This window comes from Vipera ursinii, assembly GCF_947247035.1.
Source record: "Vipera ursinii genome assembly, chromosome: 3".
Taxonomy (NCBI): Eukaryota; Metazoa; Chordata; class Lepidosauria; order Squamata; family Viperidae; genus Vipera; species Vipera ursinii.
In genome coordinates this window covers 39880224-40024402 of record NC_139516.1, presented here as the reverse complement: position 1 = coordinate 40024402, position 144179 = coordinate 39880224, and the positions used below count along the sequence as shown (strand labels likewise).

The 144179-nt window shown below is 38.6% G+C and overlaps 1 protein-coding gene and 1 long non-coding RNA gene across 4 annotated transcripts; one reads left to right on the top strand and one right to left on the bottom strand.

The window, feature by feature from the left end:
- Positions 1-21167: 21167 nt before the first annotated feature.
- On the bottom strand, positions 21168-23431 carry LOC310639400. The gene is made up of 3 exons (XR_014492296.1): positions 23356-23431; positions 21782-21850; positions 21168-21445 (listed from the first exon to the last, which is right to left on the bottom strand). It is a non-coding gene; the product is annotated as an uncharacterized lncRNA (long non-coding RNA).
- Positions 23432-52514: 29083 nt separating this feature from the next.
- RAP1A (RAP1A, member of RAS oncogene family) lies at positions 52515-139420 on the top strand. 3 transcript variants are annotated; one of them, XM_083361100.1, is made up of 9 exons: positions 52515-52902; positions 106665-106735; positions 119777-119860; positions 125161-125229; positions 127477-127533; positions 128578-128718; positions 131386-131529; positions 136450-136565; positions 138689-139420. In XM_083361100.1, the coding sequence occupies exons 3-8, from the start codon at positions 119804-119806 to the stop codon at positions 136534-136536; spliced, it is 555 nt and encodes a 184-aa protein (XP_083217226.1). In that variant the 5' UTR covers positions 52515-52902; positions 106665-106735; positions 119777-119803; the 3' UTR covers positions 136537-136565; positions 138689-139420. The 3 variants fall into 3 exon arrangements, with proteins under 3 accessions (XP_083217226.1, XP_083217228.1, XP_083217227.1); XM_083361102.1 differs by lacking the exon at positions 52515-52902 and adding an exon at positions 103904-104597; XM_083361101.1 differs by lacking the exon at positions 52515-52902 and adding an exon at positions 105424-105441.
- The last annotated feature ends 4759 nt before the right edge of the window (positions 139421-144179 follow it).

The window sequence follows — 144179 nt, the reverse complement described above, 5'->3', positions numbered from 1 at the left end:
ACCCTGGAGATGCTGCAACATTCCAGCTGATTGGTGCTTTTTCAGGGCTCAGCAGAAGTGCCAGGATCAGTGCCGATCTCCAGCTGGAGCCTGACACTGATCCTGGTGCTTCCACTGAGCCCTGACAGTCCCGAAGAAGCGCCGATCAGCTGGAGCCTGGTGTTGATGCAGGCACTTCCACTGAGCCCTGACAACCCTGCAGCTCCAGCCGTCTCTCGCTCAGGCTTGTGCAGTGCTGCCATCAGTTCAGCTCATTCCCTTCCCCTGCTACTCCTTTTCTAGGATGGTCGCGTACCACCTGCCAGGTGCCCATGTACCACAGGTGGTACCCGTACCACTGGTTGAAAAAGCCCTGATGTAGAGTACTAAGAAGTACTGTAGGAAATGGTGACAATTGATGAAAGGGTTACTCCTCTGGCAAAAAGTTAGGATTAGGGAATGTAGTTTAGCAATGCAGCTCTGATCTTAGCATCAGTTGGTCTGTGTTTGCTCTTGAGTGTTCCCCAGTTACAACAATTTTTTCTTAATTCCACTCTAGAACAATTCATTCATTCTAACAAGCACAAAAGATGATCACGTAGGAAGAGTTGCCACATTAACCATTTGGTCATTAGTAATAATGATTCATTCAGACCTGTTGGAATGGACTACCATGATTCATAGCCACTATATTTAGAAGGCACCATCTTGGGAAAGACTGCTTCAGCAAAATGTTGGTTGTATCTGTGAGAATGGAGCTCCTTTAAATGAAATCAAAGCAACACAGATAAAAAAATGGGGTTTTAATTGTCACACATTGCCATCCTGACTTTTTTTTATTCTTGAATTTCTGGTGCTGACAGCATCAATTAAAGCCTTTATAAGATTCTGTGAAGCCTGGCAAAAAAAAAAATGCTGTTTGAGCCTCATCTTTTGTTCTAAGTCAATGCAATTTTTCCATCCTTTTTTTCTCTCTACAGAAGTCAGAGAAAAGGATTTTACTACCATGAAAGAAAAGCATTGACCAACTGATCATTTCAAAACTGAGCCATGGCCTGATGCACTCCCCTACATGTGTTGGGCTAGAACAATTGTTTCTGTCATTTCTCTCTTAAAAAGAAAAAAAATGGCTTCAACTCAAGATACAGTAAATGAAAGTCAAGACTGATTATATAGCAATAACACTTATCTATAGCTTCATAGTGCTTTATAGCCCTCTCTAAGTGATTTACAAAGTCAGCATATTTCCCCAAACAATCATATTCCTCCTTAACAACTTCTATAAATTAATTCCATAATTCCTCTGGTTCTCTATCAGTGAGGTTCATGACTTCCAATTGATTCCTGATGTTCTTGAAAATAGTGCATATATGTTAAGATCATATCATGGAAGAAAGTCAGAAAGTTTACACATATTACTCTAATGTGGTGGTTTTACTGGAACATTGGCAAGGAGGATCTGGAAACCTATTTCCTCTTCATATTACAGAATTAATTCATATTACAGAATTAAACAAGCATTTATTTTAGTCCCTGTAGGATTATATTGCAGTCAGACTTTGTTTTACCCTATCCTTGGAGGGGGGTACCTGTGTTGAATAGAATGATCTTTCTCATTGTTAATTCAAAAGACTTGAGAAACAGATGCTTCTTAATTTTGAAATCGTTTCATTGTCTACTGCTATAAACTAATACTCCTTAACCTTGATGGTCTCATCTTTGGCAGATATCCATAACCTTGAAACAATTGGTCTCATTCCTGGCAGGACAAGGCAATGCATTCCAAGATTAGATAAATTCATCCTCCTTGTCCTTAATGAGTTCCAGTGAGATGTGGCCATCAAAAAACAGATGTCAATCATACTATTTAAGAGCTATTTAAGCTGTCAGAAACACCATGAGATGGAGCTTCAGTGTAGATCTAACTAGAAGAATGCTGCATGTTTGCTGGCTTTAAAGAAGTCCATTCTGCTATAACATCTTGAGATGATTGTCAGAAAGGGAATAACATCTTTTTTTCTTTGTCTGATTGTATTCTTAAATACTTTTTTTATTGCTGCCTCATGTTCTGTTACTTTATGTTCTATCTTATTTTGGAATAAAACCTTACATACTCATAGTATGTGGCCATTGCTTCCAAAACCCAAAGAACCAATGACATCATCCTCCTGGGTTGAGGACAGAAGACCTGACTAAAACAAGTTATGGCCAGGATGTGCAGTAACTACATAAATAAACTCCAGCGATCAACAGTAAAAGGTAGGTCAGTCACACTGAGCAAACACAAAATGTTGTCATTTTTTTCTGAATCCTGAATTGGTATTTGATCAAAATACTTGAGCAGCTGGAGAGACTAAACCTCTACCTCTGAGTAAAAAAATCCTCTCTTGATAAACTAGGTCTTGATGTGTACATATATATGTGTTATGTATAAAGATAGCTTCCTCCTGGCTTAACTCCAATCCTAGCAATATGTCAAGATAAGCTACTTTGATGCAATAATAGTGAGAGCATACCCTTCCCTTTTTGGAAAGTATAACTTTGCAGACTCGGCAAATATCATCCCACCCTGGAAAGATTTGATATTGTAAACAATAGCTATACGTTTTGCAATACATTGCTTTTCAGGAATTTTGCAGGCTTGGGAAAGATGACTAGCATGAAAACTTGACAGCTTTGAAAAACATAGAAGTTACCTTTCACATTGTCAGGGGCACAAAAAGGGAATGAGAGAAACTCAAACGTTATGGGAGTTTTTGGGCAGACAGCCTGCAGGAGAACTGCTGCCAGGTCAATGTATTGCCTCCACTGTTAAATGAGTTAGCTCCTTGTATGTCCAGAGTAATTGTGTATTCATTGCTGCTTCCATTTAGGGATATGGTATTCTGTCACAGGGAAGAATTATCTCACTCCTAACCAAGGGAAGGCTGCTAGAAATCTTTCTCAGAAAGCACGAACAGATTACAGATAGCCCCTTTTTCTCACTGACAAATGCAAAAGTCAACATTAATAAAGCCTGTTGAACTGTTAGCAGCAATAACACACTGAAGCACAATGAAAAACACCACCCACAGTTGGTTGTTGGTTTGTTTTTCAATGTCGTTTTGTGGTATGCAATTTACACATTCAACCACTAGCAAATCTAACATCCTGGTGGAAAAAAATAGATTAACATCCATGCACATATAAAAATGCATGGGCCAGAATCAACTAATGTAGACCTATTTACAGAGAAGTTACTCTTCTTAGTAATGATTGCAACCGCTTTTGCCTATTCAAAGGTGGTCTGAATAACTATTAAGCTGGAATGTTGATTACACTAGCCTGATAATCACAGCCGGAGAGAAAGCAAATTAAATCCAGTGTCTTTCACAATCCCTCCTAGAAATATAGCTCCATTGGCAAATAACCATAACTCACATTTTTATAATTTACGTAATTTTCAACATAACCAAGGATAGGCATTGATTGCTAAAAGTCATATACCTCATGGGTGTTTCTGTTTCCTGAGATTAGAATGGTTGCTTTAGAAATCATCAAAATTGGTTGTACAGTTAAATGAGAAAGAAAGATTAAAAGAAGCTTATTTAAGAGACTATTTACATGTGTTATATTTTCTATTAAAGAATGTCATTACTATCTATTTTGAGAAAAGCATCAGCATGAATTTAGCCAGAAATGCAAAGCTTGGAAATGAATAAATGAATGAATGACTTGGAATTGCCCCTGTGAAATCCCTATTTAATATTCTTAATTCTCAAGTCCAGCAACATTATCCAGAAGATGCCTTTAAATATGCTAACCTAAAACATGGGTTAAAATTATGGTTCAGTCTTAAAGTGCTCTTACTCCAAGATAATTTTTTGTATAATAGAAAAGAGAACATTAAATAGAAGGGAGAAAAATCATATTCATTATATTGTAATATTAATTAACTCACATATCAATTTTGCTTTCACTTAGTCTCATTCTCAGGTATGCAGCTGTAAGCATAACACTTAAAGGTCAAGTGACATTCTTGCCTCCCCTGAACACAAATTGCATAATTGAAGTCTAAGGACAGTTTTTGTTATAGATGTTATACAGTCCTCTGAACACGGTTCTGCCTCTAATCAAAGTTTGTAGACTGCAAGCATTATATGCAAGTTTCTAATTATCAGAGATCAGTTAGAAAATCAGATCCTTTATGTTACTCTAGAAAAAGATAAACATATCACTTTATAGTATTTTGGGAGGCGGTGGCTCAGTGGGTTAGGACGCTGAGCTTGTCGATCTGAAGGTCGGCAGTTTGGCAGGTCGAATCCCGAGTGCCGCGTAGCAGAGTGAGCGCCTGTTACTCGTCCCAGCTTCTGCCAACCTAGCAGTTCGAAAGCACGTAAAAATGCAAGTAGAAAAATAGGGACAACTACGGTGGGAAGGTAACAGCGTTCCGTGCGCCTTTGGCGTCTAGTCATGCCGGCCACATGACCACGGAGACGTCCTCGGACAAGCGCTGGCTCTTCAGCTTTGAAACGGAGATGAGCACCGGCCCCTAGAGTCGGAAACGACTAGCACGCGTGTGCGGGGGAACCTTTACCTTTACCTTTATAGTATTTTATTTCCTTTTTCTTCTGAAATTTTTTTGAGAACAGTATTTTCTCTATTGGAGAAACAACTCCAAAACTAGATCAGAATCTAATGACATTGCCTGATTATCAGAGCTGAACTGGTGGATTTCTGGAGCATGTATCTTTGCTATTCCAATTTTCCTATGGCTTTACCCTGCAGCAAAAATTCAGGCTCTACATGCATCCCTTACCAAATTTTGCCTCATCATTTCTTAGCATTTTCTGGCAAATTTTAACAGGGATGTCCAGCTTTCTCTGGTCCATGAGGTAGAGGATTTGTATGCTGTATAAATAACTTTTTCTCTTGCAAATTGACTTTAGGCTGGTTTCTCTCTCTCTCTCTCTCTTTTGTTGAAGAAGCTCTTTGCCTGCTTGTTTGCATTATAGTGCAAAATCTGCTGTGTGTGCTTCACATCTTCCTTCATTTCTGTAATCATTATGATAGGCAAACAAATGCAAATTGAAGTGCATGTGTGAGTGAAAATATGCATAAAGAGAATAAATATGCTATGCAGTAAGCGTTTTAAAACACAGATGCTTCTTGGGGCAAAAAGCAAGATGTTTTAAATTATAAACTTTCAAATTAAATGGTTATTAATGTTAATAATAATTACTTGAAAATAATTAAGAAACAGAAACATGGACTTGTGTCTTTTTTATCATCTTAAATTTATAGCTTAATAAAATGACTAATTCTGCAGTTCTCTACAGCCATCACTGTGAATAAGATTCTTCATAGAATTGCCAACATGTACAGGGCTCCAGTTTGTGATTAGTGTCATCTGGGTTTCTTTAGGGAAAAGAAATCCTTCAAATTAGACACCTTGAACTTGATTCAAGCTGGGGGCTTGTGTTGGAGAGAAGAGGCTTTCCTTCCAGTTCCATAATGTTGGTGAAATATATAGGTAGTCCTCAAGTTATAATTGTAAGGGAGCTCACTGTTTTCACCCACACACTTGCTAATCAAATGCCTGGGTGAATGCAGAATTTGTTAAGTGCACATGAGGCATCTCAGGGTGGGGAAGGCCATGGGGGGGCTAGTGATGGAATAGGCCCCCAAGGCCTCGCTGACCCACTAAGATACCTCATGCTTCTTCCTCCCTTCCTGCCGTGATGGACTCACTTTCCTTGAAAAGATCTGTTTCCTCTCTGCTGCAATTTCTTTGCCTTTGAGGGAGAAGAGAGTTTATTTATTTATTATTTATTAATTTAATTTGTATACCGCCCTTCTCCTGAAGGACTCAGGGCGGTGAACAGGGCAATAATATTAAAAAACAAAATACAAAAATTAAAAGCGATTAAACAACAGTGCCCATGAATAAATTAATACATATTAAAAAGTTAAAACCGATTTATAAAACCCAACCCCATCCCATCAGGCCAGGCCAGCTTCTTCAAAAAGGTAGGTTTTGAGATCGCGCCGGAAGGAGCGGAGGTCAGGCGCCATCTGGAGCTCGGCCGGAAGGTGGTTCCATAAATCCGGCGCGCCCACAGAGAATGCCCTCCCCCTGGGGGCCACCAGTCGGCATTCTTTGACCGGTGGCACCCTGAGGAGGCCCTCTCTGTGGGAGCGTACTGGGCGGAGGGAAGTTGACGCCGGCCGCAGGTGCTCCCCAAGGTATTCCGGACCCATGCCATGTAGGGCTTTGTAGGTCATTACTAACACCTTGAATCTCACCTGGAAGACAACTGGAAGCCAATGCAGCTCGCGGAGCAGAGGTGTAACATGGGAGTGTTGGGAAACTCCCAACACAACTCTCGCGGCTGCATTCTGTATCAGTTGGAGCCTCCGAGTGGTCTTCAAAGGTAGCCCCATGTAGAGAGCGTTGCAGTAGTCCAGACGAGAGGTCACGAGCGCATGAGTGACCGTACGTAAGGCATCCCGGTCTAGATAGGGCCGCAACTGGCGCACCAGGCAGACCTGGGCGAAGCCCCCCCCAGTCACAGCTACTATATGGTCTTCTAAGGAAAGCTGTGAATCTAGGAGGACTCCCAAGTTGCGAGCCCTATCTATGGGGGGGGTAATAACTCACCCCCCATAGAGAGGGATGGGATATCCTGAATATCCCGAGACGCTGGTACGCACAACCACTCAGTCTTGTCAGGGTTGAGTCGAATGGAAGCTCCTGGGTGCCGTAATATCATGTGAGTTCAGGCACCCATCCACTTTTGCAGAGAATGGATTCTCTGTTGTTTGAATTCTCGTGTTGTTTGTGGTGCCTGTCTCCTGCTCCCCACCCCACAAACTCCTTTCCACCACCACTGGAACACTTTTCACCAGGTCCGTCTGTGAGCAAATAGGGTGATTGTAAATGCAGTGGATCTCATTTGCTCAAAGATGGAGCTTCCAGTCTCCCCAAGGTCTCTGTCTGGGTGAAAAGTGTTACGGTAGTATGGAAAGGAGTTTGGTGGGGGTGGGGGGAGTAGGAGACTTGGATTGCAAACACTTTTTGCACCGAAAATGAAAGTTTCTGGGGTCCATGATCTTGTAAGAGTTCAGGCACCCATTCTCTGAAAAAGAGGATGGCTGCCTGAACTCACTCGATAGGCATCCAAGAGCTTCCATTGACTCTCCTCTCCCTCAAAGGCAAAGAAATCATGGCAGAGAGGAGACAAATCTTGGCATGGTGAGTCCAGCGTGGCAGGATGGAACGGGAAAACACTTGTGGGTAGCTGTGGGGGGGGGGGAGAAATAGGTTGAATGTTGCAGAGCCTCTGCAGTTGTTCGTAAGGGCAAACAACTGCTGTGGTGCTGCAACATTCATAATTTTGGGATTCCCTCGTAATTTCGAACTAGCGTTTAGTGACTCGGAGATTACCTGTATTTCTATATATAAATATATAAATTAGGATTATTGCTACATCATTAAAATGGAAATAACACTTCCATTATTAACAGAGTATTTGCTTTGATATCAAAAAGGGTTCCCAGAGAAAACTAATAGGAAGAAAAGGATAGCCCAGTCTGTAATGGATATTGGGTGTCTCATCAAGTATCTTAATCAGCCAAAAAGAAGTAGAGATTTAAAAGACATACTGACTAAAGAAAATAAATGTGCAAAATTCTTTTCTCCCTTCTTACATTAACAAAACAAGCTGCTACTAATGGACTACTTGCAATTTTTGCTAGTAGATAGGTAACTTTAATCAACTTTGATTTTGCCCCGGCTAAGTTTGGGAGATCAACTGGCAGATCAGTGAATTATTTTTGTTGTTGATGATGGGTTGTGAATTAGACCCCAATTATTCAGTTTTTCTTGGGTTTCTTTTATTTGGTGTTATTAAAATAAGGTATGACCTACCTTTCTAGATCTAAAGAAATTCCTTTCTTTATATTTCTTCTTCAGCAATAAGAATTACCTTCTGTTTGTTGAACTCAAAGCTATGTCACCCCTCAGTATGATTTGGGGAATATGCAAATATAATTGAACAATTAAATATCTATTAAGGGCAATCAATAAAAATAAAAATAAAAAACTTTTTTTAAGTCTACCAACAGACCAACTAGTAATCTTGTAAGAATTCAAATCATCTCTGTATCAAATTATTTTAAAAAAAATTCAGAGCAAGTTATCTTGTAAAGCTTGAGTCAAGGCATATTTTCTCTAAAGATTCCACATCTTATTCATTTGTGCCTGAACAACATATAACATTCAACAAGCAAGAATATCACTTCACTAGCATAATCCCCTTCTCCCAGCGCATCTGCTCTGACCTGAGAAGCAGAACAGAACTGGTTCAGGAAGGCTCTCTGCACTGGTGTCCCTTCGCCTTCCTTTCCTGCAGCTGTAATAGATTAACTGAAGGGCATGTCCACGATCAAGGATGCAGGTATTAACACCAATGCAGAAACAGCGTGAGTGAATTCAGCTTATAATTTATGATGGAATTGTTTATCTTCTGTCTCATCAGCCATATTTTGGGTGTTGTTTCCTACTACCTTCATAACTGTGAGACAGGTTGAATGTTCTGGCTATCAGTTATGGGAGCAGTAATCTTAACACTCCGGGAGACAAGCAGGATAATCTGGATTTGTTGTTGTTTTAATGGCAAAGAGTTCCAATTCTAACCCTATGAGTGTTTTGCTTTGAAAATAAAGCACTTCTCTGTAACTGTGGTAATTTATGTGGTACATTACCAAGGAAGCATGCAAAAATCATCATCTGTCATTCATAAAAAATTTAATAAAACTAAAAAAAACTAAACTAATTTCTTTTCTACTGCATCAATAAAAACTCCAAGATTGCCATGCAAAATATTTCTAGGACAAATATAATAGTGTTGTGTAAATTTCAATTAAATATGTCATAGTGCCAAGGATATTAGATGTTACCAAAAAGGCTGACAACCTGGATTCTGGAGAAAATTATGTGAAGAGATTTTCCTCCTTATTGATATTTCTATCAAATCACCTATCCCGATGTGCTATTGTTTCATTTATCATTTCCTTAATCTTTCATTCCTTAAGGGTTTTTATTCTCTTCTCTACTTTGTGGGTGAAGACTTATCCCTGAACTCTCAAATGGTGGCTAGAAGCTCCTTCTACCTCATAAATTTCAAGACTATCATTACTGTGTTACAGTGATGATAAACAGTATTAGAGTCCACACTTCAAAGTAACCATCAGGACCAACAGAAGACCTTTGTGTATCTCAGCTGCTGCAATCTCTATTATGTCCACATGGAAAATCCAAAGAATTATCTCTTTTACTGTATGTGTCCTCTTTTTTTAATGTTTGTATCCCCATAGAAAAACTATGTAATTATGTGTAGGGAGTGGAGAGCAAATTGAAATTTAGAAATTTCTATCTTTTAAAAAAAATTTCTAATACTTTTGGATCAGGATACTTTGTACTGAAAGGTAACTCCCACGATTGTTGTTTGCAGATGTATAACGTATAATGTTGTACCTGTTATAACAAACCTTTTTCATTTCCCCCATATCTTTCCACTGATTTACTATAATGTATCTGACAATACTCCATGAGGGACCTCACAGCTACCATTCACAATACAAAAGCCATTAAATATATTACTGTAGAGGCAGAAAAAGGTTGCTCCTTCTGTTTATATGAAATAAAAGGCAGAGAAAAGTGTCAGTGGGAATCTCACAGGATGTTTTCCTTCATTACATTTGTCCATGAGAACAGTATTCCAGTTCTACAAGCTATCAAAGTGAAATTCTTACCACAGTACCAAGTGTTTGTACTAATAGATATGTTCTGTTCTCTCACATAAAGAATGGTAGGCCTGAAACTCTGCAAGAGAACTATTTAACCACCAAGTGCTGATATGAACATCTGGTATTTGTTGATTCTGTCAATATTTTGGAAATTGAGCCTTCATAATATTCTCCTTCTTTTAACATGCTAAGCAACCCCGGGTGTATAGGGTTAGAGCTAGGCGATCTTTCTTACAATGCTTCCAAATAAAATCTTACAGCAACATTTCTTAAACCGATGTCCTCTAGAAGATTTGGATTAAAAAAATTACATCATTCCCTCAGCTAGAATAGCCAACGATTGAAATAAACTAATGAATATTGTGTAGAAATGTGGACTTCAGCTCTCCCAATTTTCAGTGTTACAACTGAGGCCCACAATTTTGATGGTATCAGATAGCTAATCTCAGCATGGTACAAATAGTTACAAGGAATTGCAATTAGTTAGTAAACTCACCATGGCCCAGAATAGTCAGCTTATTTGGCTAACATTTCCTGAAGGGAAACCTATAATGAAAGAGCCCTTATTTGTAGATGTGTGTGCACATGGATGTAATCATACAGCCTTTAAACAAAGAGGAATCACCTTTCCAAATGTCAATATCCCTAATTTAAAGAGAAGAAAAAATGTCAGTTTAACAGAAGCACCTTTGGTGTCAGGCTTCACATTAGGTATGGCTATTAATGTTGGCTCTTCAGATGGTTGCTGATTTAGACTGAAATAATAGTAGAAGATGCTTCAGAAACAAGAAGTCCAGGAGATCACGAGGCTTCCTGCACTTATAGAAACCAAACTATTTTGTTCTTTGTTTCTAATTGACCTTTTCTACATCAAAAGCTAGGCAAGGGTGAAACCTTTGAAAACATGCTTGTACAAAACTGTTCCTTGAACGTCAGCCAGATACCATGGTGACAGATATGGGGGCTGAGATCACCTTGATACAGGTGATGCCATGACTTTGTTCCTTTCTTTTTCTAAGCAGAAAACAGATTGAGTTCTGTTTAATGCCTGTTGTGCTTCTTTAGAAATAGTTTTCTGGAGAATTAAAAAAAATACTGATTAACAAACAAATGGAAATAAGTGTGCCCTATATATAAGCACAAAAGAGAATGAATACAAACAGCAGAATATGTCAAGTTTGGAGCACACAAATTAACTTCAAGTAGAATTCTGTATCCAGAACAGCTAGTTCAAAATCACTGGACATTGAGTAACTCCAGACTGGCTATTTCAGGAATTGAATTAGTATGATGGTCCGTCTTTTATTAGATTCTTTCAGAATGATAAGTTTACAGTGGGAAAATCATTGGAAAGGAAATGTATTATCTTATTTGCTCTTGTGTATTTTGGATATTGCCTATACTACAGTGGAAGATGAAGTATTGTTTAGTACTTAATTAGTTAGTTAGTTTTTACATTCCTTTAACCAGCAAATGGTTCAGTACCCATTGTTTTTCTTTAAGCAGGAGTGTGCAATTTGTTAAGGCTGAGAATAACACTTAAAGAACTGTGAAGCATAAATACAGCTTCTATTTGCTGGTCTCTAATATCTGTTTCTAGGATCACATAGCTATAATAGAAACTTCTCCACAGCAGTTGCAGAAGCCTAGAAAAAAGATTTGACTGATTTAAGGAGTTTCAGAAAGATGATTCTCTCTCTCTCTCTCTCTCTCTCTCTCTCTCTCTCTCTCTCTCTCTCTCTCTCTCTCTCTCTCTCTCTCACACACACACACACACACACACACACACACACACACACATGAATTCTAAACCTTCTCTTTCTAACTAAATCCCATTACTGCACAACAATCATCTTTATTATTGCCATACTCTAGTCATATGTTTAATATTTTCTCATTTTATGTCATTTTTAAAGTTTGAAACAATTTTTGGAAGCCACTGGGGGACACTCCTAAAGCTTTCAGAGCATGTTGGAGCTTTGGGTTTTGCTTTTTGACTTTAAGGAAGGACTGTACTCTGGCTCAATGCAAAGCCTGAAAAAAATGAAATGATATCATTTTGGGACATTGCTTAAGTAACTCAGAGCAGAAAGGAGGTATATAACACGCCCTCTATCCAAATCAAAATCTCACATGGATTTTCATCTCTAGTATATAGTTTGGAATATAGTTTGCACTTTGCAATGTGTTAGGCAACTCTGGGTACCAAAACCACCTCTGAGGTTTGCTCAAGAAAAAAAGGTGGGATGTATGGTGGGAAAAGTAGATGCAACAAACAACATGGAGGCTGCACCTCCTTCCTCCCTGCCTTTTGAACATGATTATAGTCAAACGTATTTCCTCTCTTATCTTAGACTATCAGATCAAAACTGCCCCTCCTTACCCCTGGACAAAGCCGCCTGCAATCCCATCTGAACCAAACAATAAAAGCCTCGCTCATACACTCACTGTAGTCAGAAAAATGGAATTGCAACACACAGCAACAAGGTGAGAAACCTCAGTGTTTCACCCTTAATCAGGGACACTCCCCTGATTATCTCAATATTTCCTGTACTTGACTATGAACCTCCCCAGTTCTGCTGTTGCTGCTGACCTATTGCCTAACTGTAAGTTAAATATTATTTAAATAGTATTAAATAGTAATTTATAATCTTATGGCCACAGACAAGGATCTTCCTCAAAAGTTGCAAACAAATCAGATCCCTCAGACTGCTCACCCTGTACAGTAGCCCTCAATTTTCATAAACATCTTAAACTTTCCATTTGTTTAGAGTTTTCTTTCTTGTAAAGTTGGAACCTAATGATAATTGAATAAATAGTTGGTTACTTCTCAGTGTTCTCCTCTATTCTTCTGAAGTTTGTATGTATGTGATGGAAATGAGAGGGAAAGAGATGGATTCATCTCCTTAATGGCCCATTCCTTCTTTTCTCCCTTGATGATTGGTTGATGAGGGAGGAGATGGGAAGTGAGAGAATCTGCTAATATTATTCCGAAATTGTTCTATATTAAATTTTTCAGGGTAGCATCACTCCTCAGTCATTGTTAAGACACAGTAAAGTTCATCTGAGGGAACAGTGCAAATTATATTGACATACTTTCCTGCTAACTCAAGGATGAGAGGAATGAATGTTCACAGAATTGTAAGAAAAAGTCTTGTGTAACTTGAAACTGGTGGCACAGTGGTTAAAGTGCAATATTGCAGGCTAACTGCCCACAGCCAGAAGTTCAATCCAAATGGGATTCAAGGTTGACTCAGCCTTCCATCCTTCCAAGGTTGGTAAAATGAGAACCCAGTTTGTTGGGCACAATATACTGATATCGCAAACTACTCAGAGTGCTATAAAGCATTATACAAGTATATAGGTCTACCATAAGGCTACTGCTACAGTGATTAATGACGTTTGGCAGGATTCACTTTCAAAATGATCTAACTTCTTATAACAGATGCCATAGAATATCGAAATACAAAAAACAGGATTAAAAGTAATAATTGAAATAACAGGGACCATGGAGGTCTTCTAGTCCAACACAGTGCTTGAGGAGGAGTTCTTATACCATTCTGGACAAGTGGTTTTCCAAATGCTTCTTGAAATCCTCCAGTGATGTAGGACCCATAACTTCACTGATTAATTGTTCTCTCTCTCAGGAAATTTCTCCTTAATTCTAGGATGGATCTCTCTTTAATAATCTTTCACCCTTTACTTCTTGTCCTGGCCTCAGATGCTGTGGAGAATAAGTTGACCCCCCCACTTCTCTGTGACAGCCCTTCAAATCCTTCTTGTCAATAGTCTAGACAACTAGAACATACATAGTTCCTTTAACACATTCATCACATAGTTTTGTCTCAAGACTTATATCATCCTTGTTGCTCTTCTCTGCACACTTTCTAGGACCTGAACACATTTTTTGAATTGTGGCAACCAGAACTAAACACAGTATTTCAAGTATGGCCTTACTAGGTAAGTATATTAGAGCAGTACTATCACTTCTCATGATCTTGATGGTATCCCTCTGTTGATGCATCCTAGAACTACAGTTGTACCTTTTTTTTTAACTACTGTGAGCCAGATACCACCTATTCTATACCTGTGGATTTGATTTTTCCTGCTCAAGTGCAGGACCTTATTATTCTGGGGACTGAATTGCAGTTTGTTGGATAGTGCTCAGTGTTCAAATCTGTCAACATCCTTCTGTAACTTGAGTCTACCTTTTAAACTATTGGCAATTCCTCTCCCCCCATGGCGTTGTATGCAATTTTGATGCGTCCTCTTCTATGCCCTCATCTAGATCATTTATGAAGATATTGAAGAGTACTGGGTCTATGACAAAGCCTTGAGATACCCCACTGCATGCTTCCCTCCATGTAGAAATACAGTAGTTCCATTAAAGACTGCATGTTAAAAGCAGCTGATCAGCCAGTTATGAATCCATCTGGTGGTGATGTTGTCTTTCCCACATTTTTCTAGCTTACCAAGAAATAGGCCATGATTTACTTTGCCAAATACCTTGCTGAAATCTAAGTAAACTAAGTCCACAATATTTCTCTGATCCACTAATTTAGTCATTTTATCAAAGAAAGCAGTAAGGTTTGTCTGGCATGATCTGTTTTTAACAAACCCATGTTGGCTTTTTGTAATAGCTTTGTTCATTTCTAGGTGCTTGCAAATCTGCTGCTTGATTATCTTTTCCAGGGTTTTCCTATGTATTGATGTCAGGCTGATTGTCCTATCTTGTCTATATGCAGTAATAACAGATGAGACTCCTTTGGCTTAATATAAGCTAAGAAGGGACAATACAGCATATGCACTTGGAAGCACATCTCACCATATTTGATAGGGATTTGGTTGTTTTAGTTACCTAATGGTTATTTTAGCAGTCTATTTTATTGTATTTAGGAATGATCTGCTGATTTCAACTAATCTATAAATAATTTAATTGGGCATGAGCATCCCATAACATGTTGTTGTTGTTAGTTGTGAAGTCATATCCAACCCATCACGACCCCATGGACAACGTTCCTCCAGGCCTTCCTGTCCTCTACCATCTTCTGAGTTCACTTAGGCTCATGCCTATTGCTTCAGTGACTCCATCCAGCCACCTCATTCTGTCGTCCCCTTCTTCTCTTGCCCTCAACCTTTCCCTGCATGAGGCTCTTCTCCAGTGAGTCCTTCCTTCTCATTAGGTGGCCAAAGTATTTGAGTTTCAACTTCAGGATCTGGCCTTCTAAAGAGCAGTCAGGGTTGATCTCCTCTAGGACTGACCGGTTTGATCGCCTTGCAGTCCAAGGGACTTGCAGGAGTCTTCTCCAGCACCAATAGTTCAAAGGACTCAATTGTTTGGCACTCAGCCTTTCTTATGGTCCAACTTTCACAGCCATACATTGCAACTGGGAAGACCATAGCCTTGACTATATGCACTTTTGTTGGCAGGGTCATGTCTCTGCTTTTTAGTGTGCTGTCTAGATTTGCCATGGCTTTCCTCCCAAGGAGCAAGCATCTTTTAATTTCTTGGCTGCAGTCCCCATCTGCGGTGATCTTGGAGCCCAGGAAAACAAAATCTGTCACTACCTCCATTTCTTCCCCATCTATTTGCCAGGAATTGAGAGGGCCGGATGCCATGATCTTGGTTTTCTTAATGTTAAGTTTCGAATCCTGTAACATATCTGACTCTAAATCACCAGATGACAATCTTTGTAATGCTTGAAATAGCCCTAGAATCCTCATGAGTATACCCATTCCGTAGATATAAATTTAAAGCAGCCTTTTCCAAGCTTGTGCCCTTCAGTTTAAGTTTCCAGCTAGTAGCAGTTGGAAGAAGAAGTTTGCTCTGAAGTCTTAAGATGACAATAATCACAAAGGAAGAAGCAAGAGTGATTCTACTCAATGAATGTGTGTGCTTTTTCTGTGGTCTCTTATATGTCATGCTGGTACTATAGACTAAACTGTCTGATGTAGGCAGCCTTTAGATAAAATAGCAAAGAAAGGGGAGTAAAAATAATTCTGTAAGAAGGAGACTACAACCAATTCAGCGAAGAATAAAAATAACTGAAAAGGGTCAGGGAACTTGGCTGCCTGAGATATTTCTATCCCTAATAATAAAAAACCACAATAAATTAAATAACTATTTTCTGCTTATTTACAATATCCCAAATCTAGTATTTGAGGTGGCCACCTCACTTTCATTTGTAATACACCAGTCCTGAAAAGCTGAAAGGTAGCATCGAGGATCAACAACTGAATATAGGCCTCCATGCATATTTGATTGGAGTCAGTAGCTTGCTCTGTCAAAAAGTATCCAGTTTTTTTCTTATTGCTCTGAAACCAGAGTCATACCTTACTTTATACTTTAGGGTGTTTTTTAAAAAAATTACTTAGTTTGCACCTAGGTAGAATAAAAGGTTATAATGACATTTACCATACTTTATCTCTCTGCCTTTTACATGACTGTTTGCTGAATGCTGTCTAATGTTTGGCTTCCTTATCACATTGAAATCCAATTTATGGAATAAAGTCCCCTTCTTTTTCCTTGACTGGCATTAGTGTGACTTCATAGATTGCATGCCTGTTTTATGAAAGGATGCTGACTTGATTTTTATTATAGCACAGGAGTAACTCCCAGCATTTCAGGTTACTAAGTGACCTAATGCAAACGTTTAAAAATAGCATAGATATATCAAATGGATATTTTAAAAAAATGGAAAGTAGTCCTTAGTATTACCATCCGGTAACCGTGATGAGGTAAGTGACATGAAGTGGTAATGTCTGCAATCCTGTTTCAACAATGTGTATCAACACAGAAAGATAGCACAGTGCAGTTAAATTGTACAGTAACTTCAAATAGCAGCCAAACTGGGTCAGTCAGGTGCTTTATTGTAGTTTCACCTATACTCAGTCCTCAAGTAAGACACAATTATTACTTCTGTGGAAAACAGCTTATTGGACCAAAGGTAGGCTGATGTAACCTAGGAGAAACTTCATGTAACCTAGGAGAAACTCAGCTAACATATCCCAGTTCTTCTTGTGCAACAGTGGGAATAATGGAGAGGGGAGAGTTGCATTGTTTAACATTTCTGAAATGGAAATAAAAGAACAGCCTTCAATTGAATTTAATTCCTGCAGATTATATGGACATAACCACCCATGATTTTGGCAATAAGCAGGAGTAGTTTTACCACAGACTTTTTCCAGGATGTTTTTCAGCTTCCCGGTCTAGTCTATATTATCTGGTAAATGTATGTGTTTGTAAAGTTTTGTTTACTGTTTCAACAGTTTCAATAAAGGATGACCCTGTTTCATTTTAATTCTTCATACATGATCTATTCTACGTGTTTAAGTGGTTGATTCATGACCAGTTCCCATTTATTTATATGACACTGAAAGCAAAATCATATCTTGCTTCTACGGACTTTTTTTTTTTAAAGCCAAAGAACTGTTTTTATTCTGGGCCTTTTTAAATAAGTAATGTTATTTTATCAGGTGTTTCTTGCATTTTTCCATTTCTTTTTAATATTTGTGGTATAATTTAATGACACATCAATGGAAGAAGAAGAAATGATCAAGTCCAATCCAAAAATATTCTCTCTCAGAGACACTTCTACACCATCCCATTACCACCACTGTTTCCACTATTCTTTCTCTCACAAACACCAGGAAAGTGTCTGTGACTAATTCTACTTCTGCCAATCTTAATAAGGACAATGAGAGAAAGAAAGGACTTGGAGGCAGAACAAGCCAGAGTTTCCATTAATGAGAAAGCAAACTCTTTACCAGCTTGGTCAGATTGCAGTGATTGAAGAGAAAAAAAAGCAAACTTTGTTTTAATTTTACATACACTGTGAAACTGAATCCACTCTCAGACTGCAGATATGGAGGGATAAGGCAGGTCTGGAGCTGATTCTGAAATGCTATAATGAAATGAAATGCTATAAATCTCCCCTATGGAAGTATCCTCATCACCCTTTCTTTCCAAAGTTACTTATCTCACCCATCTTTGCCTCATGCTAAATTTCCTCTTCTCTTTCTGTAAGTATAAGTTTAGCTCCAGTGCTTTATTTTTTTTTTGTTGTAGTGGGAAATAATCCCAGTTGAGTTTTGTATTCCTTTGGCTTGAGCATACACTTTGCAAAGGGAAAATTAACTACAGATTCCTGCATGAGCGACCTGGGTTGCAGAACTGGCCAGGAGCATGCCTAGATTGCAAATATCTCCTGACTAAGATTTGGAAAGAACTGAAATGAACACGACTCCTAAACAACATAAACAACAAACAAAACCTAATGCCTCTCAGTAGAATATGGAGAAGTTTTTCCAAAATCACTTAAAATGAAAAGATTTGTAATGGAATGCTACTCTAAATGGGAGAAAGCCTGGGGAGTTTAATGGGATTTACTTCCAAGTGAACAATCAAAGGATTGAGCTTCTCTTTTCTAACAGTAGTGAGCTCCCCATATTTGTTTCAGTAATGTGCAGCATTTAAAAATGTTTGCAGAGCCACAACTATGGATATAAAATAACTACCGCTTTGGGGTTTGCTCTGCTCTGACTAAAAAATAAAATAAAATAAATCCATATTCTCCAGTCGGGAATAAAACAGTCCAAAGGGTCCTGTCTTTTTGGAACAGGCAACCCACTCAAATAGTTTGTTGCTTGGGGAAGGAAGTTGTTCTACTTTGCTCCCGAGCCATCTGTGTTATCTCTCCCAGGCATCCTAAGGGAAACAGCAGTATATTTCTGGTGAATCTTCTTGAAGTAATTTAACAACTACTACAGATCTCATGTGAGCTGTGTAGGCGAAAGGGATTCCCACTGAGAATGTCAGCATAAATTCCCCATTGTAAACTAGTAGCGCAAGCAACTCCTGATACACGTAGCATATGCAACTACTGGTGGATGCAAAGTAGCAATTGCACTAAGCTCTTCAGTTGGGAACATGCTTGTAATACTTATAAAAATGTTGGGAGTAGGGGGTAGGATAACAGTTGCTAAAGGTTAACGGGAGGAATGGTATTGGGACATTGGAGGGGAGGTGCAATAGTATGTATTGATCTAATTCACAACCCAAATCAATCACAAATTTGACCATATCTATGCTTCACAATTAATCGATCAGAATAGAGCTGGAAGGGAACTTGGAGGTCTTCTAATCCAAGCGCCTGCTCAAGCAGGAGACCCTGACAAGTGACTGTCTAATCTTTTGTTAAAAACCTCAAGTGACGAAGCACCCACACCTTCTGAAGGCAAGCTGTTCCACTGGGTTAATTGTTCTCACTGTTAGGAAGTTTTTCCTTAATTCAAGGTTGCTTATCTCTTTTCCACCCATTGTTTCTTGTCCTGCCTTCTGTGCTTTGGAAAATAATTTGACCCCCTCCTCTTTGTGGCAACCTCTCAATACTGGAATACTGCTTTCATGTCCCCCCTAGTCCTTCTTTTCTCTAGACTAGCCAAACCCAAGTCCTGCAACCATTCTTCATATGTTTTAGTCTCCAGGCCCTTAATCGTCTTAGTTGCTCTTCTTTGCACTTTTTCCAAAGTTTCAAAATCTATTTTGTAATGTGGTGACCAAAACTGGATGCAGTATTGTACACCTATACTCATGGTGCTCATACTGGATTGAATCTTAAAAAAAAATCCTGTTTGACTAAAAGGCTTTGGCAATAGCTTTCAAGTTATTCAGAGCTGGATATCATGTCCTCCCATCTGACAAATTCCCTGGTGCTCAGCCTTCCTATTTCCAAGAATGCAACAACAATCATTTTCCTTCCTAGGCAATTATGATGGTATAGGTAGTCCTCAAGATATAATCATAATTGAGCCTAAAATTTCTGTGGCTAAGTGAAACATTTGTTTTGCCCCATTTTATGACCTTTCTTGCCACAGGTGTTAAGTAAATCATTGTGGTTGTTAAGTTAGTAACATGGTTGTTAAGTGAAATTGGGTTTCCCCATTGACTTTGCTTGTCAGAATGTTGCAAAAGATGATGATATGACCTTGGGACACTGCAACGGTCATACATATGAGTCAGTTGAAGTGTTAATACCACTTTACAATGCCTTGGTAAGGCCACACTTGGAATACTGCATCCAGTTTTGGTCACCACAAGGTAAAAAGATGGGACTCTAGAAAGAGTACAGAGAAGAACAAAGATGATTAGTGTAATATATTCCATACAAGAATGACAGCTGTCAAAGGCCGCTCCACGTGGCCGCACTGACAGCTGTCAAAGGGAAGCCGCGCATGCGCGGTAACAACCACGAGCTGTCAAAGGGCCGCTCCACGTGGCCGCACTGACAGCTGTCAAAAGCCGCGCGTGCGCAGTAGCAGCCGCGAGCTGTCAAAACAGCAGCAACCGCAAGCTGTAAAAGTTGCGCAAGCGCAGACACCTCAGCCACTGACAGCTGCTAGCTGTCAAAATGCCGGCCAGGCTTACCCGAGGTCCCAGCTGAAATGGCAGCCAGCTGACAGGATTCCCCAGCCCAGAGGCGCATGCGCTATCACTGGGGAAATGTCAAAAGCTGCCAGCTGATTATTGGACATGACCCCTCGGCGGGAAAACACCCGTCCCTGATTTGTTGACTCGTTTGACAGTTGCCTATATAAAGGCTGTTTGTACCATTTTGCCCCGTCCGGGCTGAGTCAATAAAACTTTGAGCTGAAGCCGTCGTCTCACTCGTCATTGCCTGAGCTAAATCAATTAGGGGACTGAAGGCTAAAACATACATGGAACGGTTGCTGGAATTGGGTATGTCTAGTCTAATGAAGAGAAAAACTAGGTATAACATGTTAGCAGTGTTCCAATATCACAGGGGCTGCGACAAAGAAGAGGGAGTCAAGCTATTCTCCAAAGTGCCTGAAGGCAGACAAGAAGCAACGGATGGAAACTAATCAAGGAGAGAAGCAATCTAGCACTAAGGAGAAACTTCCTGACAGTTAGAACAATTAACCTGTGGAACCACCTGCCTCCAGAAACTGTGAATGCTCCATCACTGGAAGTTTTTAAGAAGAGACTGGACAGTCATTTGTCTGAAATGGTATAGGGTTTCCTGCCTGAGCAGGGGGTTGGACTAGATGACCTCCAGGATCCCCTCCAACTTTATTGTTGTTGTTGCCAAGCATCTGAATTTTGATCATGTGACCATGGGGATGCCGCAACAGTTGTGTGAAAAATGGTCATAAGTCCATTTTTTCCAGTGTCATAGCTTTGAAGAGTCACTAAATGAATTGTTCTAAGTTGAGGACTACCTCTAGTTGATAGTGAGCCAGTTAGGTAGTTTTCATGACCCATGGAGTTACCAACTTTAGGAATTACTTAAGAAATAAGGTGTGACTTGCAGCCATTAGCCATTCTCCTTTGTTTGTTTTGGCTTTAATTTAGTCAGGTTCATTTAGTTTAGTGTATCATCATCATCATCATCATCATCATCATCATCATCTTCACTTTAGACCATGTCTACCACTGCAGGATGAAGGCCTCTTCCGCATGTTTCCAACCAATAGAGTCCTGAGCTTTTTTTGTCTATTGATCCCACAATACTTGCTGATGTCGTCAATCCATCTTGTTTAGGGTCTCTTTCGTGGACACTTTTAATCAAGTAGGATTCATTCTACGACTGCCTTGGTCCACCTGCCATCAGTTCTTCTTGCTATGTGATCAGCCCATTTCCATTTCAGTTCTTTTTCTCTGTTGATGATAACAAGTTTAATGTATATTGAAAAGCAAAATAATCACTATTTTCTCATGTTTTTATTCAGGCTATGAAATTTACTATTTTTATCTTTATCTTTATTAAGTGAAACCAACTCATTAGACAGTCAGTAAGATTTGTAATAAAACTGCAAGGACTGTGAATTCACCCTCTTCCTCTCCTGCTGCCAGCAAAGTCGATGAAAATGTTAAGCAAACATGTAATATTCTCGATCCATTTTTTGCTCTGCTTTCTTCCCATAACCACCTGGTCTGTAAAGGTCACCACCAAAACATTCCCACCCACATGCTTCTCACTACTCACAAACTCACATTTGTGAGTTGTCCTGTGAAATCCTTCTTACTTGCTGGACTAATCTTAGAAGTGAATGTTTCTTTGCTCTGCAAAAAAATTAGAAACAATGAGTCTTTCCCAGGGAGTGGCTAGCTGCACCATTACCCAAGGGCCTGGAGCGTTCTTGTTGGCAAGCTGTTGAACCCTGACAACCCCCCCCCAAAAAAAAACATCCTTGCCCTGGATAGCTTTCCTCTAGCTATATAGTGGGTGGTTCCACCTTCTCTGCAGGCCCATCACTTCCTTCCCCCACAGGAATGGAAATTGTCCTCCATCTACTTCCTGCCCTTGCATTTCCTTAGCACACAATCCAGCTCATGTATGACTAATCTTGGAGCTGAGCTGAAACAGTGCATAATAGGGGCTTAAGGGATGAGTCAGTGGTCTAGGCTGGAAGCATAAGACAAAGTTTCTTTAGTTTCTGACTCAGGAAGAGAAGCTGGATCAACTGCAGGATTGAGAAAGCACTCTATGACTTCTGTCTCATGGTGGAAATAACCATGAAGTGAGTCAGAGATTACCATGATTTTTACATAGTACAAAACAGGAGCATGTGTAGTTTATTTAATGAATGCACATGTAATTATTTAATGGAGGTTTTTTTTTTAAAAAAATGGAACTATTACAAATTTGAAAAAAACAAACTGCGAATTAGCTAATATTTAGGTTCTTCAAGAAAAGGTCAGTGTATGAACCTGACTGAAAAGCAGCTCCTGCGATGAAGAAAGTATTCTTGTAATCTTAGGCATAGCTTAGAAAGAAAGAAATCCAAGATCCTGCATGTAAATCCAAGATTTACATGTTATTTGAGAGTTGCTACATAGTTATTTGAAGGAGAGGCTCAAAAGCATACAAGCAACTGAATGATTCATCTTTGGTAGATCAAAGATGGTTCTTTGGCCACAATGATCATCTATGGACATATGTCACAGGGGATGACAATGCTGGTGAGAATATAGAATTAGATGATTAGTACAACAATGTATGTATTTCAATTGTTTAGGAGAAAGATGATGAAACAGATTTATTCTTTAGTGCTGAGGCAATTATCTTATGAGTTGCAGCTATCATAGAACACAGAAACTTTGTAAATTGATTTTGCGTGCTGGAAATCACATATATCAGGCAGTAGGATTATTAGTTTGAAAAGTGCAGATGTGGAATAGCATGGAATCTTTACTCAAGATGAATAAAGGAATGATGCTGCAATGTTGAAGTATCATACTGGAAGAAAACCTCAAGTTATTCTTGAACATACCACTTATTCTGCCCCTTCAACACAAATTGCCTATTGTCTAGTTTAAATTGCAATGACTGGCAAGTATGGAATATAGAAACAGGTGCAACACAAAATTTAGCTGTGCCGAAAGAGTAGGAATTGAACTAATGTTTTTCAGCATGCAAAGTAAATGCTTTGCTATCCAGCTGTGCTTCTATTCCTTGTCCCCTTGATTGCATTCTCATGCAGAATGTACCTCAGTAGACATCACATACAAAAATATGATGATTCCCAAACCTTATGAAAATGGGAAGTGAGAAATTTCATACTCACTAGTAGAAGTGGTAGAGATCCTCCAGAAAGCAGTATGCAAGCCATAAGATTCCCTCATGTTTCAATTACAGATACAGGAACAGCTTAATTTGAAACTGCGCCTGTGTGCAAATCATGACTCATTTCAACATGCATATGCCTATGACAGTATGATGGCAAATACTGTAACAGAAAAAGAAAAGATATCTAAGAGAACTAGGTATATTTAACTTAACAAAGGTATCTTTAGCCTAACCTTGGAGTGACATGATAGCCATCTTCCAACACTTGAAGGACTGTTACAGGAAAGAGGGAGATAATTTATTCTCTAAAGCACTAAAGCGTAGGAAAAAAGCTTTTCAAGTTTGCCATATGTACAATCTTCATGAATTTGGAGAGGAAAATGGGTATCACCAATGGATTTGGAGTACATGGGTACCCTTAAGAGCGCTCTGGCTTTTCGACCATGCCTAATCTACGTTTCCTGCTAAAATACAAGGGAAAATCCCATTAGGAGACAAATCCATTTAAGATTAAAGTTAGGTGTTCATGAATTTGGGGAGGAAAATGGACATTGCCAACTTACTCAGAGCACATGGGTATACGTGGGGGGATCACTTTTTGAGCCTGCCTTATCTATCTTTCCTTGTAACCAATAAGGGTTAGGGTTGGATCTCCAATAAGGGTTAGGGTTAGGTCTCCATGAATTTGTAGAACAAAATGGATATGGCCAATGGATTGGGAGCAAATGGGTATATTTTCAACTCTGACTTTCCTAGGTTTCTTAAAAAAATACAAGGGAAAATCCCACTGGGGTTCAGATCCACTTAGGGTTAGGGATGGGTCTCCAGGAATGGGGAGAGATAATTGGACATAATCAAGGGATTCAGAGTGCATGCATATGCTTAGGAGACCAATTACTTTTGAGACTGCCTAATCTATTTTACCTGGTAAAATATATGGGAAATCCCATTGGGTGCAAACCCACTTATAGTTAGGGTTAGATCTCTTTGAATCCAGAGAGGAAAATGGACATTGCCAATCGATTCTGAGTGTATGAGTATGCTTAGGTTGTCTCTGATTTTTCAAGCTTGCCTTATCTACATTTCCTGGTAAAATACATTGGAAAATCCCATTGGGGTAGAAACCCATTCAGGGTTAGTTAGGTCTCCATGAGTTTGGATGGGGAAATGGACATCACCAATGGATTCGGAGAGCACGGGAATGCTTAGGATGGTTTTGACTTTCTGAATGTGCCTTATCTACATTTCCTGGTAAAATACATGAGAAAATCCCATTGGGGATCAAATCTACTTGGCGTTAGCATTAGGTCTCCATGAATTCAGACAGATAAATTGACATCTCCAATGGATTGGTAGTGCATGGGTATGCTTAGGAGGGCTCTGACATTTCGAGCTTGCCTTACCTATATTTCCTGGTAAAATACATTGAGGTGCAAACCCACTTAGGTCTCCATGAATTCGGAGAGGAAAATGGACATCACCAACTGTTATAGAGGAAATAGGTATGCTTAGGAGGGTGAACACTTTTCGAGTCTGCCTATGTTTCCTGGTAAAATAAATGGGAGGCATATCCTCTTAGGGTTAGGTCTTCATGAATTTGGAGAGATAAATGGACACTGCCAATGAATTTAGAGGGAATGGGTATGATTAGGAGGGCTCTGACATTTTGAGCCAGCCTTATCTAATATACAAGGGAAAATCCCATTGGGGTGCAAATGCACTTAGGGTTAGTATTAGGTCTCTATGAATTTGGAGACCAAAACGGACATTGCAATTTTCTTTAAAATCTGGCAGGATTTCTTCCTCTCTCCTCTTATACTGAATGGAATCAAAGTGGGACAACCTTGTTGTTTTCTTATCCCTTCAAGCTATTTGGGTGACACTGATGCTTATATAACAGTTGTTGAATTCCTTCCTCAATGCTATCTCCATACCTCTTCCTTATAGCTGGATGTTTGTGATATTACATTTCTTTAAATTTCTATTTTCTTTTTTTAATAAACATCTAGTATTCAATTGAACTGGCCGGTATAGAAATACATTTCTATATATTTCTGGCACAATGTTATTAATCTTGGCCTAAACTATACAACATGTATAGAAAATAAAAAAAACCCTAAAACATGTATAAAACACTTATTAAACTACCACACTTTCCCCCCCACATTTTTTGTAAAAAAAAAGAAAATGTGAAAAAATAATATAGATATTTGGATGTAACAAAATTCTTGAAAGAAAAATAAAGCACCAGATCTCCAAAACTAATGTCTTCCAGGTGGACAATACTGTCATTTCCATTATCTGCAGCCAATACAATATACTGGACAGGCGCATAGGCTGGAATTTATGAGAGTTGCACACAGCATATCTGGAGAGTGTCTTATCAAGAAGCCTGTATACATGATCCTTCCCAAAGGCCCTTTGCTTGGTCAACATGCCATCACTCTATGTGTACACATACACACCTACACACAGAGAGAAGGTTATCAGCTGAAGAGTAGGCCGAGAAGTATATTAAATAAACAATTGTACATAGTAATATAATGTGTACTGTATATCATAGTATCAGAACAATCTCATAGAGAATGTGGACAGATTCAACATCATTCAACATATTTGATTACATTAAAGACAAATGAAAAGGTTCTGTGGAAGGTTTTGAAGGGAGAAGTGTGAAAGCGTGGAAAAATATAAGAATTGTGGGTAGGAAGAACAAAATTTCAGCCCCCAGACTTAACTCTGAGACATTGTGACAAATGTTTTTCCTCTATTTTTTTAAATTTCCCCCCCCCCACAGATATTCACATTTCTATTTGAGTAAAATATTTAACTTTATTTTTATCATTAGCATCTTGGTGTGAACTGATGATAATAGGATAGTCTAAGGCAGGGATGTCAAACTGCCGGCCCATGGGCCGGAGCGTTACGGAGAAACCGCGCCCATCCCGTTTTCGGCAATGGGAAAAAGTTCCGAGATGTCGCGCGACGTCACGTGACGTCGCGAGTTTGACATGCCTGGTCTAGGGTATCCGATCTGGGCTGAAAAATGGTTATTTTAACAGTTTATATAGTTATCCATATTACAATACAATGACTGTAGGTGGTGAACAAGATGATTAAAACTGAAACAAAAGCACAGTATAAATAAAAAACAGAACTAATATTAAACATTAATGTATACAAGATTGAAAAATGCATTCCATTTCTAGTCCAAGGTTTGGAACAAAATAATCAACAAATCTTCCTTCATTTCTGCATCCAAAAGGCATTAAAGACACAGGGGAACCCAAGTCTTTACAGTAATGCTTAATGAAAGACCAAAGGAGTTAACGATATCTGATGCTGTTCCAGGGGGCAACTTTATCAAAGAGAAGATATAAATACTTTATTCCTACTTTATCCCTACTTAACAGACAAGGCCTGGAATACACCCATCTTTCCTGCAAAGACAATCAAAGATTGTCCCACAGATACCCTGGGTTTATGCAATGATTGCTAACTGGCATTAAAATAATACTAAAGAAATCTGCCATCTAAAAATCTTTGATTTTTTTGCATCCCAGATCAAGTAGTTCTATTGGAGCCCCAATCACACAGAAGGTACAAGAAAGTTCTAAGGTCAGAGTAAGAAGAATGGGCAGAGTAGTTTAAAGGAGTGAGAGGGTTGTAGAAATGTAGGCACAGTGGACACAGATAAACCTATAAATGATTGACATACAGAGATCAATAGGCTTCTATTTATGCTTTTCCCCTAACTGATGCTGGATTTCTAGGAGATGAAGGTTTGACTTTGACATTGTGATAAGTTATGATGTATTTTTTTTAAAAAAAGACCTGCTGTGCCAACACAGCCATTATAAGTTTATAAACTAGTTTATGGTTGAGAGACTCTTGCCAATTCTAGCTAAATCAGTAAACCATGGCTAAGCAAGTCAAAATTTAAGAAGTGTAAGTTCAGTCACTATTTCTTCATAAAAATCAAGGTTATTGTTTCTTGTACTACAAAATTAACACATGGACATATCTCTGAAAATATGGACAAAAAACTTGTGGTTGGTCTGTTACCTTAGAAATGCATGCCATAAGTCTTCTCTGCTCTTGTTGAATACTTAATAGTAATTTTTCCTAAGCTTCACCAGCGCATCATCAGAAGATTTGCACAATTCTCTTGCCTGGAGTAATCTATTTTTCTTCTTTATGTAGTGAGTAGATTATCATTTTTGTTATAACTCATTGTCAGCAATGGGTGGCTACCTTTGCCTCTTATCTCTCCCCACCAAAGTTTTCCATAGTGTGGACTACAGTGTCCTTTTACTGAAAAACTTGTTGCATTAATATATTAATTTACTTATCAATGTACTTAATATGCTGTTCTTTCAGCCAAAGGTTCCCAAAACCATGTACACAAAAACACACATATCAAATCAAAATCTTTATTACAGTCATAGATCAGCATAGACACCTACACACACATGCACACCCAATATATAAAAATTAATATAAATTAAACAAATCTAAACACAAAAATAATGTTCATTTTAAAATGGTAATCTAAAAAACACTCTGGTTCTGTTGCAGATGGTGTATCACAAAGCCCTGGGTGAAGAAGCATATTTCTAGTTGTTATTATAATAAACACACACACACACACACACACACACACACACACACACACACACACAAAATACATACACACATTCTACATGGGTATCAGTTATACTTCCTTTGGGAAAATTTCATAACTGAAGATTGACCTCAAGGAAGCCTTAGTCCTGACCATTATACTGCAAGCCAAATCCACCAGTAAAAGTTGTATGGGAATGAAAATGAAGGTAACTGCAGAATCATTCTGCAAGTTAACCCATTTGAGTTACATTGGTTCAAAACTTATTGCCCTATAATGCACCATTTCACCCAGTCGAAGGTTGCAAACAGACACAAGAGTTTTAACAATGTAATAGTTTGGAGAATATTAATTTAATAGTTAAATAATGCAAGAGAAAAAAATTAAATATTACCTTTCCTAGCACCAGTCTTAAAACAAATTCTTTTTTCTTTTATACCGGATGATTTCAAGCTAGAAAAAATCTGACAGATTATAACACAAACCTAATACAATGTTTGCAGCATAGCCTTAATTTTTATGCCTTTATTTACAACACCATTCTACTAGGTTTATCAGTTAGTTTTTCCAAGTGTGCAAAAAAATAAAGCACACCTTAATATTTTAAGGAGCAATTTCTGTGTATTTTTGAAAAACTCAGTATACATTTATGTTAAGGCACATAAACAAATATTGTTGTATACAAAACAATAAAATGTAAATTATATTTGTAAAGTGAAGTATTTGTTCATAAAGGTGAAGTTGCAGAATTGTAATGTACAGTTCTTTACAGTTGAGGGCCATTGTCTCATCTGGCTCACATGGAAAACATCATTTATTGTAAGAACCACATGATGGAGTGTCTTTTCTGAAGTCACCTTTTTCCACATGATGCATAAGGTGAAACTGTCAAGAGTAAGCCTTTCTATCTCTGGACCTGGTTTCTTAGGTCTCACATATCTTATCTTTAGAACATTTCTCTTTTGTTTTTACATTTGTAAGACAGAGGACTTTATATCCTTTGGGATATAAGGATATCTGCACTAGATCAAAGAGATACTGCTTCTGGCTAGTTATGTATCTCAAGTCAGAAATCGGTGATTTATTAGGGATTGTTAACATGGCAGTGGCTCACCTGTATCAATCTTGGGAAGATCAAGTTTGATATTAAAAGGTACGGAAAGAATGTAAGATGAAAATATTTTCAGTGATTTGCAGAGATTTGAGGAAGGTCTGTCATTAGTGATGTGGTGCTGTGTGCGCTATTTTCCAGAACCCAAAATGTCTGGTGCTGCATATTTAACAGAGCTTTTTTTTTAAAAAAGCCTCTAATATTTTATCATAACGGCTTTTCTCTTCCTTGGTAGTTGAATAAAGATTTGTATTCCTTTTTTAATTATAGTTTCTTCTGGAAGAATATCTGGCATTGAGAGAGTTAAAAGTCATATAATTAATATTCATTATCATCATTCGAGGCTGACTTCTCTGGTCCACTGGCACTAGTTAGCATTTGTTTTATTCTGGGCTTGAGGGTCTTAGCTACACACTTCTGATTTATATTAGGTAGTGATGGCTTAATGTTGCTATCACAAAAAGACACAACTGAGAATATTTCAAAGAATTCCAAGTCATTTTTCATTTCAAGAAGAATGAACAGGATAATTAAAGTTTTAAATGTAATTATTCTACTGTCTTCAGAGGAACTAGAAAGCCATTCTTTTGTCTCTGGGTCAATTTGAGGAAACAGAAATCAAAGTAATTAGCTGAGGAAAAAAAATAATTGTCTTACGGGAAGTCCATTTGTTGTTTCTGATAGCAAGTACTTACATAAGAGGATTCAGCCGGCACATAGGACATCATGGTCTTATCTGAGTCAGTATTTTGCATACTTTAAGGAAGTAAGTTACTCCTCTTCCCATCAGCTAAGGGTTACCTTCAGCAGACACACAGGCAGATGATTTAGAAAAGGATGTCTGTCAACTTTGTCATTAATGGAGACAAGATGTAGATGGATCAAGGATGCTACATCTTCTGAAAAAAATAAAAGCATTGACTTGAAAGCTGATATGAAAGGGAATAGGCAGCAGTGGGGATTCATATGTGACTCATCTCTACTGGGCTGTTATTATATTTTGTTGATATATAAAAAACTCAGAAAGGGAAGAAGGCTCATTGCTTTGTTTCTTACAATAGCTTTTCAATTTTAGTTTCAGTTAGATTTAAGCAAATTGATTCTTTAATGTGATTAAATTATCTTCATTTACCAAAGTGCAGTCTACCACTGGAATTAATTCACCAATCTTCACTTGTTTTGAGGCTGTCTTGGGCTTGGGAGTCTGGAATTTGTTTATCCCTTCTTTCTCTCTGCCTCTATTTGTAGCTGATAGTAGGCTTCCAAGAAAAGCAAGTAACTAAGGAAGAGCAGGTAATTAAAAATGAAATGAAAGTAAAAAAAAAATTAAACATGCTAAAGTCTACAGAGAAATGTCATGAATAAAGCAGAGGTGTATCATTGCTTTGACTACATATATAAACCAAATACATGCCATAAAGCTACATATTTTAACTACACCACTGTACTATAAAAAAGTTGGCATTACCGTATTTTCCGGCGTATAAGACGACCCGGCGTGTAAGATGACCCCCTACTTTTAAGAAGTTTTTCAAGGTTTTTTGTTTTATACGCCGGAAAATACTTACATGCCCTGCCCTCCCTGTCCGTCGCAGAGGAGGCGAAGGCCCGACTGGCCCCGCTGGCCCTCCCGCTGCTCCCGTGCTTCTGCCGGCCCCCGAGGCGCAGTGTTTCCCAGGCAGCAGGCAGTGCCGGAGGGCAGCCGCCACCCTGCCACGGCCGGCGCCCCTCCTGCTTCCCCCCCAGGCCTTGAACTTCTCCCATTCGGTGCAGGGCGGGGCAGCTCCGCGCGCAGCCTCTTTTTCATGTGCTGCTTCCCTCTCACCGTCGGCCGAGGCGTGCTCGGCCCGGGCTCCCGGTCCCTCTTCCCGGCCGGCTTCCCGCCCTGCCCCTCATGGAGCTGGACTGGGCGTGCAGCCTCTCGGTGTGGCTGCTTTTCCTGGGCAGCCTGGCGGTGCGGCTCCTGCGCTCGGACCTGTTGCTGAGCCGGCTGCTGCTGCTGCGCGTGGGGCTGCTGGCCGTCCTGCAGGCGCTGGGCCGTCCTGCCGCTGCCCCTCAGCGCCGCGCTCACGACGGCTGCCTGCTGGCTCGTCTCGGCCAGCACCGCCCGGCGGAAGCGCATCCCCACGGGGGGGAGAGCGGTGCTGGCGACAGGTGAGTCCGGCGGGCGCGAGGCCCTCCCCTCGGGCCAAGAGCCGATGGGCAGCGCCACCTTTGCGTAGGGAGAGCCGCCCAACGCTCCCGCCCAGCCGTGTCCCGGAGCCGCGCTGAAGATAGCTCGGTTGTGCGGGGCGGCCCGGCTTTGCAAGAACGGGGACGCTCGACTGATTTGTTTTTTTTTTCGGCGTATAAGACGACCCGGCGTATAAGACGACCCCCCAACTTTTGAGAAGATTTTCAGGGGTTAAAAAGTCGTCTTATACACCAGAAAATACTATACATTCTAGTACTTGCACGAACAGCCTTTCCTTCCCGCTTTCTGCTGTCCACATAAAGGCTCCAGAATGAATCCGGAATAGAAAGATCCAATCAACTTTCAATCAAGGTTCAATAGTCAATCACACAGAGGATAGAGCAGATTCTTATCTTTGCTTTCAGTGCAGAAATGGGTAAAAATGGCAGAAGCACATTCTGATGAAAGTTAGATGAACCACCTGAAATACCTTAGTGACAATAGTATTCTGGTCTTTTTAGAATACTATGCTCTGCATAGTACAGCAAGAAGTTGAAGTTGTATTTATGGCCATTTGCATGGTGTGCACAATGTACACTTTACTATTAAGCTTCCATCTTTCCTGAAAAGAAGGATATCACTGGTTCCAGCTAAAATTTCCATAGCAGAATACAATTAAAGGGAAAGAGATTGGTGGCTCAAAAATGTGAAAAATAAATAAATAAAAGGCAATGTTAATGCATCAAATACATGCTCAGCTGCTCAAAGCAGAGCTAGATTTAACCACTTAACAATATTTCAGTGAGGAATGTTTCAGGTTAGCATTCAAATTATGCAACCAGTGAAGTCCTTTTCAAGGACTCTCAAGTCCAGCTGCACCCCCACCCCTTTTTCCCCCATTCCAACTCTTCAGTTACTGCTACTTAACATTCTGTAAAGACGTAGCAATTTGATTTTCACTGAGCTCCATTTTCCCTGCAGATGTTACATATTTTCCCTACATTTTCCCTACAGAAATTACATATTCTGTAATTTCTTACTAATTCATCCCAAAGGCAGTTTTGTTTGCCTAAGGTTGCACTCAGGCTGGCATATGCTATTTTCAGACTCATTGGTTTGGATTCTGATGTTCAAAAATCTTCTGTGGTCCAAAGTGGGATCTGTTCTTTCAGGATCTTCAGTCTGTCAAGTCAGAAAAATAGTCAGGTTTATATTTAAATTAGCAGAAAGTGGAATTTGGGGATACAGAGGAAAGGATGTCTCTCAAGGTTTCTCTGCTTACTGAAATACATTTTAGTTGTTTCCAAGTTCACAGGAAGGTATCTGTGTTTTTCAATTGATGTCTTGTATAGCCTACATTCTAGCTGTACAGGAGCTTGTGTTTCTTTTTCTGTGATTTTGGTGCATTGCATCTAACTGCTGCATTGCCCTGCGACATTAGCCTTCAGAAATTAATGAAGCCTGCACTCATTTGCCACGTATAAGAAGCCATTACAGTATTAGACCTTTTTAATATGAATGAACCTGATCACACGACAAGCATATAGATTATGGAGGGAAATTTTTGCATCTATATATCAGAGATTTCTGTGGCCATTTTATACTACTGAGGGTTTTTTTTTACATATTCATAATAACTATAGGACTGCCCATGATTTAAAAAGCAAACAAATTTGTAATACTGTAATTCAAGGAAATTTGTTACCATCTGTGATTCCTGATACTATTAACCTATATATAGTAATAGCACTGAGTACATTTTCCTTGAAACAGAGGACTGATCTGTTTTGAACTTGACCTCCTCTGCTCTCCAGGGACATGATCCTATCTTACAAGAATCTGTGCTCATTGTGAACATGCTACTTGTTTCTGAATGCCATTACTTTGCCAAATGTGTATTAATGAACCATTTGTGCTACAGCAATTTCCATGCAGAGACACACATACTGTATGTGAACCCACATTTCAAGAAATTCAGTGAAAAGTATTACCATTATCACATTAAGAAAAATAGATAAATGGAACTGATCCCATGTTATATAATAACTAAGGGTTGCTTCACATATTTCTCTGGAGCACTGCACCTCAGGATTACAAGCCCACATGTGGAATTCATGACATCAGAAGTGAGTAACAAGTTCATCTCCCAACAGCTATGGCACAGGTGTCAAACTTGCCACGTCACATGAGGTTTTTTGCACTGCCAGAGCTGGGGTGGGCATGGTCTCCATATGATGCAACCGGCCCACAGGCTGACAGTTTAACACTCCTGAGCTATGGTAATCTCACTCCATGGCATGTGGCCACCATATTTCATTTTCAAGGATTTCTTAATTAAACAGGAACTGAAGAATGAGGCTGTTATATTCTATTTTATTGGTCAATTTCCTCATGCTATTATCTATTAAGCAAATAACCTATACAATATTTTTTATTAGGTAAAATGGTCACAAACAATATTTCATTACAACTTTATATTTTCATTCTTCCTTGCATAACACAATATCTAAGATCTGAATTGAGTCTTAGGAATATCCTTTTGTTGTTAGTTGCAAAGTCGTGTCCAACCCATTGTGACCCCATGGGCAATGTTCCTCCAGGCCTTCCTGTCCTCTACCATCTTCTGGAGTCCATTTAGGCTCACGCCTACTGCTTCAGTGACTCCATCCAGCCACCTCATTCTCTGTCGTCCAATTCTTCTCTTGCCCTCAACCTTTCCCTGCATGAGGCTCTTCTCCAGTGAGTCCTTCCTTCTCATTAGGTGGCCAAAGTATTTGAGTTTCAACTTCAGGATCTGGCCTTCTAAAGAGCAGTCAGGGTTGATCTCCTCTAGGACTGACTGGTTTGATCGCCTTGCAGTCCATGGGACTCGCAGGAGTCTTCTCCAGCACCATAGTTCAAAGGCCTCAATTCTTTGGCGCTCAGCCTTTCTTATGGTCCAATTTTCACAGCCATACATTGCAACTGGGAAGACCATAGCCTTGACTATACACACTTTAGTTGGCAGGGTGATGTCTCTGCTTTTTAGTGGGCTGTCTAGATTTGCCATGGCTTTCCTCCACAGGAGCAAGCGTCTTTTAATTTCTTGGCTGCTGTCCCCGTCTGCGGTGATCTTGGAGCCCAGGAAAATAAAATCTGTCACTACTTCCATTTGTTCCTCATCTATTTGCCAGGAATTGAGAGGGCTGGATGCCATGATCTTGGTTTTCTTAATGTTTAGTTTCAACCCAACTTTTGCACTCTCCTTCTTCACTCGGAACAAGAGGCACTTTAGTTTCTCTTCACTTTCTGCCATTAGAGTGGTATCATCTGCATATCTTAGGTTGTTGATATTTCTCCCGGCAACCTTAATTCCAACTTTTGATTCATCTAGCCCTGCCTTTCTCATGATGTGCTCTGCATATAAGTTAAACAGGCAGAGTGACAGTATACAGCCTTGCTGGACTCCTTTTCCAATTTTGAACCAATCAGTGGTTCCGTGTCCAGTTCTCACTGTTGCTTCTTGACCCACATATAGGTTTCTCAAGAGACAAATAAGATGGTCGCTGTTGAGTTTTCCAAATTTGCTGGCAAATTGAGTGTAGCACTTTTACTGCATCGTCTTTTAAGATTTTGAATAGCTCAGCTGGAATAGTGTCACCTCCACTAGCTTTGTTGTTGCTCAGCTTTCCTAAGGCCCATTTCACTTCACATTCTAGGATGTCTGGCTCGAGGTCAGTGACCACCGCATCATGGTTATCAGGGACGTTAAGCTTGTTCTTGTATAGTTCTTCTGTGTAATTTTGCCACCTCTTCTGCCTCTGTTAGGTCCCTGACATTTTGGTCCTTTATCATGCCCATTTTTGCATGAAACGTTCCCTTCATCTCTCCAATTTTTTGAAGAGATCTCTGGTCCTCCCTATTCTATTGTTTTCTTCTATTTCTTTGCACTGTTCATTTAAGAAGGCATTCTTATCTCTTCTAGCTATTCTCTGAAATTCTGCATTCAATTGGGTGTATCTTTCTTTTTCTCCCTTGCCTTTCGCTTCCCTCCTTTCCTCAGCTATTTGCAAAGCTTCCTCAGACAGCCATTTTGCTTTCTTGCATTTCTTTTTCTTTAAGATGGTTTTAGTTGATACTTCTTGTACAATGTTGCGAACCTCCATCCATAGTTCTTCAGCCACTCTGTCTATCAGATCTAATTCCTTAAATCTATTTGTCACCTCTACTGTATATTCATCAGGGATATGATTTAGTTCATACCTGAGTGGCCTAGTGCTTTTCCCTACTTTCTTCAGTTTAAGCCTAAATTTTGCAACGAGAAGCTCCTGGTCTGAGCCACAGTCAGCTCCTGGTCTTGTTTTTACTGACTGTATAGAGCTTCTCCATCTTTGGCTGCAGAGCACATAGTCAATCTGATTTCTGTTTTGACCGTCTGGTGATGTCCATGTGTAGAGCTGTCTCTTGGGTTGTTGGAAAAGAGTGTTTGCTATGACCATCGTATTCTCTTGACAAAATTCTATCAGCCTGTGCCCTGCTTCATTTTGTACTCCAAGGCCAAACTTGCCTGTTATTCTGGTTATCTTTTGGCTTCCTACTTTAGCATTCCAATCCCCCATGATGATAAGGACATCATTTTTTGGTGTTAGTTCTATAAGGTGCTGTAGGGCTTCATAGAACCAGTCAATTTCATCCTCTTCTGCACCGGTGGTTGGGGCATAGATTTGGACTATTGTGATATTGAATGGTTTACCTTGGATTCAAACTGAGATCATTCTGTCATTTTGGGGATTGTATCCCAGTATTGCTTTTCCTACTCTTTTATTGACTAGGAAGGCTACTCCATTTCTTCTGAGGGATTCTTGCCCGCAGTAGTATACCTGATGGTCATCTGAATTAAATTCACTCATTCCTGTCCATTTTAGTTCGCTGATTCCTAAGATGTCGATGTTCACTCTTGTCATCTCTTGTTTGACCACATCTAGCTTTCCTTGATTCATGGATCTTACATTCCAGGTTCCTATGGAGAAAAAATCTTTACAGCATCGGACTTTCCTTTCACCACCAGACACATCCACAGCTGAGCGTCCTTTCGGCTTTGGCCCAGTCGCTTCATTCTTTCTGGCGCTACTAGTACTAGCCCTCTGCTCTTCCCCAGTAGCATATTGCACGCCTTCCGACCTGAGGGGCTCATCTTCCAGCATCATATCTCTTTTCCTTTTGGTACTGTCCATGGGGTTTTCATGGCAAAGATACTGGAGTGGGTTGCCATTTCCTTCTCCAGTGGATCACGTTTTGTCAGAACTCTGCTATGACCTGTCTGTCTTGGGTGGCCCTGCACGGCATAGCTCTTTGAATTACGCAAGCCCCTTCGCCACGACAAGTCAGTAATCCATGAAGGGGAGGAATATCCTTAGTAATTACTTTTTTCTGAATCCACATTTTCAATCAATCACTAATTTTTATTTTGTCATAGACCAGCAAATAAAACAGAGATCACAATTAAGATAAAAAGAGAAAGACATAAAATTCTAAAATATTTGAGAAAAATTGGAGGAGATACTACAGTATACTGTACAAACTACAGAGCACTACCTGTAGGCAACCTTGGCTCTTTTATGACTTGTGGACTTCAACTCCCAGAATTCCTGAGGCAGCCATGCTGGCTCAGGAATTCTGGGAGTTGAAGTCCATGAGTCATAAAAAAGCCAAGGTTGCCTACCCCTGGTCTAGGATTAGACCATGATAATTAAAGGGGCCAAGGCAACTGGAAAAAAAAGAGCTTAAGCCAACTGATATAAATCCAAGCATAAATTTCTGTTTTAAGAAAAGACATGATAAAGAAAATCATCAGAAAGGTAATCTGAGTTAATGTTTTACCCAATACTAACAATTCCCATTGTTTGTCAAGGTATTCTTTATGAATGAAAGGTAACTTTCTAAAAAAAAGGTTTGGCCAGGGAATATTATCCTATCTTTGAACTTGTACATCTTTATCTTAAATCCAAATGTATATTGTTATTGTGACTATATCATCTTTGATTTGGAACGAAACATCTGCGCAAAATTTTTTTTATTTGCAGGCTGTATTAAATAATTATGACTTTGATGATGATGATGATGATGATGATGATGATTATTATTAATAATAATAATAATAATAATAATAATAATAATAATAATAATAATAATAATGTTGGAAGGGACCTTGGAAGTCATTTAGTCCAAACCCCTGCTCAGACAGGAAACCCTATACCATTTCAGACAAATGACTGTCAAGTCTTTTCTTAAAAACTTCCAGTGTTGGAGTATTCACCGCTTCTGGAGGCAGGTTGTTCCACTGGTTAATTGTTCTAACTGTCAGGAAGTTTCTCCTTAGTTTTTGGTTGCTTCTCTCCTTGATTAGTTTCCATCCGTTGCTTCTTGTCCTGCCTTCAGGCACTTTGGAGAATAGCTTGACCCCCTCTTCTTTGTGGCAGCCCCTGAGATATTGGAACACTGTTATCATGTCCCCCCTCGTCCTTCTCTTCATAAATCAGACATACCCAATTCCAGCAACCGTTCCTTATATGTTTTAGCCTTCAGTCCCCTAATCATCTTTGTTGCTCTTCTCTGTACTCTTTCTAGAGTCTCAACATCTTTTTTTACCTCGTGGTGACAAAAACTGGATGCAGTATTCCAAGTGTGGCCTTACCAAGGCGTTGTAAAGTGGTATTAATACTTTACGTGATCTTGATTCTATCCCTCTGTTAATGCAGCCTAGCACTGTTTTGTTTTTTTTGGCAGCTGCAGCACACTGCTGGCTCATATTTAAGTGATTGTCCACTAGGACTCCGAGATCCCTCTCAGTTACTACTATTGAGCAAAGTACCACCTATACTATACTTGTGCATTTGTTTTTTCTTGCCTAAGTGTAGAACCTTATGTTTTTCACCATTGAATTTCATTTTGTTAGATAGCGCCCAGTGTTCAAGTCTGTCCAGATCCTCCTGTATCTTAATCCTGTTTTCTGGAGTGTTGACTATTCCTGCCAGCTTGGTTTCATCTGCAAATTTGATGGGTTCCCCATCTATCCCCTCGTCCAAATCGTTGATGAAGATTTTGAAGAGCACTGGGCCTAGAACAAAGCCCTGGGGCACCCCATTACACACTTCCCTCCTTGTAGATGCAGTTCAATTGAGGACCACACGCTGAGTACCGCTGGTCAACCAGCTATGAATCCATCTGGTGGTGATCCATCTGACTGATGAATAACCAAAGGATGAACAAGTGAAGCCAAAACACAGTACTAATAAAACATTTCAGAGCAATTTTATCAGGTCACTAGAGACACTAGCCAGATCCCGGGGTTTTGCTCCGTATGTAGTGAAAATGATATATAAAAAGTGCTCTAAGCAATGTCAGATTCAGGGCTGCACACAAACTTCAATTCTGATCCCAGAGGTTTTCACTAGTTGTCAATGGAGCATTCTGCAAATACCACCTTTACTCTGTTTTTATCTGAACTAAGTTTTTATTTACTTACCCTCAGCTATCTGTAGCAGTCATTAATGGAGGTCATATTCTATCAGGATCTGAGGGAAGGAGAAACAGAGCTGAGTTTATTGCTGTGACAACTTCCCATATCAATTCTTCATTCAATAGATCAACCTGGGCTTTAAAAGGCAGGTTTGCTAGGTCAGGATGAGGTGAGATTAGAAGACAACTCCAGCTTACTACTGTTTTATTGGCCTTCAGTCTTTGCTATAACAGAACCTTTCTTAGCTCATCCAAATGAACTGGTTGTCAAATAACAGAGAGTTATCTCTGGATTTTCCCATTTGACTTGACTTAAGAAATATTTGGCCTAATTACTTATAGTGAAACATCTGATTCAGCAATCATTTAGGTCTGTTTTTGCATCTTTCTCATAAAAGCTTGCTTTCGAATGTAACAAGATATAATATGGGTTTCCATGCTAAATCAAACACACAGCCCCTATCTACAGATGGATAATATGATCTTCACAACTGTTAGGTATGGAAGAAATAACAGATAAGTATATCATGAGTCATTGGTCACAAAGGTCAAAGTACTAAATAGGAAACAAGAGATAAACAGATAATAGAACAAAGGTTTAGTTTCAAATGCTGGCTCACATTCAAATCTATACGGAGAGGGAACAACAACAAAAAATCTATGCCAAGCCATCTGTAGCTTATCAGAGGCTGTAAAATACAGAAATTATACTTAGTTCAGGTTCTCTGTACTATACATTAATCCCAATATGATAACCAATTTTTGAACAGCTCTCCCCCCTTGCAAATAGCTGCCTTTTTTTCTTGTTATCAATAACGCAAATATACTCACCAGTTTCTTCTGTTCTTCCTAAATCTCCTTCTCTTTGTTTTTCACTGCCCCGTCTAACCTTTTACACCAGATACATTTATTACCTCTTAGATTTATATCCTATTTTCCACCAAAAACTCAAAACTTCCTTCTATATTTTTTATCCACAATAATGTGAGCTAAATTGTGTTAAGGACCAGTGATTGCAACACTCATTCTGAGTTTTTATTCTGAAGGTGAGTCTTGGTCTAGTACTTTAATTACATCAGAAATGTCTATTTTTGTATAGGGTTACATAAGGACCCTATTTTTCCTCCTCTCTTGGGCCACTTTCATAACCAGAAGTTCTCTCCTCTGGGGGACAGCACCATTGTATGATCCCCTTCAACCTTATTGAAGATCACAAAGGCTAGAAAGCATGAATAGTTATTGCAACCCATTTGTGAAATTAGGAAGCCAAGGTCATTGTTGGGTTCCAGTTTCTCTTGCAATTCAGAATCTGGAATTTAAGAACTAGACACAGATGTTAGTTTAGTGTCACTGTTTCTGCACATAATAGATTTACCATGTAGAATGGCTCAAGTACAGAAACTGCCTAGCCATGATTATCTACGCCCATGATTGAAATTGCACACGTCTAGATCAAGACATAGGCAGTATTCCATGGGTTGGACTTCCTGAGTAGGTAGATGTCGGTGTACATGAAGTTTGATTTGCTGATGGTTCAGTGTCCAATTCTCCCTTCAGACTTCAATAAATGTAATTTATAATCTTAGGGCATTTCTCTGTAGGAACATCAGTGGCAATCTTAGTGCCAGCTACGATGATACCGGTTCTGTTCCCTTCCAGTTCAAATCAACTCTGCAGAATCAGTTATACTTTTTAAGCTGATCCAACAAATTTCATCTGAAGAGTTTCTCTTTGCGTATCGGGTCCATTGTCTATAACCATGAATGAATGAATGAATTATAAATAATTCAAGGTGCCAAACATAGCTGATACTCCTTCCTTCTCCTATTTTTCACCACAATAACCACACGGTAAGATGGGTAGAGCTGAAAGAAGAGTGACTGACCCAAAATCACTCAGGCAGCTAAGGCAGGACTAGAATTCCTATTTCCTTGGTTTCTAGCCTGGTGCCTTAACCACTAGACCAAACTGGCTCTATATGTGACCACACTTGGCTTTCTGGGCAATCAGATCTCAACCATGTGCTTCATAATTGTACTCACTTCATATGCTAGATGAGTCCTGCTCAGCACCACAGTAAGAAGCAATATTTATCCTACATTCTGGAAAGGATTGGGCCCTATAACTGCAAACATTCCTCTCATTTATATTTCTCCCCTACCTGTTCTTAGTGAGGACAAGACAAGAAACATGAATTCCACCTCAACTGGTGGATGTAAGCATACTTGCAGCTGTACCAGCATTTCCCGCCTGCATTGGTGATAGAGGAAATCATCCATCTGTATGATAGCATTTGTCAGGTCTGATGCCTTTGAAGCACCCTGACAGATGTTGCCTGATAGTTGCTTCCACTATTGTGAAGATATCCTGCTGCACTCAAGAGTGGATGCCCTGCTTCCGGATAGCATCATGGACTGTCTAGTATTGCCAAAGATGGGAAGGGCATCTGGATGCCTAAGCAGATGCCCTTCCCATCTTGAAACATCCACAAGAGCAAATTTTCCTTGCTCAACCATGTCCTGCAATAGTTGCAGATCATATAACTTGGATTTTCAAGCACAACCTTGCCGGGGTTCCATATTATATTACCTTCTGAATTACTGTGCTCATTTGGTGCCCCTGTCATCATGTGCCATTGACTCAAATTTAGAAGGAACAGTTACTTCTACTCTTGACCTTCATTTTCACTCTTGAGTTGCTAATTGAGAAGAACAGTCTCTCTGCCTGAAGTGTCATCACATCTTCAGGTTTAATTTCAATCATTTCCATTCAAAATAATTATGTTTTGACTCATATTCAAAAGTAATCCTTATTTTAATTTTACTTTTATATGTTTTGTTTCAATTGTGAACATCATATTCAATGTTCTAGACTTGAAATGGATAATTTTCAGACTGTTTTGCATATCCCTAGGGACTAACCATTGCTTTTGGGATGATTGTTATTTATCCTAGCAATATTAGGGAGAATTTAAGATGACGTCTGGAACATCACTGAATCATTATTATAATCTGCTTCTACATGTCCTGCAACAGACTTGATGTAGGAGATGACCAGACTGAACCCAAGGGAGGGGTCAAATGCATCATTAGTCTCGAGACCCTTTGCATCTACAAGAAATCTAAGTCCACCTTGAATTCCACTGATTCTTATGTACCACCAATTTGCTTTGACCACTAGCAGTTCAGATTCTTGTAGATAATAAATAAACAATAAACCTTTTATGTGAACTGCCTGGATTTCCTCATTTCCCCACACTTCATACTTAAAGCATCAAGGCCAGCTATTTCCTTTCATCCCACACTCATGTGTAGTTCTGAAGAACTTAAAGATTTCTGTTGGCTCAAAGTCTTGTACAGAGTCTCCTCCCTATTTACTTACAGAACTCTATAAAATAGATTATAGGCACAAGAACTTTTGAGTCTTTTAAAAAAATATTCCCCCTCAGATCTCAAACTATCACAATGTATTTGAAACAAGTGGGATAATCTCAAAATGAACTAAAAGAAAAATCATAAACATCGGACCTGGAAAGTGATGAGTGTTGCTTCTTGTCCAATTATGTTGATTTAGGGAAAAGACCAATTTCAGCAGTAATTACTTGCTCCTTAATTTAACACCAGTTGTCAAGATGCACTGAGCTGGCTTTTTTCCTCTACTGAGCTCTGAAAACAAAATGGTTATACTCATATATGCCGACTGAGACTAAGGCCCATATCTCCATCAACAGGTAAGCAGGCAATGCTTATAGATGACATAGTCATTTCATCTATAAAGAGTAGCAGTTTTTTTTAATAAGAAGCAGGACTAGAACTGCTGATTATCAATGGAGCTGCCCCAAAAAACCCAGCGGTGGAGAATGGAGAGATTTTTTGTGAAGATTGTGCTTTGATAATTATTTTAATTGGGGTTTTTAATAGTACAGGGTTGATTTAATATTTTTTAAATTGGTTTTTAACTTTTGTATGCTTGATTTTTAACTCCCTGTAAACCGCCCTGAGTCCTCAGGGAAAGGGCGGTATATAAATGCAATAAAATAAATAAATAAATAAATAAATAATAACATATCTAATTTGGGTTTTCTGAATGAATGTTTTGTAAAAAACACAGTCTTTCATGTTTGCTTTCTTCTGAATTTTTCACTGCAGAGCTTCAATTTTTTTAAAAAAGCATAAGTTTGAAACACACATGCAAATTTTCAAAAATAACTAGGGAAAAATGTTCTGTAAAAATAGATTATTATGCAAAGGTGTATAAGAAAATGCCATATATATTTAACAAAATATTATGAAATTTGTAGGAACAATGCAGCTTTTTTTTAAAAAAAATTACAGACAGGCAAACAGGATACAATAAATATAAGGTTAAAAAAAAACAAAGGCAAATTGAAATAGATTATTTTGCCTTTATCTAGAGAACTTCCTGATGCCAGAGTCAATTTTTGAATTGCAGTTTTGATTGCTCTATTTACTGCCTTCTCTCCTTGCCTGGATGTACTCTTTGTCAGAAGTAAGAGTTTAGAAGAAAACATGTTGATGTCACACATGACTCTAAGCCATCATATGGTTTATTGGTTTTTTTTTCTCAATATGTTGTTTAAATCCAGCTCTTGTGGTATGTATGTCATGTTTTATTGCTTAGCACCAAGTACAAATTCCCACTTCTGGTTCATTCAACAAACCATATTTAAACAATGCATAGCTTAGTGCAATGTGGGAAACCTGTCTTTAATTAATGCAAACTGATGTCTTTAGTATTTAGGTTGCATATAACAGAACTACTACTTGCCTACAACTGCAGCCCTTAATCAAGTGGTAATCAAGACAGAGACTGCACAGCATCAAATTCAAGGATGATCACTGATATAATACTGTAGCATTAAAACATCAAGCAAAGTGTCATTGTACATCTGTAAAAACAGAACATCTGTTCATTTTATTGATATGAGATATTAATAGGATGGCAAATACAAATATATTGTAAAACATTTGTGACTCTATTCCAACCCGTTATAATATCCGAAGTCTAATTTGTGTAGTATAATTTTAACTATCCCTAGAGATAAATACCATTGTGGTCTTTGCTGTATCCCTTGGTACTTGATTATGACACTTTGCTTGCAAACAAATGCCAATACTCTGGAAGTGCTGCAAAGCAGTATTCAGGGAGTATAAATCATATCAGCTAATTCACTGTGTCAAGTTATATGAGGGGACATGTATTTATTTAATAACTTTCTTAGCTGTTTCCCAACACTGACATTTTCAGTATACCTCATGACATATAAATAACATAACTCAATACCAATTTAATCTCAAGCAATTTAAAAGTTAAAATGAAATATTATTTCAAATATCTAACAGCTACAGATTACTGCAAAATTGGAATGCTGAATGGATGGGCACATGGGGACTCCCTCCCTGCTTCCCCTCGATTTCTTTTAAAAGCGGTAGCCAAATTGTAATTTCTAACAGGCTGGAAAGTGAAATTTATTATATATTTATGGAAATGGAAAACAGTCACTTTAACTAAAATAACTGAATTTCAAGTAAACAAAGCATTAAATGTTTTGGGGTTTGATCCCATATATTTTTGGGTGCAAAAAGAATGTTGGCTGGAAGGGGGTTCAGAAGATGAATAGGACTTGGGAAATGGTTAATCAAAAAATCACATCCCTAGTTGTAGGATGACTGAACTAAATAAAACAATAAGGAATTCAAGAAGGGTAGCAGAGTAAACTTAGAAGAAAACTTGAGAAATGAAGTGTCCTAAAACAGCCTTGGGAATCTCATATTGGCTGCTTCACATCTTGGGCTAAGTATATTACACTTTAATCATGTTTTCTTGTATAGGTTAAAGTGGCTGGGTTTATACAAGATGCAAACTAAATTACAGCAAAACCCATGTTTAGCATAACTCACGAAACCAGGAAAGATATTATTACGGGGAAAAAAGTCACATGAAAATTAAAACTCTTGATGAGGGAAGTGAAATCTGGATCATGGGATCAAGGAGATATAGTGGCATCAGGAATGGTCTCCATTTCACTATACGTGACTCGTATAAACATGGTTTGTTCAACAAACCAAATCTCTATATATTAAGCCCAAAAGACTAAATTACTTGTTAGTGTAATGCATGAATTCACCCATAGAAAGATGTATTCACACATATGCCATCATTTTGGCAGAAGCTATTTTGCATTCTGATTCCCCAAAAGACCTGATAAATGTCAGAAAACACGCACTGAACATTCAATTTAGCATTAAATTTATGGCACACATTGAACATGTAGCCTTCCTCCTGTATCTCAAATCATGGCAACATTCACTTTCCAATATTCTTTGCTTTAAGTTTGTCCCTGAAAGAACTGATATCTCAATAAATAAATAAATAAATAAAAAATACCAGATAGAAGTCAATGAACTTCTGTTTCTAAGTATTTTCTGTGAATGTTTATGACAGTTCAGCCCATAGTGAAAAATTAAAACCAGTTCTTGTTCTTGGAAGGTTTTTCTCAACTTCAATTGTCCTCCGAAGCATTCAGATACATAATGTATAATAATATATTGTTCCAATCCAAAATAATTGAGATACAAGAGCTAGTGGACTACAAATGGCAGATCCTATTTATTTATTCACATTCTCATAGTGACTCTGGACAGTGTACATAATAAATAAAAAATATATACAAACCATTAAAACAACCAAACTGAATTACGGTAACCAGATAAACAAAATAAAATTTTGTTTTAAGATAAAAAACAAAATTTCGGAAAAACATACAAACAATGCATTTCCTTAACTGTCATACAACCAGTTAGCAGGCTCCACTCTATCATGGTAGAGCTATAGAGTTGACCTCAAATCCCCATTCCTGCCTTTTTAAGACAGTTGGCTGTTGTAAAATAAAATAGATGCATGCTATTTTAAACACTTTAAAATGGTGGTAAGAGACCATTAAATCCTAAATCAATGATGTTACAATTCCACTTGTATTTCCATTTTTATCATTGAACATTTGTGGAAACATTTGTTGATTTCTTGCAGCATCTAAGTGAGGACATAATTTGTTTGGAGTCTCCTTTTCTTTCTACTGAGATCTTTAGAAAGCCTTTGTATTTGTTGTTTAACGACAAGTTCTTTTTTACAGACATTTATAAGGTATGATTGCCTTTCCTATGGAAGAAGCAGATAATAATTCCATGTTCTCTCACCATATTAAAATATGAAAAGAATTAGGCTAACACAACACACACTGAGCAACACCAATGACTACTGAATCCCTATTATAGACAATAGCTGGGAAGCATCTACACCTCAGTTAGTACTGCTGATGTGACAAAATGGGGCATTCCATGGGGGAAAGCAGCAGACACTTTGAAAATGGAACCTAATACTGAATACATTATTCCTCAATCTACAACATGAATTTTCTAGAGCAATATAGTGAAATTATTTTATCACTTGAATTTAATTTTTGATCCTGAGAAGTGAAATGTGGCAAGTGAAATATAGCTTGCAGCATCCTCAGGAATCTACTTATCTAGTGATGTTCCTGACTTTAAGAGTTTCCAGGTGGCACCTCAAGATTTCAGTGTGTCCACTGAACTCTTCCTTGGCACCCAAAATTTAGATTAAAATATTTTATTTTTAAGAAATAAGATGCTAGTATTGTAGGGCAACCTTCATCCACCATTATTGTCCTTAATTTACAAGTCTCAAATGAATTCCATAGGTATTCTTAGAGAATAAAGATAGTACTTGCAGCACTATGCTTTGTTTGGAAATCTGCCTGCCTTTCCAGAAAAATAACAAAGAAAGCAGGGGGAAGAAGAAATGTCCAATGGGAAGGAAAGTCATGGCAGAAGAGATGGCAAATTACATTCTTCTCAGTTTATATTTTGCAACAGATTAGTACCCCAATCACAGCCGTTTTGTGAGAGTGCCCACAGCAAGAGTTCAGAAAGGTTAAAGGCCTTTGCTCTGAGCGCTATACCAAAGACATGGTAGGCAATTAAAAAGGTGGATCACACATAAATCTTATATAACTCACAGCTATCCCCAGGAGGAAGAACTCATAAGGAGATTTTCTATTGAGATACCACTCAAATAAAGGAGTCAGTCCTTCACAATGAACTGACAGGTGCAGAATTAAAACAATGTAAATTGAATTAATTATCTAAATACTCATAGAACTCCAAATTTTGCACTGTGTAAGATCTTTATCTCAGTTATCTGAGAAACTCTGGATAGCCAAAGAAACAAAAATGAAGAGATATACTAAAATCACATTAAGGCTCAATAAAAACATAAACCATTAGACATATATTTTCAAGCCAGACATCCTAAACTAATGTCCCATGCCTAATGCCAGGCAGAAGAGTTAGGTCTTCATGGCCTTATCAAAGGCAATAAAGTAGAAGCTATGGTACAGTACTTGCTGAAAGGCAAGTACTGTACCATAACCGAGAAGGCACAATTCCAAGGACCTGTTATATGAAATTGTTTTATCTATGGTATCTGGAGTATGCCCACTGTCAGATTTTCTGGAATAGGCAGAAACCACTGGGGACAGGCAGTCCTTAATAGTACCAAGTAGTCCTTAATACAGTCTCTTACCTATGCTCAGTCATACTTGCCCAGATACTGCTTAATTTACATACTTTATCATCTGTTCTTTTCAATCAATTTTATTATCCAAATCTTTCAAATACTGTAATTGCAGCCTTGCAGACATGACTTTTTTTCATTCTTGTTACAGCATCTAAATAACTTTATGACTGCTTGTCTATTAGTACAGGATAGATTTTCCATCAAGTTACTGTACTGATAAATGTTTGCATGACGACAAAATTCTAAAAGCGTTGAGGGAGGATAAAGAATAAAGGGAAGGTACTATTCCATGAAAGAGAACTGATAGATTTCATGGCTAGTTGCAGATGTTCAGTGACTCGAAAGCGTAACATAATCAAACCTGCAGTTACCACAAAAAACAGGCTAGCAATGCTGGCTTAACATACCACACTAAAGGCTTTTCCACATTGCAACCTTAAGCTGTTGAACTCTTGGGCATAAAGCTCTGAAAATAAGTCTGGTTTATGAAATCCCTTTCTGGATTTCAATCTCTTTCTTTGCTTTGATCAGAGTAGCCACCTGATTTTCTGTCTGGTGGCAGGAAGGGATTGCTAGAATCCCTTCCTGAACCAATTACAAAAGGGAAAGAAAACCTCCGTTTCTCCATTTTCTCTGCCTCTTGAGCTAGGAAGAGAACCTGTTCTGAGTTCTCAATTTTACTTGAAAATTAAGTCAGGGCATTCTTTTTACATCACCCCATCAAAGAATCTGAGAAGAGGCTGCAGAATTGCATATGTATATACACATATACACATACACACACATACATACATACATATTCATTGGTGAACTTGTAAAAAGAACTGACATGAGGACCTCCAACTCCTTGCAATGAGTGGAGAACAGCCAACAGGACTAGAGGTCTTTGCCTTTAATGAAATGAAGAGCAGCAGACAAACGGGACAGCAGTGCTTCAGTCAGTGCAAGTCATAACCCACAATTTTAGACAAATGGCAGAAAAGACAGGTGGAGGTTACCTCCTTTGTGTGTGGGGTGGGTAGGTTGAGAACATATAAGGACACCATATTATATTCCTGCTCTTGAGAAAAGGTCAGGGGGTCATGTTCACACTGCGGTAAATTAGCTATGTGAATCAATTCTAAGTCTTGATATGGGTTATTTAGTTTGGACTTAGTGTATTGTGTGCACTAGTTGCATGTGGTTATTCAAGAAAACATGCTTAAAATAAACTTTGGCTTAGCATGATGTATCAATGTAGCTTAGGTTTTTAATTCAAAACAGATGAAATAATTCAGCCTTACATTTATCAACCATGCTGAAGTCATTAATGTTCTCTGCTTCCTGTTACATTGTTATGAATATATCCACCCTGTGCTGTTAACACTTAAAAGCACATTTTCAGCATAGATAAGGAAAGAGAGAAAGTTATCTTGGTTATTTGCTCTCTGTTATGGCTTGTTCATCCTTGCTGCCTCATGTTGCGTATCATCTTTTATATCCTATTACTATGAAAATTTTGCTGCCATTGCAGCGACAGCATGCCGCTTGGGGTGTGTGTGTGAAAGCCCTAATAAGCAGGCATATACATAGAATGAAGGCTACTGCTAAGCTTGTAAGCCGCCCTGAGTCTTCGGAGAAGGGCGGGATATAAATGGAATTAAAATAAAATAAATAAATAAATAATATGGATTTTTTTCTTAACCTTAAACTCTAAAAGAACTCTACACATACAGTATTAATGATTCATTGAAGGGGATACATAACCTTTCATGAGTGCTACTTTTGGCCTTTGAGTGGCATGCTAGAGGCTAAAAAGTAGATAAGTGCCAGGTGAAAAACTAAAACACAGTAGGTAGCAAATAATTTGGAAAAGAAAAGTTGCTTTGGGAAACATGCCATGCCTATTTTTTAACATGTGCATACCTTGCATAAAAGTCAGCACAACACCTAATTATAATTTCCCCCAACCCCAGACTATTCAAGGTGTATTTCCTCTTTTCCCTCTGAGACAACAGTGGGTGGATTGTTTTTACTGAAGTTTTAGGAGGTTGTTTGACTGCATTTGAACTCTACAAGCTTCCTCTATGTTTATTTTGGGCCTAAAATAGAAGGCCTAGTATATTGCTGGCAATAAGGATATTGTTCTAAGCATTTTTGGGAGTTATGTTCAGAGAAACCTAAAAGGTAAAAGGTATTGCTAAGCACATTTGATTTGTGCTTCTTAGATTGTAAGCCGCCCTGAGTCTTCGGAGAAGGGCGGGATATAAATGGGATTAAAATAAAAATAAATAAATAAATAAATAAAGGTTCCCCCGCAGATGCGTGCTAGTCGTTTCCGACTCTAGGGGCTGGTGCTCATCTCCATTTCAAAGCCGAAGAGCCAGCGCTTGTCCGAGGACGTCTCCGTGGTCATGCGGCCAGCATGACTAGACGCCAAAGGCACACGGAACACTGTTACCTTCCCACCGTAGTGGTCCCTATTTTTCTACTTGCATTTTTACGTGCTTTCGAACTGCTAGGTTGGCAGAAGCTGGTACGAGTAACAGGCGCTCACACTATTACACGGCACTCGGGATTTGACCCGCCAAACTGCCGACCATCTGATCGACAAGCTCAGCGTCTTAACCCACTGAGCCACCACGTCCCTTGTTCAGTGAGAAACCTAGTGAACACCAAATATCATACATGTCAGTATATGCAACTTGACCAGTCAAGAGGGGAAAACTCCCACATGCCCATATTGTAAATGTATTCCTGATTGGGATGGCTGCCTTCTTTCATTCTTTTTTTTTTTTGCTGAAAATCATCTCAGTTGTTTTCTCGTGTGATTGCAAGGACTGGTAAGGAGTGGGTCTCTTTCTCTTTTTTTCAAGCAGGAAACAGGTGACCTAGATTGGGAGCCCTCAGTTGGGGTTTCTTTTTTCAGAATAAAAGCAGACAGGTTAACTCATAGTTGTTTTTAAAATGACTCTTCACGAAACATCTATAATAAGATCATACATATGTTAAGTGCTGCAAATATTAATAAAGCTGAGTTTAAGTCACAGATCAACAGTTCAATGAAGGTTCACCGCTACAGGGCGAAGGTGATATATATATTTTAAAAGAAATAGTGGGGGAAAAATGTAGAGAAAAGTGCTTTATTCATTGGCCTCCATTACAATTCATTTAGAACACCCTCTCCACTCGTTTTTTTTTTCACAATTAAAGCTCCCATTGCTGTCAAAGGAAGAAAATATCCATCATGGATAGCAGAGGATTAGGGCTTAGTTTGACCAAATTTAACCCTGTATTTGATTTGCTACAGGGAAAAGATCAGTCCTACTGAATCTACTTTTTGACTCCAATAAGTAACCTTTTAAATTGAGAAGGATGTAATAACTGAAACTGGTGCATATTGACTGGCAGCATTTGGATTTCATGTGATAGACTCAACCTCAAATTGGCCTCAGATGATTGTGTAAAATGAATTTGGGAACTTCTAAGTCCTCACTCTGCAAATAACATCGAAATGGCCTGTCAAAACTAGGCATACATAGCTGAATTACTGTTGTGGAACCAGATGTATTTCTGGAACATCATGCAGTGTAAGTGTAAAACAGGTACTGTGATATTTTGATCCTTTGTGGAATGCTCCATAAAAGGAATTATTTTATGCAGAAAAGAAGCATGTCAGAACAAAGATGCTAAGCCAGATGTCTCCCTACTGTGGAAATGTTTTCACTCCATAAATTGACATTATATACACAGTACATACAAGAACATGATTTTTCTATTTGTACTTTGCAATGATCAAGTGACCCTCCACTGCTGGCATAGTACTGCTTGGTGCTGTGGACTGGGGCCAAAAACCCTCACATTTTCATTGTTATCTAGAGAGGGAAAGTGCAGGTAAAGCTGGTTATTGTTCATCTAGGGCTAGGCAAAATAACGAATTGCTTTTTCCTATCTTTCTTTAATGAGGCCCAAATTTCTCCATTGCTGAGAGAAGGCTAAGTGAGCAATTAAAAGCAAGGAACGTTCCTTCCTCTTTTTACTTTTTGCTGGGCAATCTTCTCCAACTCAATGGGCTCCAGATGTGTTGGAGCCCTCTCAAAAACTATGCTGGGTAACAGTTACAAGAATTAAAATCCAACCTATCTTAATGGCATCAGGTTGGGGAAAGGAGCAAAGCATTTTGTGGGTTTACAAGTCACATTGATCTAAAGTGTGAGGAGTTCTGGAAGTTGAAGTCCACACCTTTTAAAGTTGCCAAGTTTGAGAAACATTCCTTTAGATGATGTGTTAGCTTCGATTTACTCTTACATCCGGACAGACCAAAACTGAATTTTTAATTAGCATTTTGTTGAAATAATGCACGAGTGGATTGCTGGTCATGACAAAAATCACAGGACAGGAAAACTTGTTTTCCTATTTCTGTAGTTGACAAAAGTTGATACAGACAGGTCTACTGTTTAAAATTTAAATATGACATTTGCATTATTATATATTTCTTTCTTGGTTGGACATCTTAACGGACAGATGGTAAAAAAAACCAACAACATCGAACACTTACAAAAGTCTCTTTCATTTTGGAAGTTGCAATTGCGCTGACCACAGAGAGGTGGCGCTCACGTTCACGGCGAAAACTGCGCGTAAGCACTTTTCGTTACTGTACTGCAGTGCGATTCTGTAATAGCGCTGGCCTGTAAATTGCCCGGACGGCCACGAGAAGGGAGCAAAGAGACAAAGACAATTGTAACTTTTTGCTGCTATCTAGCGCACATCTGGATATTTCAGCTCAGTACTGACAGCAGTAGCAGATAGGGACAACTGGCTGCCTTGCTCCCTAAGTCAGCGTTTCCCAACCTTAGGAACTTGAAGATGCGTGGACTTCAACTCCCAGAATTCCCCAGCCAGCTATGCTGGCTGGGGAATTCTGGGAGTTGAAGTCCACGCATCTTCAAGTTCCTAAGGTTGGGAAACGCTGCGCCTAAGTGAAGGGAGGAAATGTTGCAGGGGTCGCAGGTGCTGCTTCCGTGAGGGAGTTGGGGTGGTGGTGGGTTTGCGAGGATCGTTCCAGCACGCTTCCCAACCCGTGAGGTAGATCCGGGCCCCGCTCGGTTGGAGCAGAGACGACTTAACTGCTGCTTGCCACCCTTTCTCCCTAAACAAGAGCTGCCGGTTGGCGATATCAGCCATGCAAACAGAGAGCAGCGAAGCACCCTTAAAAAAAATAAAAAAAAATCAGCGTGCCGAAACTTAAGGCGCAGCTTTGGCCATCCTCGTGGCTGCCCCGCCGAGCCGCCCCGGACTCTGCTCCTTCGCCTTTCCTGCGGCCGTCGCTCTCGCTCCGCCCTCGCCGGCTCCCAAGTCCCGCCTCGCTCCCAGGGAAGAAAGGAGTGGAGGGCGGAGCGCCTGAGCTGCCGCCGCCGCCGCCGCCGCACACTGGAGCCGCCGAGCCTCGAGCGAAGGCGAGCAGGCAGGCAGCGAGAAGCCGGAGGAAGGCAAAGCGGCAAAGCAGCGGGCGGCTGGGCTCGCCCCGGCAGGCACTGGCGACGGGGTGAGTGGGGCGGCTGGAGAGGGGGAAGCGGGGGCGGTTTGGTCGGCCTCTGCTTCTGTGCGGGGCCCGGCCGCCTCCCTTTTCGCAGCCAGGCCGAGGGGGCCCTGCAGCTTCGTGTTGGCTCGGAGCCCGAGAGGGAAAGAAGCGAGCGAGCCGAGCCGAGCCGAGCGAGCGAGCCGAGCCGAGCGGGCGGGCGGGTGTCTTTCCCTCCGGAGAAAGGAAAGAGGCACCTCTTCCCCCGCCCCCTCCCCAAAGCGAGGCGGCGGGGAAATTGCTGCACCCCCCCCCGGCAGCAAAAAAAAAAGGGCTCCGGAGGGAGAGGCTCTGACAGCCAGGCTGGAGCCGGGCCAGAGAGTTGGCTGCCCGGAGTGCACGTAACGTTACGTGTGCGGGTTTGCGGTCGGTGGAGGTTGCGAGGTGAGAGGGAGGGGGGCGAGGGAGTTCCTGAACGATGGAGAGTCGTGGGTGACCGCGGGGTTAAAAGCGGTGAAGTTCTCCGACGTTTCTTTGAGGAAAGAAAAATAAAATAAAAAAAAGGGTGGGAGTGCTGGAGGGGGCAGGGAGGAGGAGGAGGAGGAGGAGGAGGAGGGGAAGGTTCTTTTGATCGATTTGACAGCACAGACACCTTTCCCCAGTAGTTGTTGTCGGAAGGTCGCTGCCTCTCTTCTCTCTCTCTTGCTGTTAGTTCTGCTCCTTCGGGACAGGATGGAGATTTCCGCCTTTTTCTAGGGTGCCCGGAGACGGTCCTGCTGCCCACACAGCTAAAAGGCCTCTGTGCATGGTTGGAGGGTGGTCCCTTCCCTCTAGGACAGGGGTCGGCAACCTCGGCTCTTTTATGACTCGTGGACTTCAACTCCCAGAATTCCTGAGCCAGCTATGCTGGCTCAGGAATTCTGGGAGTTGAAGTCCACGAGTCATAAAAGAGCCGAGGTTGCCGACCCCTGCTCTAGGACTAGAGCTGTGGTATAATCTTTCTCTCTGGGACAGAGAAACCCAGGGACAAAAGCTGCTCCTTCTTTGGTGTCCACACTGTGGGTGCCAAACATTTTCAGGCTAGTTTCTGTATCAATACAGTGTGGCTGACATCAGCACGGTTGCTACTCCTTCTCTTATATCTAATGGTGGTCTGAACATAAGGATATCAATAACAGGAATTTATTTCTTATTTCTGTAGTGATATTGTCATCTCCTTTCTAGCTAAAGATGTTCTGCTTTTATTTGTGTCTCCACCAGCCACGAGTGACAACTTGCTTTGATATGCTGGTGGATTCAAACTTGTTATATTGAAATCATCGGCATGCTGAGTTCTTTAATGCCAAATATTTGAATTACTGCCAGAAAGACTCCACTTCCTCTCATCCCCTTCCCTTGAATTTCTGCTTCTGGTTGGTTTCATTAATGAGGAAGTAAAATACAGAATTTCCCCACATCTCCCATGTAACATGTAAGGAAAAGAAACGGGACTCTCGACTTCTCTGTTTTAAACTTTTGTGGTTGGGGGAAGGTTGCTGGCACTTTGCTGCCATCCTGTTTCAGTTTTAGCACAGCTTTAGCTCTTTTGCAATAGCACGTTTGCTAAGGATCCCCATTTGGGTCAAAAGACATTTCTTAACTTCAGTTGCTTTTGTCTTGCCTTAGAATGAATAGCTCTCTCCTTGAAAGAACCAATAATTTCCTGCCAGCTGTAAACTTTGTAGCAAGCCGTTTTTTGAATATTGCAGTGGCTGAAAGCAATATGAAACTGAATTCTGTGTAAACCAGGGATGTTCTGCTGCCATTATCACAGATATCGTCCAGTATGGGGTTGTGCACAGGCTCATTCTTTGTGTGGAGTTCTCTATAGAATGAATTATAAATGATTCAGATTGTAGTAATTTCTGGCTTGGGGAATCTGAGCAACTGCTTGCATTTGTAGTGAATGGTCATTTTTCTCCTAGAAAACGTATTTGATGTAACATCACCTGGCTAGTTCAGCCATGATTCTACGGTAACATAAAAGGTCCATAGCCTTGAATTCGAAACTCATTTGATGGGTTTGTACAGCCTCTTAATTTGCTCTCCCCAAAGCATGGAAATAAAAAAAATAGCAGTTCATAAAAGCAAAGATGCCTTAGGTCTCCTGAAAGCTAGTTATTTTACCAAATAATTTAGGCATGCATGAAGGTGTTTTCTTTTTTCAAAAAAAAAATCCTTGGAGCAGCAAAATTGGAAGGCAAAAATTCAGTGGGAACCTGTTCAGAAATTTATATTTAGCACTTTAAGTTGTTATTGTTTAATGCCTTCAAGTCTATATTAACTGCTAGAAACTGGAAAATCCCTGCAGTTTTCTTGGCAAGATTTCAAAGGTGCTTTGCCATTGCCTTCTTCTGAGGGCTGAGAGAAGAAAACTGGCCCAAAGTGAACCAGCTGGCTTTGTGCCTAAGGCTGGTCTAAACCTCACAGTTTCAAAGTTTCCTGTTTGGTGCTTTAACTACCAAATTTGCTCACTTTAACTTACTGGAAACTAGAATTATTACTGATTTGTCAAGCTGGTAATATTTTAACACATTCAGTTTGGAATGCTCTTTTTCGGGGTGATAGGAGCAACTGGGTTTTGAATATGAAAAATAAGCTTATCTGATCATTAATACCGCTTACTAGCTCTAGGATTTCCTATTTTGAAATGCCAACATCATCTCCAAAAAGGGAAATGCAGTATACTATTTGCAGTATGTCACAAGACAGGAGAGCAGTCACATTGTCTGTACTTCATGCCAGTCTTCTATTTTAATATGATGTGGGAAGTATAATTCTTCTCCATGTACATCATTTCCTTCCTGAACCCCTGTGTCAGTCCATCATGTGTGCAATCAAAAAATCCTTGGGATGGTGAAATCTTGTTTGTGTAGATTTTAAAGGAGTTGAATTATCTAAACATAGATTTGTAGATTGCTTCATATAGATCACATTGAAGTTCCAAATGGCAAGATTATATTCTCCCTAATTTTAAAAGTTTCAGAATAATTGACTTTCTATACTAATAATCCAGGAGATATTTTTTGTGCCAATATTTGTTATTTGTAGAAAGACTGGAAATAGTCCAGATATCTTGAGATGCTTAAAATCGGAACAAAACTGTCAATTAAAACTAAATGTTATGAATAAAATATACATTTATATCTGGGTTTTTAAAAACATAAAATGAATAATTCATGTCTACAAAACTAGTTATATGTTTACAGCACTTTAAGATTTCAGAACATAAAAATGTTCTGTCAAGAACTGAAAGTTTTCATAGCATTCACTTGTCACCTTAGTGTTTGCAGTTGAGCTTAACAGTTGCAGCAGTTAGAATGTCAGAATTCAGTATATTCAAAATTCAGTACACAACATGATGCTTTTAATTATTCCATGTTACTTGATGAAACTGTTTAAATGGCATGGGAAATGGATTTTCAGCTTCCTTGGTCTTTTGGTTAACCCAAACCACTGAAGTGCTATTTTTCAAATTGGTGAACTATCTTGATATGTTGAACCCTGATACTTATATACCAAAAAACATTCCAGTGAGAAGTTCACCAGTGCAAATTCCACTGAAATAAAGTAGTGTAAAAACAGTTACAATACTTGTATAAACCAGTCGGAGAGCCAGTTTGGTCTAGTGATTAAAGCACCAGACTAGAAAGCTGGAGATTGTGAGTTCAAGTCCTATCTTATCCATGAAAGCCAGCTGGGGTGACCTTGAGCCAGTCATTTTCAGTCCATCTTACCTCACAGGGTGGTGACTGTGAGTAAAATTGGAGGAGAAAGGTTGCATATGTTTGCCCCTTGAGTTCTTTATAAAAATGATAAAGGCAGGATATACATAAATAAAAATAAATAAACTTTGAGAGAATGCATGCGTTAAGGTGTAATGAGATGTTTGGTGTTTCTGCCGCAAATGTTGAATGTGGCCTCTCTTTTGGAATCTTCCTTTTGAGATACAGGAAATTGCTGGTTGCCTGAGCAGGGGGTTGGACTAGATGACCTCCAAGGTCCCTTTCAAATTATTATTATTATTATTATTATTATTATTATTATTATTATTATTATTTATTATTATTATTATTATTATTTTAAATCTTTGCAAAAGCAGTATCAAATGCTGTACTGAAACTCATATGACTATAGTTCTACTACAGACATGTCAAACACAAGGCCCGGGGGCCGGATCCGGCCCGCGAAGTTGTTTCATGTGGCCCACAAAGCCATCCTGGAAACAGTGAGGGAACGGCCCCCACTGCCTTGGCCCTGGCCCTGGCCCAGAGACCCTCCTTCTGCTAGAGACCCTCAGATATGTCCCACTCCTGCCCAGGCCCCCATAGGTACCCTTGATGCGAACAATGTAGAACTGGCCATGCCCACCCAGTAGGCCATACACAGTCTGGCCACGCCCACCCAGTAGACCACGCCCACCCTGGCCATATCCACCCGGCCCCTTGAGGGCAACCGCAATGCTGATGTGGCCCTCAATGAAATTGAGTTTGACATCCCTGTTCTACTAGAACAGCTTGGCATTTCCAATTGTATCCTATTGCCATGGATTTTTCACCCAAATAGTAAATGTTCACATACTATTTGAAAATTACAAATATTAATACTTTATTATTTTGTTTTTGGACAATTTGATTATCCTAGTGCAGATTTGAAGAACATTTTCTTTGCAGCTGGTGAAAAAATGTCAGTAGAAGATATGTAGTTTTTAAGGTGGAGCTGAATTAAAACAGGAAGTTCTGTGTTCAACTAATTCTGTAAACAGATCTATTTTCATACATGTTTTCTCCAAAGCTTGACACTTCAACAGAACAGTGGTTGCTGTTTTAGAAAGTCATAATGTTGATTCCTGCTATTTAGTATGGGTTATAATTTAGGAACAAAATAAAACAATTATATTGTATTCAATGAATATGTAACTGACAAGGGCTCCCTTCCCCAAATAGATTGGAGGACCTTGATGAGAATAGTTAAGAAAATACTATTCTTTCTGAATGGTAGCGAAAGTGATCAGTGAAAAGTTAGTTAATTGTGGTTACTTGAGTTTGAATAAGTACTTTAAGGGCTGAAGATAAAACTAAATAATTTTCACATAAGAATTTACAGCATAAATGCATGTCTATGTTCACAATCAGATGCATATTTGTATATATTTTATCCATTTTTTGCATTGTAGATGGCAATGCATTATAGTTTCAGATTTTTGCAGAAAAAATGGTGTTCTTAGTTCTATTAACATGATTGGAATGTAATAATATCCTAAGTATTTTTAATGGAATTAATTCCTTTGACTTCAAAAATACCTATTTTTTTTTGTGTGTGTGTGTATGTGTGTGTATGTGTACACACACACACACACACACACACTAATTTGCATTTCAATGCAGATATTGGAATGGCTAGTTTATTTGTGCATATTGTGTTTATTTATAGTTTTGCGTGCTACTTTGTATAAAGAGTGTCAGAATTATAGCCATGCACTGAAAAAGTTTATGCTCTGATATGCCAAATGATACAGATTTCATGCCTCACCCACACCCAGAGGGGTATTGCTGGCATAAAGTAGAACTGAACTTGGCAGCTGTAGTATCTGAACAACAATAACAAAACATCTTTTTTCTTAGAATATTTAGAAATGTGCATTTTATACATCACTGTTTATTTCTAACTGAAGAGTTTTGTATTGAAGAGGCTCTGACAATCTTTGAACTAAAATTTATGACTGTACTTCCTAATTCTATCAATGTCCTATTGCAGGAAAATATTAAAATTAAATATATTTCATAAGTACAAACATTATGATTTCAGGAAGTTTTGGGACAAAGAATAATTGTTTACTAATAAGCCATCTTTGCTATAAAGAATCTAGAGACCTGTACGTCCAAAAAATATTTCTTTGATTTTGATAAGAACTAACTAAAACATAGATTTAATTTAATTTAATAATTTAATAATTTGATTTCTATACCGCCCTTCTCCCGAAGGACTCAGGGCGGTGAACAGGGCGATACACAATAAAAATATTATACAAAAATTAAAAAGTCATTAAACATTATGCCCTTAAAATTAATACATATTACAATTAAAACTATTTATAAAAACCCAACCCCATCCCATCAGACAAGGCCAGCTTGTTCGAAAAAGAAAGTTTTGAGATCGCGCCGGAAGGAGCGAAGGTCGGGGGCCATCCGGAGCTCAACCGGTAAGCTGTTCCAAAGGTCTGGCGCGCCCACAGAGAACGCTCTCCCCCTGGGGGTCACCAATCGGCATTCTTTGATCGGTGGCACCCTGAGGAGGCCCTCTCTGTGGGAGCGCACTGGATGGAGGGAAGTTGACGCCGGCCGCAGGTGTTGCCGTAGGTAATCCGGACCCATGCCATGAAGGGCTTTGTAAGTCATCACTAACACCTTGAACCTCACCCAGAGAGCAACCGGTAGCCAATGCAGCTCGCGGAGCAAAGGTGTAACATGGGAGTATCGGGAAACTCCCAAGACAACTCGCGCGGCTGCATTCTGCACCAGCTGGAGTCTCCGGGTGGACCTCAAGGGCAGCCCCATGTAGAGAGCATTACAGTAGTCTAGACGAGAGGTCACGAGCGCATGAGTGACTGTGCGCAAGGCATCCCGGTCTAGATAGGGCCGCAACTGGCGCACCAGGCGAACCTGGGCAAAGGCCCCCCTAGTCACAGCTCCAATATGCTCTTCCAAAGAGAGCTGTGAATCTAGAAGGACCCCCAAGTTGCGGGCCCTATCTATGGGGGGTAATAGCTCACCCCCCATGGCCAATGATGGGATAATCGGAATTTCCCAGGATGCCGGCACGAACAGCCACTCAGTCTTGTCAGGGTTGAGTCGAAGCCTGTTCCTCCCCACCCAGACCCGGACCGCCTCCGGGTCTGGATGAGTGCTCAGAATTACAAAGTGAGAAATATCTCAGTATCTATGGAGTGGTGGTTTTCTGTTGATGTTTTACTTTCTCATGATTACTTTTTCATCCCATTTATGTAGTATAGCACTAGTATTTAGGTTTATATACAGCCCCATAATGCTTTACAGTACTGTCTGAATGATTTACAAATGTCAGCATATTGCCCCCAACAAACTGGGTCCTCATTTTTACCAATCTTGGAATGATAGAAGACTGAGCCAACCTTGAGCTGTCAGGATTGAACTCCTGGCTGTGGGCAGGGTTAGCCTACAATACTGCATTCTAACCACTGCATCAACATTGTTGTAATTTTGCTTATTAAGAACAGGAAAAATAAAATTCTCACTGATCTCAAATTTAATAGATAAATTTATTTACTCAATTTGTGTAGCTACTTATCTCAACAAGGGTCTTTGAGTGGCAATGAATTATTTTCCCATGTTGGAAATATGTACTGAATATGCTGTGTAGTTTTGAAAGATGAGAGTCAGAAAATACATTGTATTATAAATACAAGGTTAATCAAAGTTAAAATTGCATGCATTGAAACCAAGACTGAAGAGCTAAGCACACATTTCATATAAAGATCTGAAGTTGATTTAATCAGAATCAATTGTAAATCCTATTTGAAAAAACAAATAGATGTGAGTCCATCTGGAATTTAGATAGGAAGTGGATAGAGTTCTCTGCTTAATGAATTCTGCCATCTCTGGGCTGGATTTTGAAGGTAATTAATACATATGTGAAGAAGACAGAAATGTACCCCCTCTTGAGGAAACCATTTTTTCACCAGTTGTATTGGACAACATCTACTCTGCCTGCAATCCTCCTTTTTAGGGAAGATTTTTGAATCTCTTCTAATCATGATTCAGGCTTGGGTGTGGGAGAGAAATAGTGTTAGTTTCTCTGGTGAATAATTTATACAGGGACTTGGATGGAGAGAATGCTCCCCTCTGGTTGCATTAGACCTTTGAGTAGTATTTAAAATGATTAATGATAGTATTCTTTATCTTTAACCCCTGCAGTCCCTGTTGGAAATGGGGAACACCTTAACAATGATTTTGCATCTTCCTGATCAGGTCAGTCCAGTTGGTGTACATGGGAGAGGATGTTTTGAGCCCTTGATTACATTGTGAAGGTATCACAATACTTGGCTGTCTCCCCATGTTATTTAATATATACCAGAAACTGAAACTGAATAAATACATTTCAATGAGATCCAATTTGCACATCCCTGAATTTAAGAATTCATGTATTTGTTTCTGTTATCTATTTCTCAGATGGATAAGCACTTCTGTCACAGTTACCTCTCATTCCATAAGAGTGATAGTTTGATCATTTCAGTAGCACAGGTTTGATGTGTTCTGGATAACTTGTGAAAATGTAGATTGCCCACTACTAAAGAAGGCAGTGAATTATGCTTTTGGAATCTTAAATGGCCAAATAGCCTCAATAAACACAGGAACACATCTATTTCTTGGGGGGGGGGGGAAGGATTGTATTGTTTTTTTCAAATATAGTTTTTTAGGGGGAAAAACCCTGATGGTGCAATGGTTAGAACACAGTATAGCAGGTTAATTTTGCCCACAGTCTGGCATTCGATTGTGACGGAGCTCAAGTTTGATTCAACTTTCCATCCTTCCGAGATCAGTAAAATGACCCAAATTGTTGAGGGCAATAGGCTGATGTTGTAATATGGTCAGAGAGTGTGCAAAGCACTATGGAGTGGTATGTAAGTCTAAGTACTATTGCTATTACTATTGGCATATACATACGATAATTTAAATGCATGTCTTTGATAGGAAATGATAAATTATATTTGAGGTTTTATCTTTCATAAGGGGTATATATGAGACAGCCACCTTAATTTAATCAGCAGAAGAAAGAGCTGTTGTCCCATTGATTTCTCTTAGAAAATTCATGCAGTATTTTTCTCAAATGCTAATGACTAGACTGGCTTGGAGATCAGAGTTTTTCATTGTTGATAATCCCTGTTTTCTGTATTCATGAAACAATGATTAGTGATATTTATTTGATATCACACAATATAATAAAGCACAGTATTTCCTTGTGATTTAATAGGATGCAAATTAAGAATTTTAATATTATGTCTTGGAAGTGTTTCTTATTCTTCATTGAAAAGGAACACTATACATTTATTTGTTGTATAACTTTTAGCTTGTACGCTTAACTACTTCTAAAATTATACATATGTGCTTTTACAATTCCTAGATTTGATAAATCCCTATGGATTGTAGACAAATCTAGAACTGAGTTTCTCCAGTTTCCTTGTTTGGAAACTTAATATATAATTAAAATACATAAAAGAAAAAGAAATTCCCCTTCTCTGAGTGGATCTTAGTAATTTAATGTTATAATTGTTCCAGTCAAGTTTAAAGTACTAAAGTTAGCAACTGATTCCTTCTGTCACAGATTGATTCTGTGAGTTTTTTAAAAAAATAAAACTATATTTTAAAAATACAGTTCCTCCCCACCCCCGTCCCCAGAATTAGATAGATTACCTTTTTAAAAAATTTGTTTAGTAGAATACAATATTCTAAAATGAACTTGGTTACTGTCAGTTACATCAGAGGTCCCCAACCTTTTGGGCACCAGGGACTGGTTCCATGGAGAGAGGTTTTTTCGCAGACTGGAGGGGGCATGATTTTGTGTGCTGCCTGCATCCTACGGATGGGGCTTTGCTTGTCTGTGCGGGCCGGTTGCTGGCATGTGCGGCCCGGTGCCAGTCCATGGATTGGGGGTTGGGGACCTCTGAGTTACATTGTAAATACCCTAATGCCAAAATCACTATGACTTTTGACTGGACTGGCTGATATGCCAATATAAAATTACACATTACTGTTTCTTAATTAAATTTGGTGGCACTTGCATCATAGAAGTGAGAAAGTTTCATAGTTTCAAAGGCTAATTATAGACTGAGATCAAAGATGATCTCCTTCAGTCAAATTCGTGTCTGGTGACTTCTTGGACTTCTTCATATTATCTTCTTAGAAATATAGGTAGTCTTTGACTCGCAAACATTCATTTAGCAACTGTTCAAACTTACAGTGGCACTGAAAAAAAGTAAGTTACTTTTGCCTCCCTACTGTCACATGATCAAAATTCTGGTCCTTGGCAACTGGCATGTATTTATAATGGTTTCAGCTTCCCAGGTCATCCGATTACCATTTGTGATATTCCCAGTCAATTTCCAACCAGTGGGGGAAACTGGTTTTGTGTAACAACCATATGATTCAATTAACAACTTGAGTGATTTGCAGTGAAAGATCTTAAATCGGGTGCTACTCACTTAACAACTGCCTTAGCAATAGAAATTCTGGTCCCAGTTGTGATTGTAGGTTGAAAGTTACCTGTAATATGGAAATAGTTAACCAACACATTCTTCCAGGTTTTCTTGATTTTCTTTTTGATTTTCATTATTTTATGTCCAACTATGCTTAGCTTTTCAAAACGAGTCAAACAATACTGTACTGCCTCATTGGGCAGATTAGGAGGACAAGAGTGGAGTGTTTAGTTACAATCTATGTTAGTTTCCCTTTTGAGGTCACATTCCTGAGAAATGTTGGTTCCCACATCACATGCTAGAGAAGGGTGGAAAACTTAGAAAAGAGTTGAAATTGAGTGAGACTGTACACTTTCACAGTCCTCTATTTGTATTTATTTTTCTTCGCACACCTTTTCTTTCTGTTTTATGCTATTGTATCTCTCTTTTCCACTCTTCCTTTATTCATTTCTGTTCCTTTTTCAGCCAGTACAAGTAGAACTTGTTATTTATGGGTGTTACATTCCAAAGTCAACCACATACGATGTAGATGTGGATATTGAGACCTTGAGCCTATGAGAATGAGGAGGGGAGTTAGTCTGAGAGTCCTATAAAATGACTGAAATGTCCACAGGAATCTTTAAAAAATACAAATAGAAGCTAAAAAAAACCCTTTTCTGTATCAAGGTCATAGCACAACTCCTGCTTTTCTGCACTCTTTTATTATGAATAAAGGTTAGGCAAAAAGGCTAAAGAAATAATAACTCTTTTTGAACATTATAACCAGGGCTTTTTTTCTAAAAAAAAAAAAAGGTGCCGGAACTCAGAGGTGCTGTCACTGGGAGCGATGCCGGTGTCTGTAAGAACCCCCTCTTGCTACGGCGTTGCCACTTATCCTTTGCACCCCCGCCCCTGCGGCTTGGAGACACATGCCGTGGGGATTCTTTTCCCCACAGCCGCCGTGGGGATTCCCCTCCCTGCAGTTGCCACGCCGCAGCCCATGCTGAGCCCCCACCCGGAGTTGCTCCGAACCCTGACCCAGAGCTGTGTTCCTCATGGCAGCGGTCTCCGGCACTGAACAGCTGACGGCCTCCGGCACCGTCCCTGACACCAATTGAAGATGCCCCAGCCACGGAGCGCTGCATTGGGCCACCCGGCATCTCCAGCGCCAAACAGCTGATGGTCTCTGGCCCCGGCACTCGTTCACTTACTGCCCCGTCGCTTCCAAACACAGTAAGTGAGCGAGCAAGTGGTGTTTGGAAGCATTTAGAAGCAACGGGGTAGTGAGTGAGTGAATGAGCAAATGGCATTTGGAAGCATTTGGAAGCGTTTAGAAGCAATGGGGCAGTAAGTGAGCGAGCGAGCAAGAGGCCTTTGAAAGAGACGGAGTGAGTGGGGGAGAGACTGAACAGTTGCCTTTGAAAGAGACGGAGGAGTGAGTGAGAGCGACTGGAGACTTTTGTGAGCAAAGTGTGAGTGAATGGGGGGGCTTTTGAGAGTGAAGGGTGAGAGAAAAAGGGAAAAGTGAGGGGGAGAAGGGGGAAAAAAAGGCACTGACTTCTGACTTCCTCTGTTGCAGGAGTAGAAGGAAGCATTAACATTGAACCTCAGCTTTTTACTTTTCTATAACATTATAAAGTAGCCATTTCTATAATAGCATTTTCAAAATAGAAGGCATTATGGGTGAGTGAGTGAGAGAGAAAGAGATGAGATTCTTAACTGAAATGTACAGTTAACATTATCAGGAAGTACACAGAAGATTTATCCCTTTTCTCCCCAGACTAAAAAAAATCCTATGTGTCGCTAAGAGGCTTATATAAAAAAAAGTTTCCATCGGAGCCTATAGGAAGTTTAAAAAAACATGTTAAAGTATTTTTATACAGTTCATAGCTGCAGAGAAGGCTTTCCAGCACAGCACAGTGATTTTAGGAAAATTAAGACATCCTGCTTGAATAGACATGTAATTTTATTTATTTTTTTTTATTTTAATTCCATTTATATCCCGTCCTTCTCCGAAGACTCAGGGCGGCTTACAAGCTTAGCAGTAGCCTTCATTCTATGTATATGCCTGCTTATTAGGGCTTTCATACACCCCCCAAGCGGCATTATTACAAAGTCAGCTTAATTGCCCCCAACAATCTGGGTCCTCATTTTACCTACCTCGGAAGGATGGAAGGCTGAGTCAACCTTGAGCCTGGTGGGATGCGAACCTGCACTAATTGCAGGCAGCTGGTGTTACTTAAGGAGGCATTAGCCCACTGCTCCACCAAGGCTCTAATTAACAAACGAAGAGCTAAAGATACAGCTGTTTGGACTCATTTACAAGGAGTCCTTCATTTACAACCACAATTGAACTCAAAATTTCTGTTACTAAGTGAAACATTTGTTAAGTGAGTTTTGCCCCATTTTACGATCTTTCTTGCCACATTTATTAAGTGAATCACTGCAGGTGTAAAGTTAGTAACACGGTTGTTAAATCAACCTGGCTTCCCCATTGACCGTGCTTGTCAGAAGGTCGCAAAAGATGATCACATGACCCAGGACACTGCAACATCATAAATATGAGTCAGTTGCCAAGCATCTGAATTTTGATCAAGTAACCATAGGGCTATTTCAATAGTCATAAGTGTGAAAAACGGTCATAACTCACTTTTTCAGTGCTATTGTAACTTCGAATGGTCACTAAATGAACTGTTGTAAGTCGAGGACTACCTGTATCATCAAGAGCACTGTTTTTCAGAGTTTGTATCCAAACTTTTAAGTATCTTACTTTGGATCCTTTTAAAGAAACATTATTCTACAGCTTCTAGATCTGGCATGGTATGTTCTTTTGAGCTAAAATGAGTTCTAATCAGTATGTTAGCAAGTCTGTTTTTTTTCCTCCAAAACCATTTGGTGTATAGGTAGTCTCACTTTTGGCTTTGGCTTTAGCTTTATCAAATGGTCTAAAAAGCAAAGGACAAAGTAATCCATAAATGTATTCAATTCTCATAGTGTTGCCTCCTTCCATCATTTCAGCAATCAGTGGCGTAGCGTGGGGGGTGCAGGGGGGGACGGCCGCACCGGGCGCAACATCTGGGGGGGCGCGCTCGCACTGAGCTGCTCAGGGAGCCCCAAGGGCTGCACAGAGTTGGCTTGGCTCCGCTCTTGAGCTGCTCTTTCTTGCAAAGCGAAATGAGTCCGGCAGGTGAGATGGGCGGCCACATAAACTGAATAAAATAAATAGAAGCGGCCAACTCTCCCCGCAGGCGCCCCGGCAGGCTTGGCCGAGCGAAGATGGACCCGCCAGCCGGCTGGCCTAGCTTCGTGCGCATGCGTGGCTTTATTTAGCAGGGCTCATGTGCGAGCTTGAATGCAGCGGCTCTTGCAGGTCGGAGCCCCGCCCAGCCACCCTCAAGAGGGACCCGGAAGCATCCCGCATGCACGCGACTCTTCTTGGAAAGTCTACGCCGCTGCGGGGCGCGTCTTTTTGGTGGTGCCGTGACGTCACCGCCCGCCTGCCCCTCTATTTCCGCTTCCGGTTGCCTTGCCCCGGGTGCTGACAACTCACGCTACGCCACTGTCAGCAATCATTTTTCATGCTATGTTATAATCTCTTTAACACAATTGAAGCCCTCAAGATTTTCATGCCACTGATGTTAACCAACTGGGCTATTTTGGGAACTCCTACAATTTGGATTTGTGTGCATATCCAGAAAACCGGAACAGACAGACTGTTCCATATAAACAAAAAGGTACCAGTTTCCAAAATAATAACTTAGTACATAAAGAAAATGAAATGAATCTTAGTCTATTTTTTTATCGTTCTTCAGAAAAAAAGATTTGTAAATTTTACTGTATTATATTTTTTATTCCATATTCTCTTTCTGTATATATTCTCTTTAAGGAATGATTTTCAGACTAGATTCCAAATGTTTGCAAATTTTACAGAGACTATTTGTAGGCTATACCTTTTTCTAGTAGCATTTAATAGATCTAGTTCTATGATGCAGAGTTTGGGAAAAGAGTGGAGCTTTTTGTAATTTTACAAAGACTTGCTCTTTTGCGGTTCTCTTTTGATATGCTATCACGGATAACTAATGAACTGATTAGTATTTTTGAAGTGATAATTCTGGTAGAGGATCTTGCACATCTACTCTAGTCCAAAGGTGTTAGTTTTATTAATTTTTTTAATAAAAAAAGACTGAAGTTGGCTTTTATTTTTTCAGCCTTTACCCTCATGTGATACTTCTGTAATTGAAGTGTTCAACATGCAATAGTGAAGCAGGGAAGGGTGCTTGTAAGTCTATTGTGTGCTATTTGGATGGGATAAACCCATCTCTTCTAACAGGGATACCCCATGATGGTAGCCCTAGAACCCGACCAGTTCATTCAACAATCAGAAGATAAATTAGGTTTTTAATCAGCTTTGAAGGGTAACATTATCTTGTATATCCTAGGTTTTCTTTCCTGAACTTTAGTTGAAGAGAAAAAATTAGATACATTCGTGGTGCTTCCTTTTTTAAAAGAGATAGTTTTAACATAAGTGTTTTTAATAACTTAATTACAATACTCAGCTGGCTTGATATTCTTTAAATTTAAATATAAAAATTAATAATTTTTATTTTTTATACTTTTTGTTACAATCAGCAAGCATAGTAAATACAGGGGAATAAGATCCAGCCAGGATGAACTTCTAAATACAGTCAGGAAACTAGCTTTTTAACAAATGAAGTTGCATTGTTTTCCATAGTGATTAGGGCAGGGCTCTCCAACTCCGGCACCGGGCTGTGGACCGGCACTGAGCTATGGCATGCCAGGAACCGGTCTGCGCAAACAAGCAAAATCCCATCTGCAGGATACAGGCAGCACATGAAATCACGCCCCCTCCAGTCCACAGAAAAATCTCTCCACGGAACCAGTCATTAGTGCCCCAAAGGTTGGGGGCCACTGATTTAGGGGAATACACTAATACATTAATATACATTAATTCAATATATGTAATAACATTTTGGCAAATAAGGGCAGGAAAATGTAAATTCACAAAGTGTTGCAATCTGAATTTATAGAAACTAATAAAAAATGATCTAGTTCAATGATGGCAAACCTTTTAGAGACCGAGTGCCAAACTGCAACCCAAAACCCATTTATGTATCGTCGGTGCATGGCCCGTTGGGTGGTTGTGGCCAATTGAGTGGGTGTGGCCAATTGGGTGGGCATGGCCCATTGGGTGGGAGTGGCTGTGGTGGTAACGGCAGACTGGATGGGGCTAAAAAGTTCAATCAATCAATTCCAACTTTGTGAGATCTTTTTTTTTCCCCCGCAAGAAGTTGAAATTGATTGATTGAACTTGTGGGGTTTTTTTGCACAGGGTGGAGGAGCCTTAAAATGAAAAGGTTTTATAAAACCCAGCTGAAGGACTGGGGCGACAGCATGTGTGCCCACAGAGAGGGCTCTGCGTGCCACCTGTGGCATGCATGCCACAGGTTCGCCACCACGGATCTGGTTGTTTTGGCAGGACAGTGAAAACATTGCTTTAGCTGAAGTGACACTGAAATGTTACGGAGCATTACAGAATGAAAACTGCCTGTCTCATGATGCCTTTATCTGTAGTACCATGATATAGGAAGAATTGTGAACGGTTGAGCACACCACTACAGTAAAGAATATCATGGAGATAGAAACCATGTGGAGAAGACAAAGCATTTGAAGCATTTTGTCTGATGCATTAATTTTTTGAATATAGAAAAGGAATTTATGTCAAGTTGAACTGCAGAACTTGCATCCCCTAAAGACATTCCAAGGGTTTTTAATGTGATAGAAAAGGGGAAGTTATGTGAGAAACATATTGTGTATTTAATTACATTTATTTTTATTACATGTAAATTAAATTTTGCTCTAGCTGATTCTTGTTGTCCTGGCTCACTCACTTTTTAAAATCTTACGTTCAGCACATCATTTAAATCTAAGCCTCAAATCCTCTGACCACAAAATTGTATTAAAAGTAGATATTTATAGTAAGATGAGGTGGAATGTTCTATATGTAACACTCTCTACATGGGGCTGCCCTTGAAGACCACTCGGAGGCTTCAACTGGTGCAGAATGCGGCTGCGCGAGTTGTAATGGGGGTCTCCCGATACTCCCATGTAACACCTCTACTCCGCGAGCTGCATTGGCTTCCGGTTGCCCTCCTGGTGAAATTCAAGGTGCTGGTTATCACCTATAAAGCCCTACATGGCCTGGGTCCGGGGTATTTGAGGGAACACCTGCTGCTGGCATCAAATGCCCTTCGCCCAGTGCGCTCCCACAGGGAGGGTCTGCTCAGGGTCCTGCCGGTAAGAGATTGCCAGCGGGTGACACCCAGGGATAGGGCCTTCTCAGTGGGAGCGCCTGCCCTCTGGAACCAGCTGCCGGTGGAGCTGAGGACTGCTCCCGACCTCCGATCATTCTGCCGGGGCCTGAAGACCTGGCTCTTTGAGCTCTCGGGCCCAGGCTGAGGAGAAATTTATTTTAATTGGGGTTTTTAATAGTACAGGGTTGGTTTAATCTTTTTTAAATTGGTTTTTAACTTTTGTATGGTTGATTTTTAACTCCCTGTAAACCGCCCTGAGTCCTCAGGGAAAGGGCGGTATATAAATGCAATAAAATAAATAAATAAATAAATATATTTATTATTGTATTTTTATCCCACCTTTATTTGGATTATCTCAACGATATAGCTAGAGTTCCCACCTCCAATTTTGTCTCCAGCAATAATTCTGTGATATGGTTTGGGCTTAGAGAAATGAGACTGGCCCAGAGTCACCTAGCCGGCTTTCGTGCCTAAGGGAGGCCTGCATCTTACAGCCTCCCACCTGCTAGCCTAGCACTTAGCCAGTGCATCAAACTGGTTCCTCTTTTCTTTGTGCCTGGCTTTGTTTCTATCTTTTTTTCATAGTGGAAAAAATTTGGTTCACACAATGAAATGTACTGGCAAGCAATTCATAATGGAAAGAAAGGCATTTTTCACAAAACACATTCAGGGTTTTGTGGCTTCAGTGTGATTTCCTCCCAACTTCTTGGTAGTTGCTGATCTGTGCTGATCTAAAAGCAGAATATAAGGCCTGTTGTATCTGTGGTGTATCATTTCTTAATGTGAAATCTTGAAATACATATCCATTAACTCTATTTAAAATAACCTACTATATGGCTCAGGATGCTGGGTAGTATTATTTTCATCACGTTTACCCTTTTCTAAGTGTCAAAATGTTAACTAGCAAAGTCTTAGCGAGCTGTTTTAACAAATCAATTAAACATGCTGTTAAGACTGCTGTATTAAATGAATATGTAATTTTAATTCTTTTTTCTCTCAAGTGTCTTTCAAGGCCATATTTTGTTTGCTTATTTAATGTTTGGTTTCCCATGCAATCACATTCTGTGGTGATTTACAAAAAAATGTTAGAGTTAAATAACATAAAACATATTAATACTTGCTTGAGGCATTTATATATATTTATGCTGCTTGTTGCTGCTTAGTGTAATAGTATTTGTCTCACCTGTGCTGCTTTGATAATGCCTGATATTTAGACTTGAGATAAGTGAGGTCTAAACTTAGTTACCTACTCAAAATGATGTTATGATGCAAATTGTATAAATAGGTGAGGTGTCTGAATGCATTCATACATGTACACTGGGTTGGTTTGGAACTCAGCAGAATTTAAATTCCCTTCACAAAGATATTTATTTTAGTACCCTTTAGTACTCTTAATAAAATAATTAGATAATAGAAATGTTTAAATTAAATTTTCAATATTATTCAAGAACCTTGATTTCTCAGAGACAAATACCATAGAAAAACATAATAAATTGTGTGTTATTTTTAAGAAAAATATATTTTAAGGCATATTTAGGGCAGATTGGATTCTGCAGAGTTTCAACACATTATATAGACAGTAATTTGTGACTAGAACTTTTTAAAGTTCATTGTATTAAATCATAATGTGATTCATTTGACTTTGGTTCACCAACCAGCTATTAGGACTTAATATTATATAGGAATTTAGAATTATCATTTGTTCTGTAAACTAAGGTTAAACAAACTATACTATAACTATAATAGGTTTTCTTTACTAACCTCATATCAGGTTATTTTTTAAAAAGCTTATTTTGTATCAAATTGAAAGCTTTATTTCATAATCTTTTAAAACTATTCCTAACAGCAGCTGCTAGAGATATTGTTTTGTTATTAACATTTATTATTCGTCTTGCTTAGAATAACATCGGTTGGCTGATGATGCTAAATGTTAAAGTTAGACAAACACTGGAAGCTAGGAAATATAATTTAAGAGAGGGATATTTTTATATATGTACCATAATGACTTTTGAAGAAAGGGAAGATTCTGAAGTAAAACATCTTGACATTTTGTTTTAAATTAGTCATGTGAATAAATTCAAGAAATTGCTAGTTTATAGGTCTTCACTTGTAGGTTTTCAGGCTGATGCTTAAATACAAGACTGGTTATAGCTGTGTAACAGGCTGCAATATTTAGCATTAGATAATTGCGGTTGTTCAGTATTCTGATTCAAATCACTTGCAAGTAGGAAACTTCCCTGACTTGAATAGTGCTGTCTCTTATAATTTACCGAAAAAAATGCAGTTCACAATTCTTGACTATGCATTAATATAAGGGTATAACAAGTAGGTAGCTTACCAATCTTACTGATTTGCAGTAGGAATAGGAATGGGAGGCCTTAAGATCTTTCTGGAAGAGCAAAAGAGTGGCCAGTATGAAATTTCAGAGGTTATCTCATTTTATGATGAAGATTTCTAGGTGACTGATCATTAAGCTCTAAAGAGAGGTAATGGAAATCTGGGTTGCTGAACAGAATCTCTAGAGAAATATTTTAAAGTAGTGGTGATGTGGTCGTCCAATTGTTTTGACTTTCTAAGAATCAGTAATACAGGAATTTCTATTACTGTAAACTAGTACTAGTTTTGGGGCGAAAAACCTGGTGCCCCATATTTTGTCTATCTTGTAATTTTAACATGACACGTACTCCAATTTTTTACTTTCATTCCTGTAAGAGATAGACTGGCAGAGCCAGGAGGAGGAATCAAACAGGACATCAGTTTAGAGCAGACATGTCAAACACAAGGCCCGGGGCCCGGATCCGGCCCGTGAAGTGGTTTTATGCGGCCCACGAAGCCATCCTGGAAACAGTGAGGGAACGGCCCCCACTGCCTTGGCCCTGGCCCAGAGACCCTCCTCCTGCCAGAGACCCTCACATCTCCCCCACTCCTGCCCAGGCCCCCATAGGCACCCTTGATGCAAACGATGTAGAGCTGGCCACGCCCACCCAGTAGGCCATACGCACTTTAGCCACGCCCACCTAGTAGGCCACGCCCACCCAGGCCACACCCACCCGGCCCCCTGAGGGCAACTGCAATGCTGATGCGGCCCTCAATGAAATTGAGTTTGACACCCCTGGTTTAGAGTCTCTTCATAGTCAGAATAGAATGAAGTCCACAACACACACACCCTACTTTTCTAACCTTATCTAATTTTACCCAGGTACAAACTGTTAGTCTGAGAAAATTCCTGTGCAGAAGTTTGAGCAATGAATCAGTAATTTTGAACCTTCATGTGTGCTTGTGCTTGTGCTTGACAATCCCATTGTAACTGAACTATAATTTGTGTAATTTTTTCTGTTCCTAATCTTTGTGTCTTCTTAATTTATGCCTGTGACCCTTCTAAAGCTAAACATGCCATGTGGATCTGGAATGGCCTGTCTTTAGTATAAGTTGAAGTTGAAAATCAACCTGCATATAAAAAACAGGTTTTTCAGGGAGAGTATTTGCACGGTGTAAGATGGCAACAAAAACCAAAACTTTCCTTAAAATAAATTCTTCCTTCTAAATTTAAACAGAAGTATGTGTGTGTGTGTGTGTGTGTGTGTGTGTGTGTGTGTGTGTGTGTGTATATATATATATATATATATATATATATATATATATATATATGTAGGAAATATATATATATATATATATATATATATATATATATATATGTGTGTGTGTGTGTGTGTGTGTGTGTGTGTGTGTGTGTGTGTGTGTGTGTGTTTTCTGAGGTTTTTGCGGGTGTTTGTATGTGGATCTTTGGTCATTCGGGTTTTTCCCCGCGTAGAATTGAAGGTGTAGGAGCACCTTATATATATAAATCATCTATAGGCACCTCTATCCCTCAGAATTCAGTTACTTGTGTAGTGATTAAGACTGCTTTCTGATAGTAAAGTAGTCCTATGTCTGCACAAAAAAGCTTGATCCTTCATCACAGACTTAACTCCTTTGTGTCCTGTGATGCTGAACTATAAGAAGCCTTTCTCATTTCTTCCCCTGTCCAACCTTTCTTCACTGAAGATAGGTGCCAAATTAATTTTGCTAAGAGGTTTATGGGTGGCCTGCCAGAATTTCCATCCATTTACAACAGGCAGTTTCAGAAAGACCCTGGTCTGTGCCAAACTTTGGCAAATGTTATAAACAATAAAACAGTTGGTGCCCTTCTTTGACTACTGAAGCCTAGTTTGGAATCTCCTCCACAGTGGGGTGCCATATAGCTGATTCAGAAATGAAGAAAACAGTTACCAGGTAGCTATTATGCCAGTGGGAAATTCTTATCCTCCATTATTCCAAGCCTAGTTTGCATGAATATATTTCAAAGAAGTTGGACAAATTCTTGGATTTGTTTCACCTGTGAATGATGAAAAACAAATAGCTCATCTCATACTGGGATATCTTGACTATTTACGTTAGATGTCATTGCAACACAAGACTCTTGCAGATAACAAGGTACAAAAATACAAGAAATATAAAGAAATAAGACATATAATACCCAAACAAAATATGTGGTATCAGGTCCCTAAAACCTTCAGGAAAGTTTTGTCTTTAGCCTTTTCTAAAAGGCAGAGTTTTGAAAACAAATAGACTATGATTGGGATAAACTATGATTAGCTAGTTTGATTAAAGAACAGAAAATACAGAATAGATAAATAACAGTATCCTAAATGAAGGGATGTAATTAAGATTATAGTGATGATTTCTAACTGACTTGGAAATAATCAAAAGTTACAGATAAGTAGTGAGATGTTAAATCTGTTTAGAAATGGTAACTAAAATATAACTGTGATTTCATCTAGTTGTTGATTGGACTAGAGTAGACCTAGTTCAATCAGATCCATTCTGTTTTTCATTTTGCTTTTAGGAACAGGTTTCAGATCTATCAAATTTGAAGTAGACATGGGTTGCATTTAGTTTCTTCATCTATCAAAAGCCCAGTAAGCTAATATATTATTAGATTCTCTGAAGAATTTATTTTTAAGAGCATCTTGTAATGGCCATGTAGACTAAGAAGTTTTGATAGGTATTTTAATGAAAAAAAATTGATCCAGAAAAAATACTATATTTGGGATTATTAAGAAAATAGAATTGCCAAAATATCACAGCGCACTTATATTTGGATTACAGTATGCACACCTAAAAAGGATAGTATAGAGCTTACAAAAAGAGAGAAAGATAGCAACCCATTAGCCTCAAGTGTTGGTTTTGGTTCTTTTTAATTTGGGGAAAAACTATGGGACGGATGTTGTAGAACATGAAGAAACTAGATAGAGAAATATTTTCATCCCTGGTTTCTTCTGTTGAAACTAAGATGGTGGCAAATTCAGAATTGATAAAGGAAGCACTTCATCGCAAATTTAACAAGTTTTTAGGAATTGTTTTGAGTTTATGGATTGAGTACTGATTTGGGTGGCCCAAGTGGCCTTTTCCAATTCAGTAGTTTTTTTTATCTCACAAATCATAGTAATAGTCCCAAATTTAGATAGTTTCAAAAGGGAATTAGACAAATTCCAGTCGCTACAGTGCTTGAGTCTATTTCTGGGAGACGGATGGGTAGTACTGGAAATACTGCAGAACTAAATAGTTGTTGGACAAGTCCACTATATCTTTTAGATAACAGATTGACATGATAGAATAGACTTTAGCAAGGTAGTCATATTTGTGTATGCTGACTACGAACTGAAAACCAGCCCAGCAAGCAAACAAGAAATTTTTTCTCCCATTCACTAATTTAATTTAGCCAGAGACTTTTAGAGTGTGTTTTGCTTGTTTGCTTGTAATCCAACTATGTGCTGAAATTTAAGAAAAATTAAGAAGTGGGGTTCTTTTATTGTAGTTTCTAGCCTGGTAACTCATTCTACTGCATGAATACACTCTCCTCACTCTGTGCAAAAGGCAGAACCAAGACATTACAATTTTTCCTGAGGTTCTCTAAAAGCCACGTGGGTGGGCATCATGGGAACTTGCTGTGCAAAACAGGGACAAACTTGTTTAGATGCAAGAAATGTAATTTAATGTATGAAAAAGGCTCTTGCTAAATTAGGTAAAATAAAATCCAACTTCTATTTTCAAATGCTTTTTGAGTAGCATTAAGGATTGTGTGCTTGATAAAATGAACATCCTTATTCCATACTCCCTTTTAAAATCTTGCTAATATTAAACAGTTGCATGTTTTGAATTAGGAAATATTGCTACAAAAGAATGCTAGGTACCTTTGATTCCCTTCTTTAGGGAGCTTATGCACTGTGGATAGATTGGAAGCTGAGAGAGCCAGATATATTTCCATTAACATAGTGCCTCAAACATAGAAAATTAATCAAGCATTTTGATAGGATATATATATATAAAGGATGTGGAAAACTAGTTGTGTATTGTGGAATCATAAAACATGCATCCATCTAGTTTAAGTGTTATGTAAAAAATATGCTCATTGTTTTGCAGCCTCAGAATTTGCTGAAGGTAAACAAATAATTTTAGGGCATGGAAGAGAAGTTGTGTGTCGGGAAAGAAATTGCTACCTTTTGGCATAATCAAGAAAGTTATTCTCACTGCATTTCATTTGCATCTGATCCAGCCTAGAGTGTGCCAAATTAAACTCAAGATTGGTGATGTAGTTTGTGAAAAAACAGGTTTTTTATGAACCTTCCAAAGTGTTGTGTTTAAAATTTAGATTGAATTCAAAACTGGGTTCTTTTAAATGTCAGTACAATTATCGCTTATTGGCAGTCTATGCTTAGACTGAAATATTGTAGGTTGGGAATTGGCCCATGAAAAGTTAGAGCCAAACTCCATATGCATACCAGCATATATTGTAACTGAGTTGTCCTTAGCAGTGGTTCCATTCAGTTTATTCTTAGCTGATGGATTGAGTAATACTTCTTAATACTGCCCCCACTTAAATTTAAATAGATACTAAGAAAACTTCGAAAAGCAAATATCTTTCCTTTGTAGAAGGGAAAAGTTTAATATTTTAAAATCTATTGCTTATTTACCCCCAGCTATATTAAAATCTACATTTAAAATAAATACTTAAAATATTTACTTTAGATATAGATTTAGCTTGGCATCAATGACCTATCAAATCATAAAGATACAGATGTGACTGGTTCTCAACGTTTTTGTAGTGGGAAAAAATAAAGTTGCTTATTTTTCAAGTGAAATATTTTTTGTCCCAGATTGCTTACGTTAATGGGTGCAGAGACACTTGGTGACTTGGGCAGTTACAGAAATAAAATGAATAAATATCATTTTGTAGGATTTAGCCCAAAGGCACTCTCTAAGGATGTATCAGAAGATGCATCAGAAGCCCTGAAGCAGAAGGGTACTGATATGAAAGAACCGTAACAATTTTCTCAGAAGTGACATCCTCTAAAAATGCTCAACTACATCTCACATCTCCAGCCAGCATGCTCATCTGAAAGGGCCTGGATAGAAAAAACACACAAAAAAGAAAACTCTAGGATTTTGGCCATCCTAGAATACCTGATGCTACTAGAACTGCATATTTGTAGCCATACTCAAGAATGAGTACCAAAGTGCTTAAAGCAAGACTTGTGCAATACTATCATTAATCATTAATACTATTATTAATCATTTAATGATCATGTAATGAATATGTGGATGACAAGAAACACTCTTACGTTTATTTAAAGTGTTCTGTGTTTTCCCTAAAATAATTTCAACAAGCTGTAATTGTACAATTACACAGTTGTGTGGGTTATTAGATTTAAATATATATTCAATGAAAATTGATTCTCCGAAACAAGTGAAATGGCATGATCTTAAATTAACAATTATATCTTTTATTTTTATTTGTATCTTCTTTAGTATATCTTTTAAGTCTCACAAGAAAGCAAAGCTATATGTTAGGTTTTATATTCCTAGTACTGTACCTGGTTGGTATCGGATGAAGCTAAACAATAGAAACTGCAGAGCAAATTTTATTTTATTTTATTAGATTTATATACCGCCCTTTCCCGAAGGACTCAGGGCGGTTTACAGGGTATATAAAACCAAACCAGTACAAAAGTTAAAAACAATTAAAAAAAGATTAAATCATCCCTAAAAATAAAAACCCCAGTTAAAAATTCTCAGCCTGGGCCGGAGAGCTCAAAGAGCCAGGTCTTCAGATCCTGGCGAAATGAATGAAGGTCAGGGGCAGTCCTAAGCTCCATGGGCAGCTGGTTCCAGAGGACAGGCGCACCCACAGAAAAGGCCCTTCCCCTGGGTGTTATCCGCCGGCAGTCTTTTACCGGCGGCACCCTGAGAAGACCCTCCCTGTGTGAGCGCACTAGACGAACGGAACTTGATGCTGGCAGCAGGTGTTCCCTCAGATATCCCGGACACAAGCCATTTAGGGCTTTATAAAAGAATGTACTATTTTATACATACTTGATAAAATTTATGTTTTCTATTATACAAGAAAATTAGACAATGGAGGTAAACTGAATTTAAGTTGCATGATTATTGTATTAGGTTAACATGAGGTAAAATCTTCATGTGTGCCATCTTGGCCCGTAAGGGAAAAGGCAAGCTAAATGTATTACAATAAAAATTAAAAAATCTCCCATTCACATTCCTGAAGGACACTAAAGGAAGACTGAGTTGTAAGTCTCCTTATCCTTCATTACAAAACTTCTAATTTAGTAGGGAAATTGCTTCTACCATCCTTAGATTGTTCCCCAGTGGACAGACCTATATTATAGAATATTAACTTCATTTAAGTTCCTCCATTCTCTATTTCAGTAATGTCATACTTGGCTATGGTAAAGTGTCAGTACAGCTCTTTAGGTAGTATCAACATAATTTATGAATTGATGACAGATAACGTGATTTATTCTTCATTATTCTCCTAAATTCTCAGTTCCTGAAACTACATGATAATTTGGAAGTCCTAAACATTAGGTAATTGTGGTGTCTGTAGTTTTATGGTTAAAATAGGAGATAAATATGGCCTTATTTTTCTTTTGTTTTTATAATACTTTTCTTAAAATACTAGGTATTAAAGAGGTGTTTTGAAGGAGGCATGTTTGAAATTCTTTTCATTTAAAATTTTTGGAATTGTGGAGAGAAATATGCTAGATGATGATCTCCCGCTGGGCGAGATCATTTGTGGTTTCGGGGTGGGGTATCATCAGTACGCTGATGATACCCAACTTTTTCTTTCCACCCCGAACCAACCCAGTGATGCCCTTGCTGTGATGTCCCATTGCCTGGAGGCGGTCCAGGTCAGGATGGGGAGAAACAGGCTTCGTCTCAATCCTGCCAAGACTGAGTGGCTGTGCATACCGGCATCTCGGACTATTTTTTTATTTTTTTTATTTTAATTCCATTTATATCCCGCCCTTCTCTGAAGACTCAGGGCGGCTTACATGCTTAGCAGTAGCCTTCATTCTATGTATATGCCTGCTTATTAGGGCTTTCACCCCCCCCCCAAGCGGCATTATTACAAAGTCAGCTTAATTGCCCCCAACAATCTGGGTCCTCATTTTACCTACCTCGGAAGGATGGAAGGCTGAGTCAACCTTGAGCCTGGTGGGATGCGAATCTGCACTAATTGCAGGCAGCTGGTGTTACTTAAGGAGGCATTAGCCCACTGCTCCACCAAGGCTAACCAGTCTATTCCACCTTTAATGATGGGGGGTGAGGTGTTACCCCCCCGTCGATAGGGCTCACAACTTGGGCGTCCTCCTGGATTCACGGCTCAGTTTTGAAGACCATATAGGAGCTGTGACCAGGGGGGCCTTTGCCCAGGTTCGCCTGGTGTGCCAGTTGTGGCCCTATGTGGACCGAGATGCCCTGCGCACAGTCACTCATGCGCTCGTGACCTCCCGATTGGACTACTGCAATGCTCTCTACATGGGGCTGCCCTTGGGGACCACCCGGAGGCTTCAGCTGGTGCAGAATGCAGCCGTGTGGGTTGTGATGGGGGGTTTCCGATACTCCCATGTAACACCTCTGCTCTGCAAACTTTATTGGCTTCCGGTTGCCCTCCGGGTGAGATTCAAGGTGCTGGTGATGACCTATAAAGCCCTAAATGGCTTGGGTCTGGGATATCTGAGGGAACACCTGCTGCCGGCATCAAGCTCCCTTCGTCCTGTGCACTCCCACAGGGAGGGTCTTCTCAGGGTACCGCCGGTAAAAGATTGCCGGCGGACAATACCCACGGGGAGGGCCTTCTCTGTGGGTGTGCCTGCCCTTTGGAATCAGCTGCCTGTAGAGCTTAGGACTGCCCCTGACCTTCCTTCATTCCGCCGGGACCTGAAGACCTGGCTCTTTGAGCTCTCTGACCTGGTCTGAGCATATTAATTGGGATTTTAACTGTTTTTAACTGGGGTTTTATTGCAAGGTCTATATAATCTTTTAAATTGATTTTAAGTTTTGTAATTGTTGTATTGTTTTTTTTAAAAAAAAAAACCTTGTGAACCGCCCTGAGTCCTACGGGAGAAGGGCGGTATATAAATTGAATAAATAAATAAATAAAATAAATAGAAAATACCAACTGACTTTTATAAATATAAAATCTAATTACTACAGTTGCATGCCCCTGACTTCTATTTATTTCAACCCAGCCTATTTACGGTAATATTTCCGTCTTAGATAGCATTGAACTTTACAAAGTGTGTAATGTGTCTGTTCCCAGTGAGATTTAAATTGGAAGGGAACTGAGGGAGCTCACCTTATAGAAATGGCTAGAAAGTTTGAAAAACAAATGTCAGATCATTTTGGTAGACTAATTAAAAGTCATGTTGTATTATTTATTTTTTATATCTTGTCTGTATATGATCTGCATACGTCTAACACTCAGCCATGGATAGCTTAGCATTTTTTTTGTTTATATAGTCAAAATAGAGATGATGGCTGACAGTGCACAATTCTGTAATGTTTTGATGTATACATTCAAAAAAACCAAAGAAGTTGTTTTCTTTCCTTTTGATATCTCCCTCTGTGTTCATTGGCCAGTTTAGTTTAGGCTATCATTGTTGAGGAAGATATAAACACTAGTATTTCATATGTATTACATACACATATGTAAAATATTCAAATAAGAAGAGTTGGATATGATTGTATTTCTTTTTTTCTAGACTAGCAATGAGGAACTTATGCCTTTTTTCAAATGTTACTAAACTACAGCTTCAAGCATCTCTTTCAACTGGCAATTGATGGAATCTGCAGCAAAATCTGGAGGGCCAAAATGTCCCCATAATGCACTAAATACATTGTTCTTAGCCAGGGTGCCTGAGAGTTAAGGAACAATACTTGAGAGAAGTGAAGATAGTGATATTTTGTGTTTTTGAACAAATTATCTTAAAGTATTGTGCTGGATCAAATCAAGTGCCTATTTAGTTTAACATTGTCTTTCCACAATGAACAGTCCAATACCAAAATAAGTGAATAAGCATGAAGAAGTGAATAAGCATGAATAAGAATATTCCTGTCTAAACCAGTGCCTCTAATATTGCCTACTTCTTGTGTGTTCTAGTCTTTTAAAAATGCCCAAGCTAGAGGCCATTATTACAAGCCAAGTTTTGTATGTGAGTGAGCAGCATGCTAGGGTACATTGCTTAGAGAGTATCTCACCATTCCTTCCATTATGAGATACAAATAAGAAACAATGGGTGTTTATTTATCATACATTGTGAGAGTCAATTGATTGAAGTACTTAAAAGAAAAAGATTGCCACAGGGTAGGTACCCAAGTCAGTTTGAGGTAAAGGTGCTTCAAGATTGAACCATATTTCCTATTGTTTTATTTAAAGTATTCTTTAGGAATTTTCTAATATTGCTTGGTTGCCATGAAGGTATTTACTGTAATGCCTATGTGAGGCTAGATTGCAGGCAAGAACACAACTTTTTGTTTCCTAAGGTGACTGTTCTTCTAAATATACATATATGACTTGTTTATACTTTTTAAATAGGGAAACATAGATGCTAAAAATAATTCACTGCTTTTAGAAAGTTATTTTTTAACCATATATGGACAAAGTTTTTATTTCTACACTTTGAGTTAGTTAAATAGTTTGTGTTCTGATGTGGGTCGTTCTTACAAATATTTATTTGTGCTTTGGTTTAAATATATAATTATTATAATATAGAGTGTTTGGAAAACTACACAAATGCAAGACCTAATGGCATGGTTTCTCTTTCTTTCCAGAAACAAATAGATTCAAATGTGCTTCCAAAAGATTCTCAGGGTTTCCCCAACTTGTGTGAAGGTTATAATGGCCTGACATTGGCTAGCTTCACACATCGGACTAAGCTACAGTGCAGTTTCTTTCAATTTAATTTGGAATTATGTATAAGCACAATAATGGTAGGTTGTAAACATGTGAACCAAGCTGTCTTGGCTAGTTCAGCTAAATATAATTAAAATAGGCACAGAGTGTGTGAACCCTTCCACTTTGGATGGTACATGATGCCAAAGAGCACTTTTAACAGATCCAGATTATCTCCTTACTCTACTTCAGGTTAAGACTGTATTGGAGCAAGTAGAATGATAACTGTACTGTAACACAGTACAGCAAGTAGAATGATAGTTTGAACATAACATAGAGAAATGCTTTTGCTACAGTAATCAAATGCAGATTCAAACTCATTATTTGTACAGGAACATTCTAGCAGAATTGTTTCCCTGTTTAATTTAGAAGGAAATGTTTAATGTGACGAATGGCTTAATAGAACTTGACCCTGAAAGAGAATTGGACAAATCTATAAAATGTTACTGTGGAAAAATTGGAAATACTTAAAAGGTAAAATTGCGTACAACCAGCATGCTTTAGACCAGGGGTAGGCAACACGGTGGCTCAGTGGGTTGGGACGCTGAGCTTGTCGATCAGAAGGTCGGCAGTTTGGCGGGTCGAATCCTGAGTGCTGCGTAACAGAGTGAGCGCCTGTTACTCGTCCCAGCTTCTGCCAACCTAGCAGTTCGAAAGCACGTAAAAATGCAAGTAGAAAAATAGGGACCACTACGGTGGGAAGGTAACAGCGTTCCTTGCGCCTTTGGTGTCTAGTCATGCCGGCCACATGACCACGGAGACGTCCTTGGACAAGCGCTGGCTCTTTGGCTTTGAAACGGAGATGAGCACGGGCCCCTAGAGTCGGAAACGACTAGCACGCATGTGCAGGGGAACCTTTACCTTTACCTTTTAGGCAACCTTAGCTCTTTTATGACTTGTGGACTTCAACTCCCAGAATTCCTAAGCCAGCATGGCTGGCTCATGAATTCTGGGAGTTGAAGTCCACGAGTCATAAAAGAGCCAAGGTTCCTTCCCCCTGCTTTACATCACAGGTGTCAAACTTGATTGCATCATGTGACGTATCGTGACTTTTTTGCCTTTGCGGAGCCAGAGTGGGCAAGCGCATCCAGCCCGCAGCCTGCCAGTTTGACACCCCTGCTTTAAACTCATGATTCTGAGCTTCGAAGATGGAATCAACATGCAGATATTAAAGCTTGCGTATTGCGACATAACCCTTAGATATATGCTAGCAGTTATTTATATGCTTGATCCCATCCTAGGAGTGTTACATGTAATAAGCAATAATGGTAACATAGATTCAAGAGATTTTAAATTCTTTTTTGAAAGATATGGAGTAACATAGAGCTTTTGTAAAGAGGCATTAGGTCACTTATCAGACCATTTCTGGAAAAAAAATCTGCACATAGATTCAGAAGCAAGGAAGATCAACATGTCAGCACATATCTCTTGTTGGGCAAGTTGTTTCAATTAATGAGTGCCAGGATGTAGCAAACCTAACTTGAAGCCAGATGCTGGAGATTTATAGGCTCTTCTAGTGTTATCGAAATAGTCTTCTGCCAAAATAACAGTAACGAAGAAAGGACTTATATGAGTTCAGTTGTAGCTGGGCGACAGTACCAAAGATGCTATGAGTCAACTTTAAACTTTATGTTTGACTTTAGTCCAAATCTTGAAATCTATGTGGAGGAATTGCCCTGTATGTCTCAGCATCTTCATTATTATCAGCCATAATATCCTCCTGGATTAGTTGTCAGAACTGGTAGTTAATGGAACTATTTCCAGAATGTAGCCATGGAATTAATTACTTTGCTCCATGGCAAATATGCAGTGTTTATAAAGGCACTTATTTTATGCTGCCTTTTTTTTAATGGAATGTCTGGAAGAGATTATGAATAGGGTAATGTATTGGTTGAAGAGCTGGTAAATCTTAGTCCAAATAAAGCAACTTTACTATTTATAGGAAGATTGGTTGTTTTATTGATTTCACTTCAATAATATTTAGTCGTGATCACATGGACTGGGTTGCTGCAAATCACAATATATGTGAGTCACTTGCAAAATGCAATCCTGATCATAGGTCTGGGTGCCGCTGTCAAAACTTTGAAAATGGGGCACAAGTAGCTCGGATGACTTACCTTATAAGTTTAAACAGTTGCTAAGCAACCAGTCATTAAGCGAGGACTACCTACAGGGAGTGCAGAATTATTAGGCAAATGAGTATTTTGACCACATCATCCTCTTTATGCATGTTGTCTTACTCCAATCTGTATAGGCTCGAAAGCCTACTACCAATTAAGCATATTAGGTGATGTGCATCTCTGTAATGAGAAGGGGTGTGGTCTAATGACATCAACACCCTGTATCAGGTGTGCATAATTATTAGGCAACTTCCTTTCCTTTGGCAAAATGGGTCAAAAGAAGGACTTGACAGGCTCAGAAAAGTCAAAAATAGTGAGATATCTTGCAGAGGGATGCAGCACTCTTAAAATTGCAAAGCTTCTGAAGCGTGATCATCGAACAATCAAGCGTTTCATTCAAAATAGTCAACAGGGTCGCAAGAAGCGTGTGGAGAAACCAAGGCGCAAAATAACTGCCCATGAACTGAGAAAAGTCAAGCGTGCAGCTGCCAAGATGCCACTTGCCACCAGTTTGGCCATATTTCAGAGCTGCAACATCACTGGAGTGCCCAAAAGCACAAGGTCTGCAATACTCAGAGACATGGCCAAGGTAAGAAAGGCTGAAAGACGACCACCACTGAACAAGACACACAAGCTGAAACGTCAAGACTGGGCCAAGAAATATCTCAAGACTGATTTTTCTAAGGTTTTATGGACTGATGAAATGAGAGTGAGTCTTGATGGGCCAGATGGATGGGCCCGTGGCTGGATTGGTAAAGGGCAGAGAGCTCCAGTCCGACTCAGACGCCAGCAAGGTGGAGGTGGAGTACTGGTTTGGGCTGGAATCATCAAAGATGAGCTTGTGGGGCCTTTTCGGGTTGAGGATGGAGTCAAGCTCAACTCCCAGTCCTACTGCCAGTTTCTGGAAGACACCTTCTTCAAGCAGTGGTACAGGAAGAAGTCTGCATCCTTCAAGAAAAACATGATTTTCATGCAGGACAATGCTCCATCACACAGCGTGGCTGGCAAGAAAGGGTATAAAAGAAGGAAATCTAATGACATGGCCTCCTTGTTCACCTGATCTGAACCCCATTGAGAACCTGTGGTCCATCATCAAATGTGAGATTTACAAGGAGGGAAAACAGTACACCTCTCTGAACAGTGTCTGGGAGGCTGTGGTTGCTGCTGCACGCAATGTTGATGGTGAACAGATCAAAACACTGACAGAATCCATGGATGGCAGGCTTTTGAGTGTCCTTGCAAAGAAAGGTGGCTATATTGGTCACTGATTTGTTTTTGTTATGTTTTTGAATGTCAGAAATGTATATTTGTGAATGTTGAGATGTTATATTGGTTTCACTGGTAAAAATAAATAATTGAAATGGGTATATATTTGTTTTTTGTTAAGTTGCCTAATAATTATGCACAGTAATAGTCACCTGCACACACAGATATCCCCCTAAAATAGCTATAACTAAAAACAAACTAAAAACTACTTCCAAAAATATTCAGCTTTGATATTAATGAGTTTTTTGGGTTCATTGAGAACATGGTTGTTGTTCAATAATAAAATTAATCCTCAAAAATACAACTTGCCTAATAATTCTGCACTCCCTGTATATAGTGTTTTCATCCTGCATTATCAAAGTCCAGATCTCAGTGCTTAAATGGTGCAAGCACACTAATTTGATCTTGGGGTACGGTACATTCAGGCAATGTATAATGGGAGGCTTTCTGAAAAAATGATCATTGATTGAAAAGGCAATTTTGAAAATACTTGTAAAACCAAATCCTTCAGCTTTATTTTTTATGCCTATTTTCTTTTTTTAAAAGAATCTTCATTATATTGCGTATTAGGTGTTTGTGTGTGTGTGTGTGTGTGTGTGTGTATGTGTGTATTCCTGGAAGGATGTTTTTGAAGAAGGAAAAAAAAGAATACTTGTTCTGTTTCAAGAGATGGTTTCTATAGCAAATATTGTCCCGCTGCATATGTTAAGTAGTAGACAAAATATTTAAGCAAATAAATAGTTTCATTCATTCATTCTAGTTATATTACAGGTATAGTTGTGCTCATCTTCTTGTGGAATGTCTATTCTTAAATCACTTACGGTAAAAAGTTTTACTAAAAATGAATAATGTTAATTGTGGATTATAGAATCTGAAAACTAAGGAACATTTATCATTTTTTAATGATACTGTATTCAGTATACTCGCAGATAAGATGACAATTTTAGCTTCCAAGATGCACTGCCAGAATTGAGATCAGCCAGTTTGCAGATGGGCTGATCTGTGAGTTTATATGATATACAGTACTACATGAGATGTGTTCCCTTATACCAGGGGTAGGCAACCTCGGCTCTTTTATGACTCATGGACTTCAACTCCCAGAATTCCTGAGTCAGCTGACTCAGGAATTCTGGGAGTTGAAGTCCATGAGTCATAAAAGAGCCGAGGTTTCCTACCGCTGCCTTATACTCTAGCAATTAGAATTGAAATGGTTGTCAAAGGAAATTGGTTGCCTAATATTTATATTCTTTTAAATCCAGTGTTTTATTTTTATTGGAAAGACTGTGGCCAAACTCATGTTTGTTTTGAAGGTACGGAAAATGAAAGATACGTGACCCTCCTTTGTCTGCTACAAATGGAAGAGAAAAAGCCAGTTGGTTTTTTTTTCCACTTTTGGATATGCATCCTGTGCTGAAAATGCTCTGCAATGCTATGCTATGAGGGGCCCCATGCTAACTTTGTGTTTTGGCAGCTGAGAATGACATTAAATCTTGTGATTGTTGAAATCACACACACGCACTCACACTTTCTGGTAGTTTTCAGTTTTCATAGCATTAATATACAATTGGTTCTGTGTGTCAACGTATTTTTATTATACCTTTATTTTTAATTGGCATAAGAATAGAACCCACCATCCTTATTTGCAAAAACAAAACAAAATGTTACCCGCTTAGATAGATTTCTATCCTTCCAATCCCACAGACACATTCAGTGCTGTGAAATTTGTGCCAGTGCTGCAGTTCATTTTGAGAAGACTGCTGCCAATAAAATCATATTTTGTTCTAAGTAAAGGGTGTGACATGCTATTTTCAAGCTCTGCTGCCAGCTTTCCTTTTGTTTGCTTTGCATCCCCCTTTAAAGTTCCTGCAAATATCAATTAGCCAAGTTAAAACTAAAGTTTCCCAATGGAATGATAGAACTCTTGGTTCCAGTCTCTCTCTCTCTCTCTCTCTCTCTCTCTCTCTCTCTCTCTCTCTCTCTCTCTCTCTGTGTGTGTGTGTGTGTGTGTGTGTGTGTGTGTGTGTGTGTAAGAGAGAGGGAAGGAGGGAGAGAGGTTTTGTTTTGATTTTTGTTTAGGAGCTGATGGAATTTAAAATTTGAACCTTTCAAGGTGATGGCTTTGGAAAAAGTAAATCATAAAGGTAGTCTTAATACCACAAATTTAGCAGTTTTGAAAGATAAATGGTGTATATTGAGAGTAGTAAGTGGTACCCCACCCATACCCAATCTGACCAAAGAGTCACGGATAACAAATGGAAGGGCCTATAAGAAATGGCTGCTTTTCCTTCTAATTTATGCATCAAATTAAGGGAAATTGTTTAACACAAAGTTTTAGATTTTTGGGGAAGGCTAAAATAATCTTGATTGTTTATCTCAGATGGATAAGATACCAGATTTCATGGTCTGAAATATTATCTGCCAATGCTCTTCTGAGAGATTGGCACAGCTCTATGAGAGATAGCATGGAAACTCAGTCCCCCTAGTCTGTTAATCTGTATAGTACAACCTGTATAGTAAGGATTTACTCACACTGACTTCCTTGACTTAGCTCTAAGATGACCCATTTACAGTTGGTTGAGGACATGTCTTCATGACAGAGCCTCCATCTTGTTGCTAGCTTGCTGTTCAAGCAGGTTGAAGTTCAAGATAATCCAGAAGGAATTTTCTGTGGGAAAATGGAAGAAGACATCCTATGAGAACATTCTGTGTTGCGTGAATGAGGAGCCTTCAGAAGATCGACAGCCTGCTGGTTTATAATAGGAATGATAAGGCCCCTTCCAATCCAGTTATGGGCTCCATGCCTGTGGGACCATTTCTATTCTGGCATGGATGGAAAATGAAAAGAAACCATACATACATACATACAACTATATCATACATGGGGGGAAAAACCTGGGTTTGGCAAGCTGAACTGAAAAGGAACTAAGAGAATTCTTTTCCATACTGCTCTTTTTGCAGCAATGACTCAAACACAGAGTTCTAGTTGAATCAGTACCATCATCACTTCCTCTTTTGTTCCTCACCCTGATGGCCTCATGGAGATCATCACCTCTATCCCTGACAGCAGCAGCGAATGTCAATCTTTTGTGCAACTCTGCCTTCCTGAACTGTAGAAAGTTCATTGTGGGGCAGTGCTTTTCAAACAGCCTACATTTCTCTCCTGTCAATAATAGGAAAAATACATCAATGGAACCATGTCAATGTCCCCTAAGGTGCCTATTGGAGATGCAACCATTGGCTTTAATGTCACCTCATATGACTAATATATAATTTAATACAAGTACCAGGGCTTTTATATGTTGGAACTTTGTTAGTAAATTGGGCTGCACAGTATTTCAATATTACTTTTTAGTTATCAGTAGTACTTTATACTCCCATTGCAGGATGATGTGGAAATTGATAAAAAATCATTTTGGATTTTATGATCACTTATCAATTTAAAAGTAACATGGGACTGTTCTGTGGGTTGCTTAGTTTTCTGTCTTGTATAACCTCAAACAGATCTCACTTGGTGGGTTGAATATAAATAATTCAAGCACATTTTTGTGTGCCAAGCCAGAGAGAGATGCCGAACCTTCTAATGATCTTGGTTGAATTATTATCTGTTTGTGACAGTTTTTCACCCATTTAGGAAGTCTCCAACTTGAAAAAAAATATACTTAAGAATGGAAAATGTGTTGGACATAATGTATAAAAAACATTCTTAGAAAAGCTGTTCTGGTGTTGATTTCTTGTTCACAAGTGTTTGCTGAGTCATTAAATTCTGATTTTGGCTTCTGGTAATCTTTGGACTTGGTAAACAACTTTCTGTGCAGTTCATTATATCTGTTGACTGAATTTTGATAGCTAAGTAATACTAACAAGCTTCTGTGGCAATCAATATATTTCCATTGGATTGTTTTCTGACCAAAGAGCACTGCTTATTTGTTATTTGAAAAATTCAGCAGTTAAAACTAATTATAGAAATGGAATTGCAGTGTGCCAGTTATAAAGCTTGCATCATGCTAGTTCAGTTAGCAAAGAGACAAGAGTGTGAGAGAAATGGGTACATATTAACCTATCTAGCACATTACGTAATATCACAAGCACTACTTCACAGGCAGTTTTTAGCAATTACTTTTTATTTGTTATTTGAAGACCAGGAAAATGCCTTTTTCTGTTATACCTTCTCCATGGACCTTGAATTAAATAGTTACTTTATTCCAGGTCAAAACCTTTTTTAGTATTGGCCTTTTTATTGATCAATGTCCTTATTGATTATTACTTATTATTTCTTATTGTATTCATCTTACTGCTGGTTATGATTGTGCTTTTATTGGTTTTCCTGACTACCTATGTGTTTATGTTGGTGTAAATATAATATGGGAAGTGATATATTAATAAGTATAATAGTATAGTATAATATGCAAATATACCTTTAATATCATTGTTTTACTGAATCATTTTAGATAGTGCTAGTGTTCATTCTTAGTCTGTCATGTCTTTTAATGTAGAGTTTTATTTCATTGTCAGAAGAATATAATTTGTTAATTAAATATATATCCACACTGCAGAGCACATTGATTAGCCAAAGCTTGAAAAGGAATTTTCTTTTAGCTCAGTACTGCACAAAAATACCAACTATAATAATAGTGTTTCCTTAATTGACTATATACTTGACTAGGCATTAATTAGTTTAATCTATCACTAGTTAATTAAATTTTTCATAATAATTATCAAAGTTACTTGTCTATATGAATTTGAACTTGTAATTGCAATACTGCATTAACACTAAAATAGACAATTTTAAAAACCTTCCTTTAGGTTCTGATGGGAACAGACAAAACAGCCTGTTTATTAATGAAACAAGAATTCATAAAGTTGATAAGTTACAATGGTTTTAAATAATGTTCATGAGCTTGATGGTACTTCACAATTTAATTTGTCCAGCATAAGCAGTTGCTAAACTCGCCAGGAGGAATATAGCATGTTTCCCTGACAGCTACTTTGAGCTTAAATTCATTACATGTGTTTGGGTAATTAACCCAGCATGAATTTTAGAATCTGTCCATTTCCTGATGAAAATAAAAATACAAATATCAAATTGTTGCCAGAGCTTATTTGTTGACATTTCAGATCATGACAGAAATCAACTGAACTATTGTATCCATGGCTGCAAAGGATAAAGATGCTGTCAGTGGGGGAATCTGAGGCCAGACGTTCTATACTACCTTATCCAAGAGCCTGCTAGACTCCAGTTGGCAGGGTGAATAGTAGCATTTTTACTCTTTCTGGCCTCTTCTTTATTTCCTTCTCTTTGGTTTCAGACACAGCTGTTTAGGACTAGATTGGAGGAGGTGTAGATGCACTATTTCTCCTGGCACGTCACATAAATGACTCCTTTCCCCCTGCAGCACTGGTTTCCTAGTGGATAGGAGACACCTTGTACAATACCCAGGATCATGATGCCCAAGTCTCTCTGTTTAGATGGTGCATGTGTGTGTGTGTGTGTATCTATGTCCAAGCTGAAAATGTCCAAAAGCTAAAAGGAGAAGCCATAATTCAGTGGAAAATTCATACTTTACATGTAGAATAGTCCACTGCATCTCCCTGTAAAGTTTGCAAAGGAGAGCATAAAAAAACACACCAACCTTTCTATCTAACCTGAGTTAGATAGCTCAATCTGACCAAGTCAATGCATATTGCATTATTTTAAATATAACTGGACTGAGGATTTGTGTTTATGTGTCATGCTTTGATTAAATTGTTCAAGAGGTGCATTGCTCAATACTGGTGCCAGTTGTTGATTTAAATGATATTAAGTAAATAAGGATATTAATTTCCTTTTGTGCGGCTGCCAATCTGCTTCTCCCTTCACCGAAGATTTTAAGCTCTGCTTAATCTTGCATCTGTTTTTCATGACAGCTTTACTACCACCTTCATCTACCCTCCTGCTGTCTTTTTGGGCAAATTACACCACCTTAACTCAGCCTTCCACAGCCTGGGTGCCCTCCAGATCCATAGATTCCAGTATTTTCCAGCTTACATAACTATTGCTGAGAATTCTGGGAGCTGAAGTCCACACAAATTCCCTGGTTACAGAAGGCCAAGGAAATGATGTTTTAATTTTTCCATACATGCTGACTCTTGCCAGTATTTCCACATTTACGCTACTCCAGTTGAAGTCTGGCTCTTGGTGCCACCAGTTCTTTTGCTGTTCCAGTAGCAATTGCTCTGTCTCTCTGCCATTGGTCTTGCACTTCCCATGCCCTTTATGGTAAGCAAAAGGCCACATTGCTAAAATGTATATAGATTAAAATAGTGGATAATTATCTATGCAACATCTACATTGAAAAAGATTATTCATATATTATCATTATTGGGGTTGGTCAGTTGTTACGGCATTCAATTATAACCCATTTTTTGAAGCCTAGAAGCAATAACAGCTGAAAATAAAAGTTAATGATAGCTTGAGGTCAGTAGCTGATGTCCCTTCTGATTATAATTTTTTAAGCCAGAGGGGATGGTAATGGTTGCCTAATGTGACCTCTTACATAGCAGTATGGACTATCAAAACGGACAGTGCTCACTGTTGAATCTTCAGTTCCAGTAATTGAAATGCAGCCTTTTATCCAGAGCAGTCAGTCATGTGCCAGCCTCTGTCTCTTCACCCAGGAGTTACTTTGATCCTTGAATCTCAATGGGTATAGAATGAACCTGAAATCTTTTAATCCTCAACAGTCTGTTCCTCTTTATGGCTTTACTCTCAGCTCATCTGTGCATAAGCCAGTATTACAGGGAAGTTACTGAATTCTTGCTGTTTACTGATTCTAGAACAGTTGCATGTCTTATCTTAGCAATGTCAATTTTTTTCTTTCTTCCTTTTTCTTTAAAAAAAAAAAGACTGCAGGTCTTGATTTCATTTTTGGTCAGTTGAATGTGTGGCTTCTAAGGACAGTATGTTTAAATATATTGAGAAATAATGCTTACTCTCATTTCTGTTTCTTAAATCTGGAGGAGTGTAGCAAAAATGAAACAGCTTTCCATTCTGTTTCTGAATATTGTCAGATTTCAGTTGGGGTTTTGGTAGATAATACTTCAAGCAGAATATAGATTTTTTTAAAAGAAAAAGCTAAATAGAACAATTGAGAGCTTTGTGTTTCTCTGACTGATAGGTAGGCAATCTGATGCCTATGAAGCACTGATGTGTTTGTGAGCACTTACCTTACTTCCTGCTAGATTCTCTGTATCACCTGACTTAATTTTTTACTGTACTATTTTAATGAAAAATTTAAAATTGACCTGTTAGTCCAGAAACACGGCTGATACGTTCTATGTTTACCTACATCACAGACATATGCTACACATATGATTTCTTTTCATATTTGTGGCAAATATTATCCAACAACCTCCATATTAATTGAGTGATTCTGACTGATATCATTTATTTCTTTATCTCTAATACTGTACATTCAGGCCTGGGGAAGTCTTCTGTGGTCTCCTGAGAGTCACTGTTTGTTCTGTGTGGATTATCTTATCTGGATAATACTAAGAAGAATGGAAAGGCTTATTCATGAGTTGTGGTATGAGCCATTTCTTTTGATTCTGATTGAATCTTGCTGTTTTTGCATTTGCTTCTTTTGTATTTGCGTATGACTTACTGTTACTGGGTATAATCTTGCTGACTAGATCTTTTGTAGTTCTACTTTGGGATTAGGGGTTTCTGTGAACAAAAAAAATAAAATAAAAAGTAAACTATAGACCTTTCCACTTAGACTTTCCATTTTTTTTAACCTGTATTGTTTTGCATTTATAATCAGCCTTATCAATAAAAAGGAAGAAATCTTGTAAGTTTGAAAAGCATACATTCTTTTATTATCCTTTAAATTATAGATTCGATCCCATGGACTTTTTTATTCTGTTCTTGCTTTTAAACTTTGGAACTAGGGCTCAGAAATTGCTCAGGAGAGTATAGTTGCTAAAATAAAGAAATTAAATGCCTCATAAATAGAGTGTCACTATAGAGCTGCATTGAAAATTCTCATTTTTCTGTTTTTTTTTCTCCTTGAATTTTCTTTTGAAAGCTGTTGAACTGTTGAATTTCAGACTCCCACCTGCATCCTGAAAATTTTTGACAAACTTTTAACTTCACTGCTATAAAACAGGTAGAGAAATTCTGGTGCAATAATTGTAGGAGGAAAGACATAATAGTTTGTTGTTGTTGTTAGCTGCGAAGTCGTGTCCGACCCATCACGACCCTATGGACAACGTTCCTCCAGGCCTTCCTGTCCTCTACCATCTTCTGGAGTCCATTTAAGCTCACTCCTACTGCTTCAGTGACTCCATCCAGCCACCTCATTCTCTGTCGTCCCCTTCTTCTATTGCCCTCAATCTTTCCCAGCATTAGGCTCTTCTCCAATGAGTCCTTCCTTCTCATTAGGTGTCCAAAGTATTTGAGTTTTAGCTTCAGGATCTGGCCTTCTAAAGAGCAGTCAGGGTTGATCTCCTCTAGGACTGACCTGTTTGATCGCCTTGCAGTCCAAGGGACTCCTGCGAGTCTTCTCCAGCACCATAGTATAGTTTAGGGTAGCACAAAGTCAGAAAGAGTACATCTGATGAAATGAGCTGCATCTCAAGAAAGCTTATGACTGCTGATAACATTTATTAGTTAGAAAAAGTGATTTGATACAATTATGTATTTACTCTGAACAGTTTTCTAAAACAGATTTAAAATCATGGTTATACATTTTTTGTATTTCCCAGATTGCATCAATCAGCTTCCCACATGTTGCTACAAAATGTGTGATAAGGGATTGAATTTTGAATTTTTGGATGGTTCTTGGCAATTACAGTACCATAATTGCTTATCTTGAGTGTAGTATTGTGAGTTGCCTGATGAACTTATATCACTTAACAACTTGTATCTGTAGAAGGCCAATGGTATGAAATGAGAGAATTATTATACTGCCACTACAAGGGGCTTCTCAGTTGAGATAAATAAGAGATAATAGTTTGTACAAGAAGATAAATTCTGAGGGACGAGAGCAATGATTGAAGAATTCTTTTCCTTTCAAAATATTGCAAATGCATTATGAACGAACTCAACTTTTATTTGATGTAAGGCATTCATGGAAAGTTACAGAGGGTAGATATAATTCTTTTGCATCTTCCCCTTGCGAAAGAGGAATTGCCCCAGACAGCTGATTGGATTTCATGTTTGAGAAATGATTCTGAGCTCTGACTTTCTGCAGTGTGGTATGATTAGACTTTGTCTCACCACGTCTCATGGAACGATTGCATGAAATCTATTTCCACTAAACAGAATTATATTTCACCACCAGGAACAAAATAGCAATATTGGTCTTTCTCACTGTTAAATTATTTTGATGTTGAGGCTGGAAATGTCCCTAATAGATCACTGTTGCGATTAAATTCAGTAAATATGCTTCAGTTGACAGGAGAAAAATAGTTGAGCTCATGGCTTGTTTAGTGTGGGTTGCTATAGGCTCTGACTCAATCCCATGGTTTTTAATATCTATGTGAGAAGAGGTCATCACTGAGGTATTTTTACTACATTTACACTCTTCAGTTATACATCACAATATCAGACTGGGGTGGAGATGCTGGCTAGGTGCCTTGAAGCTGTAAGGGGCTAGATTGGTCGAAATGATTTCAAATTTATGAGAGTGCTGGGTACACAGGAATACCACAAAATGGACAGTCCTCTCATATTCAAGAAGGCAATAAAATAAAAGAAGAAAAGTAATTAAAATGTTTTCTCAGAATGTTGCCATGCTGACAAAATAAATTAAAATAGTTGGGTCTTTTTCTCTGGCCCACCAACCAACAAAGGTTGTTGACCTCTGACTTAGATTGTCTATAAATCAGGCCAATGAGGTCTTCAGAGTTACAGAGTAAGCATACTTTACGGTCTTGTTTGTAATTTGTCCAGCAGCATCCATATATCCACTCTGTGTGTTTGTCAAAATTGGAAGGATGGTAGTTGCAGCAGTGGATTGAAGCCCTGACCTTTTTGTACGTGTATGGATGTCACATGCATGTACAAAGGGGAGGGGTTTGATTCTGCAAATTCCCACGTCTGTTTTGACCCCTCTTCCTGTGGACATTGGTGCCGTGGTGAGTAATATTACCTATTTTGATGCGTTCCTAGTATGCAAAACAGTATCTCCCAAGATCTGAAAGACTGTTATGTAAAAGACCGGGTAGAATGGTTGAGTTTTCCCCCCCCAGAAAACAGGTTAAAAAACAATGGATTTATATTACAAGGAAGCAGATTTTGTATGGATACCAGTATAGCAATCTGATGAGTGGGGACTAGTGGGCTCCCTCCCCTTCAGTGGAGGTGTTTAAATAGAGGTTAACTTTCATCAAATGATGCTGTAGTGGATTCCTGCCACTGGTAGAGATGATGTCTTTGGACTTAATTCAGAGTCTTATACTTATGCTTCTGTCCCTGACCAGGTAATGTCAGCACAGTTTAACATTAGCCAACAAAGGATACGGTATATTAATGTCTCTTCAAGTTTTAATCTTATGTACCTAAAATGAGCAAAATTTGTTTCTAGTTTTAAAACTCCTTTGAGGGTTTTTTTTATAGGCATACCACAAATAGTCTTTATTGAAGCAGATATTTTATAAAGGGGCTCTTTGGAAGTATTTAACTCTAAATCAGGAAGGTGATGAAATACTGCCAGGGTTTTCTTTTCTGACTCACCCTAATAATTACTGGGTACTGGGGGCTGGCTTTTACAATAGTACTTGTTTTGCCTTATCTTGGGTACATTTGGGAACTAATTGTAGAAGTAGCTTTCTATTCAATCTTGAGCTATTCTGGTTGACTGCTTAAACATTTATATATAACCTGGAATGATGAATCAAACAAGGTTTCTACAAGGTTTCTATGTTGACCTGTCCTTAATAGCTAATGAGCATCCATTCTTGGATAATATCTTCTTGTGCCACTAATCCTCAGTGTTTAGCAGGCTGGTGAACACAACCACCCACATCTGGCTTCTTCCAAATAGAGTGAACTGAAACTTCTGTTTCTTTCTTTTAACAATGTTTTCTGGAAATGAGTGTCCCTCTGATCTCAACAGATCTCAAGAAGGAGAGGCTAGGAAAAACTGGGTAAAAGTACAGTATCAGTCATATACCGTATATACTTGAGTATAAGCCGAATTTTTCAGCCCACTTTTTGGGCTGAAAAATTCCACTTCGGCTTATACTCCAGTCAACAAAAAACCTTACCGAGGACTTGTGCGCGGCCGAGGCTTTGGTGCTTCCGGGATCGTGTGCACCTCTCCCAAGCCACCGCCGTCCGGAGACCTGCCGAAGTTTGGGGAGGTTTGGGGAGGTTTCGGCACCTCCCCAAACCTCCCCAAACGTCGGCAGGTCTCCGGACGGCGGCGGCTTGGGAGAGGTGCGCGCGATCCTGGAAGCACCGAAGCCTCGGCCGCGCGCAAGTCCTCGGTAAGCTCCGGGCAGTCACTTGCTTCGCGTCTCCTGAGGGAAGGGGGGGCGACTGGAGCGGGCGTGTTTCCTCGCCTGCTGGGCGCCGCGATTTGCCCGGGGAACGCGCGGGCCCCGAATGGCAGCGTGGAGCGAGGAAGTGGACAGCCAGGGCTTCCCCGAGAGCCCCGGCCACACAGGGTATTCCTGTGTATTCAGGCTTGCAAAATGGCGGATCGAGCCTCTGCTGGCGGCAGAGGCTTGCAGAGCGCGGATCCAGCCTCCGGCGGCGGCGGAGGCTTGCAGAGCGCGGATCCAGCCTCCGCCGGCGGCGGAGACTTGCAGAACGGCGGATCGGCTTATACTCGAGTCAATAACTTTTTCCAGTTTTTGGGGGTGAAATTGGGGGTCTCGGCTTATACTCGAGTCGGCTTATACTCAAGTATATACGGTATTTCTGTCATGACTCTCCATCATGTTGGTGATAAAGTCAGAATTGAATTATGGGTTTGCAGGTCAAGATTTTAAAGTACAGTAGTTTCACTGGAGGCTGTATCAGTTGAGGGAGAATTTATGTGAGTCTGTAGCTGGATCACATTTACCATATGTATAAAATAGATAAAAAATATTTTGGACCATAACAAACCAAAGATAAATTGTGATTTTTTTCGGCTTGTAGAATTTCATTATTTTTCTTCTGAGGAACAAAAAGTAGAAAAACATGTTTATATTGTGTCTGATATTGTAGAAAGTTGGTGCTAGTCGTTCTCTGCAGACCTAGATGAGTGTGTCCTTTCTAATAAGAATAGCGCAATTCAGAGAGTTCTTCCCTCTTTTTTTGCATTCTGCTTGCTGAATTGGTTTCGTGGCAGCTAATTTTTTTAAAAAAGACCCTATTTTATAAACTACATGAGGAGCTATAGTGTGTTTTACAAATCTGAGAAATATATAAATGGAATAATTGCAATCTGGAATAGGTGAACTATTAAACTGGAAGAAGTGATAGGTTTTGTAATTGTTGGAGAGCTTCTTTTTAAAAGATCAAATAGCTGGATAATATAGACTGATCTCAGCCAAGCTTTGTTTTTTCTCTTGATAGAGTTAGGGAGGGGCACTCTCATTTTTTTGCCTTGCACTGAGTACAGCATGACCTCATGCTTGCACATATGTTAACTGATTTTGCCACTGCCCCTTTCTTGTTTGTGTTTCTGCATAATTAGCCCGAATCTCAGGGCCTGATTTCTGAGAATCTCTTTACTTGCACAAGTGTTGATCATCACCGACTGATTAATCTTTTTTTTACTTACTCCAGCCACGATCACTGCCTTGTTGATCTGCAAGTCCTGATCCTCCTCCTAACAGATAGATATACACATGCATGCACCCTACACCTTCTTTGTTTGCTGTTTTTAAGCACATTGAAGTTGTGACTGTCATCACAGGATGCCTTTACTTCCTTTCATCTTTGCTCCCTTTCTTTTTTAAAAATAATCTTTTAAAATAATGCCATAAAGAACTCCAAGCCCTGTGAAACATAGAACTGCATAAAGCAAAGTGACAGGATGGCAGAAGAGAACGGAAGCTGGTTATAAAAGCACTGCTTATAAAAGCACAATTCAGGAAGGCCTCTAGTTACCCTTGAGCTGAGCAAATTCCTCTAAGCTAAGAGGGCCTTTTGATGAGGACATTATAAAGTAATTGATAATTGAGTGTGCTCTTTAACTTACCCCTTGTGCATTGTTTTTGCTAACTGATCATAATTAACCTTGAAATTTGAACTCCAATTTAACAGCCATACAATTTCATTTGTTTGTTTCTTTGGATAAGAAGTGTGAGTAGCATTTTTCTTAATGAAAAGTATCTTATTGGCCAACTATCTGAGTGTACTTTTCCCTTATCCCTTCCAAATGTTCTGTACTACTTGAGGCTGGCCAAATTCTTTAAATATGGGACTGACCATTTCCTTTGCACTAAACATTCTGTATCCGGGAAATCCCTATTCAGAAAATAAGCCTGTAGGCAGGAATACAACACAGTGTGTAGAAGGCCAGGGCTACATGTGCTAACCCACCCCTTGACCTTGGGCATTTGTTATGAAGATCTGAATTTTTTAGTGCATTTAGCAGACAGTATTTAGAAGCTTCCCTGAAATGTGGAATTCTGTATTAGCAGAGGTTGCAATTGAGAGGTATTGTCTACTTAAGTTAAATTACTCTTTTCCCCCCCAAACACACATACACAGAAACACACAAATCTCTAATATTTCTCACTAAACAAAATGCTTAGAAAATAATCTAAATTTATGGGGTTTTGTTTGCATATATCTCTGCCTCCGGTTTGAGGGCCTCATGCAATCAGTTTGAACACCTAAGTAAGATTAGTGGTCATAAGGTCATTAAGTGGGAATTATTTAGTGATGATAATATTTAAAAACAAATGCGCAAACAGTGGAACTGGCCGAAATCTCTGTGATGCTTAAAACATCTTCTCTAGAAACAGATTCTGCTGCAATTGTGAAAAGCCTTTTCACGATGATCCGATGTAGTTTTGAATATGTTTCCTTTAATTTTAAAACACAGACACTTTTTAAAATAAAAATATGTGGGTGAGGTTCAAAAACAGAAGGGAGTGGTATTAGTACTGCTGTTTTTTTAAGTGATGTCCATAGTTTTTGGAAAAAATCTGTTTTTACATCTGAACAAAACACATCCTAATGAAATTTTCTAGTTGGATCAAGCAATCTCTAATTATTAGATGATGCTTATAAATTGCTGAGTTCAAGATTATATAAATGCATGGCATTATTTTAATGTGATGGTAAATCCAGATGTAAGGTTCAACCCATACAAAGTTACATATGAATTGTTTCTGCATTGTACATTGTTCAAGTACTCAGTTTTCTGACTTAATTCTCAATTTAATTTTAACCATTAAAGGATGGAGAATAATTACACTTTATATAAAAACCAGAAAGAGCAGCAATATATAACAAAACTCTGAATTTCATGTAGACAAGGGTCTTAAACCAAATAAAGTAAACTATACCCTACTCTGCTCATTGCCAACATACATTTATGAAAGTTTACAAATTTGTTGTTTTAAATGTTTCCATAAACATTATTCAACAAATGAAAATCCTAGCATTATTTTACCAGCAGCAGAGTAGATGCACCTGAAACTTTTGGACATTATGTTGTTGATCTGATATATCCCTTTGCACAAATTAAAGATTAAAAGTTATAACTTGGGCTATTATTCCATCCACATTTACTTAGAAGTAAATCTTATTGAATTAAATTGGGACTTGCCATGATTCTCACTTGAAAAATGTATGTAAACAGTAGGGAAGCTGGTAAAACCTGAATATCTACCTGCAAAAGAGAGCTGGCAAAATTGGAAACAAATTCTGCATCACTTAAAAAGACTTGTGATAATGGCCCTGCACAGACACAAAACTGGGGCTAAATAGGCGATTGATTATTTAAAGAGCACCAGTTATAGGTTTCCCAAAACATAGTGCACTTAAACTAAGGAACTGATCAAACAAATTTTGTTAGTGAAAATAAAGAAATGTCATAAACAATAAACAATTAATATTCTAAGTTAGGGTCTGTTTTCAGCTCACCCTTTTTCCATTTGTGGTGCAATTACAAAGAATTAACAACACAGTTTCTCACAAAGTTGAGGTAGAAATTACACAGACTTAACTTTCTGTATTCAAATAGGCAGAGCATATTGTAAAATGTATTAAAATAATAAGAGCCTTAGCATAATTCGCTTGGTTAGTGAAAGGAGTGGCATGGCTTATACCACCCAGCTCACGTAGGTTTCTCTGCTTCATGTTGCTCTTTTATAGCCTTCATGAAGGGTGCTTTCAGTTTCTCTGCTGGAAGCTAACACTACCCACAAATGGCTTCAATTGATTTTTGGAATAGCCTTGATTTTGGTGTAGGGTAGAAAAAATAGTTTCTTAAATTTTCCATAAGAAATCTGTTGAGGTAGCTGCAGAAAATTAACCTGTAGAAGAATCCACAAACAATATTCTTGCACAGTCCTTTGTAGATAATATTCAGATAAATATTTGCAGGCTAATCTTGTTTAATAAATTTTCTGCAGTTTTGCAGAGTTGTTCCCAGATAATACAAGAAACAGAGAATTTTATTATATTTAAAGGCATGCGAATATTTAATAATAATAAGAAGAAGAAGAAGAAGAAAAAGAAAAAGAAAAAGAAGAAAAAGAAAAAGAAAAAGAAAAAGAAAAAGAGAAGAAGAAGAAGAAGAAGAAGAAGAAGAAGAAGAAGAAGAAGAAGAAGAAGAAGTAGTTGGAAGGGACCTTGGAGGTCATCTAGTCCAACCCCCTGCTCAGGCAGGAAACCCTATACCATTTCAGGCAAATGGCTGTCCAGTCTCTTCTTAAAAACTTCCAGTGTTGGAGGATTCACCGCTTCTGGAGGCAGGTTGTTCCACTGGTTAATTGTTCTAACTGTCAGGAAGTTTCTCCTTAGTTCTAGGTTGCTTCTCTCCTTGACTAGTTTCCATCCATTGCTTCTTGTCCTGCTTTCAGGTGCTTTGGAGAATAGCTTGATTCCCTCTTCTTTGTGGCAGCCCCTGAGATATTGGAACACTGCTATCATGTCACCCCTCACCCTTCTCTTCATTAAACTACACATACCCAATTCCAGCAACCGTTCCCTATATGTTTTAGACTCCAGTCCCCCAATCATCTTTGTTGCTCTTTTCTGTACCCTTTCTAGAGTCTCAACATCTTTTTTTACATCGTGGTGACCAAAACTGGATGCAGTATTCCAGGTGTTGTCTTACCAAAGCATTGTAAAGTGGTATTAGTACTTCACTTGATCTTGATTCTATCCCTCTGTTAATGCAGCCTAGCACTGTGTTGGCTTTTTTGGCAGCTGCAGCACACTGCTGGCTCATATTTAAGTGATTGTCCACTAGGACTCCGAGATCTCTCTCACAGTTACTACTGTTGAGCAAGGTACCAACTATACTATACCTGTGCATTTGATTTTTCCTGCCTAAATGTAGTACTTTTTTCATCATTGAATTTCATTTTGTTAGATAGCGCCCATTTCTTTAAAAAAACAAAGTCAAGCTGGTCCTTCCTGGAAATCAAGGAAAGATTAAAGAAATGATGCTTCCGGTGGAAGGAAATGAAGGAAATTGAGGGCTTTTTATCAAGAGCTGTTTGATTAGAGGAAAAAGTTAAGTATCAGCAAGTAGAGGCATCCCCCACTTTGGGCCCAGAATAACTAAATAGCAGAGGAGGAGCTGGCAATCTATTAGGCATTAATCTTGGAATGATGCGTAGGCGGAAAGAATAGTAGCTGTTTCCCCTTAATTCTCAATTCTTTTACTGACTATTGTTTACCAGTGTCTTTAAAGGGAAAGCTGATCTGCTATACTTTTACTATGATAAAATAGCAACATAAAAAGGATGTATCCTTTACAAAGTGACATTAATAGTTAAATGTATCTGTGCTTCATTTTTTTCCAAGCATAATGAAATGTTTAGGAAGCAATATTGAAAAACAATATGGATGTTGGTTAGGAAAGTTTGGGAGTTGAAGTCTACACATCTTACAGTGGTGGCAGTTGAAAAACACTGATCTAGACCAGGCCAGCATAAAATGTGAACCGTGGAGTGTATGCGCTCTCTCTCCAGGCAGTCTTCTGCAGCATGCCTGCATTTTTTTTAAGTAATCACTTATTCACTACCACCAAATGTTGAAGGGATGATACTCTGGACTCCAGTTCACCAGTTTTGCTTTCAGAAAGTTCACAATCTGATACTTTACACAGATCAAGTATTTGTCTTCTGGGAAAAGAAAAACTGCCAAGTGACCAAGAAACCTAATATCTGACCATGAAGTCTCCGGGTCAGGGTGGGTGGGAAATAAATTTGTTTAGTGTGAGTTGATCAGATGAACTGCATCTCCTTTGCTGTTATCAGTGACTTAAAAGTTGTTGTAGGTTCTGCAAGAAAACACAACTGAAAAAAGTATATTTTTTAAAAAAAAAAACTTTGCATGCTGCACAATGCTAGGGCTTGTATGCTGGAAATTCTTACATGCTGTATTTCACCTGCCAGCCTAGTTGTTATAAATGTTGTAAAATGTGAGAAGTATGGGTTAAAAATACATTTTATTTTAAAGTTTTTTTACTTTTGCAGATTTTATGAGGATTTCCCTGAGATTATTTCAAGGGTTCCTCCAGGATTAAAAATTGGGAAAGTTTGGTCTACAGTACACCACTAAGTAGAGTTCCAGTATTTCGTGTGGTGTCTGTTGCCTGGCTTGGCCTATGTCAAAAGGTTGACACTACTGGGTTGAGTAGGTTGGATGTTTTGTGCTCAAGTGGATTGCTTCTTTGCAGGAAGTGAGTTAGATACAGTGGGTGCCCTCTTAAGCCACTTCCAATACTGTTCTAGAGGATTTCCCAAATTTTCACAGTAGATTTTCATGGATGAAGAATAAATGAATAGTTAAATCCAGGACTGTTATGAAGTAGATCTTTGTGAACTGGAGAGTTTGGAAGACAAAGCAAACTGATAACTTAGTTTTGTTAATTATTAGATTTATTTATTTATTTATTTAGATATGACATTAGTAGATAGCTAGATTATTACTCTGACCTTGATGGCAACTGTTAAAATACAATGAGCCAAACTAGATGCAATAACAGTAGGTCCATATTGTGATTATGAATTCGGATAAAGGAGATGCCAGTTAGGATGTATGGAAAATAATTCTGGAAGAAAAGTATTTTTTGGGATGTCCTCTCGTTTCACACCAAATTTGCCCCACCTGTTACTTTACCAGAAGCACACTTTTTCAACAATCTTTATCAAATTTCTATGCAAGTATTTTGGAGCATTGGGGGAAAATATTACAGTATATATTTTCTATAAATGCAGAAGTGGAGAACTGAGGTATAAAAGGACAAATGCCATTCATTTGTCTAGTTAAAATGTTCTTTTCTACACTGATATCTGAAATCTATAAGAAAAAGAATGCATGGATGCTTAATAGTTTTAAACTGAAGGCTGCTTTATTTCAGTCGTAAAAATGCTGGATTGAATTTGGTCTTTTGGTTGCATGTCTGTCTGTGATGCAGAATAAAACAGCTTGCTTCCCTCTCCCACATTTCTACTTTTGTAGAGAATAAGAGGCTTGCTGATGCTGTACTATGCAGCTGTTTCATACCTTAATCAATTGCTAGGACAAACATTTGTTACATATTATATACCTGAAGTGAATGAATGGTTCATTGTGCTAAACTGGCATGCATTGCTGGAATAACTTAGCAGAATGAAAGCAAAGTATTTAAGTGAGGTGCCATGCTTTTATGAAGCACTTGTTTTACCAAATAAAGGATAAGGAGACTGAATGGAACAGGGAGTGGACACCATCCTTGCTCCCTAAGTTGGTTGCTTACTCATTGACAATGAGCACTCTGGGTGTTTGACCTTGTATTAGCTTTGTGATCCCAGCTGGAAAAGATTATAACTATCCTTGTCATAGTGGTACCCTTTCCCTATTCAAAGGTTGTCTTAATACTACCACTTATGTTGAAGGAAAGCATAATCTCTCCATCATTTTTCATTGTCCTTCTCTAATCCAGGCCAAAAGAATGGTATATTTTGTAAATCAAAAAATGCATAACCAGAGTTTTGCGCAGACTTTGTGCCTAAACATTCAGATAATCTGCATTCCCAGGCAGTACCTTTTTGAAGTGCCATATTCAATCCTCGGAATAGCCCAATGAAGAATCCAAACAATATGTTCTAAAGAATGATTTCTAGCCTTGCCGATTGCCCAAGGTCAAGCCAGCTGGTCTGTGGCTACTTAAGACAAAGTCTACTCAAGATGAACTCTCTCTTCAGTAACCTTGTCCTTGAACGACTCCTTTGGGCCTGAAGCCAGGTCTCTCACAGTTCCTCTAATGGGCTGTCATCTCTGAATGGAGACATTCTGTTCTGCTTTTCAGGCTGTGAGTAAAACTTACTAATTTTAGCTCATAAGCAGTTCTGTGATATTGTGGAGTAAAGAATGCAGAAATATTAGTTGTCTCACAAGTTGGCACAGCAAAGTAGAATGTGTGGCATTTGAAATGAGGAGAATCTCTTTGGAAATAAGGCAAAAGGGGATATCTTTGCCTAAATTCAGTGTGCAGGTCTTCAGAACTAAAATAGAAGACTGAAGGGTAAAAGTATTTAAAAGCAGATCTCCTTATATGGGGAGCAATGTAAGTGTATATTTGTGTTACTGACACTCTCTTAACTAGTGTTTAGTATTGCCAAAAAGTGAGATATAGAGGATTCATTTTAAGAACTTATGAACAAGCTTCCTTTCTTTGTTTCTGATGAAATGCTAAATGTAATACCCACCTTTATCTGGACAGAATTGATCCAGTTACACCAGCAAGATCTCAAGTTAATGTGCATCTATTCTAATTGATTCCAATAACATTACTAGCAGTTTTATGTCAGTTGTGTCCATTATTACTAAGATATGTTTCCTGTGGTTTCCCACTGAGAATCTTCTGCCACCTTCTGCCTGAGGAGAAAAACTGCTAGCAAATTACAGGAAGTTTGTTAGGGCTGCACATGTATTTTGTAAAGTTCTTGAAATCATCAGGAATATTTTATGAAGTACCTCTCTTTAAATGTTAATGTCAGAGGATCATCAGTTGGAACCTTGACAGTTAAAGCAGCTGCATCTTTTTCAGATTCCTGTATCTGCTTCAGAAGTTGCCCCAGCTGTGTCCATTTGTGTCCCAACTAAGCAACTGTGTATGAACATGCATGTGGAAACAGCCAGTTACATTTTCCAAAGTAATCCTTTTGAGTCTGTAAAATAACATTCTTTAATGATTTGCTCCGATTATGCATTGCATGCTTTTGAACAATCTGTTTTATAGGGAAAATTTTTGAAGAGATAGAATTTGCATAATAGGAACAACTTGGAGACTTCTACACTTCAACAGAAAAAACTGAGTAGTTTGTATTTTGTGTAAAAAGCATACTTCTGTTTGAAATGCAATTTAAATGTAAATTACTGGTGGTGGTATGGATGTGGTCTTTCAAGAAAATACCACTTCTTAAAATACTTTAAAGGTAGATTTCTTAGAAAATTTATACAAACATGCCAAACAATTCATGCATAGATTTTACCTGTTTTTGGCATTAGGTATCCAGCAGAATGTGATGGTTATATGACATGATGTCCTGTTTAGCAACCAGCATGATATAAGAATGCAATAGTGGGAAGAGAGAGGATTCTGTAGACAGGATCAAATTGTTTTAGGCTGACTTTGCCATTACTTTGCCTCATAATTCAGAGAAATGTAATGCATTTGGAGGAAGCAAAACAAAACTTTTCATTCTGGAATTTGTATACCATTTTATTGGCTGGATAATATCAAATATGTGGCTGTTCTAAAAGTAGTAATTTATGTTCAGATTTACTTTTTATTCGAGTTACACAATCATATTGCTCTTTGAAATCTTACTTCAATAATATGATTTCCAATTTCCAAATAGATGTTTTGGGTCAACTCCCAGTGACTACATGGGAGATTCCTCTAATGTACATTCATGTAATTTTCTTGGCAACAATTTGAAAGTGGTTTGCTGTTGCTCTACCTGTTCTGTTCACAAGTTCTCAATCTAGCGTTCAACTGTGATAATTCTTGGTGGTCTTCCATTCAAGTACTAACCAAGTCCGAGCTTGTTTTATTTTTCAGAATTACCCATAATCTACTAGATGCTCCCATCTAGTGAGGCACTAAATGTATGGTCATTTTTAATTTTCTATTGCCTAAATTCAGTTACCTGAGATTGCATATATTTTGTATTGTGACATATACTGTATCTTTATTGATCCATAGAATGGGAAGGCTAAAGAGTGTGAGGGTTTTTTGAATGAGTATCTGCAGTCACAATCCTTAAAGCAACCATTGAAATTGCTTGAAATGTGCACTTTCCAGTACATGTAAATGTAAGTTTTATGTTAATATTTACATTTTTGAAAATGATTCAATTTTTTTTCTTTTCAGTCCCTTAACGGGAGTTTGGGAAGACCTCTAGCAGGTGCTGTTCATACGGATGAGAGATCTTATATGCCAAGGTTTGAACTATTTGTTATATTTGCATTTTTTGCTTATACTGAGGCAGATTCTTGATTCATCTACACATGTCACAGTAGTTCTGTCCATTATCTTATTCATAATTGTGACAGGCTTTCAGACATTTTTTCCCCCTTAATCTATCTAGAAATACCAGGAATAAACTAGGACTATTTGCATTCAAAAATATGCCGTCCCATTGTGTAATGTTCCTTCTCTAGTCCAGTGGTATCAATTGTGCCTGGCAGTAGCCCTGGTTGGGTCAGCCAAAGATCTTTCCTGAGTCTAGTACCAGAAAATGTCTAACTATAAATGCCTAGGTTTTGATCTGGATGTGTATATATGAAACTGTCCTTGAACTCTTATCACTTCTGAGGAATTGGCAAATATTCTCTGATTAAAATTTAAGAATTAAACAAACTGAATTTTGTTTGCAGAATAAGTCTTACTCATATCCCATTCCATTGGTTCTTGCCTTAAATGAATATATCTTGTAGGTAATAAAAAGGTTCTACTAGCTCTATGCAAGTTGTTGCAACTTGGGATATTTTAGCAGACTATTATATTTTACTAAAATGCTATCTGTCAAGCTCCAGAGAAAACAGGAGATCCAGGCAGCCCAAATGGATACAAAGATTTATTGCAAGCTCAAGCTCTCTACAAGAATCAGAATTACTAACTACCAAAGGAAATTGGCGGTAGTTAAGGGAAGAAGGAATTCAAGGTGGGCTGGTCTTAGATCTCTTGTGGGTGCACGAAGGGACTTATGACTGATGACACATTTGATCCCTTCGTCAGGCTCAGCCTGGTCATCTCCTACACTATAGAGAGTTGCTGAGAAATAAGACCATAGATAGATAAGACCATCTGATCAGGGTACTGCTGTTTATAAAACTATATTCTTTAAACAAAAATATCTGAACATTTTGTTTCAGTATTAGAACTTTTCTGAGTTGCTTTTGAATGTTCGACCATGGAAGTAATTTAGGTCAAAAGAACTAGTATTATTGCTTTAGCAGAGCCTAATTAATGGAATTCCTTCTAAAGGAAAATAGATTAGATCTGCTTCTGATAACTTGTAGCTGTCCAACAAAACATTTTGATTCCACCTGGATTTTCATGGTTCAGGTTTTCAAATTAAATCTGCTTGGAGATGGTGGTGGCATATTTTGTTTTGCAGTTTATTTTGGGGACCCCTGAGGATGACAGTATCTATAAGTCAATAGAATATCTTCCTACTGTAAATATGAAATGTTCATGCATTCATGAATTCCCCAGTACAACCTGCCTCCAGAAGTTGTGAATGCTCCAATATTGGAAGAATTTAAGAAGAGACTGGACAACCGTCTGTATGAAGTGATATAGGGTTTCCTGCCTGAGCATGGGGTTGGACTAAGAACTCCAAGGTCCCTTCCAACTATTGCTACTACTACTGCTACTATTATTATTTTCATTGAAATGTCAAAATCTTTGAAATTTTCTAGACTGCTGTACACTCACCATGCTCACTTCTGTATGTATAGTAATACTGATCATATTTATAATCTAATTATTCCCAGTCCTTGTTTTTTTATTTAATTTGAATGGACAGCTTCAATGTGGTTGTAAATGTAAATTACATGTAAATGTAAATTATCAGTAAAATAATTATTCAAGATATACTAAAACCACAAAACATAATGTAAATCCTTAATTAACAGTAGTCAAGCAATACATGATTGTATATTGTGTTACTGACCATATTAATTTTTAAGCCCTAAATTAAACAATATAGTAATAAAATACAAATCAAGCTTCCTTTTGATTAATATACAGTATACCTGAAGCTTCAGTATAAGGTGTAGTACAGAGGTCCCCAACCTTTTGGGCCCTAGGGACTGGTTTCGTGGAGAGAGGTTTTTCTGTGGACCGGAGGGTGCGTGGTTTTGTGTGCTACCTGCATCTCATGGATGGGGCTTTGCTTGTTTGTGCGGAGTGGTGGTTGGAATGCCGCAGACCAGTACTGGTCCATGGACTGGGGGTTGGGGACTCCTGCTCTAGTAGTATGCCTTTAAACAGCCGCTTAAACAATCACTTGTTGATTTATTTAATAAAAAACAAGCACCTTATCGCCCAAATAGATAATTCAGTGAACTTTCTAAAGACATGTGGAGTTAACACAATTGTGTTGAAACTGAGTATGGAGATTTTGTTATATCAAAATGAGTTTTAGTATAATAATGTGTTATACTTTTACTGGTCTTTCTATCCTGAACATTCATGTTGCATGTTGCTGCATTTAGCAAGAGTATTAAATCCATTTGTTGGTCCTCATCAGAAAGTATCACATTATTTAAGCTAAGCAGTAAATCATCTTCTATTTGAAGGGTCCTTGGTGCTCTCTCAGCTTGGTTGTTTTCTTGCAGACATTTCATTACCCAAACTAGATAACATTATCAGTGCTAGGTTTGCAAGAAAATAAGCAAGCTTAGAGAGCACCAAGGACCCCTCATTCCAACCCTGAGCTACAAATATTCTCATTTATTAATATCATCTTCTGTTTATTAGGATTTTTGAGTTGTAAACAGTATTGTTTTATGGGTTGTATAGTTCATCCAAAATAAATCTGGCATCTGCCTTCCAATCAAAATTTATTGTACACAAGACAACCTGTGACCCATTAGGTCATCATTTCAGAGATATTTCCTAACCTAAACAAACAGAATAACTATCGGTGGGCAAAAAAAATTGTGTCAAGTTCCCCGTTGAGTTTCATTGTGGGAAGCTGGCAGGGCCCATCAGAAATTCCTTCCTTCCTTCCTTCTTTCTTTCCTTTCTTCCTTCCTTCCTTCCTTCCTCCCTTCCTTCCTTCCTTCCTTCCTTCCTTCCTTCCTTCCTTCTTTCCTTCCTCTAAAATAATGTAGTCCTTTTATATGTATATTGGTTACAATGTAGCACAAGTCTCCAAAAACCTGCTATTTAGAATGTTTTTATGCCATTGGTTCAGTTTCAGAAAAGGCACTTTGTTGTTTTGCTATTCTTGCTTACTTTTTTCTGTCTTTCAGTTGCCAAGCCCTTTGACCTTTTGTTCACATAACTGTAGTATTTCCTGTTTAGATAGATATATATATACAGATTTTATGGGAACTATTCTGAACTTTATGAGAGATAACGAGGTGCAGATTCGGTAGCATGGCTTTTCCCAAATGTGCTGTTTTCAAGTATATAATGTTATCAAGGAAAGGAAATCCCAAACATGCTCTGTTCAAATCAAGCAACAACTGGGTTTTATTGACTCCTTATAATCCCATCTAAGATCCCAGAGGCAAAATGACACTGTTTTTGTTTTGTTTTCCTATCTGACTTGGTACAAGTTATTGGGTGTTCTGGCTTTGTAGGACAAAGCAATGTGCGTTCATTCACTAGATGTTTCTCACTAATCTGACTAGCTCTGCTAGGGTTGGGTGGATGAAAAAGCCTTTGCATTCTTCTTTAAGGTAAAATAATAAAGAAGAAAGCCAAGCTTATAGAACTTAAGAACACTTCCAAGATAAGTGAGTTCATGCTGTGAAATTCTTCTGGCAGGCTCCTGGCAGTTCTGCTAAAATGTTATTGGGATGGGGGAGAGCTTGATCATTTTTCACCTGCTCTTTTAATTATGTTTGTCATGTCTGCCAAAAGCGGTATAGCAATTACCTAATTAAGCTTCCCAACGTGGCTGTGAGGAAATGAGACCAGGTGGAATTATTCCACTTATAGGGAAACCTGAATCAAGAACTGCAAGTCAGTGATAAAAAGGTGTCTCTCACATGAAAGGAAAGTTTAGGTGTTTGGGGGAAGAATTTATGTAGGATCTACCTTGGTATTTTGTTGTTTCTTTTATACTCCAATCCCTCTTAAATAAAAGAGATTATAAAATACTATTTTTATTGTAAGTTGTTATGCCACTGATTCTGGTAGACTCTGGGCAGCTTACAAAATATAAATAAGCAGTTAAAATATTTACAAACACAAAATGCTGATTTTATAATTGATCCTGCATTTAACAGCTTAGTGGGCAAGACACAAATATTGAATATCCAACTCAAATCTATGCTGACATTTAATTTTTTTTAGCAAGACTCAGGTTAAGACAGAGTTGTGATAAGAGACTTCTGTTCTGTACTGTATAACTACCAGCTGTTGAAATTCTTCCTAAGTTTCAAAAACATTTTTTATCCAATGTAGAGTTCATGGAGGATGGCTGGCTAATAAAAAACATAATTTGTTTGAATTCTATATTTGACATCATTCCATCATTAACTCTCAGCAATATTATGTCTGGAAATGCCTTTAGGGAGTAAGGCTTTTTTAAAGTGTTTGTCACTTTTTATTTCCATGAATAGGTTTTGTTGCATAGTAATAAAACTTGGATTTAAACTCTATTCATGGATTTTTTTTTCAGGCTTGCAAAGCAATAAAATCATACCTAATAGCCGAACACTTTTCAATTTGCTTCGGCATTGTCTTTTTTTAAAACAACTCAAGATCAGATTCCATTAATAATTGCATGACACACTTTCACCCAAGTTATTTTACTGGCTAGGAATGGGCTTCCTAATGTCCTGGTACACCACAATGTCATATTAGACAGACAGCTATTCAGAAGATTCTTTTGCAAGCCATTCTTTCAAGAAGAACCAATGTAGTCATTGTTTAGAACTTCAGTGCTCTTTCCATAGCTGCCAGCCACAGAATAATAGGCAGAACAGTTGACTTGATGCCTGCACAAGCAAAGAATTGTTATCTTCTGTATGACCCACTAACTAAATGACACAAATACAAAAACCAGTGAAACATTTGAAGAATTGCATTTTCTGACCATTATCCGTCTATATGCCTCTGTGTGCAACTCAGAGAATCTGCTACCACAAATTAGTTTTGACCAATTACATATGGTATTAAATTTGCCTCACTTTTCCCATGTGTGGAGATCTAATCCCTAACCCAGGGGTGTCAAACTCGCAATGTCACGTGACATGTCAATGACATATTGTGACTTTTTTGCCATTGCCAGCAGTGGGGTGCGTGCGGTTTCACTATGATGCATCCAGCCTGTGGGCCGGCAGTTTGACACCCCTGCCCTAACCCCTTTCCTGTGGCATTCCTCAAGGTTCTGTTCTCTCCCCACTCCTATTTAGCATCAACATGAAACTGCTGGTGAAGCCCTTTGTCAGGCCCCATCAATACACTAATGACACCTAGCTCTGTCCTAAGTAGATCAAGTGATTTATCCATGTTCTTAGTATCTGGAGGCTGTGGTAATCTGGGATGAACCAGCTTCAGCTCAACTGAAGCTAAACCAAGCGACTATCTTGTTTCTTTCAGTGCCGATGATTCTCATCAGTTGTTGGAACCCAGGTACAGGGAATGACACTTATGTCATTTTTGTAGTCATTCTATTTTGTTGGCCTCCAGGGCTTTGCAATTCTTTTGAAAAAGGTGCTTTGCATTGCACTTATGAAGCGCTTCCTTTATAATTCAGTTCATTAAAACAGCTGCCTTTATTCAGAGCTGGATGATTGTTTTGCAAGTTGTTCTTACAGAGGGCATAGGAATGGTCTTGAAGAATAAGAAGAGCTTCTACTAAGGCAAAGGATCAGTCAAGTGGGACTTGAATTCTTTCCAAGAAACTAGTTTGAGAATTCAAATGAAGATAAAAGTGCAAGATTTTGTCACTATAGCTGATCTAATAAAAGTAGACCTATAGTTTAGTCTCCTTCAGAGGACTGACAGTTCCTAACTGATTCCACATATGTATGTATGTACAGCAACTTTGCTTTGTGTGTGCCCCAGCAGATGCATGTACAGCCAGCCAAGAGACGCCAATGAAGTAGCTACATGAATGTGAGAAAAGACAGAACTGCTTTCATATTTCAAAGAGTGGTATTCAGATATTCTCCCCTATGTTGGAAAGTACTTTACAGGATTTACATAGTCCTATTGGATATTGTGGGACTAGAATGCTAGACTATATAGCTCTTTAGGTTGATCAGGAGAGTCTATTTTAGCCAGTGTTTTTAGCAAAGTTGGATTATAGTGTCTCTGATGAGGCTTTTGCTGTTTCTGAATCCTTACTTGGGAGGGCTGAAGAGATAATTAGTAAATGATGTCATGACTTGGCTGGGATCAGTTGGGGCAGCGAAGGCTGGTTTATAATATAAACACTTTTAAAATGTTTATCATAGGTTTTGCTATTTTCCATATTTGTCAAGTAATCTTGAAGAGAATGAAAGGTTTTCTGGTATAGCATAGTAACTAGAGAGATTTCCATAAAAAGGCACAGAGAATGCTTTGAGGAGCAGAAAGATTTCTGAGTTGGCAGTGGCAAGTGAGGCTTGACCTTGTACAGAGAAAAAAATGTCTTAAATCATTCCCTGTTGGGGATATGAAAACAATCCTAGTTGCTTGCAACTCGCTACTATAATTTTATTGCTCAATGGCACATACTTCTGTGCAACTGAGGGTGAAAATCATAAATTATGTAGGTGAATATTAATGCATTTGAAAGTAAAATGTTAAGGTCTTGGAGGTCTAGCTGTTTTACTCATTTCTACAACATTTTAATGTGCCAGAGCTGTATTCATACTATTTAACTTCAAATACTAGAGAATATAATATCTCTGTATAAATGCCTAGAAATTTTAGGAAAAAACATATATAATTTGTTTTTATCATAGTTATATATTGCTTTTTAATCTGAAGTCTGTTCAAATCTATAAGGAGCTCCACCTTGCTGCATGTACCTCTGATTTTTTTTTTAAATCCAGTGGTCTTTCAGTGTTCTTACTCACATAGAAACCAGTGTCCAGGTAGGTTTTGACAAATGTCAACCCTGTACAGATGGGTATCTGTTGAACCAGCAACATCATCAGAGATGTGAAGTGTATTATATCTGTAAACAGTTTTAATATATATACGTTAACAAGTTAACCGGTTATACGATGAGGGAAAACAAATCTGACAGGAGAACACGCGGGAACTTTGACAGCTGTCAAAGTTCCCCGCACGGCGCAGGCGCAACCACTGACAGCTCGCGGCTGTCAAAACACCGAGCCATGCGGAAGCCTGAACTGTCAAGAACAGACGACGCGGATTGGTCCGGATAGACGCGGCGCCAAAATGAACGTTCCTGATTGGCCCTCACTGACAGCTGCCGGCTATAAAAGCCGGGCGAGTTATTCTGTTTTTGCCTTGCTCTAAATAAACCTTTAGTTAAGTAGCCTGTCGTCCCGAGTGGTCCTTCGGCTACTTCACTGGCGACGAGGATGGGATTGCTCCTGAGCTGAAGTCACGGCTGAGGAAGAGAGTTCCCGGCCAGAGCTGTCACTGGAAGTTTTAACTTCCAACGGAGCGAGACCTAGGACCGGACGATATGGCAAACTTCGGACGTGTGAGGGAATTCGATACCCGCCATCCCGAGAGATGGCAATCACACCTGGGGCAAGTCGAGGGATTTCTCCTCGTCAGCAAAATCACCGAAGACAGAGCAAAGGCCGCCGCTCTTCTATACATCAGCGGACCTCCAGTATACGACGCTGCCGTCGGGCTGTTTAGCCCGGTACCCATCACCGAGGTCTCCTACGCGGACCTGGTAGACCAACTTAATAAGCATTATATGCCGGCCCGCTCAGAACTGTACTGGCGGGTACAATTCGCCCAGAAGAAACAACGACCAGACGAGCCCGCAAACGATTTCATCGCCGGGGTCAGACACGCCGCGCGGAACTGCCGTTTCCCCGACCTAGAAGACCGCATCAGAGACCAGGTGGTGATCGGGTTGAGGGACGAACGTCTACAGAAGAAGCTGACATCCAAAACCGACATGAGCCTGGCAGAATTGACCCGAGAAATCATGGCCTACGAGTATAACCACAAGAAGAAATCGACTACCACGACCCCAGAGAGCCCAGCGACCGTATACCAAGAGAGCGCAACGCTCAGCGACAGCGACGAGTCGGTGGACTTCACTGACGGGGAAGCCCTTCAGCGCAGAATGGAACGCAGACAACAGAGAAGATGCGACACATCGGATCGGCGAAGAACCAGGAACCCCCCTCCGCCACCGCCGCGTTACGAGCAACGGGCCGCCTGCGCCAGCTGCGGGGTTAATCATGCCCGAGGAAGCTGCCGGTTCAGAAACGCTAAGTGCCACAATTGCGGGAAGACCGGCCACATCAAACCGGTGTGCCGCAGCCGGGGCCGCGACAACGTCAATGATGTGGAGGCCAATTCCCCAGGTAGGCCAGCTACCCGGGCCAACAGAGAAAAAACGCCAGGGGCCCTAGTAGAAACAATTGACAGGGTAAACAGCCTAAGCTCAAAGGTGAGGATCAGGGTAAAAATTCAGAGAGTGCCCTGCCTCATGGAGGTGGATTCCGGGTCAGCAGTCTCCTTAATTTCATTTGAAACGTATCAGGAGATCTGCCAACAAAGCAAGGGAAAAATTCCTCTGAGGCAAACCCAGGTCCACCTAGCAGATTTCCAAAAAACCCCTATTCCTCTGGAAGGGAGGGCTAAGGTTGCAGTGGAGTACAAAAAATTCAAGGGTCCCTTGGAAGTTCTAGTGACGCCAGGGAACCGCACCAACCTGATAGGGCTAAACTGGTTCGGCCCTCTAGGGATCGCCATAACGGGGGTAAATACAGTCCAATCACCCAGCCTCGAAGCCATGTGCAACAAGTATGCAGACGTCTTCGATGGCACGCTAGGAAAATACACCGGTCCCCCGATCTCTTTACAGTTAAACCCAGAAATCCAACCCATAAAGATAAGAGCTAGGAGAGTACCCTTTGCCCTTAAAGAAAAAATAGAAAATGAACTAGAACGCCTCGTAGGTCTCGGGGTGCTCGAACCTACGGAGGGGGGAAGCTGGGAGACCCCAATAGTCACCCCTGTTAAATTATGCGCGGACTATAAGGCGACCCTCAACCTAGCTCTCAGTCCCCATGCTTACCCGGTGCCAGCGGTAAGGGACGTATTTGCTTCCATCCGCTCCGGCGCCATTTTTGCTAAACTTGATCTTACGCAGGCGTATTTGCAACTGCCTGTCACAAATGACACCGCGGAAGCCCAGACAATTGTCACCCACCACGGTGCCTTTAAAGTAAAAAGGCTCCAATTCGGCATATCGGCAGCCCCGGGTATCTTCCAGGGTATCATGGAGAAAACCCTGAAGGGAATACCCGGGGTCTGCCCCTATTTCGACGATGTTCTTATCGCCGGAGAAAATGAAGCAAATTTAGCTGACAGACTGTCAGCTGTGCTGAGCCGGCTCAGAGAAGCCGGTCTCAAACTTAAACGGGAAAAGTGCTCCATTGGAGTCACATCCACAGAATTCCTAGGGTACAAAATAGACGGCCAAGGCATCCACCCCACCACAGAAAAACTAAGGGCTATTCAAACAGCACCAAGCCCAAGGAATAAACAAGAACTCCAAGCCTTTTTAGGATTATTAAACTTTTATCACGCCTTCCTTCCCCACAAAGCCACTATCGCAGAGCCTCTGCATAGGCTCCTGGACAAGGGAACTGCCTGGTCCTGGACCAAAATACATGAAAATAGCTTTCAATCATTAAAAAAGATTATTTGTAATAGTTCAACGATCACCCTTTTCCGAGAAGACACACCAATATGCATCGCTTGCGATGCATCTCCCTATGGGATTGGGGCAGTGTTAAGTCATCTATACAAGGACGGCACCCAAAGACCCATAGCCTTTTATTCACGCACTCTGTCAAAAGCAGAAAGGAATTACGCACAAATAGACAGAGAAGCCCTAGCAATAGTCGCAGGGGTTAAAAAATTTCATGACTACCTCTATGGGAGACCCTTTACTATATTCACAGATCACAAACCCCTACTGGGAATATTCACGTGGAACAAAACAACACCTCAGATTCTCTCGCCGAGAATACTTCGGTGGTCCACATTCTTATCTGCCTATTCTTATCAGTTAATCCATAAACCAGGGAATTAATTAGGACACGCAGACTGCCTCAGCAGACTGCCAATTCAAACCAAGGACCCAGACCCAGCCCCAGCTGGACTGATACTAGCAATCTCTCAACTTCCAGACTGTCCCCTCTCTGCAAAAATTATAGCTAACAACTCAGCTAAGGACAAAATACTCAGCAGAATTCTCAGGTGGGCCACAACAGGGTGGCCAGCACAAAACCCACACTCCCAATTCCAGCCATACTTTAACAGGAAAAATGAAATATCTTCACATAGGGGATGCCTGCTATGGGGAAATCGAGTCATAATACCTAATAAGAACATAAATCAAACGTTAGACATCTTACACGAAGGACACCCAGGCATTGTCAAGATGAAAGCTATGGCCAGAAGTTATGTCTGGTGGCCGGGCATAGATAAAGAGATAGAAAAATATGTGGGAGGGTGCTACACCTGTCAAGCAACACGAAACGAACCACCCCAAGCACCAATTCACAAATGGGAAACCACAAAAAACCCATGGTCACGCATACATTTAGATTTTGCAGGACCTATCCAGGGACAGAGCTTCTTAATTGTAGTAGACAGCTATTCTAAATGGTTAGAAGTCACTCCCCTTAGAAAAACAACGTCAGGAGCCACTATACAAGCCCTAAGGAAAATATTCGCCACACACGGCCTCCCAGACACCATAGTTTCAGACAATGGACCTCAATTCACCTCTCGTGAATTTCAGATGTTCGCTATGAAGAATTGTATTAGGCTGGTCACGTCTGCACCGTTCCACCCATCGACGAACGGGATGGCTGAAATTATGGTGCGTTCCACAAAAGAAGCTTTGAAAAAATTCGTCAAGGGGAACTGGCAGCGACGACTCAGCCAGTTCCTAATGTCACAACACGCAACTCCATGCACAACAACGGGCAAATCCCCTGCAGAACTAAGATGGGGGAGGAGGCTGATAACACGGCTCGACAGACTACATCCTGACACATATCCGGAAGAAAACGAGCAACCCCCCCCAAACCGCACACTCAAACTAGGGCAAATGATTTGGGCACGGTCATACACGGATAAAAACAAATGGGTCCAAGAGACAGTGCTAAAACAAACAGGACCCATTTCCTATCTAATAGCCACACAAACTCATGGCAATCTACGCCGCCATATCGACCAACTCAGACCCAGACAACCACCACACAACCCAGAACCCCAACCGGAGGAACATGACCTGCAACCCCCCCCCAGAAATACTACCGATACCAAACCAAGAGGAAGAGGGGCAAAGAAACGTACTACCGGCAGAACCAGACATCGCCCCACTTCCACGTCGCTCCAACAGGAACCGAAGAGCCCCGCCTACCTAAAGGACTACCAGTGGGCAGGTTCCAACGACCAAGGGGAAGGAAACGCTCCAGGGGAGGGGTAAGGGGTGTATTATATCTGTAAACAGTTTTAATATATATACGTTAACAAGTTAACCGGTTATACGATGAGGGAAAACAAATCTGACAGGAGAACACGCGGGAACTTTGACAGCTGTCAAAGTTCCCCGCACGGCGCAGGCGCAACCACTGACAGCTCGCGGCTGTCAAAACACCGAGCCATGCGGAAGCCTGAACTGTCAAGAACAGACGACGCGGATTGGTCCGGATAGACGCGGCGCCAAAATGAACGTTCCTGATTGGCCCTCACTGACAGCTGCCGGCTATAAAAGCCGGGCGAGTTATTCTGTTTTTGCCTTGCTCTAAATAAACCTTTAGTTAAGTAGCCTGTCGTCCCGAGTGGTCCTTCGGCTACTTCATGAAGTTCATGGAGAATGGGATATAGTATATCCTGATGCCCTTTCATGGCTTGCATATTGCTTTATACCTGCCTTTAAGATACTGATTAGGCCTGACGCCAGACCTTCTACTAGTTGTTTCTAACTTCCTCAGTCCCCCCCCCCTTTTTAAAAAAACAATCTATTTCTTCATCAATATCGCCCTATCCAATTTTAGGATCTGGAAGCAAAGAGATAGTTGAAAGTTGGATTCAGTAGTGATGATAGGGTGGGTTTATTTTGTTTTGTTCATTCTATTTCCATTACTTTCGGCTGTCTCTTATTTAACTGTAATAAAACAGCTGCATGTTCACAATCGGTCAAGCGCTATACGGCTGGAAAGCTCAGGAAAGAAGAACCACTTGAATTTTTTTTTAAAAAAAGATCTTTATTGCTAGAGCATTTAACAGAATCTTGAAAGCCTATCAAAGTGACTCTCCCACTCAGCTTATACCCAGCCTTAAGGCAGAATTGTTTTGCATCTCTTTGTCATATTTATTCCTTTACAAATTTAAGGAATATTTTTGAAATGATTTCAGCTGACTTGTTTAACTGTTTAGCTTCATCCACCATCCTCCTAGAGTCTGGCAGCCATTCTATAATTTAAACTTAACTGGCTGGACACCTAGTTTCTCCTCTCTTTTTAATACTACTGTACCATTGTTATTTACATGAAAATCAATAATGGTTTGAAATAAAGATTCAGAGAATTTAATTTGCAACAAAACTATTCAAAATAAATAGTAATGTTGAATATATAGTGAGTTTTTCAGTCTATAACAGTGACATAATTAAACTCTTTTTTAATATATGTTTTTATTTTATTGAAAATTAAAATACGTTGTCGTATTTTATCCAGGTTATCCAGAACAATATATATATAAAAAGAAAAAAGCAATTAGAGTACCCAGCAAAGGGTTGAAATAAATTAGCAGTCAACCGCTAATCAACTTTGTAAAATAAAACTCCTTTTTTGAAGTAAATATATTAGTCAAAATATCTCGGTCTTTGTAGTCTGTAACCAAATCCTTTATTCTACTGTGCATTTTAGAAGATTTGGATGAAAAGTAGAAATAGTGCTCCCTGTCATTTCAAATGTTTTATAAAGTCTTATTCTTTTTTATAACCAAACAAATGAACATATCTCAGTAACTGGCAGTCTTTGCAAAATTTGCTGAAATACGCTAAATATTCTGAAATGTATAGCAAACATTTCTTTTGTTAATTGCTAATTTCTCTTTTACAGCTTGTCAGTATTTGAATAGACCACATCATGCGTGAGTACAAGCTAGTGGTCCTTGGCTCAGGTGGTGTAGGCAAGTCTGCTTTGGTAAGTTTAATGCTCAGTAAAAAGCAAAGTTTCTTTCTTCAAGATTTTGATTTTTCAAAAAAATGTATTTGAAATCTTCCTAGTTTGACCCTTAATTTTTATTTTTTATTTTAATCCCATTTATATCCCGCCCTTCTCCGAAGACTCAGGGCGGCTTACAATTTAAGCACAAACCAATGTGCTTAGCAATAGCCTTCATTCTAGTTGTTTCTATAGTATTCATATGGCGAAATTCTGAATTAACCTAAACTAGAAAACTTAGAAAATTAATATCAGGATTATCTGAGTTCCATTTTCATGGGAGCTCCATAATGCCTAGGAATTGAAATTTGCTTAGTGAACCACATTGCCTTCATAAAGTTTGTGCTAATAACTGATTTCTAAATTATTACATATGTATACTCAGCAGTAGCATTTTATATATGTAAAAATATTGTAATATATGTAACAAATAGAATGAACATTTTTTTCTTGATAAATGAGCATTGGACCAAACTTTGTAGTATATTTTGATTAAAATTTGGAAAGAATACCAGCAACCAAATAAGACAAGTTATTTTATCTAGAGAAATAAGTTCCCACCCTTAATTTAGGCCAATGGCATCTGCATTTTGAGTGAAACAAGTGTTTTTCACAAAATGTTAAGCTTGGGAATAAGGACAATATAGTAGGTTATAAGTGGAAAACCACAGAGAAACTTGGGATCCATACTAGATGCTCCCTGAGCACTTAATTGCCTCTCTTGGACTACCTTTGATTTTTAATCTAATGCAAGATAGATGATTAAGTGCCAATATCCCGCATTGTCAGTGGCGTAGCGTGGGGGGTACAAGGGGGGGCGGCTGCACCGGGCGCAACATCTGGGGGGGCGCGCTCGCACTCGCAGCTCTCTGCCCCTGCCTGGCTCACTCTCTCTCACTGCAGTGCTGGCTGTGCGAATTCGATCCGAGCCGCCGGGTTGCCGCCCACTGTGGAGGGGGGGTGCCAGGCGTGCAGTGCGGTGCACGGGTTAGGGGGTGCAAATTACTTGCCTTGCCCCGGGTGCTGACAACCCACGCTACGCCACTGCGCATTGTAAAGGATTTAAGAGCATTTTAAAAAGTTTGCTGTACAATGTAGTTAAAACCCTATATTGTACTTTTAGTTAACTGGAACTGAATTGATGGAACTGAATATTGTTAGAAGCTTAAAAATACCACCTTTTAGATGCTGATAAACCCTGGTGCTTACTTCAAATTCTAAGCCTTAAATTACTATGCCACCATGTTTACTGCTGTTTTAAGTATCAAATATGTAGCCTTGAATAAAAAAAATGTTTGGGATTGGCCAAAGGGAGTGAATTAAATAGTGTAGACTTTTGTAACATTCTGTGACTAATGTTTTGTAATGCTGAAATAGATATGGAGACTAAAAACTGCACTGGTAAACTTTAAGGAATCACTTTTTTGTGGTCCTCATTACCCTTGACAGTAATAGAATTGAGAAAGAACTGATTCCCAAACAACCTTTTCCCTAAAAGTTCATGATCACAAAGCAAGTGAATTCAAATTATATGTGTTATATAGTAGATAGATATGTTTAAATCAAATCAATTTGAATCATGATGGAAATCATTAATTAAGAAGACTGAGTTTAATTATATGGATCCTGTTTATTCATTAGTTTGGAAGTTTCTAAAATTGTTTTCTAGTACTAAAATGTATTCTTGATTGTGTGTGCTTGTGTTTTCAATAGCTTTCATATTTTCACTCCTGAAAAAAGATGTGTATGAAAAAATGCCTATTAAAGATTCTTTTTATTAGAAATAACAATCACTGAACCCAGACTTCTCTTTTGCAAACACGGGAAATTTATATGCAATACATTTTTTTATATTAAAATCTTACACTTTGGCCAGACAGGTTGTTTTCGTTTCTCCTTGGCATTCTTCTTCATTGTTCTTTTTTTCTTAGCACTCAAAAAAGGTCCCTCCTTGATTGATCTATTTTTATTATATTTTATTTAGTGGTGACAAAGTGAGTATTAATATTGTTAGAGCTGGCCTTGCTAGATGACCATGTGAAAAGAAGCTATATTTTGCTATTAAGGAATAACATTGACTTATTTAATTCTGATAAGAGGAAAGAAACGAACTATCATTAACCCACGACTTTATTGGCTGCTCTACCGAAAGCTAGACTTGCTTGGTCTTGAGTACTTTCCAGATGTGTATATTTCAAAAGTAGAATTTCCCAACTCACACAGTCATTGCTAAGACATGTGGCAGTTGAAGGCCGTTAGCTGGAGGATATCCTGATGGAAGAAGGCTGTTGAAAATAAAGATACTATAATCTATTTTTCTGATGTACTTAGCTTACTCTATGTAGTTTTGTTCAATATTCAATACAGTCCCATGTTCTGGAAAAAAAGTGGAATTTAGTATTTTAGCCTCACAAATGGTAATACTTATCTGGTTGACATTTTGTAAAGTTGTAAATTCAGTTCAGCTTTCTTACAAGTTTAAGCAGACTCATCAGGCCAACTATATTTAAAGAGATAGCAAAAGAGAATCCAGAAATAAACCAATCTAGACTTTATTGACCTCTGGTTATTCCCTGTTTTCCAGTAGCTTTTGACTCCACCCAGAAACATCCACACTTAGAGGAATGCTTCTTCTAGATTCCATTTTGGATTTTGAGATTATCCTTGAGGAATCACTTTTTAGTTGTTAAGTACAGTAAAGTAATAAAAAAGAGAAACTACTACGCTCCTATTTTGATTGTATCTTCTTTGAGAAGAGGATACTTACTGTATGTATTCTACCAATAATTATTGCAAGCTGGATGAATGGGCAGGATTGAAACGGTAAACATGATATAACTTGGTTTCACCCAAACATTTAATAATGTATATCTTAGGGTTCTGTTTAGCAAATTAGTTAAATCAGGATTAGATATCCACAATTAAATAGATACATAAAGTATTCAGTATCCACCTGTGCAGTTTAAGAATTGTGTAACCTGAAAACTAACTGCTGGAGACAATCGGAGTTGAAAGTAAAGTTCACATTGATTTCTTACTACTCCAGTTTCCTACATATGAACATTTGATGGCATATACAGCTGAAATAAATAAGTTATTTCTATTGCTACTCTTACTCTTTGTTTCTCCCTCAAGTTTTAGATTACAATCTCCTCTGGCAAGAGATCAGATTTCTTATATTCTACATACCACTAAATGTGCTAATGGTGATAAATAATAATAAGCAGTTGCTTACAAAAATTATTATACCATTGGCTAAATTTAAGCCACAGTACCATAAGTCTTTGCCTTTCCCATTGAGCAATTATGCCTTCAATAAAATATAAAAATCTGATATCATTGATAAAATGCATGTTCTAAGTAATTAAAATAACACTGATGTGTACTCTTCTTTTGCTATTTGAAGGAAAGCTATTACAACATACGTATTTACAGAGTAGCTGCATTCCTGTATTTAGAACACTGGCTCTTTTGCAAATGGCTTAGGCAAGTGAGAATTTTCTATAATTCTGTGTTTCTTTGGCAATAAATAACTATGTTTAAATCATTTACCTTATGTCCACACTGTACCTCGATCTAATTATTTGGGTCATCTTTCCCATTGAAGTTTTTTTAACAGAATGTGTTACATAAAAAGAACTTGAACTGGTATTTCATTTTGATAATATATGGTGAGAACCTTTTACAGGAGCAAATGTAAGTTGAGCTAGACTGGCAGTTTGTCTGTAGTCAACCCTTCCTAAACACAATTGCAAAAAAGCATCTATGAGCATGAAAGGTATAAAATTGGTTTCATGCTTGTTAAGAATGTTTTGAAGCATTCATCAGTATCTTGAAAACGATGTTTTCTGCAGATAACTAGACTTTCAAATCTGAAACCATTTATTAGGAGCAATAGCACTTGTATTCCTTGTTCTCAAGAGAAATTTTGCAGTTAAACAAAATGGGTTGTTATTTAAGGATGTAGTAGAGGCTAGAAAAGCTTATTTTCAGTCACTGCAGAAAAGACTCATTATATATATTAAGGGGAAACACCCAAATCCTATGCTTCTGAATTATTTTCATTTTATTCTGGAAAGCAAAGGATTTCATTTTAGAGTTGATGCTTGTTCAAAAGTGAGAGAGGCCTGTTTTGAAATCTTGCTGATAGGCCTTAAATGAATGTGTAAAATGGTGATGGTGTTTATACTGTTGCTCACAGAGAGTACTAAAGGTGCTGAAAAATAGCAAGACTCTTAACAAGTCTTGAGTCCATTGGAGCCTAATTCCAAATTTCTCATTGTTTTGATTTTTATTTATGGATTAGAAGCACATATTGCTTCGGTAATGAACTCTAATTCCAATTACTTGGTTTATACATAACTATCAGAATCTAGCTTCATATAGTATCTTCTTTACTGAAAGAATGAGAGAATAACAAGATACAGTAAATTTTGGTATATTGATAAATAAACCCTACTCCTGGTTTATATACTGTGTGTGTACACATACATAAAATGAATTCCTATGACTCAGGCCTGGCTTAGTTCAGATTATATGCTTTGTCTGTAACAAAATACCTGGTTAATAAATTAGAGCATCTACAATGCTCTATGGAGGAAAGTCAAGGTAAAAGGGAGAGAGAATACATGGGCACTTAGTCAGAATGACAGTACATCCATGCTGAACCATATTTCTCTGTCAGCATATATTTTATGAGTTGTATTCAGAATATCTGTCCTTTATTACTAGAGCTATTTCTGGTGTGTGTGTGTATGTGTGTCTTTTGTGTGTGTGTAAGGGGGAGAGAGAGAGACAGAGAGACAGAGAATGATTGCACTTACATAGATATATGGAGATGCGCTATGGAATTAATCCATGAGCAAGTCACAAGAGAACCTTGGACACTGGATATCAACTGCTGTCATTCCCAACCCCTCCACAAAGGCTTTTGAATTAAAATAAAATATTCTAATTATCACTATTGGAATAGTTTAGGAACCAGTGTAGGAGGAGTGTAACATATGTTAAAGAAACTCGTTCTGGTTGCCATAATTTCTTACTTGAAAACAGGCTAGTTAAACTTTTTAACTGGACTAGTGTCATACATGCTTGGAAAAATAAACCCATGCAGATTTTGTTGAATTCATGAAAAGTTGAAACTCAGTAAAGAACATGTTCTAAATCACATAGGTAAAAAAACCAAACTTAAAATTGTGTTGTTACCTGAATAATCTGTTGTAGATTTTTGGCTTCAGGCAACTAACTGAATATATGTTTCCCCCTTTCTTCTTTTCCAGACTGTGCAGTTTGTTCAGGGAATTTTTGTTGAAAAATATGACCCCACAATAGAGGACTCTTACAGAAAGGTAAAATATGAATTTTTCAAAAGTTGTATGAAATCATACTCTTTATTTCAATCAATGAACTAATATAAATTTTATGCCTTGTCTGAGATAAAATTACCTTTACAATGACAAATAGTTTCTCTGCAAGAAAGATTCTGATTATGGGTCATTGGTTACTATACTGATACTGATACTAATACTATACTATGAGCCATGGTAGTGCAGTGATTAGAATGCAGTATTGCAGGCTATTTCTGCTGACTGCCAGCTGACTGCATTTTGGCAGTTCGATTCTCACCGGCTCAAGGTTGACTCAGCCTTCCATCCTTCCGAGGTTGGTAAAATGAGGACCCAGATTGTTGGAGGCAATATGCTAACTCTGTAAAACTGCTTTAGAGAGGGCTTTAAGGCACTGTAAAGGGATATATAAGTGCTAGTGCTATACTATACCATACCATACCATGCTTATGCTTATACTGTACATAGATAACTTTTTTTCTGTAAAATGATAAAGATATGATCTGAACTGGAATCATGATCCTCAGGGAAAAAACCCTTGATTCTATTCCAATTTCATTTCACTGCCAACAATTAAACAAAAACTGATATTTGCTCCAAAGTTGGTGTTTGAGCCAATTATACTGAGATAAATTGTTCTAGCAATGATCTGTTGGTAGAGAGTGGGGAATGGCCTTTGAAAGAAGGGCTCAATTTAGTTTGGAAGTTCTGTGTTGGGTTTTCCTACATTCATAGTTTCTGAAATAATCAGCCATCTCTCCAAAGCAAAGAAAGTTTATTATTAGAAGCCTGTTGTAGCCACATATGTTATACCAACAATTACATGGAATGAAGTTACAGTTACTGTAGGCTTGTTTTACAATATCAGACAAAATATGTAAGTCAGAATTTGTCAAAGCTATTTACTTGCAGCATCTTAATAACATTGTGTTTATGTGAAAGGAAGATAAAATTTAAGATGGCCCCACCATAAAAGTACAGTTAGAGGTCGTTGTTGTTTTTTTAAAAAAAATCTCTATGCTGACAGTATTACTATACTCTCAGCTAATCTAAAATGTTCCTTTCAATTTAAAGTTGAGTTATTTGGGGAAAACACTGTCTTTTTCAGTATGTGAATTTTCTGGTTATTGTAAAAGTAACACAAGCTAACTTTAATCACACGAAAGACTTTTTAAACAAAGTATGCAACTTATATTCTCCAATTGTCATTATTGCAGTAATTTATGATTATAAGCCATAACATTTATAAAACCCACAAGGTAGATAAAGTGCTTTATAATTTCATTTCAGATATTTTTAGTCTTGATTAAAATAAATGTCAACACTGTCTAATAAAAACTTTCAAAAACTTCCCAAAAACTGTCCATATGGATAAATATTCTAGTGTGCCAAAGCTTGGCATATGAATAGTCAAACACGTGCTTTCATATGTTTAATTTCAAATTGGCTATCTATGGTAGAGCTAGAAAAAAATGTCTTTGTTTTACAAATATTAGGTATTACTGAGTGAAATGGTCTGAGTAAGTTCCTGTCAAAACTTATAGAAGCTTGGCAAAGATTGGGTTCATCCAGTACATTAAACCATAATATGGCTTGTTTGGTTTCAGCTTAGCATAATCTTTCTTTGTAATTTGGAAGCTATGGCTAAAAGTGTACTGTGCAAACCCTTGTATTCAGTACAACATAGCTAATATGCAAAACACACTACTGAAAACTTTTCTAATATTCTACAAATTGGGCAGTCTTATATTGATTAATCTGTGTGTTTGTAAACACTTGTGATCATGAATTGTCTCACCATAGTTGTGTGCTAAAGCAGGGGTCCCCAACCTATGGGGTGCGGCCCACTATTGGGCTGTGGCCTCTTGGCCGGTGGGCAGCAGCAATGACTGGCCAGTGTGCGCACAGATATGCACGCACTCCCCCACTCATGCTAGTGCCCATGGCCCCATTTGTGCATGCACGGGGGTGCATATGGGGCTGCTAGCACCAGGTGGGTGCGTGTAGTTCCTTTGCGCATGCACAAATAGGGCTGCTAGCACCGGGGAAAGTGTGCATGGCCCATTTGCACATGCATGAACAGGGCAGCTAGTGCCTTGACAGTGTGCGCGGTCCCATTTGTGTGCATGCGCATGCACCAATTTGGAAGTTGCTCTCCTTCCCTCCGGGTCGGCAGAAAGGTTGGAGACCTCTGCTAAAGCACTGAATTTTTAATGCTTCAGTGGTGTGTCTTATCCCTTTGCTTTTCAGCAAGTGGAAGTAGACTGCCAACAATGTATGCTTGAAATCCTCGATACAGCAGGGACGGTAAGTACAATTTATAATACATTTTGAAATAATTTCATTTGAAGACAGAAGCAAGAGCACGAGATCCAGTGTTTAGGAGAAGGAATCTATCTTTCTTGGTCTAATTTTTATTATGATATATTCAAGAGTAGCTCAAGTCATACAATTACATATTTAAGATTGCTTTTATGAGAAGTAAATTTGAATTTCATGATCTTGGGTTGCAAGTACAGAATTCCAATAATATTTTTTAAAATATTTACACAAGTCTGGAATAATTTAGCTTTGCTTAACTATGACTTAATTATTACTTTCTTATTGGACTCTTACCAGACCAACTTGTTATGATCATTAGCTAGGGCTAATGTCAATTGCAAAGCAGGTAAATATGGAGCTAATTTTCCATATTAATATTGACCTTTCTGTATTTTAATACTGCTTTGCTTTTTACAGCAGAAGTTTCTGTTAATAGATTTTATCTGAAGTCATGTATTCCCATAACATATGGTCTGACTGCAGTTTTCTAAAACTAGCCGGTTACTTCAGCTTTGCTGTATAAGTATGTATATGAGAGAAAAAACTAGAGTCTAGTTGGAATATTATACAATTGTTTCACTGAAAAAATAGAGGCACACTTCTGTTGTAAAATATAAGATAACTCCTAAATTAACACTGGAGAACATAATTGTTTGGGATACTTCTTTTCATTTCTACATTTTCAAAAATTATATTGAAATAATTGATATCATTAAAATATATTAAAGTGCATTGTGTATTTGGTTATTTACATAGTTGGTTAATGTTAGACAGATTATGATGATTTTGTATTTGTAACCCTGTACTCAGCTTTGGGAAGTGGGGGAGGGGCTCTGGGGTGGGTTGGGGAGGGGATAATATTGTAACTTTTCAATAAAAAAAAGATAGAAAAAATATATTCAAATGCTTCATTGGGTTTCTGGAAGAGCAGAGTGAAAATTTCAACATTAACAATGGCACTTTTGTCTCTGGTTTAACATGAGCTAACTAATTAGTGAATTTTTAAATATATGTATATATTGATTACAGGAGCAATTTACCGCAATGAGGGATCTGTATATGAAGAATGGTCAAGGATTTGCACTAGTTTATTCTATTACAGCACAGTCCACGTTCAATGACTTACAGGACCTGAGGGAACAGATCTTAAGGGTCAAAGACACTGAAGATGTAAGTAAATAGGGTTTTTGTCTTGTGAACCATTGCATTTTTAAACAAGGCAGCATCTGTTTTTGTGCAGTGTTTATGTGACTGAAAAACCGTTCTAAATATTTTGTATGATGCAATAACATTCTCAATTGAGCATCAGAATGGGGGGGGGGGTTTCCTAAATTTTCTTTGTCTGAAATGAAACCATAATTTTGTTTTTATGAATATAGTTATAATCTTCCCTGCTACAGAGATGAGTACAATTAATGAATGAGTGAAGTTTCCCTTCAAGTCTTCTCTGTCAGGGTAGGGAAATCAAAATGGAGAAATGGAACTGGATAACATATTCTAGTCTCTGTCTAACAAATTGGATCTGATAAGGCTGAAGATGGCTTTATTTTGAAATCAGAAAATACTGTATTTAAATTATTATTCTTGAAGAGTAACCTACTAAAATACATGAGTGGAGGGATTTTAGTTGCATATTTCTACTTTTCTAATGTTATACCAATCATTGTTTCATTTTCTTTTCTATAAGCTTTTGCTCCCACTCTGGCTTAAGTAGATATATAAAAATATTTGTAAAACTAATCTTCCTTAAAATAGAGATTATTTTTCTTGCAGAGCCTTTGAAACCCAATTCTTTTCCAAGCATTTAAGTGAAAGTCCTATAGCTTGTGAAGCTATTTTCACACATGAAGTGAGACTTTTATCACATGATACATTAAATGAATTAGATTGAAGATTCGTTCTATAATTCTGATTGTTTCTGATTTTCCATTTGTACTAACATATTGTCAGGCTTTAATATGCTAAATGTTCTCTTTTGCACTGTTGTGAAAGGCATTGCCAAGGGGCATGAATGACTACCTCTAAAATATAATATACCCTCTTTTAATCAAAATGCTTTCTCTTTTATTTGGAATCTAATTTTAAAAACAATAAGTTAATAGTCATCTTGAAGTGAATTAAATGCTATCAGTGTGGAGTAGTTGAGAATATGTAGCACCACGATGTTCATACTTTACTTAAATTCAGAACCTATTCAGTATTCATTATTAAGTTATAATTTGAAGCACAGGTATGCAAGCTAAAATGATGAATTTGCAGAAAGCATAAAAAAAACTTCCTGAGAGGTAGTATATTTCCCACTTGGCTTATTCATGTTCATCACTTATTTATCTGTCTCCTACAAAAAAGCAAATTTTGCCAATGTGTAAAAATTATCTCTATATCTGATAGTCACCCAGAGTTGGAAAGTCCATTATCATTCTCCATAGGTAAACATGTTTTTTCCCATACCCTGTCCAGTTTAGCCAGGCTTAAAAATGCTGATAGGACCAAAATTTTAATCTCCTTTTTTTCTTTCCACTCTCCCACTCTGTGGGTCGGGTTTTAATTGTAATAGTCAGGCCAGCCTCATGTACTGTATGTTGGCTCTCACCGGAAAATTCAGTGATAGTAGTTTTTGCATTTACTCTTGAATATAATGAAGAAAACAACTCCTTTAGATTTTCATTTTATAGATTTGCTAGCAAGTACATAATTGTGTTTGCTCACAGATTCATTGTTATTTACATTTTTGTTCAAGATGTCTACATTGTCTGAGCTTTTGCCAAATCTTAGAGATAATTTCTTTTGTAAGAAAGATAACTTCTCTAGCTCTTTACCTCAGTTCCTAGTTCTTTATGAAGTGCCATCCTTTTCCAGAGTAAATGTTTAGGGTAGATTTAATAGGTTGCATTCTCAACAAGTATAGAAACTAATGTAGATTTGTAATTTGGAACCCTACACCACTTCAGACAAATGGCTCTCCAATGTCTTCTTAAAAACTTCCAGTGTTGGAGCATTCACAACTTCTGGAGGCAAGTTGTTCTACTGATTAATTTTCTAACAGTCAGGAAATTTCTCCTTAGTTCTAGGTTGCTTCTCTCCTTGATTAGTTTCCATTTGCTGCTTCTTGTCCTGCCTTCGGGTGCTTTGGAGAATAGGTTGACTCCCTCTTCCTTGTGGCAACTCCTGAGATATTGGAACATTGCTATCATGTCATCCCTAGATCTACTCAATTCCAGCAATTGTTCTTTATATGTTTTAGCCTCCAGTCCCCTAAGCATCTTTGTTGCTCTTCTCTGCACTCTTTTTAGAGTCTCAACATCTTTTTTATATCATAGTGACCAAAATTGGATGTGCAATATTCCAAGTATAGTCTTACAAAGGCATTATAAAGTGGTATTAACATATGAATGGTATATGAAATTGGGGGTAGAAGTTCAAAACTGATATAAAAGATTCTCTTCCTGAACTCATTGGAATTTAAACATCTCCTTTTTATGTTTGGATTGAACTGCAGAGCATGCAAATGTAATTAATTAAAATAAAATGTAATTCAATTTTCAATTCACTTCAATTTTAAATAGAATATAAAATCAGAACATCAAGATTCTTGGCCAGACTGCAAACTCTGACAGACTTCATCTCCTCAGAAAGTCATAACGTTCTTGCAGATTTTACATTGCCCTGATAATTAAGAATTAGAAGGTATGAACGTTTGGAAAGTTCATTGTATATGCTTACTTTCTCATGACAGGAGACTAGCCAAAAATTATTTTTTAGGCCGGACCAAAGTAAGGAACTTCAAGCATTTATCTCATTGTCAGTTACACATACATTTCTTTTCTCTTTGTACAGGTTCCCATGATTCTGGTTGGCAATAAATGTGATCTGGAAGATGAACGAGTAGTTGGCAAAGAACAGGGACAGAATTTAGCAAGACAGTGGTGTAACTGTGCCTTTCTAGAGTCATCTGCAAAGTCTAAAATCAATGTTAATGAGGTAATATTGGTTGATTTTTGAGCATGTGTATACACATATCTTCTATTTATATAGTTGTATTACATTTTGCCAGTAGAATCTCTCAGAAATGTTCCCTTAATGCGCCAGTCTGAAGAATGCTTTTCAGATAACCACCATTGATGCTTTTGTTCCAAAAATTCAATTAATTGAAAATGAGAATTGCTCCATCAAAGCATAAGCCTACATTGCTGCATGTTAATGTTTTCTTCTCTAATGCATAAGTGATAATAAATTCTACTATTTCATTAGCAAAATAAATGTTTTAGGAGAAATATCTTGACTCCTGATGAGCAGATTGAGGTATTCTTAATAAATGATCAATTTCCAGATATTGTGAAAACAGTAGCATTTTTTTTTAACTTATAGCTTTAGCTGATAGAAACTGTTTGGTGCCTTCAATGAATGGTGAATTTTACAGGGTTTCTTCTTTTCATATATGTATGTATTGTTACGTATGTGTATGTTAAATGATATGCTGTATTTTTTACATTCTTTGACTTGAACTAAATGAACAAATTAATATAATTAGACCTGCATAAATATATATGCCATACAAAAAAAATAACGAATTTATAATGCCACCCAATTCCACTGGCTCTAGATAACAAAATTAATAATTTAACATGCCTACACACATCTCATGGACATTCATGAGCATAGTTTTAACATTTTAAAAATAATTTTAAGATATATGACACACCCTAGAAGTACTGCTTGTCACCCATGCTGTTGCATTCTGGGCCAGCTGTGGTTTCTTATCCATCATTTATAGACATCCTGCAAGAGGAAAATTGTAGTAATCCAACTTTGAGATTACTATAGTCTGAGTTCACTCTCTTTATCAGCCAGATATGATAAATATACTGTCTAACATTGATGCTACATCGAGGAGGACCCCCAGGTTGTGAACCTGATCCTTAAAGGTGAGTGGGTCACCTTCACAACAGGATCGGCAAGATATTAAATAAATTCCTGAATCATAAGATACATGTGCCAGCTTTGCCTAAGTATTGATGCTGGCTATAATAATGAAGTTGTAGTCCAGTGCAACTGGAAATTATCGTGTTATGCAGGATTGGTAGTAATGTGTCTTGACAAGACTAGAAATGTAAGATTTGGGATCTCCAAAAGCACTCCAAGTTAGCAAGGTATTCCAGAAGAGCATGAATTGTCTATTGGTTATTAAGTTCAGTATAGGCACTAATAAATTAAATAGACATTCTCTTCTAGTGAATGAGGTTTTTAATGTATGTGTCTGATAGCATTTATTTTGAAGATGAAAATATGTACTCCCTCATTTTTCTTGTTGCTTTTCTCTTCCCCATCTCTTGCCCAGTTTTTTTTTCTTTTCTTTTTGAGAAGACTACTCAAGTTTCTGTATTGACCTTTATATTGTTTGGATTCTGCCAAGAGGGTGGAACTGCTAAAGATTGCAGTATTATTTTATGTTTTGGAAGCAAGAAGTGACTTCCTCATGTAATTTCCATTTTTCAGAATCCAAAAGGGTTTTTATCCAAAAGAGCTGTTGTCATACTTGCTTTGATTTTCTTAAACAAGAGCTACTATGGAAAGCACACTTTGCCAATCCGGTTCTGAACAGTAGATTAAAAGAGGAGTCAACCTTCCTTCCTTAGGAAAGGAAAATTGGACTTCCAGTTCCCATCCCTCACAAGCAGAATAGTTAAAAGAAAATTCAGATCTAACTGAATTATAAATTTAAAAGTCCAATGTATCTGGTGGGTAGCACTTCTAAAAGAGAGCACATTATTTTTGTTTTTGTTGTTGGAATCAATATTTTTTAACAAATCTAGATGATCTGCTTGTCTTATTCTATCATTTGAGAGTATAAAGTTAAGGCTTAAATATGCTGTCTGCTTTTACTTACAATATCAGAGCATTTCAACCTCTTAGGATACATTGTTGGTGATCATTTTGGAAAAGTGAGACTTTAATAGTATAGACTTTAATAGTGAGAGATTATGAAAATCATGTATATCAAAAATTTCAGACAATCTTAACAGGTCTCAACAAACCCAATTACTTTTAACACATTACAGTGGGTTAATAGATAAGGTGTTTGTAATCTCTCTCACTTGTAAGTTTTTAAGAAGAGACTGGACAGCCATTTGTCTGAAATGATATAAGGTTTCCTGCCTTAGCAGGGGGTTGGACTAGATGACCTCCAAGGTCCCTTCCAACTTCAACTACTTCTTCTTCTTCTTCTTCTTCTTCTTCTTCTTCTTCTTCTTCTTCTTCTTCTTCTTCTTCTTCTTCTTCTTCTTCTTCTTCTTCTTCTTCTTCTCCTTCTCCTTCTCCTTCTCCTCCTCCTCCTCCTCCTCCTCCTCATTATTATTATTATTATTATTATTATTATTATTATTATTATTATTATTATTATTATTCTGAATCTGCATAACTAACCCATCTCCCCCCACATCTCATCCTAATTTAAATCCTATATCATTTGCATTTAATGCATTTGATGAAGTGAGCTGCAACTGAAAAAAGTTTATAATTTTTAATAAAATGCATTAGTCCTTCTGATTCTTAAGGGAGGGTTTTTCTTTTTACTTTTTTGGGAGGAGGAAAATACTGGATTATATAGGGCTGTCAGGATTTAGTATTTCTCTCATTTACTAGGAAAATGGGTTGTGTTGCACAAACCATGAGGAACCTTTGACCTCTGAAGTTCATGTTACCAGATTCTACATTTTTGTAGAATGTGGATTTTTTTTCATAAAAATGAACTGGTGGAATGACTCAACCCTGAATGTTTAAAAATTAAATAATTCATTAATAAAAACATTAAAGTGAAGTGCTAACAATTACATTAAAATAATCATGGACTTCACATAATTAAATAAAATTTAAATAAATGTATTATTAATACATTAAATAAATCCTTTAAAAGATGCAGTTGCTTTAAGGATCTTCGCAGGCTGTCCCTACTGAGGAGTAAAAGTGAAGGATATGGAAACAAAATAGGAGGATCCTTGAAACCGCCACTTTCAGAAGATGCAGCTACTTTGTATTAATTCACTTTCTTACACCTGGTTCAAATGTTTTGAATAGTATTAATAAATGATTAGTAGTAAGAGGGAATATCTTGGAGGCATCACTATCAGAAAAGATGGTAGGTACTAGCTGCCTATTCCTCCAAAATCTTTTTTCAAATCTGTTCATTGCAATCTTTGTCCTCTAAACCTTATGAACAATGAGCAAGAAGCAGTCAAGTCGACCTTATTAGAGTGCTGATATGTTTTGCTTGGCTGACAGCAGAAACTCATATAACTGTTTATAGAATATTACTGTACTCAGGGCTTTTTTTCTCATAGAATGCTCAGAACGGAGTTCTGGCACCTTTTTTGGATGGAACCTTGTAGGGTAGGCAAGGCGGGTTGTATGACGTGTGAGTTCCGGCACCTTTTTCTTTTACAAAAAAAGCACTGACTGTACTGGTTTTATCATACTTTTAGAAAATGCTTGACTATACTTTGGGGCTTTTTAAGATAACATCAAGGAACTAATTTCTAGATTTTGCAGTTCACAAAATACTAAAGCTTGTTGGAATCTTTACATCATGTTGAAAGAGAAAAATGAGTTAAATTAGATTTTAATAGAAGGGGAATATGGCTCAGGGTTGAACAATAGCATCCTTGGTGTTTTCTGAGCTTGGATTGCTTATACTGATGACATTACCTAGTTGGGTAATGAAACATCTACAAGCAAACAGCCAAGTTCAGAGAGCACAAACAACATCACCTGAAATGAGGTTTCCCTGAAGGTTGCGTTACTACAGAGTTGGCTTATAAGCAACTGTGCCTGCAGTCTCTGAGAGAGGAAGGCGCCTTTATTCAGACTATATCCACACAATAAAATATGATATTTGTGTTTATATAATAGTTGCACATATACTGTAAAATGATCTATCTCCAAGTGCAGTGCTTTGCAAGTGAAACACTTTGACATTAATGATTTGATAAACTTTTTTCAGGTTTTCTTAGCACAGCTTTGTTAGATTGACTATTCTCAGAAAGTGTTCATATGTCCTGCAAAAATTAACTCTCTTATAAGAGAGAGAAAGGGAAGCAAATAATGTTTGGGGCATCATGGTGTTAAGGGACGCGTTGGCTCAGTGGGTTAGGACACTGAGCTTGTCGATCAGAAGGTTGGCAGTTTGGCAGGTCAAATCCCGAGTGCCACATAACAGAGTGAGCGCCTGTTACTCGTCCCAGCTTCTGCCAACCTAGCAGTTCTAAAGCACATAAAAATGCAAGTAGAAAAATAGGGACCACTACGGTGGGAAGGTAACAGCGTTCTGTGCGCCTTTGGCGTCTAGTCATGCCGGCCACATGACCACGGAGATGTCCTTGGAAAAGCGCTGGCTCTTCGGCTTTGAAACGGAGATGAGCACCGGCCCCTAGAGTTGGAAAACAACTAGCACACATGTGCAGGGGAACCTTTACCTTTACCTTTTATCATGGCGTTACGTATACAGAATTTACATATAAACAGTAGCATATAATGTTTACAATAGCCAGTAGAATGGTACTATTTTTATAAGGATTTTATAGGATATGATACTGTCTTTGTTGAAGCAATACTCATTTAAAGTAATGGGAATATTTCTAAGAGCGCACTTTTTGTTTTGTTTTGTGTGTGCATAGTTTCCATGGTTAGGAAAGTCCCAGTAGGAAATCAACTAAATCTCTGTTTTAACTGAACGGTCTTGTGCTTTTGTGACAAACTCTTCTTTCTGACATCAGATTCCTTTCAACTTTTTTCTCACTTGATACAGCACAAAGCTCATTAAATGAAATTTTATAAAAAAGTTTCCATTCTATAAGACCCATTTCTCTAATTGTTCTTGGTGGTTTTTTAAATGTCTCTCTTTTGTAGATCTTTTATGATCTTGTCAGACAGATAAATAGAAAAACACCAGTGGAAAAGAAGAAGCCTAAAAAGAAGTCATGTCTGCTGCTTTAGAACCACAGCATGCAGCAGCTCTGAGCCAGGTAAGCAAACACATTCCTTTAGGTTCAGCCTTGTCAAACGTTGGGGTCCTCCAGATGGGTTAGACTTTCATTACCAAAGTTGTCTGTCAGCATGGCTGAACAGTCAAATCTGATTATTCTTTCTTGAGACATGTTTCTACTGAGTTGACTTTACCCTGAAGCTAGCTACTCTGTTATCTAAGGGCAACTGTGGACTGTGGAACAGAAGCTGCAGTGGAACTAAAAGCTGTTTTCTGTAAAGTTTTGGCAAGCATTCTTTCTAATTCAGTACTTAACATAAAGATCATCCTTTAGTTCGAGACCTGGATGCAAAACTTTTACACTGTAAACATGACATGCACTACATTTGGTGTAGTGCAGACATGTCAAACACAAGGCCCGGGGGCCAGATCCGGCCCGTGAAGCCGTTTCATGTGGCCCACGAAGCCATCCTGGAAACAGTGAGGGAACGGCCCCCACTGCCTTGGCCCTGGCCCAGAGACCCTCCTCCTGCCAGAGACCCTCAAATCTGTCCCACTCCTGCCCAGGCCCCCATAGGCACCCTTGATGCGAACGATGTAGAGCTGGCCACGCCCACCCAGTAGGCCATACGCACTCCAGCCACGCCCACCCAGTAGGCCACACCCACCCTAGCCACACCCACCCAGCCCCCTGAGGGCAACCGCAATGCTGATGCGGCCCTCAATGAAATTGAGTTTGACACCCCTGGTGTAGTGTTTTCTTCTGATAAATCATTCTTTTATATACTGTACCTTCTTTAGCCAGTATCCTGCCACAAGTGCTTTTTTTCCTATTATTGATAAGTGTTTCATCATTACAGTATGTCCTAGGATGTTCTTTTCCTTCCCATTCCTTGTTTTAGTTGTCATTAGATTTCTATCTCACTTTTCTGTCCATCTCTTCACACATTTGTTAGAAGGCTTGATTGCAGCTTTAATCTACAAGCTCTAAAAGGATTGATTTAGTATATAGATGATAGGCTAACAATTTGTAAACAGATTTAGTAGCTGAGTAGATTAAAATGCTTTTGACCTGTTTTGTAAGGGGTGGGAAATTAATATTGTTATATTAATCAGCATTCAACTCTGTGTATATGTGTCACATTTTTTTTCTAAGACACTTTTTTAAAGCCTTGTAATGTTTTTTCTTTTCTTTTTTAATATTTGGTATTTTCTTTTCTTGAACAAACTAATATTATACAAGCTCTAAAAGAAGTTTCTGGTCATGTGATTTATCTTTCCTTCTCAGTGCAAGAACTGAAACTTGGGTTGGGTGGGGGCATGCACAGTAAGATCAACATCTATTGTCCTAGTTCCTTCTCTGTTTGATACTCTTGTACATTCGGAGGAAAATGAGGTCTTGAATTGAGGTCTTTCGAGAAGTCAGAAGCTTGCATAATTACTTACAATTTTTTAGTTGATTCAGTGAAAAAATAGATTTATTGAATTAAAGTATTTATATCCAGCTCTTCTGATGAAAAATGTTTTATGGTGTGTACATATTTTTATCGGCAAAAGATGCAGTCAATAACACAAGGATAAAACAGCAGTTGCAGAAATCATATACTCATCCTCTTTTAGCCTTCTCTCAACTGCTGTCTCATATCCCACACCATTCCAGAAGGGCCTCTCACCCCCCAGGACTGACAGCTGTTGAAATAAAATGGGGATCCCCCTTGTTTGTATGTCTACTTGTATTCAGGTTTACTGTGATTCATCCATGAACAAATGTGAGAAAATTAGAACTATTTTAATCAGTGCTAAATCTATACCAATGAAACATCTTTAGGGAGGAAGTTTCCCAGTTGGAATATTGATACAGAAAGGGCAGGTCCTTCAGTAGGTATCTGCCCTTCTTTCTGAAACCTACAACATAGGGTGTAATCTGGAAAGTAAAAAAAAAAACTTTCCCAAAAAATAGCTTGAATTGACTCGAGATGTATTGGACAACAACTCCCAGAATTCCCTGCCACTGGTGCTGATTGAGGATGACTGGTAGAGGACTCAATGCTCTTTTATGCTGCTACAGTGAATAAGACAACTTGGTAGCTCACATTAAACTTTTATCCTAAAAAATCTATGTTGACTTGGATGTTAATTTTTCCCTTTGACTTCTTTACCTAGGATCACAGGAATGAAGAACTGTTGCCTAATTTGGAAAGTGCCAGCATTCCAGAAATTCAAAAAAGCTACACCACAAATTGACATCATATCTGAAGAGGCTTCTGTTTTATATATTATGTGAAGAAATTAGATCTTACAATGGTTTGCACAAAGGTCCCTGAGGAAAAAAAAATAAGAAAATAAAATTGCTCTGTGTATATCTCTTGGAATTAAAGACAATAGTACTTCTCTTTTGCAATAGCAGTTAACAAATGTGATAATAAATATAATTGACTCTAGTTGTATGATTATACAAGAGCATGGATGCATTTCAAATGTTAGATATTGCTACTATAATTTCATATTGACTTCTTCCCATAATCCTGTGCCCATCAAGCACTAAAAATGATCAGTCATTAATACGATATCTATCATGATAGATACAGCTATACAAATTTTACTGTTCATATTCACTGCAGCGATACCTTTCCAAGTCATTGACTTCATTTTATATTTAAAAAGTTATGGACTATCATTATTTTCATTCTGCCCTATATTCTAATTAAAATTGTGCATTATGCTTTGGAAACAAATGGGTCTTTTATAGGAAAATAAACTGGGATAACTGATTTCTATGGCTTTGAAAGCTAAAATATATAATATACTAAACCAATTCTAATATTGCTTCTTGTGTTTTACTGTCACAGATTAAATTACAGCTTTTATTATTGATTAAATTTTAGTACATTTCCACTTTGTTTGTGTGTTACTCTTTTAGATTGCAAATCTCGGTTTTTAATTGAAAAGGTGAAAAACATTTGTAATAGTAAATACAAGTACACTAGTAACTCTCACTTCAGTTGTACCAGAAAGTCTCTTACTGGATATCGGTGCAAGCAGAAGTGATTTGAAAATACAGTTAAGAATTTTTGTACAAGTAAGCAATCTTTAAAGAATGCCCACCATTGTATTAGATAAACACGGTGAGTAAAAAGTAATAATAGATTCAGATAAATATGATGGATAGGTAGATTATAGTTACAAATATAGGTACCTTTTCAGTTTAATTCTGGAAACTAGGATTAATCTGTTGCCTAGTTTGCTTATATGTTGGATGCTATAATACAATCTCTTGAAAAAGTGTGGTTTGGAATGATGCCTACAATTCCAAATTAATGATGCCTACAATTCCAATTAACATCAGACTTGCATTTTTGCCTACAGTTCAGATTCATATATATCCTCCATAATGAGAGTTGTATTTAAAGTCCAAATAAACAGTATTCATGTGCCACCTAGTGGGCATAAAAATAGACTAAACTGTTCCCCATTAGAGAAATTTTGATTGTTAATATTGAAAAATATTGGAAATTCATTGAAAATATTTCCTATTGTTGTTGGAGAGGGATAGGTTTTAGTTGCTGATCAGGAATCTTAGTAATTATGTTAAACATGCTAATTCAGTAAAATAATGGTTTTTCTAATCATAACTCCTGTTTGATTACCTAGTTTCTAAGATGAGAACTAAGCCACCTGCTACTAATGGGCTAAAAACATGATATAGGTAATAAATGTGGTATGATCATTAATAATCTATTGTGAGGCTTCACTCTTTCCTCTGCTAAGCTGAGAATGGAGATATCTAGGCCAGGAGCAGTCAAAGAAGTCATAACACTTATAAAAAAGAGTCATGGATACTGTTGCAACTGTTTTGAACTTCTTGCAGAAACTCCTGGTGTTGACTCTGTAGTAAGCGGAGAAATTGGATGTAGCAAACAAAAATTACCCAGAAAGCTTGGTTCTAGGAGGCCACATGCCTGTAGTTTGACAGGCAAATTGTGGGCTGTCATATCAGCCAAAGGTTGGCAATACAATGGCCATTAGCACAACAGTAGCTCTTCTCTTGATACGGGCCTTGATATTCAACAACAAAATGTAAAAGGTCCAAGCTTTACCAGGCTACCAGATCAGATGAGATGATTTCCCTAGTAGATTTGAGTAAAAAATGGCAACATTTCATGAGAGCAAGTAATGATGTGACCCATTTTCATTTTTATTGTGGCACCCAGGACATACATTACTTGCAATATCCTCACAAGTTCAAGTTGCCCTTGGATATCTTATGTTCTTTTTTTAAAGACTGAACTCCTTTTAGCTGCTGCTAAAACAGCACAGTTCCAGGATCTACAATAGAGGCCAAAATTGTGGAAACCTTTTGGCAAAAGTACCGTATTTTTCGGACCATAAGACGCACCGGACCATAAGACGCACCCAGTCTTTAGAGCAGGAAAACAAGAAAAAAAATTCTCCTTCTCTCTCTCTCCCTCTCTCTTTCTCTCCCTCCCTCTCCCATTGTCTCTTCCTTCCTTCCTTCCTTCCTTCCTTCCTTCCCTCCCTCTTTGTCCTTCCCTCTCTGCATTAGAGCAGTACCCGCGGAGGCGGCCCTGCAACCCGGCTTTCTCTTGCAGAAAGCAAGCTGAAACGGAGTGAGGGAGATTGCCAGAAATGCGAATCGGCCGATCTCGCGCTCCTGCAAACTCCCTCGCTCGGTTTCAGCTTCCCTTGCTACAAGAGAAAGCAAGCTGAAACGGAGTGAGAAGATTGTCAGAAATGCGAATCGGCTGATCTCGCGCTCCTGCAAACTCCCTTGCTCGGTTTCAGCTTCCCTTGCTACAAGAGAAAGCAAGCTGAAACGAGGCAGATTGCAGCAGCGCGAGATCAGCCGATTCGCATTCCTGGCAATCTCATCACTCCGTTTCAGCCTGCTTTCTCTTGTAGCAAGGGAAGCTGAAACCGAGCGAGGGAGAGTGCAGGAGCGTGAGATCGGCGTTTCTCAGCACGTGCCGATTCGTGCTCTACTTGCAGAGGTTGGGGCTGGCCATACGGATCACCTTCGGACCATAAGACGCACCCTCGTTTTTCCCCCCCCCCACTTTTGGGGAAAAACTGCGTCTTATGGTCCAAAAAATACGGTATATTTTTGAGATTTGATGGCAAATAACACCATTTTTTTTGGAGTAGTACCATAACATTATATATCAATGGAAAGATAATTTAATCAAGAATGTAATGCAACAAAGTTTGTTCAATTATCTGTACTGTATTCTATGAAAAGTTATAGCCAAATAACCAGAAAAAGGAAGCACAACTTGCTTAGGTTGATATCAGGTAGCTTTCCTTCATCTGATTTTAGCCAATGAGCATGAGTGTTTAGAGAGCCAGTTAGGTGTCATCTTGCTTTGGCAATGAGCCAATCAGATCACAGTAGGATTCAGTTATTGATGTCATGTATTGAAGCTGAGAGGAGGACATTTGTCAGTGTGCTATCTGATCGCTATCAAGTTGGTTGGTTTTTTTGGGGTTCTTTCATTTAGTGAGCTTGTAAAACCTAATAAAAGTAAAGTAATGGTGCAAAGAGTTGACTGGTTGTCCAGAAAGCGATGTAAAATAGTATTATTAAGTGAACAAGGCTACAGTTATAAAGAAATTAGAAGAAAAATTGGTGGAAACTTAACCAAAGGTGGCATTTCTACTGTACACTTTTCCCAAAAGGTTTCCACAATTTTGGCCACTACTGTATCTGCCATTCTCTCCCTTCTGAGGCCATCAGAACTTGAAGACAGCTGTAAGTTTAGCTTTGGGTCTGCTTTACTCCCAAAGCTACTCCTGGGTAAGTTTGGGTGAACGGAGGCAAACAAGATGTAAGGGTCAGCGAACCCTCTGGAATGAGTTGCCTCCGGAGCAGATGGCCCCCGACCTTTGGTCCTTTCGCCGTGACCTGAAGACATGGATGTTTCAACAATCGGGCCTGGACTGACTATGGTTTTAAATTCAGTTTTATGGGGTTAAATTACTATGTATTGAACATATCTACTGTTTAATTCTTTTTTAAATTTTGTATTTTCATGTTCTTTTTTTAGTTTTTATTGTTGTGAGCTGCCCTGAGTCCTTAGGGAGAAGGGCGGCATATAAATATAATCAATCAATCAATCAATCAATCAAATCAAATACTGTAATGGCATCATGCAACCTGTAAAACAAGCCCCAAGTGACACTATGCTCAGTTTACATTAAATAAGCTGTTTCATAAACTGCCAACACAACCTGGTTTCAAATTGTGGCTGGTTTGTGGAAAATGTGTCAAACTCCTTCCCACACCTCCAAAACTTCGCTTTTGTGCATAACTCAAGAGTAGTGTAAGTACGTTTAGAGAGATTCAGAGAAAGAAAAAGAGATGTATATGCTCTTTAAGGATAACTTTAAAGGATAGTTAACAGTATGTGATGTAAGAGATTGTGTGTGTATTTTCCTCCTATTCAGAACATTGTTTTAAAAATTCTTTAAAAGTTATCTAAGCATTAGATGTTTTACTGTGAAGTAGATATTTTTGTTGGAGCTAGGAAAGGGAGCTGAAATGAGTATGCTTGTCTTCTAGTCTCACTGGTTTTGATGGATTTTTTTTTGCCTAGTTTTTGTGATTTTGTCAACCTATGGCAGCCACTGGATTATTTTTTTTTGTCAAGAATTCCTATTAACCCTAAATTCAATCGATTTCCCTGTATGGTTGAAGTGGAGTTTTCCTTTTTATTTTAACACAATTCTGTTGCACAGCGGAGAGTATTTTCATTAACTGGAAAGGCAGAATAGAGGTTATATGATTTTTTTCCATTTAAATCAAAACATTTCAAGCTTATCTCAGAGCAAATTGAGCTTTGTAGTAACTACTGGTAACTATTGACAGTGTCTTCCACATCTCAGAACTAAGTGGAACGAACAGATTTAGAAGGTTAACTAAACGGGCTACACTGAACTGATGAATAGGCAAATTTATTCTTAATGTGTTTATTGTATAAGCATATTTCTTTCCCAGTGGACAATACAGCAGCCTACAGAAATTTATCATTTTGATATTTATCTCTTCCAGGTGGCATGTGAAGAGAATTTTAGTGAAAGTGACTGCAGTTTGTTTCAGGGAAAGAACACTTTGTATTTTTCAAATGGGATAAGCCGTTAACCCAAACTAGGTCTTTGAATTGACTGGATTGACTGCCCAACTCCACTGCAGTTCTGTGCAAGATACTATATATAAAATTTAATGCAGCCCACAAAAATAAAATTTAATATTCCCCCTTTCCCCAAAACCTCCAACCGTAATCTCAGATCAGACAACCCACAAAGACCTTGCCACCCATTGTAACCCATGGCCTGAGAACACAAATCAGGTCTTAAAGCCTTGTCTCAATAATATAAGGACAGGGGTCTTCAAACTTGGCTCTTTTATGACTTGTGGACTTCAACTCCCAGAATTCCTCAGACAGCGTGCCTGGCTGAGGAATTCTGGGAGTTGAAGTCCACAAGTCATAAAAGGGCCAAGTTTGAAGATCCCTGTATTAGGGTGAGGCCATCCCAGAGGGCAAACATTATGACAGGTCACAAAAATTGATACTGCTTGGTCATGGATATCTGCAGCATACTGGCTGAGAGACTGTATAGTAGAGACAAAAATGATAGA

What these genes read in the sequence shown, in the direction of transcription:
- RAP1A (XM_083361100.1), top strand. Translation starts at nt 119,804, where the DNA reads ATGCGTGAGTACAAGCTAGTGGTCCTTGGCTCAGGTGGTGTAGGCAAG. An exon ending in GTGTAGGCAAGTCTGCTTTG is followed by an intron (nt 119,861 to 125,160) that starts GTAAGTTTAATG and finishes CTTCTTTTCCAG; the next exon opens with ACTGTGCAGTTTGTTCAGGG. An exon ending in CTAAAATCAATGTTAATGAG is followed by an intron (nt 131,530 to 136,449) that starts GTAATATTGGTT and finishes TCTCTTTTGTAG; the next exon opens with ATCTTTTATGATCTTGTCAG.